The sequence below is a fragment of the Dermacentor silvarum genome, chromosome 3, assembly GCF_013339745.2.
Source record: "Dermacentor silvarum isolate Dsil-2018 chromosome 3, BIME_Dsil_1.4, whole genome shotgun sequence".
Lineage (NCBI taxonomy): Eukaryota > Metazoa > Arthropoda > Arachnida > Ixodida > Ixodidae > Dermacentor > Dermacentor silvarum.
In genome coordinates this window covers 19,392,680-19,506,785 of record NC_051156.1, presented here as the reverse complement: position 1 = coordinate 19,506,785, position 114,106 = coordinate 19,392,680, and the positions used below count along the sequence as shown (strand labels likewise).

At 45.7% G+C, this 114,106-nt stretch overlaps 1 protein-coding gene across 1 annotated transcript; it reads left to right on the top strand.

Moving 5' to 3' along the window:
* The first annotated feature begins 45,923 nt into the window (after positions 1 to 45,923).
* Positions 45,924 to 101,077, top strand: LOC119445362 (39S ribosomal protein L20, mitochondrial-like). The gene is made up of 5 exons (XM_037709670.2): positions 45,924 to 46,106; positions 52,233 to 52,343; positions 74,969 to 75,046; positions 89,946 to 90,011; positions 100,855 to 101,077. The coding sequence occupies exons 1-5, from the start codon at positions 46,014 to 46,016 to the stop codon at positions 100,957 to 100,959; spliced, it is 453 nt and encodes a 150-aa protein (XP_037565598.1). The 5' UTR covers positions 45,924 to 46,013; the 3' UTR covers positions 100,960 to 101,077.
* Positions 101,078 to 114,106: the final 13,029 nt, after the last annotated feature.

Below are 114,106 nucleotides of genomic sequence, written 5' to 3'. Positions count from 1 at the left end.
GATTACGAAGCTCGCCGGGTAAGTGCGGTTGTTTACCGTGACTCGCGCTGCGCAGATTCCAGCCGGCGTTATTAGGTGGCCTCCCGGTTTACGGATATCGGGTCCTTTCCAGGCCGTTTTCACCTTCTTCAAATTGGCGGCGAACTCGCCACTGCAGACGGAATAGTCGGTTTCAGTGTCGACGAGAGCGGTGACGTTATGACCATCCAATAGCACGTCTAGATCGGTAGACCATCGTCTGGCGTTACGGTTAAGTTGTGGCGTCGGATCACGGCTGCGTCGGCTTGCTCCGCTGCTGCTACGTCGCGTTGGTAGGTCTACTTTCGGCGGCGAAGTGTTGTCGTCAAGGCTCTTGCCAGGCGCTATGCTGATACCTCGTCATGATGATTCGCGAATTTAGTTCGTCGGCGGCGGAGTATCTTCAGCATTGCGTCGTACAGCAACCGCACCTCCATCGGTTGCTGCCTTTAGTTTCCCGGGTAAGTGCTAGGAGATCGGCCCCGGGTTGGGCCGGCATACAGCCGGCGATTCGGCGAGATGTAGCAGCCTGGTGACGGTGAGCGTGAGGGTCGTCGTGATTGCCACTGGGCTCTGGCGAGGTATTCGGCGATGTCACATGGCCGCTCGCCAAGCTGTGGACGTGGCGCGTTGACGGCGAACCCTTGCAGGCCCACAAAAGCAAGCTACACCCGAAGCACAAGGAAAGCGGCGAACACAGACGGCGATCGTCGAAATCTGATCAGCGGTGAAATGCGTCGGCTTTTATACATGAGTCATCGAAGGTCCCAGAATAATCCCTGGTACCTGCGTGTCTTCCAGAAAGTTATAGATAATTCGCGTTACTCATCCAATCAGAAGACATGAGCGTCGGTGACAAGAGACAACGGATAGAAGCATCGATAACGTTCCAGAAACTTCCGATACCTGCAGGCGCGTCCTGTGCCTAGGGATTACGTTTAACATTTGTTATCCGGTGAAAAGCGGTCACCGGTGAAAGATAAACATGCATACGTGTCAATATGATTATGAAAGATTGAGTAAAATAATTTAAGACGTAACCTGCTTCCCTGTTCAAGCAAAAGGATCCAGTCATTTTTTCCTCTTCCACTTAGAAAGTGGTTGTATATCCCCAGGTCGAACAGTGTCGCGACGGATTGGAGTTTTTCTAGAGCATTAATATGCGAAAAATGTATTCTTGGGCTTTACGTGCCAAAACCACGATCTGATTATGAGGCACGCCGTGGTGGGGGACTCCGGATTACTTTAGTCCACCTGGGGTTCTTTAACGTTCACCGAATGCTGCATTGATATGCACATCAGAAACCGCGTTCAACACAGGGCATGCCTACACCAACATTGGTAAATTTGTTTTTTTACGCTGCTATTTTACGTTAATACTTATGTGTTTTAAACTTTGTTGCAAGAAGTGAAGGGCATGCCCGGCATTTCTAACTATGGTATTACCATGTTATGACCAAGAGTCATCCTCTGACAGCATAAGACCTAAATATTTCACTGGTGAATTATTTGTTTATTTCAACTGGCCACTTAACAAATACTTATATCTGATTTTGTAACATTTTTGTAGTGAAGCAAATGTCTACATAATTATTTATGTTTAGGGCCATGCTATTAGTGATACCATTTTTATACGCGCTTCAAGTCGGCCGCCAATAAAAACAATGACTCATTAGATGCCCTTGCACACAGTACACAATCATCCACAAAAATTGTATCCCGCGGGATACAATTTTTGTGGATGATTGTGTGGATGATTGTGGTCATAGCGCGCGGTTCAATAATATCACACATATTGCTAATAAAAAACCTTGCACTCGGCCGCGCAACGCTTGAAACAGCGAAGCTGTGTGATCGTAGCCCAGAATTTTCCGGAAGAGCGCGCGAACTTTTCATCTTATTACTCATGTAGACGATAATATCTTTTCGCGCGTCTCGGACTTACGGCCCACACTGCGCGTTGCACAGCGCAGCTTGCAACACCGTTCCAGGAGACCCGCTCCGTGAATGCGTCGCTCTCTCTCTCTCTCTCTCTCTCTCATAGCACGCAAAACCTCGTCACCTCGCAGAGCACGAGCGTACAAATGCGCCAGCTGTGGAGGAATACGACGACACTCGAACGCAACCATATGGTTCACATAAATGCATGCTCCGCAGGCGTGGCTGTATAGCCTAGTGGTTCCGACGCTCGCTTTGAGACCGGAGGTACGCGGGCTCGAAACCCACCTCGGCAAGAAAGTTTATTTATATTCTTTTTTTGGTAGTTTCTTGATACGCACCACAAATTACGGCTGGCTTAAACAGCTTCGCTGTTAAAAAAAAAGAAATTCGGCAGAGACATTTCAAACTGCTTATGTGTGGGTATGCGAAAGCGATATATTCCCTTTGGTGCAGTTTTGTACGGAACGGCGTTCCAGGAACTAGTTCGTTTTGGGAGGAACGGAGGAATGCCACCATTCCTTTAAGACTCGGTGGAACTGTAACGGTAACTCGTTATTTTTACGAAGGAACGGCAGAGGGAACGGCGTTCCTTCTGTAAACGTTCCATGGCACTAAACAGGCGCACCGACGCACGCACGTATGCAGCACGTCATGTAGGGCGCAAAGAACTACCGCTTGTCTGTCACGTGACTATGGTGCATTTTTTTCGCGAGTTCGGCATTATATTTTTTTATAACTAGGCTTCAAGATTGTCACGTGACGCTCCCTTCTGTAGTTTCTTTCCGCCATGGCGGCCTGTCGGACACTAACATCGAGATGTAACTCTTGCCGAGTTCAAACAAGGATCTTTACTAAATTGAGAATATCTATTCTGGACATTTCTTTTTCTACTCATACTGCAATATTGGATCAGCATTCATTAAACGCCTAAGCATTGTTCCCTTCGATGCGGTTTCTTGTGCAAACATTCAATTATATTGGTGCATGCGAGGAACTTTCTATTTGCAGATCTGAAGCGCAGAATCCTGACTGCGCATTTGAAGACCGAAGTGGAAAGCGCCGTATGTGTTGCACTTGTAATAGACGAGCACCAAAGTTGCAGTTAAACAAGTCTGGAGTATGTCTGGTGCTGCTTGAAAAAATTCGTCTAGGAGCGTTTCTTTGGATTCTTTTTATCTCCAGATGATGTGCCGCCGGCAATGCTCAAATTCTTATAATATTCTTAGTTTGATGTGAGATTTAAATTGCACACTTTATTTCGTCGCAGGATTATCCGACACCATATTTTAATTTTAAAAATCAAATGTAACGTTATTGTAACGACACGTTACAATGTTAGAAATGCAACTGGAACATGTTCCATTTGCATTAAAGTAACTTGTAACGGGAACTCGTTCCAAGATTGGGAAGGAACGAGGAACGACCTTTCGTTCTTGTTTTAGAGGAACGTGTACAACGCTGCTTTGGTGAAATGTTTTTTCCGCACGTTCCGCCTCCGTGCGAGTTCTCCCCTGAGTTCTAACGGCGCTTCGGCGAGGCCAAATGAAAGCGCGCTAAACGTCTGAACGCACTCGCTTGCCCACGAGTTGATAACTCGAAGGAGCGCTCCGCGGCGTTCAACTGGACATAAATACAAGGGGTCAGGCGAAAGGCGAAGCATCAATGGCGATAGCAACTTAGTAGAGAGCTATATGGAGTAAGGATAGTAGTTTTATCAGCTGTATAAACTTGGAGATGCAGCAGCACCCGCAACGCGCAGAACTGTTGTCGACGCCGTCGCCGTTTTGTTCGCGTTCGCACCGAACGCGCGCGGCGTTGGTGACCGTTGCCAGGGCCTCTGGGGGGCGGCTCGGAGGTTTTCGACGAGATCAGAACGGGAAACTCGTCGAGCAGCGTCGGAAGTCTTTACAACCTTCTCGCCTCGCAACGTTTTTATATAAATACACATTTGGTGCCACACCTAAAGGGTGTAGTTTGCAGCGGAGGAGTGGAGAGGGTGTGGAGCTTGGCCTTCTTTTTAGTCCGCGCGGCAGCACAGGCTGTCGCGTGGAGGGCATCTTGCTCCTTAAATCGCTCGTCAATTTGGCGAGCAAATTCGTCTAGATGGCTAGTGAGGTTGGAGAATTGTTGGGTGAAGGCTTCGATGGCCGTCTGCACCACGGCCTGAATTTTGGCCTCCACGAGTTGTTCGAATTGGGGGGAGGGGGGTTGTGCCGGGGTTGCCGCGGCCGATGTTGGTGTGGCCGAGGAGGTAGTGGGAGTTGCAGCCCTCTTCTTGGCCGGCTGCTCGCGAGTAAAACGAGAAGGTGGTAGGGGAGGGAGTTTATGAGCGGCCGAGATCATTGTCGCCGGGGTAGGGGTGAGGACCTGCAGGACGGCATGCAGCTGCGACTGAAGGCGTTGGTTGGTGGTGTGGAGGGAGGCGAGCTGTGCGCGGACATGCAACATTTTCTTATAGAGGTGGTTGGCGGAGTCCTGGCAGACTACGTCTGCCCAGCGCACCTCACTGGTGTGGCGGCCGGGTTCCTGTGCAGGTGGTTTTGGGGGGACTGGAAGTGGGGGTTGCCTGAGTCCGGTCCAGGAGTGGGATCAGGCCATGGGCTTGGTACGGCTGGAGGGCTGTTTCAGTGCGGCAGGCTGCAGCACCGGGAGGGACTCCAGGGTGAACTGCAAGGCCTGAGGCTTGCGGGTAATGGAGAGGCTTCGATGTTGGGGTGGAGCTTGATTGGTGAAAGCCTGGTTGGCGGTTGTCTCGGCGGCCCGCCTGGCATCCCAGTACCTCTTCTTGACGAGGTATGGGGTGCGGTAGCGGGCCTTGCGGCCTTGCAGGTTGTGTACGCCATCAGGTGTGCTTTGCTGCAGATCGTGCAGAGCGGCGTGGGAGCCGGGCACACATCCGCGCGGAGGCCGAGTGCGCCGCAGTGAAGGCAGTGCTCGATATTCTTTTTGAAGATGTAGCACCTATATAGTACGGAGGAGTAGTAGATGTGCTTGGGCACCCAGTCTTGTTCGAAAAATGATGATGAACTCCGTGGCGCCCATGCGTCTAAAGTCGAGGATGGGAGGGTGCTGCTCGCGATTGAGACGATCCTGAATGTCTTCGTAATAGTGGGCGAGAGGGACCCCGTGGACCACACCGCGGGCGCAGTCTTCCGGGGCCGCTTGGTAGGAGTAGTCGTAGGCGGTGTCTTTGATGAGTACGGACTTGATGGCGAGGTAGTGGTGTCGGCGTTGCGGGTCGGGAGTGTTGATGAGGACGACGTGTTGGAGGGTGTTGATGATTACGGTGTCTGGCTTGGCCTCTTGGTGTCCGAGGCGGGCTGCTTGCAGAATCCCATCTCGAAGCGAAGCGCAACGCCGTTCACGGTCCGAAGGTTGAGGCCGCCACGGGGACGGAGGATGATTTTATGATCGTTGATGGGTAGCTTGGGGTGGCGTAGGGCAGAGAGTTGGGGCGGCCGGAGCCGGTGCCTCGCCAGAGCTTGAGATGTAGATGGCTGCATACATTTCTCGGCAGCGGCGGAATTCTGATTAGTGGTGGGGCGGGAGTTGCGAGTCGAGCTAGGATGAGTTGGCTAGTATGAGTTTATCCGGTCGTAGGGGACAAAGTCGGGTCTCCTCCGCGCCCCGCAGGCCCGGTTTCGATTCCCACCCAGATCAAAATTTACGTATTTTTCTTTTCAAAGGGATTAGTTCACTTCGTTTACATGAACCTGCCTGCAAAATTTGTCAGCAATTCGAGCATTTTTTACGCGTTTTTACTCTTTGCCGTCGGCCATTTTTGGTAGCGTCATTCGGTCACGCCACCGACTACAACTTCGGGTTTTCGCGTAATGGGGCATATAATGCTTTCGCATTAAAAAAGTGGAAGGGAATCGACCCCAACACGGAGCCTTGCGGCACACCAGACGTAGCAGCAACATCATCTGAGCAACTCCCATTCAAAACAACTCTTCGACTTATACCTGTGTCACACGCGTACATTTGGGAGGCCTTCCAGTCGGCGGCCTTCGAAACGCCACAACTCTATCGACTCGAAGGAGTTGTCGCGCTGCTACACGGCACTTTTGAAAGGGAGTTGAGTGGTTCAGGCGTTTCTCGCAAAATTGTGTGGCACTGCGGATCTTTATTTTTGTTTTCAGGTCACCAAAAGTTAAACAACATTAAAACCACTTAAAAACTCTATAATTTATTTTATGTTGCGAAATGGCGGCGATATGACGGCATCTGGCAACACATGGAGCAGAGGGAGAGCGTACTAGTACAGTGTACTAGAAGTACACTGTACTAGTACGCTGTACATTGTAGTACTAGACAACATGGAGGAAGGAATGAACACAAACACGTCGCTGTTGTCGAGAGTATGTGCAGTTCGCACATATCAAGTGGCAAAAATACTTTATTGAATAATTAATAACACTCATGTATAGTATTTTTAGAGCATTTTGGTTGGATTTGTTCTTTCTAACCGTGAGTACGAGCAAACTGTGAACGAGACGGCATGTTCGCGCTGTTTCCGCTTCCGTTGCTCAAAGGCCATCGAGATTTCGATAGAGTTGTAGGGTGCTCCATTGACTCGATAGACTATTGACTCGGCGGTCTTCAAAACCGCACGTGTAGCAGCTTGAACTTGACCTTTGAGTCAACTCACTATCGGTTGGAAGGCCTTCCAAACGCCCGTGTCACACGGGTATTACTTACTTAACAACACGGAGTTACAGCCTGTATATTCATAAAAGTATTCACGTGCTCATAGTACCGCTTATTTTACCTGGTCAACCTATTACCACTAATCTTACCTGGTATATCGACATTAGTAACAATGCGGGTCGAACGTTGGGTTATTGGCTCCTGTACACTTATAATGCCACCATCCTCTCTCATGTTACTATAGAAAACACTAATAGGAACAAAATTTGAGTATACATCCAATGTGTGAAATTCCATTGTATTTATTACCTCATTAGAACTCAAATTTACTCAACTCTTTTTATATGTTCAACTTATGATCGAATAGCTACTCTAACCCCAAATAAAGCTAAACTTGAATTTGTAACCCGTAAACTGATACAGTCGAACCCGGATATATCGAATCTGAAGGGGATCACAAAAAATGTCGTTATTTAACTAATTCGAAATAATTGGCTCTCACGTAAACGGTGGCTTACCGATTAGTGCATCCGAGAGCCACGAACTTACTGCACGCAACTCGGGGAAAAAAAGCAAGCACACTTTATTTACCCGCAAAAAAATGCTGGTTCACTTTCAACTTCATTGAAAAGTCCAAGTTGATTCTTTCTTTACACTTGTAGCGGCCATCGCTTGCGGAAAATAAACTCGTGAATAGGCACTCAACCCACACGACGACGCCTCCAAAATCGGATAGAAGGAATGTTGACGTCCGAGGTAGCATGAGGGCTAGCCGAACAGGCTGACAGGGCTCAACTGACTGCACTATCTCTTCTCCACCTCCGGGTGCCAGAATACCTCATACTGTACAAAGAAGTGCACTATGAGGTCTTCTGCGTGGCGCCGCGTTCGGTATATCGAATGTGCTGGTGAACGAGCGTTCTTTATACGCGTGCACCAACCCGATACATTTGCATGAAATTTTCAAGGGGATTTTACAGCTGTTCGATATACAGAATAATTCGTTATAAGTTGGCTTGATATATCCGCGTACGACTGTATCTCCGTCACCATATATATGGCATCGTATTGATCAGCTCTACAAAATACGTATCAGATTTAGTCACATTAACTTCCTTCAGCTCTTTCTGGCCTCGCACAGCCCTTGAATGGTATCGCCTCCCAAAAGAAATTATAAAGAGTACAAATAAACGCAAGTTTGACGCATCATCAACTAGCGTACGTTGTGTATTCTGAGAGAGAGAGAGAGAGAGAGAGAGAGAGAGAATGATTTAATGAAAGGCAGGGAGGTTAACCAGGACTGAGCCCGGTTGGCTACCCTACACTGGGGGAAGGAAAAAGGGGAGAGAGAGATTAAGAGAAGAATAGCAAGTCCACTGTTGATATCGCCGACGTAGCAACAGATCTCTGTTCTATCACTGATTATCAATCAGTCCGGGTCATAGACGGTCACTCAGTCCTGTAGTTTTTAAAAATCGCAGCAGCGCTTTTGTGGCCTTTTGCAGCTGTGATATTCGAGGCCATGGTCCCAAGATCTTGCTCAAAGTGAACGGTCTTCTATCTAGCCTATTGAGAACGTTGCAGAGGTCATGTCTTTCGTTTTGAAAAGATGGACAGTAGCATAGTAGGTGTTCTATAGTCTCATCGACACCGCAGGCATTACACTCGGCGCTATCAGCCATTCCAATCAAACACGTGTAAGCATTGGTGAATGCAACACCCAAGCGTAAGCGGCACAGCATTGTTTCCTCATTTCGAGGAAGTCCAGGCAACAGCCGCAGCTGCATAGATGGGTCGAGAGAATGCAACCAATGTTGGGCGAATTCAGTTGTATGCCACTTCTCCAATGTCATAGTTTGCGCCAGCTTGCTTAGGTGTTGGGCTGCGTCAGTCCTCGATAAAGGTACAGAAACAATATTTGCTCCTTCGTGTGCTTTCCTAGCAGCTTCGTCGGCGATGTCGTTGCCGGTGATACCGCAATGACTCGGCAGCCACTGAAACACGACGTCGTGTCCTTTTGCGATCGTATGGTGGTGCATTTCTCGTATCTCCGAGACGAGTTGTTCGCAGGACCCGCGACGGAGAGCTGACAAAAGACATTGTAGGGCCGCCTTTGAATCACATAATATTACCCACCGATTAGCCGGTTGGTTGTTAATATAATCAATGGCACCTCGGAGGGCAACAAGCTCCGAAGCGGTCGATGATGTCACGTGAGAAGTCTTGTATGTGATGCTCATTGATCGTGATGGTATAACCACTGCGCCGGTGGAGCTGGTCTGAGTGGAAGAGCCATCCGTATATATGTGGATTCGGTCAGAGTAGAAAGAGTGCAAGCAATCGAGAGCTGCTTGCTTCAAGGCCAAAGTGGGCAGGTCCGTCTTTTTTCTTATTCCTGGAACGTAAAGGCGCACTTCAGGTTGTTTTAAACACCACAACGCTGACGGTGAACGTGTCGAGGGTGTGAACCCCGATGGTAGGGAGGCACTATGAATGCTGACCACGTTGGAGAATGACGCCCGTGGTCGTCGTTCTGGCAGGGAGGCAAGAGAGCTTGATTGCATCCGTGAAACGTGGCGAATATGGGCCCTAAGCGTGTCGATGGTCATGTAAGTTGTGATCGGATGGTCTTGAGCCGTGATAACTGTTCCTGTTGTTGAGGCGCTCCGCGGAAGGCCGAGGCAAACACGTAATGCCTGTGCTTGCACGCTCTGAAGGGCTCGAAGATTTGATTTGCATGTTTTAGCAAGCACGGGAGAGCTATAGCGTAGGAAGCCGATAAACAGTGCTCGGTACAACTGTAGCATAGAGCTCACTGATGATCCCCACGCTTTACCGGCGATGAATTTGAAAACCTGAACCATAGATGTGAGCTTCTTCTTCAAGTGGGCAACCTGAGGGCTCCAGGAGAGGTCTCGGTCAACAAAGACACCCAAAAACCGATGATTTCTCTTGTAGGAGATACGCTGGCCATTGATGCACACTGGATAACCAGACATCGCTTTTCGCGTAAAAGCGACTAACGCACATTTTTCTGTCGAGATGGTTAGGCCTTGTGTGCAAAGATAGCCAGTTGCCTGTGTTGCTGCCTTCTGCAACCTTGCACGAACCTGCGGGCGAGTCACCGCTGATGCCCAGATGCAGATGTCGTCGGCGTAGATGGAGACACTCACTGTTTCCGGTAGGGAATCGGCCAGCCCAAGAAGTGTGAGGTTAAAGAGAATAGGGCTTAGAACACCGCCTTGAGGAACGCCACGGCATGTGTAGTGGTCAGTAGTCGGACCATCTTCTGTGCGTACAAACAAGGACCTTTGTGTCAAGTAGCTTTGGATCCATCGAAAAACTCGCCCTCCTAGTTCCAATGTCAAAAGTGCGTCTAGGATGGCTTGATGCGAAACGTTGTCGTAGGCGCCTTTCACGTCAAGAAAGAGTGCTACTGATAATCGTTTCCAAGACTTTTGCTGCTCAACAGATGACACTAGATCGATGACATTGTCAATCGATGAACGGCCTCGTCGAAATCCCGCCATAGAGTCAGGGTAAATGTTGTGGTGTTCAATATACCATTCGAGACGCATGAAGATCATGCGCTCCATGAGTTTTCCGACGCAGCTGGCGAGTGCTATAGGCCGATATGATGACAGTTCTAGCGGTGACTTTCCTGCTTTTAGCAACGGTACCAAGCGGCTGCGTTTCCATTCCTGTGGAACGACGCCATCATGCCATGACCTATTAAAAAGGTTGAGCAGTTCTCGTCGCGCTTCTCGACGTAGGTGGCGCATAGCATTATATGTGATTCCGTCGGGCCCTGGCGAAGACGAACACCTACATAGCGCCATAGCAGCCTCTAACTCTTCCATAGAAAAAGGAGCGTCCATACTTGTATCTCGTGGACCAGGAATGTCGCCTAAAACCATGTCAGGGAGTAGAACTGTTCCACCGGCGACTTTCGCACAAAACTCTTCTGCGACGTCTATCTCACGGCGGTTTTGATGTAGAGCAAGGGCGTTAAATGGGTGTCGTTGCTGGGGACATGAGCGAAGACCCCTTAGGGTACGCCACACACGGGACAGTGGTTTTCGGGGGTCCAGTGATTCACAAAAGCATTTCCATCTTTGATCTTCTAGCTTATCCATCCGGCGCTGTATCTTCTTTTGCATTCGCCGAGCTACTCTGAGGTCAAGAATTGACTTCGTGCGCCTGTACCTCCTTTCAGCTCGACGACGTAATGCACGAAGTCTTTCCAATTCAATGTCATACTCTGTACGCTTTGATGAATGTGTGAAGCTACGCGTACAATCGTGCATTGCGTCTGCAATGATATCTTCTAGCCTGCGTGCGATTGGTTTCTTGCATGCGTCTTCCACAAGATCTTCAAAGACTGACCAGTCAATTTGGCGATATATATTGGGTAATGTAGCTTCTAGTCCATCGATTCTCACATAGGTCGGAATATGATCACTTCCATGGGTTTCGATATCAGTGAACCACTGCACTCTCGAAGTTAGGCAACGTGACACCAGTGTTAAATCTAGGCAGCTGCTGTACGTTGTTCCTCGCAGATATGTCGGGCTTCCGTCATTTAGAAGACGCAGGTTGTGGCCTGATGCAAAGGATATGAGTGACCTGCCTCTTGAATTTATCCTGGAGCTTCCCCATATCTGGTGGTGAGCGTTGAAGTCTCCTGTTATTATCCAAGGACCGTGAGTCGCAGCCATAAGATCTTTTAGTCTTTTGCTATCGAATTGACTTGTTGGGGAAAGGTAGACGCCAATAAGTGTAAAAGACAGCCTCTTCTTTTTCACAGTAACACAGACATATTGGTTATCGTCGTGTGGAGGTACGGGCTGGGCGAAATACGTAAGGTCCTTGCGAATGTAAAGCAGAACCTTACTACTTCGGGCACAAGTGGTTGAAACGAAAGGTTCATATCCTGATAGTCTCAAGGTAGTTGATAAATTCGCTTCACAGATGACCAGTACAGGAAAGCGGTTTTCAAACACGAACTGCCGGAAATCCGAAATACGTGACCTCAGGCCTCTCGCATTCCACTGGAATATGGAGGCGCTTCTGACATCATCCCGGAACGATCGCTGCTGTTGTCGACGAGCCATGGTTCCGCTATATAAGTTTTCAAGCACTGGACTTCTGAAGGCTTGCGAGAACCGGATTGATGGCATCCAGCACTTGCAATGCACTCCTAGCTGTTGGTGTCTGCAGCTTGTCCAGAAGAACACGAAGAGCACTCACCAGAGAGCTGAGCATAACAACAATTCGTTGATTCTCGTCTGTCAATTTATCAGGAACAGATGAGGTGTCCCTTGCTGTAGATGTCTGTTCCCGCTCCGTAGGTGCATGTAGCCTCGGGAGTTCAGGCCAAGCGTCAGCTGACGTGTTGTTCGAAGCTCCTTTGTCCTTAGAGCTGACTGCGTTTGGCCTGGGCGGGAGAGGGGGTGGTGATGTACGTGGCTCGCGCGGTACAGAGGCTTTGGAGGTTCTTGAGCGGCGTCGGCGACGTGATCTTCGTCGCTTAATAGATGCTGCCGCTTCTCGGTGAGACGAGTGGTCTCTAACCATTTTCTTTAAAATTGCCATTTCCTTTCGAATTAAGGGGCACTCCTTTGAGGATGCATCATGAGGGCCGCTGCAGTTTGTGTACTTCAGCACACTGGCCTCGCACGTGTCAGTGGTGTGCGGCCCCGTGCATCGAGGACACACGGAAGTGTTTTTGCACACACTACTCACATGGCCTAACTTCATGCACTTCCAGCACTGTAGTGGTTTTGGTACAAAAGGCCGAACTGCGTGTCGGAAGTGGCCCACTTTTACGTGTGTTGGTAGGGATTCGCCCTTAAATATGATCTTTACACACCGTGACGTGCCGAGACGAAAAACGTTTGCGATGACGGTGTTTTCTGTAGCCGGCTTGATTAAGATCGACAAATCGGTGTCGGCAATGGTTTCGTCGACATCATAAATTACGCCAGTACTGCTTTCTTTTCCCAGCGGAATATGAGGGTGGACTTTAATCCCGTCAAGTTCCGTGACCTTGCGCAAAGAATCTAACGCAGCCGCATGTTCTACGTCGATCGCTACGACGTTCTTACGGGTATTTACTCTGATGTCCTTGATTTCATTCGGGACCAGTGCCTCTAGATGTGTAGACACGGCTTGCCGGTTGAGGCATCTCAGGTTATCCGTGGCGAGAACTGGTGTGAAAAGGATGGTGAGTACCTCGGTAATCCGTGATGACCTCATGGTGGACGCACTCGAATTCGATGATGTGCTGACAAACCTTCTCTTTGCTTTACGGCTCCGCACCAGCTCGAAGGTGTCGTCACCAGATTCTTCACTGCTGACAGTACTGCATGGTGTCGTCGCTGTCAGTGTCGCTCTCGGTGCCGTTGCGCTTCCTGGAGGCAGCCGCCGCGGGCACTACTGAGTCCGGCGGACGCGCGTGAGAGTCCATCTCCACCGCAACTAAGCAGGAAACAGCAGTTCACCGGCAAAGTCCAAGAAAATTCACAAAAGAAGTAGAGCTCGAAGACTCGGCGTTCTGCCTGAAAGGCACTTCGTCTTCGTCTTGTGTATTCTGAATTTGTTAATTACTTACTATGTTCCTTTTAAATTCTTTGTAAGGTCAGGTAATATGGTATAATTGTAAAGCTGCCTTCGTCGTGCGCACTGAACTTTTTTCCACGTACCACCAGCTAAAATTATATGATTAGAAACTTACCTTGTAATCATTGCATTATTTGTTTAGCTTGCTCAACCCACTTCCTTCCGTAATGCCTTCGAGTGCTGACGGCGCAAATAAATAAATTATTAAACTCTAAAAAATATTTCTTGGATGAGAGGTGGTCATCCCCGGCAATGTTCCATCATCATCATCAGACTATATTTATGTCCATGGCAGGACGAAGGCCTCGCCCAGCGATCTCCAATGACCCCTATCCTGCGATGTATAAAATGTGTGCGTTATTTAAAGCTACATAGTTTAACACTACGTAGCTAAACTCAGTTATTCTTCTGAAATAACTAGTTAGTTGTTCCTCTTAGCCGCTTATTTTGTCTGTGCATGAAAGTCTTTCGTCTTATTTGTTCAAATGACAGCCTAATTAACGAGCTCTTGAAACTCATATTGCTTTTGTAAACAAGTGTCTATGTGTTTTTGGACTCGCGCTAAAATAATAATAAAAAAACGTACATTGCTTTATAAATGCAGTGAATGAAATTGCTGCGAAAAAACAAAGCCGTGTAATACATTTGAGCTTTTCATTACATGCCTATAGCCAGGAAGTTTATGCAACCAAATGATTCTGTATTATTACATTCTCAATTTCCTACGGCATTTCCCCTATGTGGACAAGCCAGTTTAACTTTCAAATTATTCACAATTCGACTTTATGATGTTTCGACCATATATTTGATAGAGAGAAATGTGCATGACCAATAGGAAGATACGTTGGAGGCAAAAATTCTTAGTAAATTTTGCAAAATAATCTGTGTTTACCAACTGAACAGCATATTTCTACCCTGGAACAGATAGGAAATTGAAATGAATCACACGCATGAAAGTTTGCAGTGCGAGTATTATGAAGTACAGTTTCAGTTTTATTTCTTTCAATTTATGATATATGATAGTTGACGTGATGACTTCAATTTCCTGTTTTATGTTTAGGCTACTGACACTGAACAAACTATATTTTTTGTCATAACACGGAATACAGGCCCAGAGTGCGGCTCATAAACACATCGGGATAATGAGGTGTAATTTGCGGATACATTTCTCGCTATGGGTAATATAGGAGCCCCTTTCGCGCAAATATGTCTTGGTTGAGAGCGCGTGTGGTGAAAATGGACTGATTGCCCGCGCTTTCCGTGCAGCTACCGAAGTGACTGTGACAGCCTTTCGCTGTTTAAAGGTTTAAGCCTTTCGATGCCAAGCGCCTGAAATATACACCAACAACGCGCTTGTCCAGAACCAGAAAGGTCGCAAGCATCATGCGAAGGGAGGGATTACCCTTGTACGGGTTAGTCGCGTCCTTGAGCAAAAAAGAAAAACCGGGGAGTGACAAGTCATTTTTAACGACGGGCTGTCGCTCTTATCGTTATCACAAATGACGACTTGCGCCAACGTACTGCGCTTTGGCGGGAAGCTGTTATGGTTCATTCTTTAGAAAGGGTATTTATTTTTTGCCGCAACGTAACTTACGTCATCGGGGCAGATTTTAAAACATAAAGGTCTTGTGTCAGGCGGTGGTACCTAGGTGACATGAACGCCCGAGAAAAATGGACTTGTACAGTAACTTTCTTTTGGAAGCGCTGATAACGTTGTAATTTAAACCACAATAGAACTTCGTACATGGTATTTTTTCTAACAGCTTAACAGAAGGCTAATCAGTCCTCATATTAATAAACTTATAACTTTTTACCAGAGACACTCTCAGATGACTTTAATATATATACAGTAAAGGGTTCCGTAATTTCCACTGTGGCTTTACGTATAGGTACGTTGGCGCACTTCATGTAATAATTCCAGTCAGCCTACTCACATATAGCGCATTACTCATCACATCTACCATGGCCTCGGCTATATCCCAAGAAGCAATTGCCTACCTATTTTGATTACTTAAGACTCGGTAGGCTTAAGACAGGCCAAAATTCGAATAGGAATGCGTAGTATGGAATTAGTATGGAACCTACAGTGATCTAGAACGTATGCATTACACTCGAGTCTGTCCAGAATTGGACAGTAACATTAATTTACTCTGACTATTCATCTATCATCTGTGTTAATAAACTAAACGCATGATTTGCCGATCTTTCCCCCCACCTCACCCCAAATTCAGCTGGGCGCAGGCTACCACCCTGCGTCTGCTACAAACAAATACGTACCCTTCACTCGCCTGCCTCCACCTTATATTCCCTGAAGTCTACAGTACACCCAACTGCCGGTGCTGTGGCACTCACCCGGCTACGCTTCCGCATAAGCTTTGAGAGTGCCCAGCACAGTACACACACATTAACACCACGACCCCCTCGTCGAGGTTGCGTGAGGCTCTGCGGAGCTCCGCCCTCGACGACCAAACCTGGGCGACCCAGCATGCACGTGAGGCGGCGGCGAGGCAAGCACTCGATGTCCCCTCATCAGTGGCGTAGCCAAGGGGGGGGGGGGGGGGGGGGTTCAAAACCCCCCCCCCGAAATGTTTTGCACCCCCCCCCCCCCCCCCCACTAACCCACCCTTTGCTCTCGTCGCTTCGCGCTGACATATTTCAAGAAACCGGTGCTACTCTCACACTTTCATTCCTGGGCGCTTCCGTTTGGGTTGGTCATTTACAGCGAATCATGTCTGCATATGGAAAAAAACTGTCACGGTGTTTGTCAAGGCCTTGACACTCTGTGAGGTTCTGGGAGCGAATGTGGCGGCTGCATTCTGAAACAACAAATGCGCAACAAATGCGTAACAAATGAAGCAACAAATGCGGCAGCCGCATTTTAGATGAAGGCGAAAATGCTCGAGGCCCGTTTACTTAGATTTAGGTGCACGTTAAAGTCCCCAGGTGGTCGAAATTTCCGGTATACATTTCCGCCGCTTCCCTTCAGGTGCCGGTTAGGCCGCGTTCGCGTAGGAACTTGGTCTCGAAGCTGTCGGAAGCGGCAAAATCTTGCAAAAGTCCGCCCGCCTAGGCGGCAAAACAGGCAGAAAAACAGGCGGCGAGCCAAATTGGTCTCGGACCGATTTTTTCGCCATAGCGAAGAGGAAACGCGGTGGAAAGTCGTTCTGCTCGACCGGAAGCTACACTAGCATGTAAACTTCCGGTCGTAACATTGAACATGGCACCAAAAGTGTAGGCTGTAATGCTGATCGACGCGATCAAGAACCACCCCTTGCTCTACGACAAGAGTGGCACTCAAACGTACTGTCAGCAATACTCGCGATAGTATTCAACGTCGCGCGACAGGAGGTGCGGCAACGAAGCCTTGGCGTGACCCAACTTCTTACACTTTTGCAAAGCCAGGCGAACCCACCACTGCCGTTTCAGAGGTTTTCTTGTCTTCTGTTTATTAATTTTCCATTTCTAGAAAAAACAAGTAGGTAGAAGTATAAAAGCCATTTCTTCTTCCACTTCCATGGAAGACAATAGTTAGGCAGATTCCTCGTTGGCGCTCCATAATTCTCCTCGCACGTGCACGGTATGTTGCAGAAGTCGCGGGGTGCTTTTCTCGTTGCGACGATAGATTGGGAACGTAGGTCTCACGTAGGACGCGCAGGCTTCGGCGAGCCTCAACACAAGGGCCAGCCCGGGTTTTAGCTTTGGTGTTCCCGTTGCCGCTTTCGTGTGCTGGAGGCGCCGAAAATAATACGAAATGATGAAATGTTATTACAACTTGTAAATAAAAGCTATTAAAGAAATATAATCACGCCTATAGGCAGCAACCTGTGACACAGCGCTACCGCGCCCGTGTGAGGAGAATTACAGAACGCCAACGAGGAACTTACCGAAGGTCGCAGATGACACGCGAAATTGCGCAAGATGATCACTTTTGATGACGGCTGGGTCAGTGAATGAACATACCGCTCGAATTAATGCGATAATGAGCGCTACCACGCCGACAAACGTACGCAGACTAGATGGATGTGGACGAAAGCGGCAGCGCGGCCGCGGTGGTAGCAAAACAAATGTGAACTTGGACATGCGCGGTAAAGATTTTCCGGCCGCTTTGGCCTCACCACCCACTTGCCGCTTCCCAAATGTGAACGTAGCCATAGTCTGCAGCGCAAAACGTCTCTCGTTTGCGATTGCGCCCCTACGGAAGGCTGGTAGTTACTGTTGTGTTGCTGAATCCCAAACCAGCAATTACGAAAGGCTGGTAGTTGCTGTTGTGTTGTGGAATCCCAAACCAGCAATGTACACACGAAAGGGTTGATGCCAGCAGTGAAATTCCACCGACTCGCAACAGAATGCACGAAACAGACAGCCGACAAGCATGGATTACTGCTGTGCGCAGTACAGCGTAAGTAAACTCTTGTTGCGGGCGCTGACAGTGCTCGTCGGAGGTCACGCGTCCTGAGAAATTGATTATGTGCACTATGCACTGAACAAGACCGGAGTTCATTCCTGCATCACTAGTACACCAATCAGTCGAGATTCTGTGAGGTACAAGGCCACTTCCTGTTTGCACCGGCCTAAGTGAAGCAGAAATGACTCGCACGCACTACTTAAAATGCGTACACATGCCATAACTATGCAGTGCGGTGAAATATTCGGTACAATTCTGAATCTGTTGACGTAAAGGCAAATGACGGCTGCACGCTCGCACACAGCGGAAGACACAGCGGCCCATGCACTTGCCGCAGGAAATGCAAGGCGACGAAAGCTTCGTAAAAAAAAGCATTACTCGTTTTTGCGCGTATTTAAGTTTTCTAGCGCAAAGACGCAGCGAACAAGCTATTGCTATGGGAGTAGGTATAGCCTGGTAACACGTGCATTTTCACATGTATAGCCGTCCTTGACCTGTGAAACGCACTTCGCCCCGACGAGGACGACGCCATCTACGCTTAACGGAGATTAACAATTAATGATGTCTTCTCCGATCGGGCGGGTCGTCTCAATGATGCGTTTTCGAAGACTGGTCCATTCAGTGGCGCGATGAGAGACGGTTGCTCCAAACGCCCACTGTACCTGTCGTACTTACTGTATTTTACTGAGCTTACATTACTTCTTAATGTCTTCACAAGCACACAGTGCCACACACACACGCGAGGGGGGGGGGGGGGGGGCATGTCTTTGATATACATGCATAGAGTGTGCTTAAACTACCGATACTTATTATCGATCACGTCACGTAGTGGAAAGCAGACGCTTCCCCCCCCCCCCCCCGGTCGGGCCGATGAACCCCCCCCCCCGAAAAAAATTTCTGGCTACGCCCCTGCCCCTCATGGGAGGCTTAGGCCCGGCCGTCATAAAGTGCTGGTTCTACAATAAATGTTTATTCCTCCTTCTGAGCTTCTATCGCTAGGTTTGCGTCGTGAAGTCGCGTGAGCTTGCACAAGTTCTACAATTCTACGCTCCAATATCGCATCACCAAGAGATCGGCGCTTGTCATCACGAATAAGCTAAAAAGCAATCTCGCCTTCAGAACGTATAGTCAGCATCAAAAGCTTTCGTACCCCGGAAGGTGAAAAAATATTTATATTTCTACGCCTTAGGCACGCATCGTGGTATTCGGATTTACAGCGTATACTGGTCTAGAGTAAACACAACAAAGTTTTTCATAGTTTTACTGGATGCGGACGTAGCTGCGTTGAAAATGAACTTATTCGCAGAATCTCGGCCACGTAAACTTTTGACGGTGACTGTGCCATTGAACACCTGCATTTTCTTTATTCTGCACACATTTTTTTAATGAATGGCCTTCCAGCCAACGTCATGCAATGCTTACACCTGGTTAATTTTCAGGACAGCCATCTCAGACATGATGTATAAGTATAATAACTAAACTACTATGTAGTACGTCATTATTATCACCAACGAGGTGTAATAAATTTGTAAACAAATAAAGCACAATAACATTGCCTATGAAATTTTACTCAAATCTCAGGACTACTTAAAAACTTCGCCTGTTCGTCTTGTGTACCTCCCTATGCTTTCTAAGAAACTGAACGGGCGAAATGAAGTGTGAAATTGACATGTCCTGTGGCACCATGGCAGAAAAGGGAAGGTTTGGCTTAGTGGGACCATACGAAAGGTTCAGCTGCCATTCTCTACTCACGCACAAGTAACGACACTTTTGTATTTTATTTATAGGCAGTAGACAAAATGATAAATGATGCTCAGTGCACGCTGGCGTGATCATGACAAAGCGGCCGTACCGATATGGGTCATAAACGATTCTAATAAAGGAACATTTCTGCAAACCGTCACGGTCCTTTCTCATGCTTCTTCAATTATTCAAGCATGTTAAATTTAGGGTAGGAGAATATTCTCACAGAATTACTAAAGAATTGCACCAGTAATTATATCATGGTGCTGTGATCTGATTCAGCAATAGAGTTAGTCAAGAACAGAACAGCAGAATGCTATATGGCAACTTCAGTAATTGTAGCCGAAAACAGTGTCTTCTTGCCCAACTTTGTGGGCATAACTCCAAAAGGGTGTGGTCTGTGATTGGAATCATTCTCTATTTTTACCCGACAGGCTACATTAACACGTCCCAGAGTCTTTTCGCATAATTTCCAATACTCCTCTGCGTAAGTTGTGGTAAAAGGGTAAAAGAATATGAAGACCTTTAGTATTTCGGGAATTTCGTGAAGGTATATGGGAATGGTTCAAATGATAAGACACGTGCGCTGCATGCATTTTGAGGATAGAATGTTTATGTCTCGAGGTATTGGTTTGTACAAAGCAAAAAAGCTTGTGAAATAATTCGGACAGCCTTCATTTGCACCCAAGATCCGGTACGCAAAAATTCTGCTTTGATATAATGCAAATATACTCAGTCAAATAGCTTCTGTATTCCTTTGTAAGAATACTACGTCTGGGGCTGCAGCCAAGTTTTCTACTTCTGCGTCTTTTGATTGCACACACGGGACGCTATTTATTTTTGTGGTACGTTTCAGGCTGAACAAAAGTCGCACAAACATGCCTTTCCATGACATAGCTGAATAGGCAAATATATTTCTTAGTAATGTCTTCATAAATGTATGCCTTAAGAAAGAAATGAACTTTGAAAACACGTAACCTGGGTTTATTGTCTAAAATACATTACACCTAAAGTTCAAAAGAAGTTTGGAAGCACGTTCGCATGTTCACGAAACCAGCCATCAATTTTTTTTGGAAGACGTTGGTACAGTAGAAAGAAATTAAACAAGAACCGCAACTAAATGACCTGCGTTTCGGAATATGCCATCTGGCGGGAAACCGCCAAACTAAGCAGTGACAAAGTGATAAAAAAATAGCGGCGCCGCTGGCTTCGAACCAGCGAACTGACAATCGTGGTATCAGTGATCCCAATCGGTGGTCGCGCAGAACGCTCGGCTATTGGTTTGAGTGCTACTGGAGGCAAAAACTAGGTTTATATACGTACCACAATAAATTCTGCGACCTTGTTATGAAAACTGCGATTTTGGAACGACCTTTTTTGCCATTTCAAGAGTTACTGCTGCAACTAGCTGAAAGCCGAGTCATTGAAGTTGATAAATCCCCGGTAATACGTCGATCGATGCAATAGGCTCATCGCAAATTGCTTTTTACTGGTCAAAAAAGCCTCCAAAATTTGACCTTTTCCATGGACTCCCATACTTCGAACTTCACCCGCAATTTGGAACGGGTTTTCTGTCGTAAGTAATGGTACCGCTTGCATCAGATGTCGGGCTAAGCTCCTAGAGCCTATTTCCACGGTAATATTTTGAAAGATGGCGTCTATGATTAGTTATTTGGGAAAAACGACGCTCTCCCATAGAAAATGCGCTTGTTTTCAGGGACGGCCGCTAGAGGCGCTGTTCGGCGATGTCAAAATAATGATAGGTATACAAAAATGCAAGATAAAGAACATGTATAGTATACCTGATTAAATCAAGCAGGCTAGGTGACTATTTGTCGCCGCCCCGTTTCAAAGGGGATGCCAATAAATCATCATCATCATCATCACCAGATTCCTGGTATTGATCTTTTCCAAAGCTTTAGAGAAAATAATATTTGTACGTTTAAACTCATTTTGTAACAAGCACAACTTAATTAGCGAATCTCAGTATGGGTTTCAAAAAGACAAGTCTACTGAGTTAGCTCTACCCATTGGACCACAAATATCCGTCGGATATCCAGTTTAGTTCCGAACGTCCTGGGCCCACACTGGTCATTCAGCGGACGTACATGGCAGTGGCGCACCGACGGGGGGGGATTTGGGGGTTGTAACCCCCCCCCCCCTGAGGCCGAGTTAACCCCCCATTTTGTTTAACCCCTTTTCTTTCCTTGCGCCTTTGAGTACTGCAACTAAGATGTAAGACGCGCAGTCGTCTGCACACTCGCAAACTGGCGCAAGAAGCGCATTTTTTGACAATTTCCCGTGAAGAAATTGAAATTAGTGCTGTTTAGATGGTATCGGCAAACTGTCAACCCCCCCCTGGCAGAGATCCTGGGTGCGCTACTGGTACATGGGACATCCTTTTTTTGGCATTAAAGAAAGTTCCGTTTATTTTGTTCCTGTGGACGTCCTCTGGATGTTCCACTTTGGATGCGTTAATCATCCTGTGTGTGTTATCCCTTGGTCGTCCTTTAATTGAATGTTGGAATCTTTTCTACAAATAACGTACGTAAGTGCGACTATTTTTTATTAGATTTTCAACTATGATATGCTGTGAACATATATTGCTAACATCGCATGTACATGGCGCTTAACTTTTAAGTGGACTTCTATGGGCAAAGAAGAAAACAAAATTAAGTCCAAATAATTCTTCCACAACTAAAGTTTCCTCTCGATGTGTCCTGAGTGAAAAGGAAACAATTATGAACCCAAATCACCAGCTAATGAACATTACGCGGATACCGTTTTATCATGCTTTGGCCATATTACGTAATGAACAATTGCAGAGGGCGTACAGCGACCTGCTTCCAAGGCCCCTGAATAAAACTAAACGGTAGCCATATTTTGCCGAGCCAGCCAGCCAGTTGGTTCTTTATTCTATGGCCAGCCGGCGAGGATGTCCGCGCCTCGAGCGCGCTAGCAGGCGCCGGCGTCGTCATTTGTTTTCTTGGTATTTTTTTTTTTGCTCCCGCTGGCGTCATGACATTGACAGTGCTGCTCACCACGAGCAACGCCGCGATTACACAGAGCGAACTGAGAGGGTGAGCAGCGAGGAGGGTGACTACCAGACTAGCGCACCTCGCCACCTGCGTACCCCTCTTCCCTCGTTGTGCGCCTCGCACTGCTCACAGCCTCGTGTTGCGTGGCCCCGGCGCCTTTATGTGCAGGTTCTTTATTCTATGCTGGGGCTGGTTGTAGTTTTGCCGTTGTGTACGGTGGCGTCGTAAAGGCTGTTTCACATGGTGCGATTTTGCACTGCGATTTTCGCAGCTGCGATTTTCGCAGATGCGAAATTCGCAACGGCCATTTCACATGGTGCGATGTCAGCAATGCGATTATGCGACGCCCAGGGTTGCTTGCTGCCAGATTTTGTCGCACACGCCGCATAAATTCGTTTAATGTAATGAAAAAGACGTGCGCGTTATAATATAATTGACCTCTCTTTATTAGGATCAAATAATACGTGCGTTTTGTAATTTAAAAACGCTTCAAAGTTTAGTTTGTTTGGAGTGCGCAACAGCGGTTTGTGAAGTTCAATACCAGGAGAAATGGCGGACGTAAACAGCTGTTCGCAGGTCCTCGTTCAGCGTTGTGTGCTGTCTCGTGTGTGTTTTATGCCTGTGTCGTTCTACCTGCGGTTAAACAAATTACAAGAGGACCTATCAACAAGCCCCTATAGCTGTTGTCATCGCATATGCAGTATTCGGGATTCGGCGGAGTCGTCATGTCAACGCAGAGACCCTCGCGCTACCCGTGATTAACGTCAGCTTCTGAAAAACGGATGTGTGTGTGTATTGCTCGTGATTGCGCATTAGTGGTTCCTGCTCCTAGCAATATTCTTGCACAAAACTTAGCAGCAAGCACCAACCCAAAAGCTCACGTCTGCCCCTGCACAAAGCCGCAAATGATCTGTGTGTAAATACATAACGTGCAATGGAATTTGTGTTGTGAACGTTTATCTTAGCGCCAGCCTGGCTCGTCCGTCTCGGCGCCTGTGCTGTAATTATTCATACAAGTGCTCTCTGAATATTTCGAAAGGAGTAAAAGCCGACACCACATTTTTTTAGGAGCTGCAGTCACTTGTGTACGTAGTATCGTATCATGCTGGCAGACATGGGCGTCGTCTATTTTCTCGTCCTGTTTCTTGCGCTGTTAGTGTGCTGTGAATCTGTATCAAGAAGCTTAAGTTAATATGCTGAAGTACGTAGCGCAGCCGCGTAGCCACACGGCTAACATTAAAATACCTTGTTAGGAGTACGTTTGTTTGTTTGTTTAATAACAAAATCGAACGCTAAAATTTTGTATTCATGGTGGCAAGTGTAAGGTAAGAAGCTATCGAAACTATCCGCTAATGGCATGCGTGTGCTTCTACCTGCTTCAGCACGTTATCCCTGATATCCCTGATAATAATATCCCTGATACCCTGATATCCCTGAATACCCCTGATAACCAAAAACATATGCAACTGGAGCAGGTGCTATGACTCCTTTCCTGGAAATGAAAGCCAGCATCCCAGTCTGTTAAGCTAGTCATGTACTTAGCCTATATTAGACCAATGTTAGAGCATGCTAACTGGAGCCATTTCAAACTGGGTTATTTGACCAAAATAAGTGCAAGGAAAGTGTCAAGGTACAGTCTAATCTGGTATTCCCGAACCTATTGTATTAGCAAAACTTTATGCCTCCCTGAATTGCCTGCATTAACCCAATGCTGAAAACAGGGGAAGCCGATTCCCTTTCTTGCTGTTGAAAAGCTGCTAGTATCTCAATAACAGACCACTTATGTTCTGAGAGAAAGTGAGGGGCACTGACAATATCTCTAATCTTTTGTATGAGCCTTCACCTTGAACGAAAATGGAATAAAAATATTTACCTTTGCAAGCCTCAGAATCCAAACATTCTCAAAATTTTGAGGAGCCACAATAAATTTTTGAGATACAGACAATAAAAAGTGTGCCTAAGTACAAGTGCACACTGAACACACTTGAGTGGTTGAGTGGCCAGCTGCGAATGCAAAAGCGTCCATAGCTACTACCTCGAGGTAACTGCTAGGTTGCACGTGTGTTTCTCCTATAGCCCATGTACCTGGCAAGGGGAATGGTTATACGTAGTCCTGTGCTTTTTTTTTTCAATAGGTGGTGGCTAGCTGATTTCATCTGTTTATGTATTTATCGTTTGTCTGCATCTTATGTGCATGTGTTTGTGTCATGTTCTGATTGTTATACGTGCAGTGATTCAAGAATCTTTTTTTAATATATTGCACTACAGTCATTTATTAAACTTTGTGTTGAAATGTACAAAATGTGGCCACCCAGTAATGGTTAGGACAGACAGCAGGATTGGCAAAAAATATGATGCAGATCCAATACACTTGTTTGAATCGACATGAGGCGAAGCTTTCACGCAACGGTCAGTTGAACTCTAGAAAACTAACTGCAGTGTTTACAGTTGTCCTTATTTCACTCGATGCAACACGTACTCATAGACAATGTTTGCTTATTCACCGCACAGGTCACATAATGTAATGTATACATAGCACGGTGAACTCACTCAAACGTCGGCTCACTAAGACTTCGAACTAACCGTGAGTCTGAGTTCGTTTCAGCCTGACTGAGTCGAATTTTGGTGAATACGAGTAAGAGCAAGCTCAGTTGAGTAAACTTTCAGTGAATATTGTCATGTGGTAGTCGGGGAAAGCTGATCCAAGTATAATTTTAGTGAATATGAGTCAAAGCAAGCTCGGCAAGTAGATTTTTCGTGAATATGACTCAGTGCAAGCTCACCTGAGTAGAATTTTGATGAATATAAGTCGGAGCAAGCTTGGCTAAGTAGATATTTGGTGAATATGACTCGGTGCAAGCTTGCCTGAGTAGAATCTTTGTGAATATTAGTCAGATTAAGCTCGGCCAAGTACAATTTTGGTGAATATGAGTCGGAGCAAGCTCGGATAAGTAGAATTTTGGTGAATATGACTGAGCAAGCTCGATTGAGTAATGATGGGATATGGTTATACGAGTTTATGCAGTAATACATGTAAGTGCAGACTCATTAGCAACATTGCCTCCATCTTGATGGGCTATACCTACGCCTCGTGATGAGTCTGCACACTTTATGAGCTGTGGACATGCAAGACCCACCCACACTTGAAAAGATACTATCATTCATACGAAGGAATGCAACCGGCTGACTTCACTGCACAATTTTGATCTGCTTTTGTTTAATGAGTTATCTACTGCTTATAAAAACAAGGTGTTCGCCTGCTTTTCGCATTATTGCATGTGTTTTACAGGAAGTAGAGACAGAGAAGCAAGAAAAGGCAAGGATGTTTATGGCTGAGTAGTTTCTTAAGAGTACTGCGATATGTTACAACCAGCATAAACAAAAGTAATTCGATGCACTGAAGTAAGCGAAATGTGCAATTACCTTTTAATGTGAGGGTTAATACAGATGCAGTAAGGATACAAAGTCTGCAACACACTGAAGGTTTATTGGTTTTTTTATTCAGGAGAAAAATGATGCATCAGAAAAATGAAAAAAAAACTGTTTAAATATTGCTTCGAAAATAAATTGGCAATACTGCTTATTCCCAGTCAAAGCGTGAAATATGCTATTGTAGAACATTCATTACGATATCCAGTTTGCACGTTCGCTTTGCGTCTCGCAGCGGAAGTAACAGAACCTTGAAATGAGATAATTCATTGGGGAAAATGCGCATGAAAGCCCTAACCAACCAACTGCAACTAAATGGTCGCGCGTATAGCGTGACCAAGCATTTGGTCACGCTATACGCGCGACCACAGCATTTGTCCGTAGTTGCATATTCTTTGAATTGTTCCGTCCGTAAAATCATACGGCGATAAAACTGTGGCGTTTTCGTATATCGCGAGTTGTCTCCAGAACCAGAAAATTGGGACGACATCCGAAGGCCATGCCTTCCCGTGAGGGACACCTCGTAGTATTTACCAACTCGCAGCGCGTGTGAATAACGGAAAATCACGCTAAAGTACGTACTATCAGCACCCGAAGCGAACCTAAAAAACAGCGTCGCCAGATTAGCAACGTAGCGTGTCAACAAACTCGTAGAAATCACAGAACCGAATCTGACCTACGAGTTTTATCTGCACTGTTCGCGTGTCGGTGCTGATGTTACGTACCGATTGCGTAATCCAAGGCTCCACTCAATTAGTTGCACTGTTCGAGGCTCGTTGATCCAATATTTATAGACAAAAAAGTATCTATAAACGTTGCGTTGAGCGACCGCCGCCATTTTCCAAAACAGACCGCGAAATACCTCTCGGCGCAATTTCGACGGAAAAATCGCAACGATTGCTGCGACGTTGCGACGCTGCGACCAACCGGTTGGTCGCAGCCGAAAATCGCAGAAACGGCCCTGCGACTGCGATTTTCGTCGCATGCGACGGAAATCGCACTTCCGGTGCGATAATCGCAGTGCAAAATCGCACCATGTGAAACGGCCTTAACAGGTGTTCTGTGGTGCCGTTCGGTGGCGTGCGAAGAGCTCTCCTGCAAAGATGTGAGTATTCATTTATCACCTTCGTTCGATTAAGGCTCAATTTTCTTTTAAAATGGGACGTACCGCCATTGGGCGTGTTAGGAAACGATTGATAGTTTCCATTTGCCTTTGTCTCGCGCACGGTGCTAGTCTCGCGCTATCTCGCGCCGCCTGCGCTATGCGTTTCGACGCGAAGTGTGTGTATTCGATGTCGCGTCCTGTAGGACTGTACGTCTCCGAAAAGGAGTCTCGAGAGACGAAGAAATCGTTGGCGCTTCTTGAGTGCGCAAGTGAGCACCCACTGGAGGATGAACGTCCACAAGAGCAACGGCCAAAGCATGTAGCCGAAGTTTCCCGCGATGTTCCAAGCGAAACTGCATGACGCTGTCATTTGCGATGCAGTGGACTGCGACGAGTATCGGCGTGCCGATTTCGCAATGAATCTTTATTATTCCTCTCGAGTGCATTTGTGCCAATTGCTTGCGTTATTCCGTGAGTTTGCTTCAATTGCTATGCCATGTCTGCGATCCAAGCTACAGCAACTGCAAACACGACTCATTTGTGGCCAACTACTACTACTTTTGCACAACTCGGACTTAATTGGCACATGCTTTTTCATAGCAGCATTGCCTCCAAACATGTATTTGAGAAATAGTAGTCCAGGAGTAGGGAGCGATTTATGTCAAATTTGTTTGGTACATACTGCACACAAAATAGGGTCAACAAAATTGACCATCAATTCAATATCTGTGCAAATGTTGAGTGCTATGGGAGATATGAGATTTCCTTAGCAATGTGACATTCGGTACATACTGCTACATGAATACAGATGAAAACAATTTGTCCTGTGGTCTTTACAAGATGCATTGTGGTTTGTCAATGCTTGCTATTGAAGAAAATGTAATCACTATTGAAGAAAATGTAGTTACTACACTAACAATATATGTTGGTTGATTTCAGCTGCTGCAACAAATTTTCCCCAAGGAAGCACAACAAATGTTGAAGATGCCATATCATGGCTCAGACATGCACCGGAAAGGGCCTCAGGCATCCTCAAACACAAGAAGCCTGCAACATCTGTTGAGGACTCAAATGAAGGTACGTTTTTGAATGGAACTATTATTGCAATTGACTTCATCTGCTTATCACAAGAGTAAAAGAGCAACCTTCAACTCTGAGCATTTTGTGCCACGATTCAAGTACTTTGGTGCCTTGAATTTAAAATAATCTCTTAATTGTTATTTGGACATGTTTTATTCTGTGGGAAGTGCGGACAGTTCAAAGTACAGCTGATAGCTGGTGTGGACCTCCTGCCCGGCCTGCAGTCTTGTTCGCACAATTTTCTTTGCCTTGGTCAGGTGATAGTGTATGTCGGAGAGAATTTTAATATGCACTATATGTAGGGTGGGGTGTGGTGTAAGATTGGGTGGGGTGTGTGCCGAATAATCAGCAGCGTTGGCTGCATGGCCTTGAATACAGTGTACTATACACCAAAAATGTTTACGGACCAAGAGATCTGACAAAAGGCTGATATCTCGGCAGCCTCAAAACGCAGCCTGGTATTCCCACTTCCAGCCTCTACTTGTATATGCGAACAACATTGTGATGTACGGTTTTACTGGCTTTTAAGGGCTGCTCGGATATTTAGCGCTTTCTGAGATCCCGTGGTCCGTAAACTTTTTTGGTCGATAGTACATTGATGCACCTCGCAGCTGGGACTTGCATTGTAATGATGTGTATCACCTCACAGGCTTTCATTGCCTTGTGAACCTTTTGAAGTTCTTAATGGCCATGAATGAGTCTATGCTTTTAAGTGCTAACTCATAGGAGCAGATGAAACACGACCAAGAGCAAAGGAATAACATGTGATAGGTGCAGTTGTTTTATGAATGCTGTATGCTGGCAGCAAGTAAAAATGAATTTCTTTCTTGCCTTCCCATCAGATGCTGTATGAGTACACTCCTTGCCCGCTGCACTCCAATCCCATGCCAGTGCCATGGCATTCGTGTGCCCGATTACAGCAGCTACCAAGTACCTAAATGGCACCTTCGCAGCCGCATTGTTACTTTTTCTCTTATTTTAGCATTGTCTTTTTCCAATTCTTTTCTACTGATGCTGTTAATGTAACATCTAAAACACAGCAGAAAACTCAACCATTTATGATATTTTTAATTAAAACATTGTCTTTGCTAGGTATGAAGAGATGAAGTACCAAAACTTTAAGTGATATATTTTGTAAATGTAAGGGTTACATAAATTTATTGCCTAAAAATTTGCTCAAACTGTTTTTTTTTTTCTGAATTCAAGTTGTCTTTAGAGCGAGTGTACAATATCAGTTGCAAATAAAATTTTAAGATAGTATGCTTTAGGGGCAGCTCTAAGTAGTTTCATGTTTTCCTAAGCTTCCATTTTTGTGTAATGTACCAAAAATAATGTTTGGCCATTTTTAATTTTGAGTTAAGGAAAGAGAAATAATTTTTTTATGCAAACGTTTTTCACTGAAAGCAGAGTGTCTATCTATGACAAGAGTTTATGTCTTACAGCGATGCAAAAAACACGCAAATTTTGACTGCATTTTTCCTAAAACCCAGATTTGCACCATTCAATGAAGTTTAAGCTGCCCTCATATGCTGAAAAATCTTCTTTCACCTAAAATATTGCAGGATTGCATTCCATTTCTTTAAACCTAGTAAAAACAAAATGGTTTCAACAAAAATGTAAAGAACTTCCCATCTCTTCTGAATGGTATATTGCTGTGGATTGACCCTAATGATCTAGTTGCTGCACTTTTGCTATTTACGCAATTAATTTATCGCTGTTATTTGTGAGTCAGTATTCTGTCCGTTCTGTGCTATGTAACCAGCTCAACTTCATTGCTATCACTCTGCAGATAACTTTTAGTGTATATGTGTCGTAAGTTCTTGTGATTAGTGGTTCTTGCCACAACAGATGTCATTTTTTTCTGCTTTTGAGTTCTAGTCAGAGTTAAACAGGGGTTCTCATTTGTATGCTTTCTTTTTCATGTGTTAAGCAATGTGTCCAGTCAGTGTTCATTATCCAGGAAACACGTTTATGTTTTTGATAATGATTCATTTCTTGGAGCTTTTAGTTTACTTTTTCAGCTGTGACTAGTCAGTAGTGTTAGTAGCCTGTAGCACAAACAAAACAGGTCATTGTTTTGTTTATGCTACAGGCTACAAATTCAGGTACGAGTTTATTTCTCTTTTTCATATGTGCTAAGCAATGTGTATGATCAATGCTGATTATCCAGGAAGCGCTTTCATGTGCTTGATAACATTTATTTCTTTGGGCTCTAAGCTTCATTATTCACCTACGGCAGGTTCTGATCTGTAGCAATTCTAGTCATTACAGGTGACATTTTTCATGCTAGAAATGTCTTATCATTTTGTAATGGGCAAATTAAGATACTGATTTGTATGTTTCTCTTTTTTTGTGTATTAAGCCACACAGTGTGCCTAGTCAGTGCTCATTATACAGGAAACACTAACGTTTTTTATAATAGCATAATTTCTTGGAGCATTTAGCTTCGTTTTTTTTTCCTGCGACAAGGTCTAGTCACAACAGCTGGTGATTGTTTATGTAACAAATTGAGGTACGAGTTTGTGTCTCTTTTTTATATGTGTTAAGCGATGTGTGTGTGTGATCAATGCTCACTATCCAGGAAGCATGTCCATGTTCTTTATGAGATTCACTTGTGTGGGATTTCCTTCATTTTTCATTATGGCAAGTTCTGATCAGTAGCAGTTCTAGTCAACAGGTGACTTGATGGACAAATTAAGATACTAATTTGTATGTTTGTTTCTATTTTTCTATGTGTTAAGTGAAGCAATGTGTCCACTCAGTGCTCATTATTTAGGAAACACTTTGTTTCTTGATAAGAGGCTAATTTCGGGGAGCTCTTAGCTTCGTCTTTCACTTGGGAGCTCATTATTCAAAAAGCACATTCATTCTCTCCATATAGATTTAATCCTCAGGTTGTTCAGCCTGGTTCATTTTTACTCTTTTAGTCCTTGTTGTTATGAATCTTCAGTAGTTCCCTCAGAAGTTTTTCAACACTCATTTTACTCACGTTGATTAGTGTGCTTAGTGGTGGTTGCCTTTAAGCATTTCTAAAATTGAGTTTTGATGATCCATCTGCTTTTTTAGTTACTCGCATTGCAATTTTTGTGTTGCTGTTGGACATTTTCAGTTTTGTTTTGCAGAGTTCTAACACGATTGTGATGTGGTGTCTTAGTTGAGTAAGTACACATTTAATTCTGTTTGCCTTGTATTCTTCTCAGCCTGAAAAGTGTTCGGTGCTATTAGTTTTCATCCTGGTTTTCTTCTTCGTTTGCAAATTCGATGTGGACGTCATGTTTTATGTAAAAGAAATGACGTGGCGACCTAATAAGTAGCATGGCGACTTGTGTTGTTTGAGCTGTACCTTTTAATTTCTTTTTCATCACGTTTATGTAATGACTGCTTGAACAAGCATTTTTAGTAATTTTATATAGGTTTTGTAACAATATTTGCAAACTATTTTGCACTGCTGTTACACTATTCTGATAAAATATTTTGATGTTGTGTTGCAATAAAATATTTTAACAAGATTTGTCTTGTTGATTATGCATTGAGCTTTGTTAATGTGCATGACATATTAACAAAGCTGTGGTTTGTGATGTACTATGATTTTAGTGTATGCATAGTATTTTTGCATGGCTGGCTCAGTGGCTGTTATTCTATCACATAAAGTTTCAGCTTTCCCGAAATACACAGGCACCCAGATATGGGTAATTTATTTCTTTTGTACTGCCTTTGGCAAATGTTCTCTTCCCAGTTCAGTGCACTAGACTTGGTCCTTTGCTAAGCCATGTGGTACTGTTCATGCTGTGGGCCCTGCTGATGAAGCACGGCAGGCTGATGACAAGCCTTGCTTCTCAGTTCTTTGTACATAGGGTAATAACGCCCTACTACTAGCATTAGTGTGGCTTCTTTCTGTACGTTAGTCAAGGAGATTCATAAATTGCAGGTATAGCTTGCACAAATTCGCTAAGGATTTAAAAGATATGTCGCTGTGGAAAATGTGCTTCCAAACGTGCAGTGGACATCCTGCAATTGAAAATCTAGTCCAATTCGGACATCCACAGGTCATTTTTCTTTAGAAATGTTGACATCTAAACATCCAGTGGACATCCTGCACTTTACAGTGTCCTAAAGATATACTATTTAGGACATCCACTGGACATTTCGTATAGGAGAAGCGTATTTTCAAATATCCTGTGGACATCCGAATATCCGATTTTGATGTACGATGGAGGTTTTTTGGATGTGCTTTTTCTTTGCGTTGGACGATCCTACGAAAATCCGTAGTACATCTTTGGGACTTCTGGGGGGGATATCCGACGGACGTCAAAATATCCGTTGTGGGACGTCCTTTGAATGTTCGCTGGAGATCTGTGGTCCAATGGGTACTGCATCAAAAAGAATATATTCTTAACAATTTCGAAAACAAGCTCCTCACTCTCGGTCTGTTTGTAGATTTCAGCAAAGCGTTTGATTATATTAGCCACAATATTATTTTTCATAAGCTCAATCGTTATGGAGTTAGAGGACTTCCTCTCGAATTTCTTAAATCGTATCTTCAAAATAGATGCCAATATGTACAGATAAATAACTTCAGGTCCCAAGAAAGATTTATACTTTCTGGAGTACCTCAAGGCAGCATTCTGGGTCCTTTGCTTTTTAATCTCTATGTTAACGATATTGTAAATATTTATTTCAACGCAAAATTTATAATTTACGCAGACGACACCAGCATATTTCTAACGTGACGTTCTTACACCGAGCTTATCACAATATCAAATGAAGTGCTCCTGAATCTTAGCACATGTGAAAGCAAAACTGTTTATGTGTCAATTCAACCAAAACTAAAGCTATAATTTTCTGTCCCAAAGGAAGCACCTCCCCTTTACTACATGGAATTGCATATAATAATGCTCAGATTGAAGTTGTAGAAAGCATCAAAATCCTAGGCGTCCATTTTTCTTCATCACTACTATGGAATGACCATGTAAACTTTGTAACGCAAAAACTGAGTCAGATAACAGGTATAATAAGCCGAAACCGATACCTTCTTCCTACATCAGTTAAAGTACTCTTATATAACGCCTTATTTGCTTCTCATATGAATTATTGTCACCTCGTATGGGGCACTACAATTGATACGAATTTAAACAAATTATTTTTATTACAGAAAAGGATAGTACGCGTCCTCGCAAATGTTCGGTACGATGCACACACCAAACACTTATTTGACAAGTTTAAAATTATCACAGTGCACGAAATTTATAGGCGTCGACTTTTGCAGAAGTTTTATCACATGAACAGGAAAAATGATCTATCCTTTGTTAAATTATCTTGTTTAGAAGAACGCGTCCCCTCACGTTTCACAAGAAACACAGAACCCTGGACAGTGCACCGTTTCAGAACTAATTACAGCTCACAAATGCTAAAAAACAACTTACCAAGGCTTTTAAATGCTTACAACAAATCTGGAATTGATATATGGGCACTTACTCCATCCGAATTTTCTCGACTTATGGCGTTTTTCACTGGTCGATCTGGAGCAGGATTTTTTGCTCCACGGCTGCGAATCCGAATTTCACTGGTCGAGCTGGAGCGGGTTCGCGCTTTTCACTGGTCGTTTCGGATCAACTCGCTCCGCGCCGGATCGCTCTCACTTGCTCCGCTGCCGAGGCGCGGATTCGGGCGGAAATAGGACGAAAGGTACGTCAGTCACTTCCGCTCGCTGGGGGACGGCGATCTTGGTGGCCATGGAAACATGCAGAGCGGAAGTCGATTTTTGTGACGTGTGCGCGCAGACTTCCGGTACGATCCAGCGCGGAGCATTTTCGCTCTCCACTGGCAGATTAGGGTTGGTGAATTGCGAGCGCTCGCTCCAGGATTTCGGCGGTCGCTCCAGATCGACCAGTGAAAAACGCCATTAATCAGCAGGACTAACATTCATGTTTATACGGTCAGCTATTTGGGGAGTGGAGATTAGTTCAGTGTACAGCTTCTTGTATGCATTTACATTATATATATGTGTGTATATATATATATAATTTTTTCTTCTGTGATGTGTGAAACGTTGCGTAACTGATCTACGCGCAATTACTCAATTTTCACTTAGTACTTCTCATGCATTCTTGGAAATTGTGTATTTTTATATTGTCAAAAACACGCGGCAGCTCCGCGTTGCCCATGTCTTGTGACCATGGGGGGCAGGGTGTTTCTTCAAGCTGCACTTGCAGCTTTTCTTCCCTGTCTCCCCCAATCTGTTGGAAATAAATAAAGATATTATTATTATTATTATTATTATTATTATTATTATTATTATTATTATTATTATTATTATTATTATTATTATTATTTTATCATCGGCAGAGCACTGAGCCATTGCGAACGCCGGGGAGCCCGGACTCACCGCGCGACACCACTTGAAAGGACACAATCGAGTCAACATTGCCGCTGCCCCTGAGCAATCGCCTTAGGCCATTTATACAGCCCTCAACATTACACACACGAGGCATTTTCTGGCTGTTTCCCGCTAAGTCAACGTTTTTCGAGCCACGCAACACGCAACCAAACACCGTAGAGCGGAACTGGCGCGCGCGACGATGCTTTGACCAAAAACGAAACTACGAAACGATCACGACCGGATGAATCGCCATGCCATTTTTTCTTATTTATTTAATTTTGTGCTAAACTTGTACTTCCTCGCTTGAAACGGTTTAAAAAGTTGGCAAATTCTGTTTATGTACGCTTAAGGCGTATTTCATTTTGCGTTTTATCAACATTGATAAATTGCTCTCGACCAATCGCGACCGGCCTGCATTTGTAATCTCCGACGTCACGAACGTGTAGTGCGGGAAACTCGAAGGGGCGTCAGCACCTATCCTTCAGTTTTTCGCTATTTTCTCGCTTATTAAATATCTGTTTGCAGTAAGAATGGTATGGCTGTGATCGTGAAAGGATAATCTACCAGTTAAGCTCAACTTCCGGTTTCTCTTTAGTGTTCCTTTAAGGGAAATTAGTGTGGGCGTTCATTACGCACATCTTCCTCATCTGTATGTTATCGTCATCATCCTCACACTTTTACCTATCCTCCTTTTCGCCTGTGTATGTGATCATCATCATCGCCTGTGTGCTGCGCTGGTTCACTGACGAGCTTCCGGGCCTAATAAACGTCGTCCCAACCGAGACGTCACAATATATATATATATATATATATATATATATATATATATATATATATATATATATATAGTGATTTAATTACTAGAAAGACATCGTTCATTCTTCGCTCCACGCAGTTAATAAACCTGGTTTATTTCACTTTAATATTCTTTTCTTCGATCATTGTCCCTGATCAATATCCACCACCAAGAAGCGCGCGTAAAATGACACGATTTCAATAATAACATTTTCTTACGTAGCTTCATGTTGCAGAGATGCCAGTTACTTTTAGAAGGCAGTGGTAAAAACAGCAGTTCACCTGGCTAAAACTACATTTGGCAGTCCGTCAAGAGTCATGGGCGCACCAACGCAACTAAAACATAAAAAAAAAATCTACTGCACAGAGGTTCTGCGAGAAAAACTGGGCGTCCGCCAGCGTCCGCGTAGCGAACGCGCGCTCGCTAGCAGACGACGCGCTTGACAACGACAGCAAATTGAAAACGTCGCGTTGTATAATCCATGCCTCAAATATATATGTTTCGCAAAATGGTGTAAACACAAATTTGCAGTTGAAATAAAGCACTATTTTAAGAGCGTACTATACGTAGGGCTCCGTGTTTTCGGAGTTTATTTTTCTTGAAATTCGGAGGGTGTTTTTCGGAGTTTATTTTCTGGCAGAAATTCGGAGTTTATCGCAGTTTATTTCTCGTAAATCCCCAATTCTCCGAAATTCGGAGTTAAATTCTGAATTATTCTAAATACTCCAAAATCTTAGATGAAATAATATCTGAACACGAAAACAGCAGAACACACGAATCGTAGTTTAGTTGTCTGGAAGGTTTGAACGCACAAACACATATACACACAAGCACAAATACTTTAATACAATACACCTAAGTTTGTGCGTATTACAACCTTAAAGCTTGTTGTAATTGACGCAATCATACTTTACGAGGTTGCTGTCACTGTTGAAAGCATGCTCCTTTCGATTGATGATTCTCATCTTTTAAAATGCCCTTTCAACGTTTTCACTAAAGGACTGAGCGCGCAGCGAGAAAGCATTGGCCACTGGACAGTGTGAAGTCTCCAAAGCGACAGGGGTTCAACAATGTTACTGATTAATTAGCTCTGATAGTGCGCAAAATCACTCATGAGTTGGCTCATGTCGTCAGTTTCAAGAAACACTAATTTAAAAATCGGCGCACATATAGGTTTCGAACGCGTGGGGTAACTCATGCTTCACATTTAGATTCACAATTTGAACACTTACCAAAACGATTCACTGGTGTACTGGAGTGCATCGAAAAGGTTCCTCTGAACTGTCTGTCTCCACTTTTCAGCGACAGCAGCGTAGTATCCATGAAGGTCTGCGACAGTCGTTGAGCGGTCATACGTCTCTCGCTCCGTGTGCGACAAGCCCTTTGTTAAATGCACGATGGGTGTGGTCTACGAGATACTGAAGTCGACTAGAAGGGCACCACACTATCATATGGTGTCCAGCACACGAGGGACTGGCAGGGAACGCGAGGGCAGACCGTATATTGCTCGAGGATTAAACGTCCGAGCAACGGCAGGGCCCAGCGATGACCTTCCACCGAATCCTCGTGACATCCTTTTACAGCAAAGGCAGCAGCGGAGACGCTTTGGACATCCTCACTCGAATTTGAGCAGCCAACAGGAGAGACTGGCGACGTATTCAGACGAATACATACGCCAACCTGCACCACCTACACATCTAGAATACACCCCACGAGGTTCATTGACGAGTGCCCGTGGTGTACAGAAATACTCCCACATCACATGGGAGTGTCCCAAGAGGCCTCCGCACATAGACAGCCCAATAATACTGAAATATCCACTCATGAGGAATAGGCTTGCGGACGAGGGCCGGGAGAGCCAATTAGCTCTTCTGGACCAAGCCCAGCGACCCGCCCGTGCCAGTGGACCCCTGGAATAGGGGCCCCAACCAGCGTACCTTCTTTTATCTATTTATTTTCAATAAAGTTTTACTCACTCACGAGATACTGTTGACGTGAGGTAAAGTTTAAATCGGCCAAACCGGCCGATGTATCAATGACTCCTTAGAACATGCCCTTTCGATTTAGAACGGAACAGGGTCATATTGGCTGTTAAAATCGGAGTTTATCGGATAAATCCGAATTGACAAAACTTTTACCGGCGAGTGTTTATCGGATTTTTTCAGATTTATCCGAAAACACGGAGCCCTCGGCCGCCGCAGCGAAAGTACGTTGAATATGCCGCGGAGCGCGCCTCCACCCCAACCCAGTTCGCTCGCAGCGCCCACGCACAATTTTTCCACACGCGGCGCCTCAGCGGGAGAGCGCCGTTCGGCCCACTGGACCATTGTTAGGAGAGGTGACTGCGGTTGTCGCTTTCCATTTTTTTCCCTTTTCCGTTTTTTTCCTTCCTCCATGTCGCTTTCTCTCAACCAACGTGTGTAATGAAGATTGATTCGTTAGATGCCGCTGATTCTGAATTCGATTGTCGATTTCATGGCTCGTAGGCCTACCATGAATTAGCTTGGCTACCGTAGCTTGGCTGTTGAAGGCACGTAAAGTTGGTTACTCAAAATTATGCGAAACAAATCGGTTGCTGCTAATAGAATAACCTCTAAATTGTAATTAAACGCAAAAACACGAAAATCAAAATTACTCTTTTTACCATAAAATTGTATAGTTTATTTTATTATTTATATTAGTTGCTCTTTGACACCGTAGTGGCGCTACAAGCGCAAGACGCTATTTGCAAACGTAAAGCTCTTTCTTCCTAGGCTCTACACTCCTGCATGCCCCAACGCTAACATCCGCAAAGCTTTTTGGGGCCCCAAGTTTTTGGGGCCGCTATTCTAAAACGCTCTACTGTTCCTATGCATATTGTTCAGCACTTCAAGGGCTCTATTCTGGACACGCATGGCTATTCTAGCCACCATACGCATGGCGGCTGCATGGCCGCCATTATCCGCCATCTTGGCTGTCTCATTGGCTGTCCAGAGGTCACGTGTTTTGAAATTTGTGCCGGGAAACGGAAGTTTTGCAAAATGCTATTTTGCGTTTTCGTCAGAATGACGAAACGTGACGTGGAGCTGCAAATTTTATCGACTAATACTTTTGTGTGGTCCTTGGCACCTATATTGCGACTTTAGCGCTTTAAAAAGAAAGTGGACGGTAGCGTGCAGAAGCTCGTACAATGTATCTCCAATTTCACGAATATGTGGTGGCGTTCCAAGATAGCCGGCATGTCAGCTTGTTCATTGGCTGAAGGAATATCCCGTGAGGAGCGAAGGGCTGTTTCGTAAACGTCAATTTGACGTTGCGTGACGTTGCGCTGGGCCGCCATTGCAGAGATTTTCCGCCATAATTTGTGGTGCGACGAGCCGCGCGAATTATGGTAATGAGCGGCCATATGCAACGGCAGTGGAGAGGCATGCGTATCGCCGCATTTTCCCTGTCATTTCGGGCCATAAAAATCTTTTGTTCACAACGCGTGTTCATAGCATTTGCATCGCTTTCGGGTGGTGTTGGCATTTGTGTTTTGCACCATCATTTTTATTAAAAACACGTTTATTTGAAATAATATTGGTTGAAACTAGCAAACTTTCGGCGACATTTCGCACTTTTCACTATTGCGTTTGTATTGTAATCAATATTAATGACCTTTCGCTTCATCAAAGGCTATGACAACAGTGACTTTTTAATTTACAAAAAGAAATGTACGCAAGACGGCGCCTTGAAGTTTCCTTTCGCGGTGTGAGTAGAGTGACCTAGAATATGGGAGAGTGTCCAAAGCGCCGCGCGAATGCATGGGAGGAGCGAGGACCTTTTTGTGTGAACTCCCGCGCCGCAGCGCTGCTGTACTGGACCCGTGGGCTTTCTCCGCTGCGGAAGCCGCGCCAAGGCGGCGGGCGTCTGCTACGAGCCTTATATATTGGTTGATATTAGCCAACATCGCGATAATTTGGGATATATTAAGTACCACGTCACCGCAATGTAATACCGCAGTAACTCACCGCACAGACAACGCGTTTGCCGGCTGTGAATACGGGTATTTTGTCTATTTCCTTCTAGCTCGCTTGATGCGCGCTTACGCGGCTGTTTGAGTAATGCATTCCGCGCGCTTACTTCATTTAGTTATGCGTGGAATGAGCAACGTGAACGTACTGCCGAAGAAAATAGGCTGGAGACCGCGATAATAACCAAGAGAATGTAGCAGATCTGGTTTGCTCATGCTAACGCTTTTACAACCTATCGTTTCCTTTGTTTTATTTCATGCATTCGATTTACTTTACAAGACTGCATCCCGCGTTCTGTTGTTTCTTTATTAAGGCGAAATCCTTAACTGGGCTCTTGGGAAGCGGAATGTGTCTGTTGGCCGATGCCGCGGTACCAAAAATAAATACAAACCGTGTAACTCTCGCGGTTCGTTCAATTGGTATATGCCAAAGTATAGTGTGGAAAGGCACAAATGTGTGACTAAGATGACTGATGGGTCATGGCATTAGTAACTTGACATACTTGCACTCAAGTCACGATTAACGATAACGGCCAGAAATCCCTCTGATATGCTGTGGGTGTGACGATAAAAACGTGTTAAATGCCAATCTCGATCGCAACGTGTCGAACTTACCCATATATCAGGAAGAACTGAGAGCACAGGCAAAGGGTAATAATAGTAATGATAATTTCTGGGGTTTTACACCCAAAAATCACAATATGGCTATGAGAGACACCGCAGTGGAGGGCTCCGTTAATTTCGGCCACCTGGGGTTCTTGAACGTGCTCCTCAATCTATGTACACGGATGTTTTATGCATTTCGCCTCCATCGAAATGTAAGCCGCCGTGGCCGGGAATCGAACCCGCGTCCTCGAGCTTAGCAGTACAACCTACCAAAGCCACTAAGCTATAGCACGGCGTGTATAGGTAAAGGGTACGCGAGTAATATACGCGGCAAAAAAACAAGACAAACCAAAATAAATGAAACGCTAACAGTGCAACATTGTATACGTATGCCTCATTCCATAATTACGAGCAAGCGTCAGAAAACGAACATGATGGATTACGTATGTGAAACTCGTCTGTCACCTTGTGTTGCAAGAGCGCAAACACTAAGCGAATTTTAACATGAAAGTAACTTTAGGAATATTTATTGCGTATGCTCGCTGGTTCGTACACAGCAAATATACTTACTGATCAATAACAACGTACTTATATATAAATACGTAATGAAAGAGGGCAAGAAATCACCAGACCATAAACTTTTCATTTTTTGCTGTTATTGAAGGTAACTATATTAGGGATATGTAGAATCAATAGCGATATTTGTAGTGCATCAAAGACAATAATTTTCAAGATGATTTTCCACTCAATATAACGCAAGCACAAACATCGTCACGCGCCATGAATGCTTGTTAGTTCTCGTAAAAAATCGCACGTTACGCAATAACTATGACATTACGAGAAGTTAGATGTTGGTAATTTCAGAGAGGATTCACGGATTATTAAAACAATTAAGGCTATTGCAGTAATAACCTTTACATAACAAATTAGTAAATGGCTAGGCCAGCAGTAGCTATCTATTCATTTCAATGTAGAAAAAAAATGTTTTTGTTTAGCTATATTGGCTGGATCGAATGGCTTTTCTTTCGAATGTCTGAATTTGAAAAGAAAGCTTTGCTCACGGTGAACCTTAAGGTACATCATGCGCGAAGTTTGTATTGAAGAGATAGCGTACAGCAAGAATCGTTTGTGGACTTTTAAGCGAAATAAGCCAACAATATTGCGGCGTTAGGGCCGTCTTTGGTCTTTCTCTTGCTTCCCTTACACCTTCTCGTGCACTCTGCTCTGTTCACAATAAAATATTGTCTTGGCAAAAATAATATTCGAATATTTACATAAGCATATAGCTGTAAACCACTACTGACCGTGAGCGAAAAGCGCGTAATGGTGAGCGAAGCGGTCACTGGAAGCACGTAAGTAATTCACTTGACTGCGCGAGTAATTTACTTTTTTCGTTACTCCTATTCTTGCAAGGATGGTGCTATTGCCCACGTACCCATCTTTTTTTACGTTCTTTCCTTGCGCGGGCTCATTTAGCGCATTTCTGCGCACGCACAGTTACCGTAATACAGTAGCGCACCCAGGATCTCTGCCAAGGGGGGGGGGGGGGGTTGACAGTTTGCCAACACCATCTAAACAGCACTATTTCGATTTCTGCACGGGCAATTCAAAAGAAATGCGCTTTTTGCGAGTGTGCAGACGATTGCGCGTCTTACATCTTAGTTGCAGTACTAAAATGCGTAAGGATAGAAAAGGGGTTAAACAAAAGGGGGGGTTAAGTCGGCCTCAGGGGGGGGGTTCCAACACCCAAATCCCGCCCCCCCCCCCCCCCCCCCCCGTCGGTGCGCCACTGCCGTAATACCGTTCCCGAACTCTAGCACCGGAGCTAGGCCGCGCTGATGAGTTTGATACGTTAGTTTTTGCATTATCTTGCTGCCCAAGCACAAAGAAACGCTCGAAGATGGGTAAGCTCGATGCAGCACCACATTGTTGAAGTTCAATAGAGTTTAAGTGCTTTGCGTGGAAAATGAATGCAAAAAACTACAGCGCGTAGCAGACGACCCTCGCTTCCCGCGCGCTTCGGGAGCGCGAAAAGCCCACGGGTCCGCAGCAGCAGCGGCGCGGCGCGGCAGTTCACAGAAAAAGGCCCTCGCCGGAGCCGGCGCTTTGGACACTCTCCCATATTCTAGGTCACTCTAGTGTGAGTAAGCAGCGAAGAGCACAAGAGATGGCAGTGCCGGCGCTTGCGTTGCGCAAGCGGATACCTGTGGCGCGCGCAACGCTATCGATGATATTCGGCCGCTTCTCAGCCAGACGAGTCGGGCTGAGTCACTTGCGGATCACGAGATAGCGATAACGCGGCCTAGAGCGTGCGCTCATCATCACTGGTAGGTCGCGTGTGTTGTCTCAAGGTAGAAAGCAAGCGCGTGGGTGCCGATATACGATGACTCATTCAGTTTCACGAGGACATGCATCCTATCTAATGAAGCAGACGACAGCCTGCGCGTATGCAGACGACGGAAGCGAGAAACGATTTTGATGGAATAATCGTACGCTTTGAGCTAGCGACTTTATTTTTAATGGGGAGGAAAACTGTTTTCCTTTATCAAGAATGCTAGGTTCAATGCCTACATTACAGTTTCTTAGGCGAAACGTCAAATTAGCGTATCGTTACGAAAGCAAAACGGGGCCATCAGCGCCATTTTGTAAGCGTCGCGCCTACGTCACGCCTCGAAGAAAATGGCGGAATGTCCAGAATAGCGGCTCAAGTATGGTCCCTAGAATATTGGCTAGTCTGCCGTCCGCCGACGGGATTCAGGACTGTTTCCGAATGACGGTGGCGGTGGCGCTGCGAGCAGTCCTCATGCTAGGGCGCGGCGCTCGGCCGCCCGGCTGCATGTGGGCGAAGCGCGCTCGCATTCGGCGTAGTTTAGCCATATTTATTTATTAATGATTTTGTGTCGCATTAAAGCAACATTTGTTACGGCTGTGAGGAGATGTTTTAGCCGCGTAACGTGGCATTCATTCGCGAAGACTTTTTGCTGAGCCGCATCGCAAGCATGCCTGTGGAGTGAGGATACGACTATTCTACCTTGCTCGCTGACTGCCTCAGAGCCAAATGAAAATAAAAAAAAATGACAACTTTGTTTAGATAACTTTTTTAGCACAAGCAACAATGAAATACTAGAAAGCCCTTTCCTCTGAACGCAAAGCGACTGCTCAGCCTTGAACAGGTTGAGCACTGACTTTATTTATTCATGCTGTACTGCCAACTGCCATTTGGTAGTTATGGCCGGAGTGGTTGAAAGTAAAAAAAAAAAAAAAATGAGGTAGAGGTGTGCAATTTGGCATAGTAGAGGGTAAAAAAAAATCAAACGTCAAGCTCGTTCAAAACCTATACAAGACAAAGAGAAAGCACTTCCAGAGAGTGACCACTTCTTAAGAGTGAGCGAAAACACCAAAAACAAACTATAAAAATAAGCATAAAGAACCTTTAGAAAACAATGTAAACAAATTACAGCACACAACAACCGATGAATTGGCAAGAGGTTCGTGAATAAGACGAAAAATTATTGAAAAAAGACAATTACAAGGCCGCTGAGCTTGCGTCTCATTTGTGATGCAATTGGTGAAATGCTGTTATTAGCATCTTCGCATTTTCAAATGTTTTAGCATTTCTTTCTTTGCTGTCCTTTCATTATTGAGAGACTTTGTGAAAAACCGGTGACGCAGAAGAGTGTAAAACTTCACTATTTCACAAGTGATTTGCTGTCCATCTTTAAGACAGTCTAGTGCAGGAAAATGCACCTGAGAAATAAATGCAGTAAAGTCGAAAATGCTTTTCTCACGCTGTCATTTAAACGGAAAAAAATGTAGTGAAGCTATCTTCAAGGAAAGTAATAATAATTATTAGAAGGCCTGAGGGGTACAGCAAGCCTCCATAGTCAAGCTGCAATGTGAAGGCTGAAGCTTCGCTGTTAGCTATAGCTGTGTTCTTTTCAATTGTCAGCAACATCGCACATTCTTTACAGAGGTCTTCTTTAAAATTTCATTTAATTTCATTTCATTTCCTTAAAGACCCCGTAGTAGGGGTATTACATAAGGGGTGGGGATACAACATATACAAACAAGTGTTACAATGATTTTAATTCGTTACATAAAAAGTTGTTACATCCTGAACGAATTGGGATGAACAGGTGACCGCAGCGACTTGATGAGGAAGGGCATTCCAGTCTTTAGATGCTGGGTAGAAAAACGAAGCTGAAAATGTATTTGTGCGTGAGTTTGGTTGTGCTACCTGCCAACCAAACTCACCACAAAAGGGGATGGCCAATGCGTTGTGACCGGCGTGATGGGGGACAATGTATGGTGGATGATTAAGCGTCGAATAGTAGAACCTATGGAAGAGGGAGTGGGTGGCAATGCGGCGACGAAAGGATAGAAGCGATAAGGAAGATTCTTTTTTCAAGTATGAAATGCTGACGTCGTAGAGTATGTAGAATGAATATACCTGGTGGCGCGATATTGAAGTGCCTCAAGGGCTTTGGCGAGATATGCTTGATGCGCATCCAAAATATTCCTTGCCGTGTACCCTGCTACATGACATACGAGCTTGTCATGGCTTCTTGCAGTCACAAAATCCGTGCGGTCTGACAAAATGCTTCTGCGCAGAGCGCAGCATTCCAGTGCACTTTTGGCATCGCCAAACTTTCCTACCTCAATCAATTTGTCCAGTATTGTAATCTAATTTTTTGGTTACACCTTGGGAACAGAAACCAATGCAGTTATATAAGTTCTGGAGCACAGCTTCCTAATTTAGGTGGTTTTGCAAGGTTATAAAATGCAAGTGAATTGATTAAAAGTAAAAACTGCGCAGCAGTAGGGTGATCGTTAGTTACAGAAGATTGCCTGACAATGCCAAACAAATTTTCGAATTTGTCCCGGCTCAAACATGCAGTAAGTATGTACTTGAAGCCAATGCTACTGAGGTATGAAAGCAAGTTCAGCGTGCTTTAGATTGTCACTCGGAGGCCCTCAGTGGTACGTACTTGAGCTAAGAAAAGTGCCAACTGTTGCCTTTGCGTGTTATTCCCATTTCGTCAGATATTCGAGGAACTCCTTCACAAACATGTAGTTCGGTGACTGCATGTACAAAACCCGCTTTTGAAATACGAGCAGTCATTATCCCTATCAGTTTGTTCATTATTTTCGCAAAATTCTCTGTTGCTTCAACAGAACCATAAGCTCTTTCTAAATGAGAGCTATAAAGGAAGAGCCCCTTGATTACTTCGTCGTCAAATATATGGAAAGCTGGGGCAAGCCTCATTTTCCCGAAGGAATTGGGATGGATACGGTAATACTTGGCATCACTTTAAGTGAAGCACTATTGTTATCCTTTTTCCACGCTTCTTGAATGGGCCCTACATGGGCGCGACCTTCAGGTATGTTGAAGCCATTAGTGACAAATGCGTTTTTAACATGTTTGACTAGATGGGGAAAATCCAACAAGAAGTGCAAATGACGAGCTCTGCCACCTAAGCACACGCACAACGTAAAGGCACATTCCCACTGGCGATCGCGACCAGACGCGCGACTGATCTCGTCGCAAAACGAAGTTGTTTGACGGTCGCATAGGTTGAGAAGCGAGAACTTTCGGCCAGCCGCACTAGAGACAGAAGAGAGGGGAAAGGCAGGGAGGTTAACCAGATGGGAAGCCTGGCCGCACATTGCACAATGCCATGCACTGCTCGCTCGAGCGAAGAGCGTAGCATTAGCACTGCTCGCAGCGCCCTCTGCACTTTCATTCAGGAAGCGTCCTGCCCTCTCCATACGGCGCGGCGCGCGGACGGCAGACTAGCCAATATTCAAGGGACCATAGCTCAAGAACGCTGCATAGGATCCATTTTGATGCCATTCTGTTGCCGAAACGCAGCCAGGAAATGTCGATTGGTACCAATCGTCATTGGTAGAGTGCTACACTCTACCAATACCGAAACTAGTGTCCACCCCTGCCTTAAACCCCATGAACCGCCATGTTTTTAACGTATGGGCTTCTATGGAAGTTTCGCTACCATGTATATTTACCTTGGCCGAAGCATGTAGCTGGGGCCATACATGGCCATACTGGCCAAGACTACATGCATGAATCACGGCCGCGATTCATGTGCCGTTGCGATTCGTTTCAAAGGGAACAGCACAATCACGATCGACATCAACGTTGCGGTTAGCAGCACGTGCAAGTTCTGTTTTCTCCGTCTCGGGAGCTGGCGAAATGGTATTCCTCAGCGCTATTAGCTTGGGTGTGAAGGTAAAAAGCGGCGCAAGCAAGTTCTGGAAAAGACAGCGCATCTTCCAGCTCTCTGCGGTAAGTGTGCCCATTGCGGCGCGTCTGCTTCATCCTCCACGATCTGCTGAGCGGCGAAACGGGCGAGGTGGCCGTTTATTTGCAGTTCCGAAGCGCGCAACAGTTGCTAACCAGTATCGCTCGTGCTTCCTTATGTCAGTGCAGTAAAAAAGTGCGTTAGGTGAATGGTATGGACACTGGCATATGATTTCGAAACGGAGAAATGGTAAGGTTCGAAAAAGTGCGTATTGTGTCCGTACACCTTATGAAAGCTTCAGGTTGTTTCGTGAAAGTAGTTTACTTGCACTGACTGATTACTGCGCCACGAAAATAATTGAGCAATTACCAAAATGTAATCAAAAACGTATGTGTTACATTCGTCCCAGCCTTTATTATCATTGCACAAATTCAATAAATATTTAAGAGCTGGCTGCTGGCCTGGCTCTTTCAGTGCATATTCTGCAGCCATTCATACTATCATAAATAAAACTTGCTTCTCAAAATTTTTGTCGCTCGTCTTTTTTCATTTTCTTGTAAGGACGTCAGCAGCGACACTGAAAACTCACTCCCGCTGGAGCGAAGGGCAGTGTTGCAACGTATGAACACACTGCACACGAGATCGTGGTTACCACCCAATGCTCGTCGCTGGGTCCTCTGTAAAGTGCAGTGCTTTATGTGTGTTCTGCTCGGGCTCGAACGTGCTCCCGGTAGGGAAAAGCTGAAAATTAATATGTGGGTGATTTCATGGCAGTAATGTCCAGAGTGGCCAATCACAATGGAGCAGCACCACTACAATTCATCATGCAACATCTGGAAGACCTTGAAAATAACACGAAAGCACTGCGTAGTGCCTGGGTGTGCCTGTTTGAGCAGTGCGTGGCACGACCGCAAACATTTTACTATAGACCTCGCCAAATTCTAGGGCTCATAGCTGTGTCACCCGTTAAAGCTTTACTTGTGAATACAGGTTACACCTAATTTGTTACTGATAAAAAAAGTAATTGAATTACAGTTAGTGCTACCGAGTAAAAAGTAATCAATCACAAAACTACAAAAAATGTAATTAATTACAAGTAATTCATTACATACAAGTATGGATCTGTTGCAGCTTATTGGTTATTACTAGATAACAGAACTATAGGTAAAAGGCAAATTTTTTCCTTACGTTATATCCTTACGTCATTATCCTGTCTATTTTGCATAAATCCATGAACTATGGGTTTAGATATACTTTAGTGGCACCTTTAGCGGTCCTATAAATGCCTATTTTGAGAGCCCATAAATGCCTTTTTCCGTGCTTTGACCTGGCATAATTATATCTATAATGTTATTGATAATTGTAATTTTTGCTGCTAATGTGTCTGTCCATACATTGCATCGATTAGTGTAATATTCTTTGCTCTGATGTGCCTGTCCTGCTTGGACCTTGTTGTGGTCTGTAGTATGTATGTAAAAAAAAAAAGGAATAACAAGCTGGAGGAACTTGGCTGAAAGGAGTAAATTATTATCACAAATACTTTGCTGGTTTAGAGGGTGTCGTTACCTGCTTTGCGGAAGACAAGAGCATCACTGTGAGAAGGGCTCAAACTTCTCTACGCAATGATACACTTGAAGGTGACTCAGCATGCTTGTGCGCTCTTGTATGATCAAGAAACTTGAATGCTCGGGCACAAATCTGACCCAGAATGCAGGGCTCATCTTGGATGTTCAGGAAAAGACAGCCACATTCCCCGATGGACCTGTTTCTGATTGAGTTAATTCAAAACTTTCGTATGTCTCAGACAAAATTCTGGAGCTTTCGTTGCTGCAAGATCTGTCAAAGGTTCTGACCAGCGAACATTCTGCACTTGGAAAAAAAGGGCATTAGATCATGAGGGGTGTCGAACATTCAGAAGTACAAATATGTGCCTCTAAATTTGACAGGCGTTGAACATTTCTTTTCTGCGTGCAAACTATCCTACTCACTGAAAAAGAGGCACTACATGAAACCTTAAAATCTTGGGATGATGCTTCTTTGTCACAGCTTTCCCAACTTTTCTTGTAGTGTCTAGTCACAGTGGAGTTAAATAAATCTCGTAACTTGCGCAACTTCACTCATTAAATTTTATCAAGAAAATAAAAGGATTTCAGAAAAGAAGGGTTTAGTGGGCTGTACTCTTCAAAGGATCATCATATATCCTCAGATGCACAATGGAAGTGCTTACGAGCCCTTGCGGCGTCTGGCTTTTTTTTCTCGGATATAAAATGAGCACAGTGGTTTATTTCTGGTTGTGCAGAAATGAAAAATTGACAAAGATAATGGGCAATGCTCTCTTGGTGTAATCCTCACAATCCTATCTGACAAAAAGAACATGGCGGGACATAAAAACGTGGAAGTGTACCGGTACATGAGTGACACTGAAAGGATTAATATAACCATACATACCTAATGAACAGTATTTGGTATATTTGCCTAAATAGTGCCTGTTGTAGGTGCCTAAAACATTTTTAGGGCCTGAGCATCCATTGCATTGCTCTGGTATCTAGTTATTACACAGGGAATGTAGTCACCACTGTCACTGAAATGTGTATAGAGGGTCGAGGCAGGACTGTCAGTTGGCGTCAAGCTGTGTCTTGGAACATGCCTGCAGGCTCACTCTGAGCAACATTTGACATTGCCTTAGATGCAGCAATTCTAGTTCTGTGGCATTGCGCTGGCTTTGTGCGTACTATTGTTGACGTCCTAGATCAGGATGCTCGTAAGGATCGTGAAGGGATAGACATGGCTTACCTGTTGGACTGCTGACCTGCTCTTGTCCAGTGTGTGCCAGCAGTAATCTGAACACAGTCATGACAGGGCATTGGTGCAGCAGTGTCGATGGAAGCAGAGACGGCACGACAGTAACCATATTCCTTTATTCATTTCTCCACGCCGGGCGCCGACAACATTGAGTCAAGGGGTCAGTTTTGTTCGCAACAGCTGTCGGAATGAATGGACACCAGGGAAAAGCAGCCAAATTAGCTCACTTATTTTTCAACAAGAGCCTGGTCATCGCAATAAAGTTTATTCCATCCATGCATTTCGCATCGTAGTGGCACCTGCCAAGATGTTTTGAAAGGCTCGTGTACGGGTGCTTCTTTCTGTAGGCACAAGCAGCTGTCTTTAAGCGACTGTTGCTTGATTGCTGGTAGAAAATGAAACTACGACTATGCACCTACGTTGCTTATGCTTTGGTAAAGGCCGGACTTCCAGCTAACAAAAAGAAAAATTCCAGAGTGTGAGCTCTTGGGCTCTTCCATCAAGTTGCATTGTGAAGTACATTCTCTTGGGCTAGTTGGTTTATAACAAAGAAGGATAAAACAGTGAAACAAGAACAAGATGGGAACACAGGATGGGCACTTGCCGGACAGAAGCAAGTCAGCACTTATCCAATGTGGACACCAAAACCAAGTGACATGCGACGGGCCACCATTCTCATGCTACGACTGCTAGCGCATGCTATATGTACCTCGTACATCCATCAACCCTGGTCGCCTCAATTAACTGCTCCCAGTGGAAGTTACAGGCCGAACCTGTCCTCTTTTTCTCTGGAGGCTTGGTCCTGACATTTCAGCGTGGCTGGGCACAAGATCCATGTTTTTCGGCACCGTATGTGCATGTGTACCATACTGGTGTAGCTGACGTGTGGCACCTTTCTTGCCTGTCTATGATGCTGTCAGCCTGTAGGTGTCCTGGACCAGGTGACCGCTGTCAAAAAGAAAGTGTCCCTTGAAACAAAGCACTGCATTGTGAAGGATCACAAGATGGTAGAAAAGTATGGTATTTCTTCCATTCTCCAGGAAAGTTGCTTTTAGATCAGAGCAATGCAATGGATGCATTTGGCAGGTAACCCACAAGGATGTGCTTAAAGGATACCAAAGAGCTGTGCTACTATTAGCTGTCCATCTACAAGACCAAAACAGCCGGACCATAAGAGCAGGCTTGATAAACCAGAACAAATGCCAAGGCAAAAGATGGCAGGTGACTTATCCTTCCCACACCACTTTGCCCTGATGATGCTGATGGAGTATGCATGGACCTATTCAGTGGTTTATCTGTTATTCTAAAGGCTGAACTGAGCAAGTTTCTACAGCACAACAATGTCTGAATGTGAGGAAAGGCTTTGAAATGTGTGAATATGGGACATCACTAGGCTTTTGGCACAAAATTTAAAAAGTGCAAGCTCAGCCTTCATTTTCTCTTCTAGTTATTAACCTCTTACTGCAAAATTGACAAAAAAAACAAGAGTTGAGCACGCTAGCAAAGCTAAAAGAATGGGCACGGTATCAGTTTCAAGAGTGTTCTGACCAGGCAGCATCGCTTGACAAGAAATGTGCATTGATGGATGAAACACTTCCTTATCTCTTCTAGGCATATGAATAATTTTTTTAAAGGTGAAAAGACTGTTTATTCTTTCTGTGATGAGATGTTGCCATGCAAAGTGCATGTTATGAAAGGGGACCTGTGCAAATGTGATTCTTTTCCTTTGTCGCAATATGCATGAAAATGACAGGACATTTGAGGTTCAAAGAACCCTTGCTGTTTTTGTGGTGTTGCTAGGGTGCTAGTGTAAGACAGCCACAACAAAGAGCACAATCTGAATCTGAATGGCAGATTTCACGAGTGGTTTATGCAATTCAATGAATAGATGGAAGATGGTCTAGATAACCATAGTGCGTAATGTTAAACAGTGGTTATCCAAGTTTTTCAGTGTAGGAAATGCAGATGTGAGCCCCTGTTTGAACAGTGCATAGTTATAGGGCTAATCTTGTGTGCATACACGAATATCTAAGAAAGCTGACACAAGGAAGGTAGCTTGCTCGCATAATATTGCAATGTGAGTTCGGCCCCCACCTGTGGCAAGTTGTGTGTCCATTTTCATTTCCCTTTTATTTAATATTTCTACATTTAAGTTAAACGTAACAGATTTCTCCTTTCTGTTTCTTCGTTGCCTGTTTGCTTCCTATGATCTAACGCAGAATCGAGCACCTTGGTTCCTCTTCTCGCTTTTAGGCATGGAGTCTGACAAGGTGGCAGAAGCACTCTGTAGGCTGTTCTCTTCAAGAAAGAGTGCACTTATCTGAGGCAGGGTGGCATTACACAAAGCGTATGGGGATTCTGTTTTAATGCAAAGCATCCCAGGCACTTTGTGGTCTCTCATAATTTCAGCCCAATGCTCTAACCACTATTGCACGCATGCCAATGCAAGCTATATATAGCTCTTCCAGATACCTGACACGTCCAGTGCGTCACATAGCGAGACTGAGAGCACATGTGCATGCACCAATTTCAATTTGACCACAGGCTCAGGAAATATGCCGTCAACCTTACGTAATGCACTCTTTCGCATGCGTCACGTTGCACATGAGCAAGTTGCATACAAAAGCAAGAGTGCATAGTTTCTTTCATTCTTTCCTCGTGGCCACTTTGAGACACTGCGCTTGACTGCACCGCCTTTGGGATCAATCCAAGTTGTAACAAAACGAGTTGCAACATTTTTTCGTAGAAGTACCAATAGTCAGTTGACCTTCCATCGTCGTCTTGCTCTTGTCACGCACACGTCAAGCACGCACAATTACTTGATCATGCTGAAAGTCTAGATTACCAACGTTACATACTTTTTCATGTTGCTGTGTTCAAACCAGCCAGCTTAGCAGGAAACTCACGATATCCTGTAGCTGCTTCCCAAATCTTTTATGTTTTCCTGTCCTTTCTTGCTTCTCCAAACATGGGAGAAAAGTGGAGTAACAGTACAGACTTAAGTGACGATTGCTTTGCTGTGCGGCTCACAATTTAGGTAACTCATGTGAACAGAATTGTAATTTGGTTCCAACGTGCTTTCCTTTGAAACCTGGTCCACACTTCACAAGCTGATGTAGTCCATTTCTTGACTTGCAGTGAGGTAAACTTTTTTCAAGATATTTTGACTTGTAAGCAACTACAGAGTGCACTTACACTACAGCTGCTTGACAGGTACAAAGAGTTAAAGATAGGATGCAGTCGCCACATTTAGCTTTGGCAAATGACAGTGAATGCAGGGACATTGCTTTGAAATTGGAATTTGTAATTGTGTGGCTAATGATGTTGTGCGGGGCTGCTAACCTGTTTGGATGCGCCTTATTCTGCAGAACTTCTATGGCAGGCGGCGCAACTGCTACCGGCTGGCGATACGCAGCGTCCAGAAGGCCCTGCTTCACTCGCAGGCAGGGCGGCAAGCCAAGCGGGACTGTCTCCAGCAGGTGCGTGCCGCATGCACTCTCTTGGGGCGACGCCTCAGTCCCGCATGAGAAGCTGACAGGCATACCACAACAAGATCAAATATGGTAGAAAGTGCACTGACCTGAGTTTTTCCCTTGATAACATAGATTTCACATTTACCTCTGCTTTGATTTGGATGGTATTTTGCTGCAAGATTGCATGTTGTAGTCCGGATCATTCAGTATAACACTTGGCATTGTTACTTGCCTGGTTTGTCAAGATATATATAAACCTGCCTTCACCTCTGCATCGCACCCCTCAGTGATGAACAAAGTCCTGCCTGAATGCATGACCACAGTGCAGGAGTGGTGTTGAACATCAGTCACCGCAAGGGGCATCATAGATGAAGGCAACTTTGCATTTTCTCTCTTGACACACCAGGCAAGTACAAGTGACACCCGGTCGCTAGTACCCGAGCCTTGAAGTGCCGTTCTGCGAGCTGCCGTTGGAGACTGTCGCTCGCCCTCACACCTTCGCGCTCTCATGCCGTTACCTTGTCCGTGGCACGTGGTCTTCCTTTCGCAATCACCATCACCAATTCTCTTCTTGTCACCGCCACACGCCACTATCCACATCATCACAAGTGCTCCCCACTTAAGATAGTTGCCTGCAACTATTCGAAACAACCCTAGGAGGAGGGTGTGCATGAGTGCAGGCACGTGCGTACCTTGCGAGACAGTTCGTGATCCATTAACAATTTACAAGCACACACTGATCACAAAACACGTTGAGACTTCGGAACACAAGCCAAATTCTAACAAGTGCTGCACCAAGAGGTGACGCAGTTCAGATAGAATAAGTAATCTGCACCTACATTGTTCGACCCTTTGATGTATATTCCACAGTAAATGAATACTCCTGCATTAACAAGCTCCACCGTAAAACACGATTGTTTACGTGCTTGGCCTGCAGTGGCTGATGTCGCACTGGATAACGAAAGGTTTCCCGCAAAGGTAAATGTGGAACTTCTGGACAGCCCAGACAAGCACTAAACACTCAGGTTCAATGGTGGAATAACGGGTTTCTCTAGGCAGCAGGTTGCGACTAGCATAAGCAACAGGGTGTAACACACTGTCTTCGCTGGTCTGTAGGAGTACTGCGCCGAGACTCGTATTCGAAGCATCCGGGCAGAGCATTTCATCTATTGAATGACCCAGACTTGGTACAGAATTTGAGCAAATACAAAGCCCAAAGTCTTCAGAAAGATCTAAAGGGAAAAATGCAGGCCACTATAGTGTAAGAAATCAGAGAACAGGGGCTAACTGTCCGATTCACTGGCACAGGCTGCTACATTTGCAGAAGATATGAAACGTGCACATCAGGGCTACAACATCTAAGATCAAGCATCGAGAAAAGCTTTCCTTTGTAAAGTGGGAGAGCTTGCATCGACCAACAGGTTCGGAAGCTTTTCTTTCCACGCTGTGTTATAATAAATTCATTCCGATGTTTTTTAGTAAACATCTTTCTGACAGAAGTCATCAGAGTCGTTTGTACATAATCTTGGGAGCAGTGGCATACCAACTATTTCACGAGTGGGGGGGGGGGGGCAATTTGCAAACGATGTGCCCTCTCCCTCTCTCAATATATATATATATATATATATATATAGCGACAATTTATTTGTATTTGCATTTATTTCTTGCAACTATATAAAATCTCATGATGAGGCACGGAGAAAAGGCAATGGATCCCACCCAGTAGCAGCAGTACAGCGCACATGAAAAATGCACATTTGTGACACACAATTTTAATGAATAAAGAATTGTACTTGGTGTCTACGTCGACAGCATAAATCTATCGCTAGTTTAGGTAATAATAGTATTGTCGAGGCTATACGCAACGAAGTACAATCAACATTACTTACTTGCAATATTCACAAGAAAAAAACACGGGATATGTGTGCGACCTTGGCGAATTACAACCCGATTTCCAGTGGAGCTGTTTTTTTTTCGAACAGTAGCAATAAAACGTTTAGTTTATTTTAATTATATCGCATACTATAAATAGTGGTCCGTATATGACTGCTCCGTTTGAAACATTGCCCGCATGTAATGCCTTAGCACTTCTTGTGCGGAATTTTTAAAAAGCCACAAATTCATTAACGCACACGTTACTTTGCCATGGCATTTACCATGGCGTCCTCTCCCCTCCAATTTTCGCTAGATGTGATATCGGTTGAGTTCATAGTTCCCCTGGGGCAGCGAGATAAATTGTATTTTGTTCGTAAAACAGATTCATAAAGCTCCGGATCGCTTGCATGCGTAATCTACTTCATGATTAGTCCCCTGTCTTTGAACTTTACCTACATATTGCCTATATGCCTCTTATTTTTGCCAAATACAAACAAAATGTCTTGAATAATTCACCGAGCACATCCCTGAAATGAAGTCAGATGAAGCCTGAAAATGGCGGGGGGGGGGGGGGGACAGAACCATTTTTTGGTGACGCCACCAACTACGACGGATTTTTGCATAATGGGGCATATAACGCTTTCGCATTAAAACAACGGCTCAGTAGTTACTTGCGACGCTTCTAACTGGACCAGGAACAAAAAAAACTTCGTCGCGCATTGCCGTTACCACGTCCCATTTCCTATGTCCCATTTACAGCTATGTCATTACACTGGTAAGCATAGCTGATAGCTGGCATATCACACGCTCTAACACTTGAATAAGAAATTTTTTGCAAAGGCTGTGTTTGATCCAACTGCATTGAACTTCGCACAGAGAGTTTCCATAGCGTACCATCAATTTTCGCTAAATTTGGTCTTGGTGGCTTTTTAGAGTTCTGCCAGGGCAGCGGGCTCAATTCTTCCCCGCTCGTTAGACGCACTCGTAACACTCTAGAGTGTTTGTACAGTGCAGTCCACTTATAACGATATCGAGAAGAACGAGAAATCGGGTCGCTATAACCGATCATCGCTATATCTGGACTGCCAAAAAAAAATGCCGAATATACCTTTGCAGTCCCGAAACCGAAACTGCCACTTCGATAACAGAGTTCGATAACAGAGTTTTAGATTAGGGGGGTGCAAGCGTTGGGGCCCCCTAATCTGAAACTCTCTAATGTCAGCGGCTTCCACCATGTTAGTTTCACCCATGGGGGTTTCCTCCTGGTGCACAAAGCCCGCCTTTTCGTTTGATCGGCATGGCCACTGTTTCTAGCCTTCATGACCCTGGCGCTCCCGGTTTTCATAATCGTCGATGTCATCGACTGCGTGAGCTCGTACTTCTTTGAGTCTTGCAAAATCAGTTTTGTCTCAAGGGGCGCACCTCTCCTTGCTTCCGCGGCGCAATTCTGCGCGTCAGGGAGCGCAGGCGCCCCTCCCCAGAGGAGGCGTTGCCCTCACTTATCGCCTTTCTTTCGCCCCCTCCTCGCGCGACCACCGGTGACGCGGGTGCGAAGCAGCTGGCGTCATCTTGTGCACGCTGCACCAACTTATGATGCTCTCGGCGGCTTTTGCAATTGGCGCTGCGCGGTAATGGCGGCAGATACAAACTCGCGTAGGCTAACGTTTCACCCCATCTCGGTTAAGGGCAACATAGGAACGCAATTTTCACGATTATTCTGCATGAAAAACACCGCCCAGTAGCAAAATTTGAATCGTTATATCCGATTTGCGGTGAATAACATATCATTATATATGTTTTTTTTTTCTCATAGCCCTAGTGCATAAGTTTATGCTCTTAGCTCGACTCATCACTATAACCAAAATATCGTTATATGTGGTATCGTTATATGTGGACTGCACTGTATACGTAATTTAGTGCCAAATCCCCAATTACCCATCTACATTGAACTTCACCTACACCTCTCCTATTAACTTATCCTTACAGTCACCAAACACAACGAAGCTGCCTTTTTTAGTTCAGTGAGGACACCAGGCGAACCTAATATATCACGCATGAAAAGGTACAAAAAAGATAATTATTCGTAACGCTTGTAAATATGACAGAACCGTTAAAACTACTCGACACATTGCACTTTATATGCTACCTATTTCTTCAAAGTATATAACATCTGAAACGCCAAGTTCTCTTGGGACATGGGGAAGCATATAGCTAACAGGAGCGTGATACTTCCAAACACTTACTAACAATTGTTTTTTAAATGTGTATTTCATCAACACGCATTTATTATCGCACGTATAGGGGAACAATACGGCACGATTATACTTGGCGTATTGTTCCCCTATGTGTTCGCAAAACTTGACCTTAGTTGTAGCTGTAATTATGCCAGCGCAGCCGTCTATTTACACCACTCATAAAACAGACTATGGACCACTTGCACACGTATTCTACTGGAAAAGGCGCATTTAAACCACCCATTCGGAACATTGCCTACACATTACCCATACATACCTGCCAAGTCTCCCGGGAGACTCATGGATTTGGACCATTTCTTCCGGTTGTACGGTTGATAGGAAAAATCTCCTGGAAATTGGTGTTGTGTCCCGTTCCCGCGTCCAGCGCTTTGTCAGGCCACATTGGCAAAAAAAATCCAACCCAATCTAATCGAGTTAGATGTTCATTGCGCAAAGCATTGTTAAGGAAGTAGTAGGGAAACCCTATACATGCGCTATTTCGCTAACCCCAGAGCCGCTCCTTACGCTGACGGGGTTGTTGGGTGCCATAGAGGCCCTAGTCCCATTAATCTAGCCAGCGAACGCCGCCTTCCGCAACTAGCAACACTCGACTCCATGGTTCTCCTCAGCGTCAGCCGCTCTGGCATTGCGTAGGCCTAGTGGTAGAACGCCCGCCTCGGCTGCGGGAGGCTGTGGGTTCGATTCCCACCGCCACCGGGCACCCACTGGTTCAAAAGGGTACAAGCGTACCCCGGCCTGGCGTTCGGCTTCCTTCAGGGGTGATACGCTTGGGAAAGGAGCCTGCGCCCTGAATTCCCGTCGAAACCAACGTGAGCACGGTCAGTCTCGTCTTTAAAAGCAAGGAGTGCTAGCGCAAAAAGTATCTTAAAGTGTTTTTAATGTAGTGCTCAGCCGAAGTGACGCTGGGTATTTTGTGGATACTATAGAGAAATGCAGAGTGCGATTGGCAATTTAACATGGTGAAAAATATGAGGACGCAGTGCCGCTCGTCCATGTGTCACTCGTTCAAGACGCTGGGAAATGTCAACCTCGCAAAATGTGGAAAAAAAAATTGCATTTCTTACTATCAAACATTACCTGAAGAATTTTTGAACACCCGCCGTGGTTGCTTAGTGGCTTTGGCATTGCGCTGCTAAGCACAAGTTTGCGGGATCAAATCTAGGCTGCGGCGGCCGCATTTCGTTGGCGGCGAAACGCAAAAACGCCCGTGTGCCATCCATTGGGTGCACGTTAAAAAACCCCAGGTAGTCCAAATGAAACCGTAGTCCCCCACTACTGCATGCCTCATAATCAGGTGGTGGTTGTGGGACGTAAGACCCAAGAATTTAATAAAACTTGAAAGAATTTTTGAAGGGAAATTTAGCAACAACGAAATGCTTGCAGAAGTGAGATCTTGATGTTCATGTGGTCATTTGTATATCTGTAAATAAAATTGTAACGAAGTTCTCCTGGCAGTACTTGAAAATATCGATGTTGGGGGAGGGGGGGGGGGTTGAGTAACCGACTGCCCCCCCCCCCCCCTCCTTCCCCGGTTGGAAGATCTCCTTGATTTAGTGTCTCCGAACTTGGCAGGTATGCCCAAACAATGCCCCTAATTTTCCCCAAGTGTAAACAGGATGCCTCATTTAGCTTGCCGAGGACACCGGAGAAACAAACTACGGTTCACGTATGAAGCACGAAAACACAAGACATTGCTTCGTACGTCGAATAAATAAAAACACCGTGCCCCGCATAGTCAACCGAGGATACTGGGGGAAAACAAATAAATGCCCTGTATAACACATAAAAATTAGGAGAAAGTGACTATTCAGTAACTGTTTTCAGAGCCCATAAGCAACCTACACAGTGCAAATTTTCGGTACACGGCACCAAAAAACGGCCCTCTCTTTTTTTGACAATATGAAATATCTGCTGTTTTTGCCCCTGCTGAGAAAATGTAATAGTGTAGCTCTTATTTAGAAGCAGCATGAAAATCAAATCGGCAAAATCAGAAGTGACACATCCCCTTAGAAATATTTAAGTAATTGTTAATTGGTATTGAAATGGCTCTGCCTGATCGACCAAGGTCATTTTCACGAACATATCTATGATAAGTGATGATTACACAATTAAATGAAATAGTTATGCCTCTAAGAGTTTTTGATTACCCATATGTTTGATGATGATAAGGCTCTGAGGCTTTTATTCCTGGACCGCCGGAGATTCAGTAGTTCCAGCATTTGATAATCCAACGATTTATTGCCGCAAGGCACACAAATCGTTGGGTGTGGCTAATTATACTACTTTATACTGACCTCCCCCTCGCCTGCAGGTTAAATACAGTAAAACCCCGCTGTTACGTTCCCGAGTGCTGCGTTTTCCCGGCTGTTACGTCGTTTTCAGCCGGTCCCGGCACAGCCCGGCCCCATAGATCCCAATGCATTGGTAACCCTGCTGTTGCGTCGCAACTGTCGGACTGTTCCCGCAAAATACGTTGCGAACTGCCACCCCGCACAGGCCCGAACGGCCATTTTGACTTTTCATGTCGCTTGGTTGGTGGCTTGACGATGGGATTGACCTCCCAAAGTGCCGGGGGCGACACCTGTGACGTATTTTCGGTTTCCGCCAGCAAAAGCATGGCCTTTGAGATCCGGATTTGCCACCTAAAGATGGTGTCTATGATGCATTGTGGCCCTAAAGTTGGTTTTGGCGCATAGATGTTCCGTATGAAGTCCAAGGGCAATAACGTCGTCGCAGGGCGCCGTATGCAGTATGTGTGAGTGAAAGCGTGCGAGGGGAGCCGACCACCGTGGCTAAATCTCACGCGCACAAGAAAAGCGGGGTGAAAGTGTGCCTTCCGTTGCTCTCGAGGCACCGGCGAGGGGGGTAGCAATTGTAACGTCGTGGGCAAGGGAAGGGTAGCGGGCGGCGTTGTACTCTCACATCAACTGCTTACTGCGCGGGCCGTATCTTGAAAGCGATCTCTGTCGGAGGCACAGTCTAGACAGTGTAGGTGTGTCGGCGGCTCGTAGCTTTGTGCGTGCTGTGTGTTCTAGGCGCTCAGTTTGCGTTGAAGCGATAGACAACAGAGGGAAGGTCACTTCGCTCGCTTCTGCAGCGGCGCTTCCACACGCCGCCAACGTTTGACAGCGCGTGTCCGCGGTTATCGAGTGTGATGCGTCCATGTTTGTCTGTGTGCGCTGACATCATGCTTGTTAATATTATAAAGGAGATTTATTGAGGTTCGTAGCGACAGCCTGTCGTAGGCTGCACCGAGCACAGTCCCCTAGCTCGAGCTTCTGCTGCGCGGTTCATGCTGCTGATGCTGCTGACTCTGCGCCGACGTTTGTTATTTTCCTTACCATGTAGTTAATAAGCAAATGTTTCCAAGTTTTTACAAGTTACAGACAATAAAACTACAGTGGAATCTCGATGATACGATTACGGCTAATACGAATTTCCGGATACGAATTTTTCTGTGGTCCCGGCCAAGCCCCATTACTTTGCAACGTGCTAGAGTACGGTTGTTACGAATCGATTTTCGACCCGGGTTGGTTGATACGAATAAACGCCGCCCCACCGACGGCTGAGAAAGAGAACAGCGCGCAGTAACGCGCTTTCTCCCTTTCTCTTTTGGTGCGGAGGCGCGGACGTGGCGCCGGACAGCACGGAGGCCGCGACCGGACGCGATGAATTTGAAGCGGTGGCGCTTTTTTTGCTTTCGTGCTTTTCCTCCTTTTCGGCGGCCGCCCATCGAACGGAGTGCCTGCTGTGCTTCGGGCCGCGTTCTTCGTGTTTGCGCCATTTTACCTAGTCGCAGGGAGCTATGTCTACCGAGATACGATCTCGACTAATTCGCGCGGTCGTACGCCAAGGCGCGGGAGCTTCCGTTGGCGCGTCTTCCGTCGACTGCGTTATCAGTGCCGATGGCACAGGGCGATTGTCTGTTTCGCTGCCGGAGTCACATGGTGCAAGATAGCGCGGCACGTAATCCACGGTGCAAGGTAGTGCGGCACGTTCAGTCGGGTGCTCCTCCGCTTCTCCCGCTAATCGCCGTATTTTTCTTGCCGTAGGAGGCTTGCGCTTCCGTATTCCGAAGGCGTGCTTCGTCCGAATTTTTTTCTCAAACGAGCGACGATCCATCACTAACCTGGGAGCTCTCAGTAAACCGAATTCTGCGTGCCAAATGAAGACGCCGGCGTGGTTTACGAAACAGACAACTGCGGTTGCCATCTTACCCCTGCCACAGCAGCAACCAATGGAGAGACGCCTTTCAGCACAGCAGCCAATCGGAGGCCGCTTTCATCGGAGGGTCCATGTGACTACCTATCGCAGACCCGTGCTTCTTTTGAGTTTGCGCCTTTGTTACAAGATGGCGACAACGGACGAATTGAGAAGCGGAACGGCGAAACTTTGAGCTTTCGAAGACGATACCAAGATGGCGGCGCTCGGTGGCGAGAAATACGAGATATGCCTCCGTGAATTGCGGTGATTTTGCGCGATTTAAAGCTGTTTTCTCGCCCTGTGCACTGACGAATAAATCTTTTTCGGCCACTTCTAGCGCGTTTTCAGCCAAACTATTTTGATACAGCGTAGATTAGGCGTTGCAGATACCGAAACGCGTGGTTTTCAAAAATAAATTTTTCTCGCGATTTTCGCGATCTCATGCTCTCGTTCTCCCATAATTTAGCTAGTTTTAATTGTTTTGATGATACGAATTTCGGCTAATACGAATATTTTTCGTGACCCCGTGAGACTCATATCATCGAGATTCCACTGTACTGTAGTGGACAGTGTGCTTCGCGTCTGCCGAAGACAAAGACAAAGAAGAAGCTCGACATCATGGCCGCAACATCAGCTTAGTTGCCCCGACGAATAAATGTTTATTTGTTCCGAGTCTTCCGTTCCCACAAGTTGGTGACCCGGACGTGATCCCGCATCGCAACTATTCGTCCTGCCGCTTCTCTTCGACGCCATGGAATCGAACTCCCAAGACAATGCCGCACCTTCGATCGCCACACTCAAGCTTACCGAGTTCTGGCCCGCAGATAGTGAGCTCTGGTTTCTCCACATCGAAGCACAGTTCCGCCGTCACCACATCGCATCGCAAATGGCCAAGTACGACTATGTCGTGAGTGCACTCGGCCCGACCACCACAGCTTTGATCTGTGACGTTTTGCTCACTCCCCCACCCGACAACCCCTACGACATCCTCAAACGGGAGTTACTTCGACGCACGACCGACTCCGAGTCGCGACGCATTCAACAGCTTCTATCTCAGGTACTTGGCGACCGAAAGCCGACCGAGCTGCTTCGTCGCATGACCATGCTACGGGCAATTCATCTTCAACGGACTCAAAAATCATCCGCGAACTCCTCCTTCAGCGTCTACCGAATCAGGTACGGATGATTTTATGTGCCTCACCTGTGGCAACCTCCATTGAAGACTTAGCAACAACGGCAGACCAGATCGTGGATACTTCCCATCCTTTCGTATCTGCCATCGACCGTTGTCAGGCACCCGTCTCGAGTCCGTTACAGTTAGAGCAGCGCTTTGACGAACTCAGCGCCTTAAACGCACAGCTTGGCAAGCAAGTGCATCAACTAACTACTGAGCTAGCTACCTTGCGTTTCTCTGCGGGCAGAGACCAGTCACGTCATCGCACGCCCAACCAAAGCAACTCCCGCTATTCCACTGCTGCTATTTGTTGGTACCACGCCCGATACGGCACTCGTGCACGTCGGTGCCGTCAACCTTGTAACTTTGCGGGAAACGGGCGGGCCAGTCACGGATGACAGCAAGTGCTACCGAGCTTACGTCAAGCCATCTTTTCTACGTCACCGACCGCGCAACGAAAGTTCGCTACCTTGTAGACACTGGCGCAGAAATTTGTGTGCTTCCGCCTACCTTCGCCACGACTTCGCCACGACTCGTCCTTTCTCACTGCGGTGAACGGTTCTAATATTAGAACGTATGGCCAGAAATCAGTTACTCTTCATCTCGGACTGCAGCGTCCCTTTCGATGGCTATTCACAGTCGCTGACGCGATTTTTTGTGGAAGTTCAACTTGGTTGTCGACCTACGCCTATGCCGCCTGCTGGACTCCATGACAAACCTGTCGGTACAAGGCATCTCCACAACTGCACCGCCCTTGTGTTTCCTACAAGCACACACCCAGGTATCGACACCTTGGTCCACCATCCTACAAGAATTTCCAGAATTATTTCAACCTCCCTCGGCTGATCGTCCAATCATGCACAAAGTCACGCACCACATTGTCACGAAAGGACCACCAGTATATGCCCGACCCCGCCGCTTAGCACCTGAACGCCTGAAAATTGCAAAGCAGGAATTTGATCACATGCTCGAGTTGGGTTTCGTTCGGCCTTCTGCTAGTCCTTGGGCGTCCGCTTTACACATGGTTCCAAAGAAGACAGGTGATTGGAGGCCATGCGGAGATTACCGCGCGTTAAACAAAGTGACAATTCCCGACCGGTATCCTATTCCTCACATTCACGACTTCACCGCTTCGCTTCACGGTTGCTGCATATTCAGCAAAGTGGATCTTGTTAAAGCTTACCATCAGATTCCTGTGGAGCCTTCTGACATTCCTAAAACCGCAATCATCACACCATTCGGCATGTTTGAATACGTCCGCATGCCCTTCGGTCTCAGAAATGCTGCTCAAACATTTCAGCGGTTCGTTGACCAAGTGCTACGTGGGCTGACTTGTTGTTTCGTCTATTTAGACGACATTTTCGTTTTCAGCCGATCTGCTGCGGAACATGAATCGGACCTGCGTAAGGTCTTCGAATGTCTCCGTCAATACGGCCTCGTTATCAACGTCTCGAAGAGCGAGTTTGGCGTCGATTCCCTTGATTTCCTCGGGCATCGAATTGATCAACGTGTCATCCAGCCCATCTCACTCTGCGTTCAAGTCATTAAAGATTACCCGCAACCGTCGACCACAAAGGAATTGCGGCAATTTTTGGGCCTCATCAATTACTACCGCTGTTTCATTCCTCGTTGTGCATCCATCTTGCAGCCGCTGCACAGCCTGCTCTAAAAAAAAACCCAAGCAAACACGCTTTTACTATGGACGAGTGCTGCCGAAAGTGCTTTTGCCACTGCCAAAAATGCTCTCGCTTCCGCCACTCTTCTAGCGCACCCGAAGCCAGATGCGCCAATTTCCGTTATGGTGGACGCGTCCGACATAGCTGTTGGCGCTGTTCTTCAACAGCTGGTTGACAATGCTTGGCAGCACATACATTTCTTCTCGAGGAAGCTGACAGTGCAAGAAACTCGCTACAGCACTTTCGGCTGCGAACTCCTGGCAATCTACCTCGCAGTCCGCCACTTCCGTCATAACCTCGAAGGTCGCCGGCTCTTTATTCTCACCGACCACAAGCCATTGATTTATGCTATTACTTCCAACAGTTCCTCACACACGCCACGTGAAATTCACCAGCTTGCCTATATTGCCGAGTTCACTACCGACATTCGACATATCAGTGGTACCAACAATCCCATTGCTGACGCCCTGTCACGGATTCACATCAACGCAACTCAAGTCGCTCGTTCCGGCATCGACTTCATGTGCCTAGCTACTGCTCAGCGCACAGACCCCAAACTTGTGACACTCCGAACTGCGAACAATTCCCTGCGCATCGAAGAGGTCTTGCTACCTGGCTGCGACTATACCATCATTTGCGACGTGTCTACAGGTCGGCCACGACCGTACGTCCCACAAGAATTCCGACCACAGGTCTTCGACGCTCTACACTCCTTATCGCACCCAGGAGTGCGAGCTACGCAACGTCTTGTCACCTCCCGCTACCTTTGGCCCTGTATGAATGCTGATGTCCGTTGCTGGGCGCGGTCGTGTATCCAATGCCAGCGTGCCAAGGTCAACAGACACACCATGAGCGCGCCGGGTCATTTTCCACCACCAGACATTCGTTTTGGCCATGTTCACGTCGACATTGTGGGATCGCTGCCACCGTTCGCGAACCGTTACATACTCACTTGTATCGACAGGTTTACCCGCTGGCTGGAAGCAATGCCGCTAAGCAACATCACTGCGAATCTGTTGCACAAGCTCTTGTGCACACCTGGATCGCTCGTTATGGTGTGCCACACAGCATAACGACATACCTAGGAAGACAATTCGAATCGTCCCTCTTTTGGGCTCTCTCCCGCCTTCTAGGCGTAACACACATACGAACTACGGCTTACCACCCCAGTTCCAACGGCATGGTGGAACGCTTCCACTGTTAACTGAAGGCATCATTGCATGCGCATGACTCAACAATTCCATGGACAGAGCGCCTGCCTCTGGTTCTACTAGGTCTTCGCACCGCGGTGAAAGAAGACACACAGTGTTCATCCGCAGAGTTGGTCTTCGGCACGACACTTCGCGTACCCGGCGAGTTCTTTGCCTCGGAACCGACATCAGCTGAACTACACTCTTACGCGGACCGCCTGTGAACTACTATGGCTACTGTCGTACCACCGCCGCTTCATCAGGATCGCAGGACTGTGTATATTAGCCCATCGTTACTTCATACCAGCCATGTCTTCATCCGTCACGGTGCCACTCGCACTCCAGTACAAGCACCTTACGACGGTCATTTTAAGGTCCTCAAGCGCGATCCTAAATACTTCACTCTCCTTGTTAACGGCTGTGAAGAGACGATATCAATAGACCATCTCAAGCAGATAAACCGCTCGACGGCAATGCCTTCATCGCTAGGGGGGGAGCCATGTAGTGGACAGTGTGCTTTGCGTCTGCCGAAGACAGACAAAGAAGTTCGACATCATGGCCGCAACATCAGCTTAGTTGCCCCGACGAATAAATGTTTATTTGTTCCGAGTCTTCCATTCCCACAGTACTATCCTTTACTTCGTGTAGCTGTCTACTAATTCACAATCGCAATCGACGCTTTGGCTTTCGGGCGAAATTACGATTTTTTTCACACGTAAGAAGTAAAATAATACTGTGTGCAGTTCAACGCTACTCTAATTTCTCAATTTTTCCTGTTTCTCGGCTCTTGAGTTTCCCAGTTACGTTTTTTTTTACGGTCCCGTGAAAAATGTATCAGCGGGGTTCTACTGTATAGCAGGATAGCTGTGTTTTCAAATGCGGATACAGTCGAACTCGGGTATATCGAACTCGCCAAAAAACGTTTATTAGTTCGATATATGGCATAATTCGATATAGGCCCGCTATAGGATTGGATGACGCAAAGGCACATACCAATAAGAAAAGTACTTTGTTAACATGGTGGCTTACTTGCGTGCCCTACTTTGGAACAACATAGTCCTGGATTTTCTTCTGTTTCAACGACTTCGCTGCCTGCGACAGCACGCACGCCTCCACGTTGTCCAACGAGTCGGAGCAGCTGAGGCCGCAGCCTTCTATATTCACGCAATAGCGCCGGACAAACGCAAGTGCACTAATCACTTCGGAGGATGTAGGCAACGGGCCATCGTCAATTTCCTTATTGCTGTCGCTTTGGCTCGTGGTTGGCACGACGTCTGCAACGTAGTCCTCATCTTGTAGCTGGCCCATGATGGCGACATCATCGTCCGCACTGATGAACTCATCGAATGTCGATCCGTCGATAGCACCCGGGAACTCTGCCAGCTCGCTCCAAACTTCGGCGGAAACACCTGCGGTGTCTGCAGTGCTGTCATCGGCGCTCACTTGTACTGCCTCCGTGCCTCGGAGAAAGCACGACGGCCTCTGATTGGCTGTAAGCGCTGCGAGCAGGCCAGAATCATTTTTTGCAGGGGGGTGTTCGCCTGTGCACAGCCGGGTCTGAACCACTTTTTCTAGGGTGGCGCCGGCAGTTTTCCCCGCCATCGCGAGGGAAAGCCAACTTGCTGGGGCACTTTTGAGACACATGGAGTTTGATATATCGGTTGTCGTTGCTATTTTCGTTCGATGTAACAGTAACTTTTGCTATATATTCTCAATGTAAATTTACCGTGTTTAGAAATTGTTCGATATACGGGATACAGTGGAACCTCGATGATACGAATCTCACGGGGTCAAAAAAAATATTCGTATTAGCCGAAATTCGTATCATCGAAACACAATTAAAACTAGCTAAATTAAAGAATCAGAGGTAAACTAACGGAGGCACATGCACGTAAAAAGCATTTACAGTATAGATCACTTATAACGTAACCGTTTATAGTGAAGAACTGGCTACAATGCGGCCTTTTCCGGCTCCCGTTTACCCTCCAATAGAACTCCATGTATACGCATACAGCTTACAGTGCAGCCGCGTGAGACGAAATACCGGCTATAATGCGGCTTCCGCGGTAAAATCTCGCCGACAAGGGCGGTAGCGAGCACGCTTCTCAACGAGGTGCGCCCACCGATGGGAGCGGAGATCAACGAGGGCGATGCGGAGGAGGAGCATGAGACGTGGAGCATGAGTCCAAGGGCGATAAAATCGTCGCTGCGCGCCGTATGTGCCAGTAAAAGTGCGCGGGGGATGCGCGCCTTCACGGAGAGCGAACGCACAGCGGAGAGAAAACGCGACTTCCGTGGCGCGAGAGGCCGTGGGTAATAATGGAGGGAGGGGGGCGTGGCGACTCTGTGCTACGTCACCAAATACGTATCTTGCAACCGAGCGCAAGGGTAACTGGCGACGCAATCTCCCACGCGAAAGGAGCAAAGTGGGAAGGTAGCGCGGGAGGGAGGGAGTGGGGGGGGGGGGGGGGCTTTTACTCTGCCAACAAATGCGTTCTTCTACTTTGCGCCTGTGCCGGCTGTCGGTGTTGCTCTGACATTTGTATGCGCTGTGCTTACGTCGCTCAGTTTCCGTTGAAGCGATAGACCGCGGCGGCCGCGCATGGGGAAGAGCGGCCGCCGCAGCGAGCGAAGAGACAAAAGGAAAAGCACAAAAGCAACAAAAGCGCCGCCGCTTCAAACTCTTGGCGCCCAGTCGCGGCTTCCGCGCTGTCCGGCGCCGCGTCCGCGCCTCCGCACCAAAAGAGAAAGGGAAAACGCGCGTGACTGCTCGCTGTTCTCTTTCGCGGCTGTCGGTGGGGTGGCGTTTATTCGTATCAACCGACGCGGGTCGAAAATCGATTCGTAACAACCGTTCTCTAACGCGTTGCAAAGTAATGGGGCTTGGCCGGGACCTCAGAAAAATTCGTATCATCGAGATTCCACTGTAATTTGATATAAACGGGTTCGATGTAGTCGGGCTCGACTGTATAGCGGTTCCAAAAAACTGGGCATGAGGCAAGTAGCGCAAGCTGACATTTATTAGGGTGGGAACTGCCCAGCATCACGCCTTCTCCGCAATGCGAGCGATTATGCCGAATCTCGCGCGTCGTCCGCTACAGTGCGTCCCGAGGAGGCACAAAGACAATCCTCGCTGCCCAAGCAGGGGATACGTAACAAAAAAAGGCATTGCTTACATGTCCCCACTTTTAAGAAAGTTTAGCTGTAGCTGTACTTTCGTTGGTCTTTCCATGCATGCAACCAAAAGTGCCCTCTTTCCAAAATGGGGGGGGGGGGGGGGCAAATGGCTTACTTTGCCCCCCCCCCCACTTATGACAGTGTGGGGCGCAAGTGCTAGTCTTACAGCTGTTCAACTGCGGGAAGGATTTCACTTAAATATCACCTTGTCACGCATGTGCACAATAAAAATACAGAACCAACGTAGGTAGAACACATGTAGGTCAAAGGCGGTTGCACACGAAGAGGTGCAAGAAGAAGAAGTGCAGTTGACGGCTCACTTATACAATAATCTCGGTTATTTTTGATAAAAAAAAAGGCTTCCAATGCAAGTCTAGAAGAAGCGTTACCACTCCTGCCCAGAATGGTAGCTTCCGAAAAACGAGCCTCACAACCACACACAGTAACGTGGGCCACCATATGTGCGTCCTTGTCCTCTTTCATGTTTACTTTTTGCGCATGCTCCCTTAAGCGGTCGTTCACACAATGTTTGGTTTGCCCGATATAGACTTTACCGCAAGACATTGGTATGGCATAAACCACACCTCTGGAGCACTTGACGGAGGGCATCTCATGCCTTGTATGACAGCTTGGTCTGCTTCCACAGCAAATTCGAGGGCACAGCATTGAACGCTTGTTCAGGGCATAAAAAAACTATAGGCACACCACGATGCATGGCAACCTTTTCAATGTTGTGTGATACTTTGTGCACATACGGCACAACCTCCGGCCTCAGCTCAGGACGTTGGGCCTCTGCCCTTACCCTTTGGGCTGAATGCTTTACTTCTTGCAGTAGTGTAGTGTCTCGGCTGCAGCATTCACGACCGACAAAGAGAAGCCACCTGCATTTGGTGTGAGCAAGGTTAGCGGAGAGCCGATTCCAAGCAAAGCGTAGCAACTGCTTATTTCACCACCTTGGAGTGCGCGGAATCATAGAGTAATAGTTGCTTTAAATCAGGCGGCTGATAAGCCCAGCAGACATGACCCTTACCAAAAGAAACAAGGCCTTGGCCTTGAAAGTTGAAAGCTTCTAAAATGATAGCAGGTGATGCAAAGTCACCCTCTTTGTTTAAAAGCACTAAAAAAATTAGGTGCAGCTTCACACTAAGTGGTGCGAAGACTGGGCAAACAGCGAAGCTGGTGGCCCTTCCCTAGCTTTAACTTTGCTTTCCTTTGCGTAACTTGGTTTGGATTGGCTGCTTCTTAGCTTTAACTATTGTAGCGACAAACACGGATGCAAAAGAGGGAGCGGGGCCGGACGTACAGGAGCCACGTAGGAGGCGCTTGGTGGCTGCCCGGGATCCGTGGCGAAGGATGCCCGAGGCCTGGCTGCCATTTCAGCGTAGGTCAGAGGGGTGGAGACATGCGGATGCTTGCACTATGCTTAACTTGGTTTGGCTTGGCAGGTTCTTAGCCAAACTTAGCTGACTCCGAGTATCGGGACGATACTTGGGGTCAGCGCGGAGTCTTCTAAAGGCCACTTTATAGTCCGACGTAGTGCTGACGCGCAAGTGCGCTCGGCACGGGTACGCCACGCCAGATAAAGTGCAGCACGTTATAGTCTGGCGTGAGGCGTGTCCGACGAACGCCGGATATGTCGGCCGCACCTTGCACTGTGGCAAGGGTAACCTGGGAGAGGGTGGTAACCTCGCCGAGCGATGACATCACTTGCATCACCTAGCAACGCCTCACACAGCTGGTGTGAGGTGTTGCTAGGCAACAAGCGTTGACGTCATCGCCAGGCACAGTTTTCTGCTAACGTTCCACGGCCTAACCAAAAACTTAAACAGTTCCACTGTTCTATCAATAAAAGTTCTATCAATAAAAGAAAAAAAAATGTGACATAATATCGGAACAACACATGACTCCAATCGGAGCCATACAGCAGCAACAAAAGGCTGCTTGTTAAAATAATAGAAGTGGCCCTTAAATAAAACTCAACTAAAAGTGAAAGGTTGTCCACTGACATGCTGCAGAATTCTGAAAGCCAGTTATATCGTTGCTTTCAATACAACCCTTAAGGAAACCAAAAGCTTATCCTGCAGGATCTGTTGATGTGGAGAGACGTTCCCCATCAACAGAGAAACCGTAATTAATTCCTTCATTACAGTTAACAATTTGCACAACCTCAGACGAATTCTTGACGTGGAAGTGATCGTCCACCTCGAGCGTCTAACTTTTAAATGCGAAGCATTTCTTGGCGAACATTTGCCACTTTGACAGTATCTATCTATCAGGGGTGGGACTCCTGCGCCAATTACGCATTTTGATACAAACGCATATTCCTGTGCCAAACTGCGCCTAACACAGAAAATTGACCGAAATTGCGCCACACTGCGCAGAACCACTTCGGGTTTGTGCTCTGGCAGTGACTGTGAACAGCGAGCTGATTCGTTCCCCCAAAAAGAACACATCCGTTCACATTCCGCAGACCGCGCAACGGCGCCTCCCACACAGTTTCTCGTGATTTTCGCGCTTGTAACACTGGACTTTTCAGCGGATCTGGCAAGTGGCCAGCGCGCGCTGCCACTCCAGGCTGTTGTCACTGCTGTCAGAACGGCCAGGGCGGCTGTATTTAGAGTGTACTACTGCTGGTACTAGACTACCGTTGAGTGGGCCGAGTGGTGCAGCGCTCCCTAGCTGAGGGCGCTGCGAGCGAACTAGATTTCAGGAAGGCGCGCGTTGCAGTGAGTTCAGTGGATGGACGTTTCTGTCCCCAGGGCCAGTATTAAAAATATTCCAATCTGTCCTTATGCCCACATGGGTGAGACCTGAGCCATTTTAACATTTCGCGAAGGGCTAATGGTGGATTTAGAATAAAAAGTCTCAGTTTCGCCTTTCGGGCGAAACTGCGCATCGATTGCAATAGCAAATTAGTCGACAGCTATACGAAGTAAGGATAGTAGTTTTATCATCCGTATAAACTTGTAAACATTCGCTTACTAACTGAATTAGCAGCATGGTGTCATGCGCGCACAAGCAAACGTGAACACATCTCACTCGATGACCGCATAAACTCGCTGTCAAAACGCTGGAGTGAGGAAACGTGGCAGCAGCAGCGAGCGAATTGACAATCGTGTTGCCTCTTGCTATGCTATGCTATGAGCACTCGCACTCTGTCTCCGTGGCAGATTGTTTTCAAGATAGGGCTCGCGCTGCGGCGCCATACGCGGCAGCCGTCGGAGAACTCCCTCTCCTCCCCCCTACGGTGCCTTGCGCGCGACCGAAAACAGCGTGCTTCCTCCCCACTTTCCTCCATTGAGCGCGCGAGATTTGGAAGCCATCGTTGGCTCACCCTCGCACTCTTTCACTCGCACATACGGCACGCGGCGACGATGTTATTGCCCCTGGACTTTATGAGGAACATCACGACGAAGGCAGAAATGTGCCTGGAGTGTCTATATAATTGCTCTCGCAATGAAGCCATATTGGAATAGTTTTACATTATACCAGCCCAGGGCATATAATTGCTCTCGAATGAAGCCATATTGGAATAGTTTACATTATACCAGCCTAGGGTTGATTGTGGCTCTCTGGGTATGCGGTGACGAATGGTGACCCAGAAATTGTTAGCGTGTCGATTGGACGGCATAATTATAGCATTTTCCACTATCACCATAAGCGTCGGCGTGAGGATGTACAGTTCGGTTGTAGTTCCACCTATATTTTTGGCTTTACAGGAAAACATGCACCGTGCCGATGCTCGACCCACTCTTCCATATTCTAGTACGCTATAGCTACAAAACGTGCTTCTACTGTGCGCTTTGTGCTGGTTTATTCTGTTTCATCGCGGTTTCGAAGTGCGCTGCCATATTCCAATGGTGTTAGATTGGCCTGCTCCAAACTGCTCCAAAATGAAATTTATTCTGCTCCAAGCTGCTCCAAAATGCAATTTTGTCTGCACCAAGCTGCTTCAAAATGCAATTTTGTCTTCTCCAAGCTGCTCTATAATGCAATTTTACTTGCTCCAAAAATTGCTCTAAAATGGCTTTGGGCAGTCCCACCCCTGATCTATCTGTCTGTCTGTCTGTCTGTCTGTCTGTCTGTCTGTCTGTCTGTCTGTCTGTCTGTCTGTCTGTCTGTCTGTCTGTCTGTCTGTCTGTCTGTGTCTGTCTGTCTGTCTGTCTGTCTGTCTGTCTGTCTGTCTGCCTGTCTGTCTGCCTGTCTGCCTGTCTGTCTGTCTGTCTGTCTGTCTGTGTCTGTGTCTGTCTGTCTGTCTGTCTACGTCTTGGTGCTCTCATGGTCGTTTCGTTAACTTGGTATTTACCAAAATTGGCATAGTATGACAGAGTGTGTGACGAACTTAAATGATAGGTCTTGACGTGTGTCATGTAGGTCGTGAAACAGCCGCCTAAATTGACAATGACCCTGCGAAAAAAAATGAACACTCAGAAACCACTGAAATGGGTTGGCACGTGGGTACTAAGTGATGGAAGCACTAAAGGATGGTGGTAGAGGCCATAGTCATGAACATGACTAAGCAAAAATGACAATGACCCAGCAAAAAAGTTAACACTAAAAAATACTGAAATGGGCTCGGACATGGGTACTAAGTGAAGGAAACACTAAAGGGTGGTGGTAGAAGCTATAGTCATGAGCATGACTCGGCAAGAATGACGATGACTCAGCGAGAGAACATTAACGCTGAGAACCCACTGAAATGGGTTCTGACGTGTCAGTACCCATGGGTACTAAATGAAAGAAACTAAAACATGATGGTAGAAGTCAGTCTTGAGCATGACTCAGCAAAAGTGACAATGACTCAGCGAGGAAACATTGACTCATAAACCACTGAAATGGGTGTGGAAGTGGGTACTAAGTGAAGGAAAACGCTAAAGGTTGATGGTCGATGTCATAATCATGAGCACGACTAAGGCTTTCACCTTAAGGTCTTTTAGGCCTAGCAAAAGGGACTCGTGGCATGAATGTCATGACATGCGTGTCATGTAGGTCATGAAACAGCCACCTACGTCTTGGTGCTCTCATGGTCGTTTCGTTAACTTGGTAGGCTCTCCCCGCACACTGCTTCGCATAACATCCAATTCCCACAGGGCGTGGGATCTGCCGACTTCTTTCAGTAGGAACAGGCTCACTTGCTGCCACATCGCCCCCTTGCTTACAATGGTTCTAAAAGGAATCTCGAGCTTATGTGTTTTAGCAGTGAAAAACACGGTCAAACTATTTTCTTTGCTGTTTTACTTGTTTAGCGACGGTGGTCATGTCCAGACTTGTGCAGCAATCAATGAATTTAGACTTGACTCTCACAACACTCTTCATTGCAACAAAATTCTTATCTACCACTACCTATGATTTCTCGTTACACAGTCCAGTTCTCGTTACACAGTTCTCGTTACACAGTGTTGTCAACACAACAAATCCGCCTTCCTTCTCGAACTGCAAAAACACAGGCTCGTTTTGTTTGAAGGTCAAAGGTCTTTGAAGCTCAAAGGTCTTCTCAAGCAACACAAGGACTGCTTCTCGTCGTCATCAAGCATTCGACAAACACCTCGTGCTAAGCATCGCATAATAACCGAAGAATGAGCTTGACTACTCCACCAGAGCCCTTACCAAGTTTCGACATGAGAATGTAAAGCTATAAGGCTCACACAGATATATATATATATATATATATATATATATATATATATAGCCCATGGTCATCTTCTGTAGTTTGGTGAAGAAAATAGGTGGAACCTCGAATTTCTTCAACATTAAAAAATAAAACACCGATGTCACGGTGTAGTGAGGGTAAAGAACATAATAGCAAAAGTGTAAATCACGGAAACTAACTTTTTTATTGGGCGTAGCTGCGCCCTCAAATTCAAGTGACACTTGAAGCACAATGATAGTAGCGAGCACAGTCAGCTATCTTCGAAATTTGATTAGCATGTAAAGTGCGTCGACCTTTATACATGACTCGTCGAAGGTTCCAGCGTGCCTCCCAGAAAGTACTACAGAATTCGCGTCGCGCATACAGTCAGATTAGACAAGGTTTGCTGACAACAGAAAACAAAAAGAACTATCTATTACATTCAGAAAACATTATACGTGCAGGCACGTCCGGCGCCGAGCGATAACGGTGAATTTTTGTTAGCCCATGAAATCCACCATGTTTGTCAGCCTTATCTTTAGTGTCGACACTTGGCTGACCCTTTCTTTCGTTACAAGAAGGGCACTTGAGACCTTCTTGCGCTCTAGAAGTGTTAGCAGTAAGGGTGCAGCTTACCATGGGTGTACCTGTGCACATCAACACAAACCAGTGTGCATCAACTGAAACATGAATGCAAAACACCTAAACAGCTGCACTCAAATTTCGCGGCACCCGCCATGCGGGTGAAAGAAAAGAAACCAGGAAGCTCGCCTTTGTGCATAGTGTTAGCCATAAGAGTTTCCCGGTAAAGATTACGATTTCATAAGCTGCAGTTGCCAGGAAGTGGCAGCTGTGTGGCTTGTCTGTATATAGTGCGTTGCGGCTCTGCCAGTCTGTACGGTGATCGGTGTGATGCCTCAATATATCGCAAAATGAAAACACGTAAAGAGCTGCGCTCAAATTTCACAATAGGGAGTATTGTAATCGTCCATCTTTTTTTTTTTTTTTGTTTTGCTAGCTGGTTCACATAGCAGCCATCATCATGGCTCCACTTTCAAACCCTAGGCTCTAGAAATGCCTGGCGGAAAGTAAGTTTTGCCATTTGGCGACAATCTTTGGGTGAAGCGGGATACTTCTAACGATCATGCTAGAAGCTGATTGACATTGTTACAATGTGAAAGTCAAGTTTGAAAACTCACTTGAAGGGCTCGAAGTGTGTGTTGGCAAGTGCTTGACTGCAAGAAATTTGCAGCCAAGAAAAATGTGATTTTACTTTTTTCCAGTGTATGTGTATGAATAAGGATTGTTCCCCCCTCCTTGAAATTTGGCCTTTGCCATCCTTGAAATCCTGAAATTGTCCTTATATATTGGGTTCTGTATGAACCCTGTGCCCAGTCACTTTGTGTTTGTGGTGCTCTCGATAAGTGCAGGTTGTGTTTCTCCTCTATGCAGGTGTGGATGGCTCGCACAGAAGCAGCATCCCTAGAACACGGCATCTCTTACGAACCATTTTACATCAACCTGGCCAAGGTGAACCTTTTGATTTTTGGCTGACTGAGCCATGGCAGCAAATAGCTGCTGTGGGCATGGACAAAACTGTGCTGCAGATTTATGACAGATGCATTACGGAAAGTGTGTCATTTGTTGTTTGAAATATGCAAAGTTTGCAGCTGCATTTGTATTGTTGGCATTGCACGATGTGAAGGCCAGAGACAGCTCTGCTCTGTTTGTCGAGTGCTCAATGAGTGATGCTGCATCACTCGTGGCATTTACGTAAAGAGGAAGCCGTATTCTCACTTTCTTCTGGAGAATTTGGGCGAAGTGTGAATTCTGGCACGATGACAGGCAAACAGGTATACTTTGCAGCACATCATACAAGCAGTGTATGAACAGCCAATATGGGCAGCTCTCTTTAGCATGGTTTAAACCGCAAAAGTTGGGTGCAAGAGAACAGCTGTGAGGTGGCTGAACCACCTCACCAGGTCTTGAATGAAAAGGGAGAGGATACAGGGCTGTAAATACGGTCTGGCTAGGTTCTCTATAAACATTTTATAATCGTTGTCTTTGTAAATATACTGAAAGAACATTGCTGGGAAAATAGGTCATGGTTATTACTGATTAAGTAGATAACATGAAACTCTCGGGAAGTAAAAGCTCAGCTCAAGGAAATAATTGTATAGTCCCGACTCTGCTCACTTACTAAAGGGAGCGGAGTTTGGCCTTGGATCAGAGATTAAAAAGAAGAAATATTTTAGTCTTACAGTGTAGAAACGTTAAGTAAACCTTAAGTTACTTTATGAGCTTATATTAAATATGCGGTCCATTTTTATTTCTCCCACTTGGTTCCAATTAAATGCAGATTTTCTTTTTAAATTTTCTGAAAAGATTTTCAAAGGCAAAAGTTTCTGAGATTTCACTTAACGGAGTATCAATGGCTTCCACATCATTCAAGAGATTCAATAAGGCCCACGTTATTGGTCTGTCTACCCTAGAACAAGAGTTGCACAACTTGGAGGCTGACACTTACAAGAAACCAACTTCGAGGTCCTGCAAAATTGGCTGTTTGAGCAGATATATTTGTCACGACAGGGAAAATTGTCATCCATCCAAATGTAGCATGAAAATACAAAGGGAGCTCTGCATGGGTACCTCAGAGAGAATGCTTCTTAGTTGCGGAAGAATTCCTCATGGTCCAGATGACAAATTATGCCTCGGCCACGGTGTAAGATATATACTATTTAGGTGGGGATACTTCTCGGCTAGCGGTGGCGTGGAGCAGAGGCAGAATACCCGGCTTCAAATCTGAAGGTCGTAAGTTCGAATCCTACTCCAGTCCACCACATTTTCAGGCATGGAGTGGTGCCTGACACCGGCAAGAAAAAAAATATATCGCCGAGAGCTAGTGGGGCTATACTAGTTCAAGTGCAACCAAACTAGGAAGGCCCACTAAGCTTCATCAAAGTCACTCCCTCACCAGAACAGGAATTGGCCTCCCTGGTGCAGTATTCGGCCACTACCTCCCTCATGACTCCGACAATTAACCCATGGCCCTCATTTCCCAGTGGCTGCGGAGCACCTGACCAAGGCGGCGGTCAGACCTGCTACGCGGCAGAGGGTGCTAAGAATCTCTGGGTCAAGACAGGCCGCCAATGGAAACTGAACCTGGCAACGTTCATCACGCACACCCTCTCGAGTGAGGCTAGCTTAGCAGGACTATTTGAAGAATTATCAGGCATTTTCTGGGATATTATTGGCCTTAGTGAGGTTAGAAGAACTGGTGAGGCTTACACAGTGCTGACTAACGGGCACGTCCTCTGCTACAGAGGTCTTCCAGATAAGAAAGAATCGGGGGTAGGATTTCTAGTGCATAACAACATAGCGGGCAACATTGATGAATTCTACAGCATTAATGAGAGGGTAGCAGTCGTCGTAATAAAGCTGAATAGGAGGTACAAAATGAAGGTAGTACAAGCCTATGCCCCAACCTCTAGTCACGATGTTGAAGAAATAGAACAGTTTTATGAAGATGTTGAACTAGCAATGAGAAAGGTGCAAACTCAGTATACTTTAGTCATGGGCGACTTCAATGCAAAAGTGGGGAAAAAGCAGGTTGGTGAGCAAGCAATTGGCAACTACGGCATCGATTCTAGGAATGCAAGAGGAGAGATGTTAGTAGAATTCGCAGAATGGAATAGGCTCCGAATAATGAATACCTTCTTCAGGAAGCGCAGCAACAGAAAGTGGACCTGGAAAAGCCCTAATGGAGAAACAAGGAATGAAATAGATTTCATACTCTCTGGCGATCCAAGCATAGTGCAGGATGTAGAAGTGTTAGGTAAGGTTAAGTGCAGTGACCATAGGTTAGTGAGGTCTAGGATTTCTCTCAATTTGAAGAGAGAGAGAGTGAAATTAGTCAACAGGAAACAGGCCAACCTAGAGGCAGTAAGGGTAAAAGCAGACCAATTCAGGCTGGTGCTGGCAAACAAATATGCAGCTTTAGAAAAGGAAGATAAAGACAACATAGAGGTAATGAATGAAACCGTAACTAGGTTGATCTCAGAAGCAGCAATTGAAATGGGAGGTAGGTCACCAAGGCAACCAGTCGGTAAGCTCTCCCAAGAAACAAAGGACCTAATAAAGAAACAACAGAAGATGAAAATGTCCAACTCAAGAGATCAGATAGAATTCGCTGAACTGTCAAAACTAATCAACAAGAAAAAAGTAAGGGATATTCGAAATTATAATGTGGGAAAGATTGAGGAAGCCGTAAAATATAGACGCAGCAATAAATCAGTAAGAAGAAAGCTTGGCATAGGACAAGGCAAGATGTATGCACTGAAAGATAAGCATGGTAATATCGTCAGCAATTTCGATGACATAGTAAAAGCAGCGGAAGAATTCTATACTGACCTGTACTGTGCCCAAAACAGCCAAGCTACTTTCATTCAAAATAGTGATGAACCGGATACAGAGGCTCCTTCTATAACTAGCGCTGAAGTTAGAAGGGCCTTGAAAGACATGACCAGGGGAAAAGCTGCTGGAGAAGATGGAATAACAGTAGATATAATCAAAGATGGAGGAGATATCATGCTTGAAAAGCTTGCGGCCCTTTATACGCAATGCCTCACAACTTCAAGTGCACCAGAGAGCTGGAAGAACGCCAACATTATACTAATCCATAAGAAGGGAGACGTTAAAGAACTGAAGAATTATAGACCCATTAGCTTGCTTTCAGTATTGTATAAAATATTCACCAAGATAATTTCCAATAGAATCAGGGCAACACTTCAGCCAACCAAGAGAACAGGCTGGCTTCAGGAAGGGATATTCTACGATGGATCATATCCAAGTCATAAATCAGGTAATCGAGAAATCTGCGGAGTACAATCAATCTCTCTACATGGCTTTCATGGATTATGAAAAGGCATTTGATTCAGTAGAGATACCAGCAGTCATAGAGGCATTGCGTAATCAAGGAGTACAGGAGGCATACGTGAATATCTTAGCAAACATCTACAAGGGTTCCACAGCATCTTGGTTCTCCACAAGAAAAGTAGAAAGTTACCTATCAAGAAAGGGGTCAGGCAAGGAGACACAATCTCTCCAATGCTATTCACTGCATGCTTAGAAGAAGTATTCAAGCTCTTAGATTGGGAAGGCTTAGGAGTGAGGATCAACGGCGAATATCTCAGCAACCTTCGATTTGCAATGACATTGTCCTATTCAGCAACAATGGAGACGAATTACAACAAATGATTGAGGACCTTAATCGAGAAAGTGTAAGAATTGGGTTGAAGATGAATATGCAGAAGACAAAGATAATGTTCAATAGCCTTGCAAGGGAACAAGAATTCGGGATCGCCAGTCAGCCTCTAGAGTCTCTAAAGGAGTACGTTTATCTAGATCAATTACTCACAGGGGACCCTGATCACGAGAAAGAAATTTACAGAAGAATAAAATTGGGTTGGAGTGCATACGGCAGGCATTACCAAATCCTGACTGGGAGCTTACCACTGTCGTTGAAGAGAAAAGTGTACAATCATTGCATTCTACCAGTGCTAACATATGGGGCAGAAACTTGGAGGTTAACAAAGAAGCTCGAGAACAAGTTAAGGACCGCACAAAGAGCGATGGAACGAAAAATCTTAGGACTAACGTTAAGAGACAAGAAGAGAGCGGTGTGGATCAGAGAACAAACGAGGATAGCAGAATGGATACCAAGAGAAGGGAAGCGCAGTCGAGGTCGGCAGAAAACCAGATGGGATGATGAAGTTAGGAAATTTGCAGGCGCAAGTTGGAATACGCTAGCGCAAGACAGGGGTAATTGGAGATCGCAGGGAGAGGCCTTCGTCCTGCAGTGGACATAAAATATGGGCTGATGATGATGATGATGATGACTTCTCGGCTTGCTTGCGAGACGTGATCGTCCAGATAAAGTTGCAACGGCGTGCATCTATCGGCTCGGTGACGGCAGCGGATACCTATCGGCGGAACGACGCAACTTCAGTTAGAACGCAGGCGAGAGCTTGCGCGGACAAGTAATGTGCTCGTGCCGTCTCCCCCACGCTCTCTCCTCACTCCGGTGACCTACTTTCACGAGTCACTCAATCATTTCGGATTTCCCACGAAGCGCCGGTTGCTATACCAATGGGAGATTAAACTTTTTCTGTCATGAGTTTGCGTCGTACCGCCGATAGGTATCCGCTGCCGTCACTGGGCCGATCAGCGCGCGCCGTTGCTACTTCATCTAGTCGATCGCGTCTCATGAGTGTCCTCGCCTAAAGAGTATATATCGTGCACAGTGCCCTCAGCTTTCTTCCTCAGGAACCCATACGGGGTTCCCTTTGTATCTTCGTGCTACATTTGGGTGGATGACAATTTTCTCTTTTGTAACACTTCCTCCACAGAACTGATTTGTAACATATATTTGTGTGGTTCATGTAGAGCAGTATGCTCCAGCTAAGAGCATTTGCCGCTGCTGCCACTTTTGTGCTGCGATCTGACGGCGTTCTGCTCACGTGACTGCGGCAACTTCTGTCGTTGGTGTGGCAGCCTGCATTTGCGGGCCTTGTGCATTTACAACGGAAGCTGTTTATTGTACAAAAGTGCTGATTTGGGCTAGTCGGTTCAGCTTATTGAACAAGCAATGCAGACGAGGACTTATGGAAGACGACAACACAGGCACTGAGCTAGAATGTTCGTGCAACCAGTCATTTAGACACCTTCCCATTTACCCTACATAGCTTTTTCCACGGGTCAGGGGAATCTCATGAATGACTAATGTTTATTTGTTAGTAGTCTCAAGCTATTCTGCCTCTGATGAGCTCAACAGTCGGGGTATGGCAGGTCGAATGCAGCTGCCTCTGTGTGGCCAGACTTCCCACTGGTGCAGCTTATGATTTCAGTGTGCCTCAGGAAACTCTGGAGATGGTGTGCATGATTAAACAGAAGCAGAGATCTTGTCAAGGCAGAATAAAAGAGCCTGTGAAGCTACCAGATTGTGACATAACTGGTAATGGTTGATTTTAAACTTTGGGTTTAGGGGAACGTAATTAGGTAAAAAGAGAGAGGTTAAGAAAAAGCTGCAAGTGACAGATGAACATATTATAAGGGTGCAATAATTTGTGCGTGGGACACAAAATGTTTTGCCAGGTTAAGTGCACAAAACGCATTGCAAACTTGGCATTAAAAGTGTGGGACTGCAATACATAAGAAATTGTCTGCCCACCATAGTGGAACCTCGTTGATACGATTCTGCTTAATACGTTTTTCGGGATGATAATTTTTTTCACCGAAAATCCGATTTGGTTGGATAGTACGAATTTCAGATGATAAGCTTTATTTTCCGGTTCCCTTGAAGATCGTATCAATGAGGTTCCACTGTACCTACCAAAAATGTTTTTTTTATGAAAACATTTTGGCAGTCATGCCAGTACTGGGGCCTGATGTAACAGGTGTTCTAGAAAAATAGAAGGAGCCTAATGGAAATCAAATCTATTTCATTTTTTAATTTAGGTAATTTTTCAGGCCCTGACAAATGAAATGAGAATGAAATCTTGTTTTTGTGGGAGTTTTCAGACCACTTTTCCAAAAATGTTTGCACTCTATTCAAGCATGTGCATACTGTTCTAATTCTGAAAATTAAAACTGTAACTGAAGAATGCAGGTCAGTTCGCTTACATTAGGAAACGTTGCTATTGCTTTTAAGTGAAAGCCTTTACTAGAAGGCTTCAAAGTGCTACCGAAGATCTGCATCAGATGTGAAATATAAAAGCTACAGTTACTTTTGCAAATGTGCATTTAGTTTTTTTTTTTTTCAAAATTCTGCAGGCCCAAGGTGTGGGCCCTTGCAGGAGAAGCAAGGGCCCACACCTAGACAGATTATTACAGCTCTTGCAAAAAGGACAGTAAGACACCAAAAACAACACTGCGTATTATGATATTGTGTCAAAGGAATCACTGCTATGAACCATACATAGTCGCAATGCATTCCCGTCTGTAATAGCTGAAGGGAAGAAACAGAACTTAAATGTGTTAATTCTTTCTCTAAACGGCATTATGAATTTAGCATGATGATTATAGGTTAGTCATGACGTCTTATGTACGGATTGGGGTCTAAGGTGAGGTGCTTGTTTTTCAGGTGAAATAGAAACTTTTATTATAGAATCTTATGTTGAACAACATAGTTAAGTTAGACGATTTTATTTTGCAGCATCAGAGAAGTTGAGGCAGTCATACGGTCAATGTCAGTCATACACCAGAGCGTGAATGTGTTTCTTAGAGTGCGTGCCCCAAATGATACGTATTCGCGAGTAGGTCTTATGATCGATTTATAGGCCAAGAGCTTAGTGGGTGCTGGGGCTTGCTGAAGTTTGTACCTGAGGAAGCATAACTTACGGAATGCCGATGAACATTTCTTAAAGACGTGTTTATTGCATCTTGGAGTTCGTTAGTTATCGTCACGCCAAGGTATTTATATTTGCTAAGTTCAGTGAGCAGTTGAGGTGATAGCATATATGAAAAAAGTCGCAGTTTCACCCGAAAGGCGAAGCATTAATTGCGATAGAAAATTAGTAGAGAGCTATACGGAGTAGGGATAGTAGTTTTATCGGCTGTATAAACTTGGACACATTCGCTTACTGACTGAATTAACAAGCATGGTGCCAGCGTGCACAAGCAAACATGAATAGGTCCTTCTCGATGACTGCAGACAACCGCTGTCAAAACGCTGGCAAGCGCAGCAGCAGCAGCAGCGAGTGAATGTTTGTGCGGTTCAACCGAAACTGAGCGGTGAATGCACAGGGGTGCATACAAAGCTATGAACCGTCTGCAGATCGCTTTCAAGATACGGTGTGGGCGACCACCGCAGCTGGCCAAAGTACAAGTACGCAGTTGCGAGCAGAGTAGAAGCCCCCCCCCCCCCCCCTTCCCTCCCATACCCCCACGTCCTTTCGGTGATGGTCGCGTTTGCTCTCCGCCGTGCGTTCACTCTCCGTGAAAGCTTTCACGGAGAGCGAACTCACTCGCACATACAGCGCACGGCGACGATTTTATCGCCGTTGGACTTTATATAGAACCTCACGGCGATGACGACGGCAGAAATCCGCTTTGAGTGTCCATATAATTGCTATCAAATAAAAGCAAAATTTTTATTTCTGGTTATATTCTTCTATTTCTATTGCTAAGGCATGTATTCATCAGCAGCTAAATTGTTCGCTATCACCGGGGAACAGTCTTATTTGGACAGGTTCAGGGACGGTGCTAACAATAGAGACTTTTAGTATTGCGGAAAATGCTTGCGTTAGCGTTAGCGTGTTACGCACGCTAAATCTTTGCGGAACGCTGTTCGATAGAGTTTTAGTATAGCGTAAGACAACGATGCGCCGCTAAGCGCAAAACCATCTAGCTGCGAGTAGTCAAAGCAGCAAACTGAGCAGCTCGACAACCAAACTAGCCGTGTTGATCCACGCCAAGCCTTGAAACGAGCCTGCATGTCAAGCGTTCGAGCCGAGGGTGCCACCATGTTTGCAACGCTAAAAACTTAGCGAGCGTTTAGCGTCTCCGCTATATTTCAGAAATAGCGGACGCACGCTATCCGCAAAACTGAAATAGCGTTCTGAGCATGCGCAGTCTGACCCCGCTATTTTATTGCGTTTAGCGTGGTGCCATTTCCGCAATACTAAAACTGTCTAATATCCATGAAGCACTCTTCTTTTTTGCAATTGCAGTGCCTAGAAATTTTTTATTCTCGGGCATTAGGTGCTCACTAACATATGTTGGCAATGAGTTGTCCATGCCTACATCAGTGTTCATGAAATGCATCTTTGTTTTCTGCAACATTATATTTCGCTTCATGTGGTATTTGAATAGTACTACAATTATCAGGGTTACGGGCTGGAACGCGGTGGCAGCTTTCAATGTCCGACTCCATGTTTGCTCGCTAAGAGCACTTGCCAGCTTTATTTTTTACAATTTATTGTATTTATTTACAATACTGCTACTCTCATTGGAGAGCATGGCAGTTGTGCAATGGAGTATACCGTAAAATTCCGAGCAAGCGCCCCCCCCCAAGCAAGTCGAAATTGCCGGCAAAGTGAGGGGGGGGCGCTATCCCGGAACGGCACCAAAATTCAAGATGGCGGCGAAATTTTCACGCCAGGAAAAAAAAAAAAAGGCAGTGTGCATGGATTTAAAATTTTATTGCACTGAACTTTATTTAGGCCAAATATTTGTTATATCTCTTGATCACTTTCAAAACCATCAAAAGACTCTTCGGAGTCAGTTGCAAAGAAAAGGTTGCAGCATTCCGCTTGAAGTCCGCCCCGGTCTTCTGGCACCACGGCTCCAACATCTGCCAGTCCGCTATGGAGGTCGCCGTCCTCCGAGCCATCGAGTGCGTTGCTAATGCCGCACCCCTTGAAGGATCGTGCCACTGTCTCGTCGGGTACAGCGGCCCACGCCTCGGCAACAAAATCAAGCACGTGTTGCCGCGACGGCTTCTTCAAGTTTCCCTTAGGGGTTCTCTCTTCCTCACGCATATATTGCTCCCACAAACGCCGCAGGGTGGATTTAAATGGCTTATTCCAATAAACATCAGCAGGCTGCAGGATGCTCGTGCACCCTGCAGGCACGTAGAGCACGTCGGTATCGTACTCCTCAAAGGCATTTTTCGCAGCTTGCGTTTTGTGAATGGGCGCCTGGTCCAGTACCAATAACCGTCGCACGTCGTCGACGTTTGGGCCCCAGACTCTGGACAGCCATTCTTGCATTTTCTCCGATGTCATCCACCCGTTCTTCGTGGCGGTGAGACGAACATTTACTGCGAGTGGGAAAAAAGTCAGCATTGTGATAGAACGAACTCGGCGAAATTGTAACTCCTCGCCCCCATCAATAAAATAAAATTATTCTCACCTGGTATGCGAAGGCTCGCAAAGGCCCTGGCTGGAATTTTCCCGCTTTGCTCCTTGAATATAATGAAGGCTGGGAGCTTGTGACCGTTGGCGCAAGCAGCTAGGCAAACCGTGAAGCCTCGCCGGGCACATCCTGTGTTAGCGATCCGTATGGTGCTTTCGCTGATCACGTTGTTGGTCCTGTTGGCCGGGTTGTCTATTCGGACCATCGTCTGATCCATGTTGGCGATGTTGTACAAAGTGTAGTCGTAGCGCCGTCGCAGGGAGTTTGCGGAAGACCGGAAGGCACTTGCTGCCTCCGAAAATTCCTCCGGCGTCTTCTGGCTCTCGTTTGTCGCGCGGCGCATTGCAACGCCGAACCGCTGCTTCCACCGATTTATATAGTGGCTGGAAGCTACGAAGTTTCCCAACTGCATGCTGTTGGCGATCTTCACAGCCTCTTCAGAAAGAAACCGGTTGCTAACGGCACGTCCTGCACTTCTTTCACGCTCGAAGAACTCAAAGAGCGCATCGTCCACGTATTCACTAAACACTGGTGCGCCGTTACTCAGCTTCCGTCGAAGTTTTGCCTTCCCGTAGTTTTGCTGCAGCAAATTGTCGAAATTCTTTTCCCATTCCCGTATCCGCTTCCGGTCGAGCTTGAAATGTCGAGACGTCTGGTGCACGTTTTTTCCGTTTTCACGATGCCATTGAATGACCTCGATTTTCTTGGCCACTGTGTAGGAATGCATGGGCATAGCTGACCAGACGCAGCAAACACAAAACAACAAATGGCGCATAGCATGCGCGTAGCAATCGGGTTCCAGGATTGAATTGGATTGGATTGGATGCTTGGATGATGGTGGTGGTCCTGCCCTCTCGTGTCTTGCCCTTCATATCAGGTCGCCGTAGTTGGCCGTGTCCAAACCAGCAAGACCACAAAAACAATATATATATATATATTATTTAGAAAAACCCAAGGAAACTTTATTAGTGAGATGTGGCAGGCCACTGTTGCCGCGCGTCGGCGCGGAGCGGTGACAGGTCGGGGGGGGGGGGGGGGGGCGCTTTCCCGGAATGGCGCGGATATTTGAAATTAGCAGTGAAGTTGGGGGGGGGGGGGGGGCTTGCACGGGTGGGGTCGCTTGCTCGGAATTTTACGGTATATTCATGTATATCAGTACGCAGGATTTAAGTATAAAACATGGGTAAAGAACATCTAGGCAGAACAGTTAACTGAAAGAAAGGTAAATAAAAAGCAAACAATTGCCCAAGGATGGTAATATAAGAAGGAAGCTGAGTTTAGGAATACAAATGCATGTTTTCACATGACAGTTAACATGATACTAGCAGTGAAGAACACATAGATAACCAGTTATACATGTAATAGGAACAAATGGAAAGATAACACTTAACGTGCCATGAAATTATGCAGTTGTGTGTAAAACACATACACTTTGAGAGAGATAAGAAATGAATTGAGAAAAAAATGAAAATCTGGGTAAGCAATTAGCAGGAAAATGGCAGTTACAACAATGCTCTTAGAACTAGAAGTAATACAGTAATAAAAATTTATTTTGGTAACAGAGTGTGGCATATGTCTACAGTGTGTGTGCATTTGAAAGCATATGCCCAACATTCTTGCTTTTCTGCTTTAAGTTTTATGAGCACTGCACTGCTTGAGCTAGCCATTTATCTAGGTCTTGAGCCTTTCTTTCAACTGCAGCACATTTCACGTGCAATTCATGATTCTTAGCGATTTCGTTTTTCAGCTTTTTTGTATCTTTTTTAGCCTGGTGGTGCGCCCTAGTAGCCGGTACTGGAGAACACGTGCATTGGTGATTGCTACGCCACTTTTGTCACGGGTTTCCAAGATGGTGGTACACCCAGGCATGCTATGCTTCGATTTCCTTGGGGCGTTTCGTGCAGCTTAGAGTGTATATGAAGAAAGGCAGAAATAGCGTCAGACGTTGTACAATGTGTCATCGCTGCTGCCAAAAAAATAAATTCAAAGGCATCATCCTTCAAGGCTGCCATTGCTGATAATGTCTTGGTTTTTCACCTTAAGTACTTCTGCGTAACTAATTATTTGAAATACTACTACTACGCTTGTGCACTCTACCTTCCGACATTGGACACCATACCATCCCCAAACCAATGGACTTGCAGAGCGTGCCAACCAAATGCTTACCAACATGCTTGCAATGTATATTGCGTTTCATCTTAGGAATTGGGATGAGATTCTATCGTTCATCACGTACGCTTTCAACACTGTGAGGCACTAGACGACTTGCTACAGCCCATTCTTTCTTTTATGTGCACACCTGCCTCGTTGTACTCTAGACACCATCCTCCCTTTGCCGATTACCGATGATGATTCTATAGCTGAGACACTGTCATGCCGAAGAGGCTTGCTCGTTTATGCCCGCTAGCTTTGCAGGATACATCAAAGGCAAGATACGACAGCTGCCACTGCCCCGTTACCTAGGCCGCTGGTGACTTGGTCTTGTTGTGGACCCCGGTACGGAAGAGCAGTCTGCACAAAGCTTTTGGCACAACATGATAGACCTTTTGTGATACTCGGCTGCCTCAGTGAGCTGATCTATATCGTAGCGTGCCTCATCGCCAATGGCCGACGTTCTGCCTAGACTCGAGTAACGCATGTTGCTAGGCGACCTGACTCTCCTGGTGGGTTTCGTCTGCGCTGTAACTGTGCATTTGTACCCACGAAGAAGAGGAGGAGTAGCGGTGTAAGAGAAGGGAGACGAGGACTTGGTCTGCTGGTGCCGAGCCTTCTAAAGAAACGTCTTGTAACATTTCTTTTTTTGTACCCACCACCTCTGTAATGCCCTTTTGAGCCCTGAGGGTTCTGAAAATAAATAAATTAAATATACTAAGAAATGCGAGGGACCAGAAATACTTCTCATAGGAATGTCCAAAGTAATCAGAAGTTCAGATAAGCATTGACCATTTATATTGGCAAATTGTGTGCAATTCCATAAATAAGCAGATACCCAATCCCAATTTACAATAAAATCTCCAAGACCAGTATTCTTAAGCTTGAAGATGATCTTGGTGTGAGAAACCAGGCCAAAGGCTTTCTTAATGTAAAAAAAAGATGGCATCGGTCTGCCCAGATGTATCAAGAATAAATTCACAGGTATGCATGACTGAGGCTAATTGAGTTGCAGTGGAAAAACCTTTTCTGAATCCATGCTGTAAAGGTGTCAGTATACTCCTATTATGATATGATATACTCCTATCAGTTGGGTATGATGTGCTCAAGTAGCTTCCAACAGGAGGAAGTCGGAGATGTGGGATGATAATTTGAGATCAATGACTTATCACCTGTTCTCAATACTCACGATTCATACTATTTTATAATTACTGGGAATGCTATATGAACCAAGGGAAGCATGAAAGATGATTGCATTGCAATTATCAACCATCTCAGCATATTGCCACGCGTGTTTTACAGGTTCATTGCATAATCACCATCATCAGATCAGGAGCTCATTTTTGGGCTGGTAGGATGTAGAAGACGACGTGAACTATGTTGCTTGTTGTGGCCACTTCAGTAAAGGTACCCTTCGCTGCCAGTGGACTTTTCTCGCTATTCCTGTCGTGACAACCTAGTGGAGGTGCTGGGTAGACCTAGGCGACACCCTAGGTGATCTGAATCCAAAGCTGCAGATGCCACTAGCTTTCTCGTCTCAAAGAAGTCGTCGCCTGCAAGGACTGCCACCGGAGTTCGATCAGATGGCAAGCCCATCGAGAAAAATGTCTACCACTACGGCCAGACGCAAGAGACCCAAGCTGCTCCTGTCCCGTGGATTGCTTATGTGCCACGCACGCAACGATTCTTCCACGGCGACGCTCTCGAGGATGTTGAAGGTTGGTTGGACGACTTCGAACGAGTTGCCAGCTTCAATACTTGGGATGACGCCAGGAAGATCCGCTACGTCTACTTTGCGCTCAAGGATTCAGCGCGTATATGGTATGTGAACCATGAATCTTCTCTGGCGAGCTGGCGGGAATTTAGGCGACTGCTTTGAGACACCTACAGCAGCACCGAAAAGAACAAACTAGCCAAGCAAGCCCTCGTGTCACAAAACCAGAGGCCAAACGAGGGTGTTCCTGTGTTTGTTGAAGAAATGTCTTGGCTGTTTCGGCGAGTGGATTCCTCCATGTCCGAGGACAAGAAGGTGCGGCTCTTGATGCGTGGAGTGAAAGAGCAACTCTTTGCCGGCCTTGTGCGTAATCGTCCTGTCATTGTAGCAGAGTTCCTTTGTCAGGCAACATTCATGGAGCGGGCGCTTTGGCAGCGGTCGTCAAAATTTGAGCGTCTCACAGCCATAGAAACGCATCTAGAAATGCACAGCCGACATAAAAACGCATTTGGAGTGTTATCCGGACCTGGCAGAAGTTTAGTCTTTAAGTTCAGAAGCATTGACACCATGCCTGATAGTAATAATGTCAGAGTCAAGGTTACATGATGTGTGATCAATACATGCATTGTCGTGAGTCTTAGAAAAATATGCTCTGAAAGTGCACAATAAAATGCCCAGTAATACATTGTTTGTGACGAGGTGTCGTCATGCATTCAACGCTTACTTTTTTCCCGGCACAAGAGTGACCAGAATTTTTCAGTAGCCGTTTGGGCAAAGTTTCTGATGAAAGTGCAGTGGCACAGAGGTATGACAAAGCACCGTATGGGCATAAAATATGTTGAAATATAAGTATGATGAAAGTAGTTTCACTTAGCACAACTAACATACTGGTTCAGGAGTGTCTGATTTGATTGAATATGCTGCGAGAGGCATGCTGCCGTCTTAACTGCTCGAGTTTCCTTTTTTGGTGCAAAATATCAGACGTTATTCAAGGGTTTATTTTTTTTTTTGCGGCCTTTCTTTTATTTGGTACAAAATTGTCAATGCAACATCCACAACTGTTTAAATTTAGCCCATAGCTCTGAAGCATCTGTCCCACGAAAAGTGCGATAAGGTAATCACTTTCGTCATTCGTGTGTAAAACATTCATAACTATTATGAACTTTCTGGAGGAGATCAACACTTTGCCATGTATAGTGCTCTGAAAGACCAGGTTTGAAATATTTTATGCCCATATGGTGCTTCCTCATACCTCTGTGTCACTGCACTTTCGCCTGACCGTCCCTCAAAGTCTCTAATGACGAAATCGCATTACCTGTCCGGTGTTGTACCCAGCCCAGTGCACGCATACTCTTGGATAAAGTGGTTATGTGGGCACCCCTATGACCTACGTGTGGCTCGGAACTTGTGCTGCATCCAACGAGTTGAACTGCACTCGCTTTTCCAGTCTTTATTGCTGTCTTGTATCTCATGGAGCATGCTTGATAAAGTGATACAAACCGTGTTTTCCCATTTGTATGGACTTGTTGTGTTGTGCTAGTGGTTAAAGCAGTAGTTGACTGCTCCAGTGGATAGGCAGATTTGGCTTATCTACACGTTATCAGCTTGAAGACGAGGTTCTTGAGCAGTCGCATCCATTTTGTGTTGCAGTGCCACCTGGCCTTGGATCGTCGTGTGCTGGCTGAGCTTGCCTACACGGAGCCCCGCACATTCAAGGTGACTGCTTGTCCCAATGAGGAAAGCGTATAAACAGTGTGTTAGTGCAAGGTCACACAGATTGTAGTGGTTCTGCTACATTGCATTAAAGCTGCTCCAGGACGAGCTGCGGTGCTCAGAGGCCACGACGAAAAGGAGTTTGGGGACCACCCTATGCGTCCTGCCATTCACAGAGCTAAATGAACTTAAGGGTTTCATCCAATCCCGGGCTTGCTCACACATACTGTTAGAAAAAATGTGGGCAGTTTGCACTAGTGGTGCAAGGCTGGGTCACGGCGGAGCTTGTGTCGGCTTCGGCTTTTGGTAAGTGTTGATAAGTTGTGCGAGGTTATACATGGCTTGGCTAGGTATAACCGTGTGTTGCTGTGTGTTGCTAGGTGCTAGGTGTTTTTAAAAAAGTTTAAAGGGACACGAAAGTCAAATAAAAAGTCAGGCTAAAGTGATAGAGCAATGCTGTAGAACGTCTAAGGCGTCAATATAATCGCGAACAGCGCTTTAGTAATCGAGAAATTGAGGTAAATGCAGGACACGATGAGAGACTCCCCATGGACATTCCGGTACTTACGAAGGCCCTCCTAAAAAAATTGTCACTGGTACTCAACCACTCGTGTTAAAAAGATGATTTCGTTGGATTATAAGACGGATGAAAATGCTACTTGTCTACTTCTATTAGATTCTTAATCCCATGTCGCTTTCAAGGGCGTTACCCTTGAAAACGACACGGGCGGTGTAAAGGTTTCGTTTTTGCTTGACTCTGCGCCGCACGTTTTCGAGTTACAGTACCGTTATCGCGTAGTGCTGTGCTGGTGTTGCTGGCTCGCTAAACTCGCACTTGAATTTGCTAGCAGCAGAGAATGCCTCGTCCATCTGATGTCGCGGGATGCCTGGACGACGACGGCGCGTCCAGATGGTGACCAGCTTTGTCGCCCGACGTCGCATTGCTGGAGTCCTCGCTGCTTTTGCACTTGGAAGAGCCAGTGTTGAGGCCGCTGTCATAATAGACAAGTGCGCCGGCAGCGCGGGCCCTCAGCAGCATGTCACACTGCTTATCGGAGCTTAAATCGCTAAAATCGAGCCCAGCATCGCGAGCCAATGTGTTGTTGTCAGGGTCGTCAACTAGTTGGTCCATTACAACGACTGTGTTCACAATTCGGCGCATGCTTTACCTTCCACTTTCGCACTGCCGTCGGCTCTGTCTTGGCTCTGTTTCTGGCCGCGCGTTTGCTCAAAACAAAGCCGCAGCGCCGTCTGCGGGCGCCGTTTTACTGGAGTGTACTAGTTTGGGGGAGTGGGTCCAACGCAGGCTCCCCACTGAAGCTTTTTTTTTTATTATTGAAAAGTTGGTGGTGCCACCGTCACTTTCTCCCGAATGAACGGCCCCGTGCGCTGTCCGGACGCTTGTCGCGTCGGAGACCCTATCGCAGCTGCATGGAGCTTTGACAGGCGGATACTCGGTGGCGGCAACAGTGATATTATTCCCCACCGATCTATTGTAATTAAAATACAAAAAGAGCAGCGTAAAGAATGCAAACCACGCAACGACGACGGTGCGTCGAGCAGATGACAACTACTCAGCCCATGAGCTCGCCTCAGCCTAATGAGCGCTGCCGAAACAGCCGGAGCCAACGTTTATTGGCCGGATATTCAGAATAAGGCGACGGCAGTGCCGCCGCAATTTCAACGTTTTTTGCTTAACCGTCAGAGCTTGCCAAGGCGTCCGCTAGACCCACTTCCCCATTCTAGTACACTCTAGTTTTATTCACCGGCGGCATGTCACTATATGGCCATGAGGTCACCACTCCTCGCTCGGGCGGGCGATTTCAATTGCGCTAGAGGTACGCAGACGATTCAGATGCAATTTTCTCTTAAAGTGTCTTTTCTTGGCACGAAACAAGCGTTTCGAGGTTTCTGGTATGGTATTTTAACACTCCACGTTGAAATAATACTTGCCTTTAGTGTCTTTTTAACAAAAATATAACCAGGTTATTTCAGAACATCAATGAACGTACAATGGCAGTGTTTCGAACAGAGTTACAATGAGTAAGTTGGGAGGACGTACTTGAGGAAAATAATGCCGAAAAGCATACAATATTTTCATTGAAAAATACTTGTGTATAAGAAACACTTCACTGTGCCGAAAACCATGGATAACAAGAGAGCTATTAAAAAAAATCAAGAAATGAGAAAAGTTGTACGCCAGGTTTGAAAACTCATCAAATTGCTGACCTTACAAAGAATTTAAGGTAACCGTGTGTTGCAAAGTGTTGCTAGGTTTTGCTAAGTTTTGCGATTTTATGCATGGCTTCTTGCGAAGGTTCGCCGAACGGAACCGCTTCCCGGCGGCAGCATTCGTTGTCTCTGCCTCAAAACTCGGGACCCTCGGCTCGGCGTCGGCCTCGGTGTGATGGGCAGGATCGGCTCTCCTTCGTTGATCCTACGTAGTCTTGCTGAGCTGCGCGCCGAGCTTCCTTGTAGGTGACGTCTTCCTCGGGTGTCTTGCCTTTCTTTGGTCACCCTATAGTAGCTGTGCAAGCGTATTCACTAAACGAGAGAGGCGACACGTCTGTTGGCACGCCGACTGCTCAGCGCGTTCTAGTATAGCAGTGACGTCACGGCTAAGCGAATACTTACTTCTCAGTTGGGGAGAGGGAAGGGAAGCGGCGAGACTCCGCCCTACGCCTGTGTGTGAAGCGAGGAGGTTGCGTGGCTCGGCGACCCACTGCTGGGCCGAGTTTTCTGTCGGCACGAAACAGACTAAAGAAAAGCTCCACTGTAAAACTCTCTGCAGCATATTCGCGGGTTGGGCCCAGTTGTGCGTGCTTGGCCCCTTGTGTATTGTTGGCGTGTCCCGCATTTGTACTGGTTTCCTCTGTACTACTACCGCATGACTGTATCACTGTAAGTTTTTGTGCCCTTGTGTGGCTTGCTTTACCGCTGGGGACATACAATATATTGTTTGAAGTGTGCAGTGTGGCTACATGATGATGTGCACCTGTACTCGGAACCATTTTTGACGCGCTGTTTAAAGCGCGTCAAAAAAAAATTTTTGAAAGCGCTGTTTTAAGCTGCCCAGTTAATGATCATAATCCAATATGCATTTTTATCAAGTGGCGATTAAAAAAGTTTAACGAAAGTATAACTAGGTTGTTTCAAAATATCAATGAACATACAATGGCAGCGTTTCAAACAGAGTTACGAGTAAGTTGGGAGGACGTACTTGAAGATAATGCCGAAATAGCCTACAATATTTTCATGAAAAATTATTAATTGCGTATAAGAAACATTTCACCGTCAAACAAAATAAACCCAAGTCGTGCCGTAAACCATGGATAACAAGAGAGCTATTAAAGAAAATAAAAAAACTAGAAAAGTGCGCCAGGTTCATTAAAACTCGTCAAATTGCTGACCTTAAAGAATTTAAAGCTTATAGGAACAGTCTAAATAAGGAAAACCAGAGATAACTATTATCTAGTCTTTTTTATCGTGTGAAGGAAACTCAGAAAAACTGTGGAGGAACCTTAATGATGTAATGGAGCGGACACAATTGAAAAAATTGGTCGTTTACTGTCCGAAACAGACATGGTTAATGCATTTTACGAATACTTTATGAACAGAGAAAGGCAAACATATGTGCCCAAAAACCACTCTCTCCGTACCTCGAAACTTGAACGCAATCTTTTTCCATCCAACTAGTGTTGACGAGGTCTGCTCTGTATTTATGGCAATGAAAAGCTCTGAAAGCTGTGATTCAGACGACCTGCAGATAAGATTCATAAAATATGTCATACACGATATAGCCCCCACTCTAGTCCATATCTATAGCTCTATTGCTGAAGGCATCTTTCCATCAAAAATGAAGGTTGCTAAAGTCATGCAATATACAAGAAGGCAGACAGGCTCAATATACAAAATTATCGCCCCATATCAATTTTGCCTCACTTTTCTAAGGGACTTGAAAAAATAATATTGATTCAGTTATCATCCTGTGAAAAATATCGCATTATCACGAAAGCTCAGTATGGCTTTAAAAAAAATAAAATCAACACAGTTAGCACTTCTAGACCAGAAAGACCATATACTGCAAAATTTTGAAAGGAAGCTACTGACGATAGGCATGTTTATAGGCTTTACTCTGGCCTTCGATCATATTGCTCATAATTTATTATTAACAAGGCTTGAGACGTATGGTATCAGGGGCCTCCCACTGCAGTTAATGAAGTCAATTTAGAAAAAAGATGGCAATATGTGCACATAAATAACTTTAAATCGTTTCCTGGAGAAATAAAAACAGGAGTCCCGCAAGGAAATATTCTTGGTCCGCTGCTTTTTAATTTATATATAAACGATGTTCTGATCTACCAGAAGGCAAAATTCATCATATATGCAGACGATACTAGTGTGTTTATTGTTTATTTCATCGGCATGTTATACTAGCTTAATAAATAGCTCAAACGAGTTTCTCCAGAACATATCCACGTGGTCCACAGAAAATTATCTAAAAATAAATTCAAATAAGACAAAAGCTGTAATTTTTTATGTGAAAGGCACAAAGTTTCCACGAAGCCACACTTTAGAGATGAACAAAGGGAGCATAGAAATGGTCAACGAAATTAAAGTACATACTTCTCTAGTATGCTACACGTATGCTGTGTAGTACAAAAGCTTAGCCGTATCACAGGAATGCTAAACAGGAACAAATATCGTCTACCAACATCCGTAAACATATTAATTTACCACTCATTATTTGCATCACACATTAATTATACACACCTTGTGTGGGGCACAACAACTGAATCTAACCTCAGGAAAATACACTTACTACAGAAAAAGGTCATACGTATCATAGCAAATGTGTCATATCGCAGTCACAGTGAGCACCTCTTTAAACACTACAACATGCCCACAATCTACTCCCTATACAACCGCTCTCTCCTTCGTATATGGCACTCAAACTTAAACTCTGAAAACACCGTATTTAATGAAATTGCTTGTCTGCAAAAAAATACAGCTACCTATAGTACCCGTCATGGAGAATATTGGTCTATACCCCCTTCAAGAACCAACTATGGCTTGCAAATGACGAAAAATAAGTTACCCAGACTGCTTAATTCATTTCAGGATGCCGGCATTGACAACATTAACATAACACAGTCAGAACTGTTGTCACTTAACCGAACCTTCTCCTAATTAATGAATCAAGCGTAATTTCTTTTTCACCTGTATTCATATATGCGTCTCAGAAGGGTTTGGGTGTGAGCTAGTTGGTACTGATCATACATATTTAAAACAGTGCCAAAGAACACGGACAAGAAAGAACACAGGACGAGCGCTGACTGCCAACAACACCTTTATTGAAGCCTGCGCAAATATATACATTTATATACATCACATCTATATACATACAAATCTTGCTGTTCATTGTGCAAAGTGTTCATCACTCCTAGATAACACGTGTGTTAAGAAGGTACAGCAACTAGATGGCCAGGGAAATTTTTGAGGCCTTTTCTATGTGTCAGGAGCCACCTGTGTGCCCCATCTATAGCTCTCTGCAATAAGGAACTTAAGTTCCTCTGGAGTTAATCACCTTGGCCTGTGCCCACCATGTGTATTGTTAAATTTGTATTTTTTAGTTTAACGCATGCGCAGCAGGAGTTTACTGATGATGACTCGCCTCCCCTTTCACCTTTTTTTTGTTCTCTTTCTGCCTGTTGCGAAATGTATATATTTGCGCAGACTTCAATAAAGGTGTTTTGGCAGTCAGTGCTCGTCCTGTGTTTTCTTGTCCGTGTTTTTCGGAGCTGTTTTAAATATGTATCATATATGCGTAGTGTTAAATGTTTGTAATGGAAAACTCTGAAATGTCCCCTATTGAAAACTCTCTTGAATACATTAATTATTGTATGTTAACATTTATATGTAATGTTTCTGCATACGGTTGATTGCGCGACTCACTGCCACCGTGCAACACGGGGGGCACCTCAAGCTGCCTCACTGCAGCTTTTATCTTAGCCCCCCGCCATTGTATTATTTAGCACTGGAAATAAATTAAGAAAGATCAAGGGCATCTTGGAGACTGTTCTTAAAAATAGTGTCCCATCTGTCACATTGGTCGAGTCTTTGCTAAAACAGCATGCAAAATCCAGTTTTTTCTGCACTACCGTCAACTTCTATTAAGTCGACCTTGACGGTACCAATGAAATTGATCTAATTATCTGGTGGGTTGAAATAAAGAACGGGCAGAAAACTGCTAAACACATTGCCAATTTGTTTAGCAGTATTTGCCTAATTCTAACGCGTCCACGAATCTAATGCGCATCCAGCTTTTATGAGTTAAACGCAGTAGAAATGACATTGCAACTCCTCAACGAAGAAATCTAACGCGCACACTATTTTTTAACAAAAAAGATGTAGCATACATCCAGAAATACGATGAAACCAGCGAGTATTAGCGTTCACAGAAGGGAAATTTATTTATGCTTTGTTTGTCATCGCTTCATCACTGTCTATGAACCACAACATATCATCCTCCATGTTGTCTGTTGTGCTTGATATTCCGCATTTATTGAAAGACTCTGCAACAACTTGAAGCTGGATTGTGGCCATGCCTAGGTTAACCACTTATCTAGTTCGGTCTGTGATGCCTGCTGTTCTTGGAAATGCTGAAAACACCTGATGTGACTTTGTTGCCATTAGTTTAGTATGTAATATAACATATTTTGGATGAACTTTATTACTAAAGTTCATCCAAACGCTGAAAATGGCACGTCATATCTGAAAACATGCCCGGGTATCATCTTGTGATGACACTGGCGATGATACGACGGCAGCTCTGACGGCTGTTGTTTACACCGCAAATACAATACAGTTCTGTATCTGATTGTACTGTGCAGCCAATTTTCTGACCAATTTAGAAAAGATAGTGCGCTGTAGAAACAGGTGAATGGTAATTGTTCATTGTGAGCTGCTGTTCTTGCTCAAACATCTTCCCAGGGCAGGGCAGAAATAGGCGTTTTCGGTAGGAGATAATGTGTCTTCGACTCATTCACAGTCTTCTAGCGTTGCCACAAAGATGTTGCTGCTATTAGGGTAAGCAAAGCTCAAATTATTCAGTCAGGCCCGTATAAATGTATGGGTGCCGGCTGGGACCTTCTGTGAGGATCAAATTAACCCAGAAATCAATTTAGCTGGAGTCAAATTAGTGAAAGCCTGCTGTGTTATGTGAGATCACTTCTTATTGCAATTATAGGAACACTCTAGGAAAATGGGCATCATTCTGTATAAAGTCCAAGTATGATAAGATCTTATCGCAGGCTGTAGGTGCGAGGGAAAGTGTGTGTAGCTGAGCCAAGAAAGATGGGGCCCAATGTGGTGTACTCAAGGAGGGCTGGTGTGATGAAGCACACGCTTGTTCTCAGATGCCAGGCGAAGCGAGATGGCTGGTGGCTTTGTGTGTGCCGTGTTCTCGCATGTCTAATGTTGGAGGTCATGTAATCAAATTTAGGCGACGCAGTGAAGCAAGAAGCAGCACGAAACCGTTTGCATGTTACAATGAATATATATACAGTAAAAGCTCATTCATTCGAATATCATAGGGACGCTTAACGAGTTTGAATTAAACCGAATTCGAACTAATGAAAGTAATTGAAAAACAGCCAGAATTGAGACCGGGTTGCTAGAAAGCACTTGTAACTCACAATATTTTTTGACCAAGATAATCTGTGATCACTTTTTGCTTCTTTCCTTTGAAAGTAATGGCGATCAGTTTGTCTTACAACGCGCGAATGTGACGCATAGTTTCATCTTCACCCTCCTCGAAGTTGAAAAATAGGCGCCCGACACCGACATTACAGTTGCCGACGGATATTCCGGACTTAATAAATGCACCGTCAGGGTTCTCATACAGCTAATGCAATTTTACGATTGATTTTTCGGATGAATTTGGGCCCCGAAGTTCGATTTTCAAACTAAATCGATTGTTCTGAGTCCCGCCCACCACACTACTAGCGTGACTAGAATTGGGAGGTGTGAAGACCGCGGCGCCGCCACGATGACCTAGCGAGACCCCGCTGCGAGTTCCTGCCACTGGGCGGAAAATTCGGCGCTTCCATCGGGGGCGCCATGAGCCTGTCAGTAAGTGATGTTCCATGCAGGGAATTTTCTCTTTTTTGGGGGAATTGTCGGCCACAAATTTGGACGAAAGGGAAGAAGGCAATCTTTGCGATATTGCAGGGAATATTAAGATTGATGAAATTTTAGTGAGCCATCACTTTGACAAACCACAGCACACCTATAAGTACACGGACCAAACTTGGAGTCGGTCAGCTTCAAGTTCTAATAGCCTTTGCTGTTAAAAAGCTGGTGTGCTGTTGGGTGCAAAACGCTAACTGCAGTTTGTTGCGTCTATATTTGATAAGCTGACCTACCGAGAATCAATAAAAAGCTGAGAGCCGCCAGTGGTAGTGGATGCTAGAGCTGTTGGGAAGTGACATAAGAAAGTGCCTGTATTAGAAATTGAATTCTCATATTGCTGTCGGGCTGAGATGTTGAATAAACTGTGAAAAGTGTTTGAACATATATATATGATAGAGAAGAAAGGAAACTGAGGAGCCCGGTTTTTTTATATGTACAAATGCAGGGAATTTTATGGGAATATATTTTGTATAATGCAGGGAAAACTGTCGCAAATAGGAAATTTTTGTGCATAGGTATGGTAATTCTTCTGCAAGGTACGGAACATCACTGCTGTCAGTCTCGTAGGCCACCGCACTGTGCAAGGTAGCTTTCATGGTCTGTGTAATGCAGCTCTGTTTTTCTTGCATTTCCGAAGTAATTCTTCAAAATAGGTGGTGTGAGCTGCTGTCGCTATTTCTTGACACGCTCTGAAGGATGCCGTCAATGATGAAGAAAAAAAAGTTTTGTGTAGCTTGCACTGGTGGCGCAATGCTAAAGGGACAGTGGAGCTGATAGGCACCTAGCTAGTCCTGGCTTTTGAGCTAAGCTAAGCACTACCCAGCATTTTCTGGAATTCATTTATTATTGATCGATTGTCAATTAGCTATTGATTGGCTATCACACGGTATTGGCCACATATTTGGGCTAGGCTAAGCATTACCAAGTTATCCCCAGCATTTTCTTGAATTTATTGATTATTGATCGATTCTCGATTAGCTATCGATTGGCTATCGATGACTGCTTAAGCTTAAGTATTCCCAACCATGCTTAGCTAGACTTGGCCAGGCTCAGCTTCGCTAGTTCACATGGGTATGTGCCATTGCGGTTGGACCCTTTCTGCACTACCACCAGGATTGGCCCACATTTTCTGTTCGCGGTTGACACATTACGCCCGGCTTTAACACCTCCGCTGTTAAAATGCAAAGGCGGTGTTTTGTGTTAGGTTGCTACGCCAGCTACAGGTCATGCGGACAAAGAATCTCTCTTCTGCGCGCCTGTCTGCAAAGATGAAATTCTGGCTACGTAGCCCGGAAGCACATCCATCGAACTGATTCTAAGGCAGGCAGGCCTTGTGACAAGAGAATGTGTGCCGGCATAAGCTTGCAAACAGTTGGACCGGGGGGCAGGCTTCTCTGCCCATCAGTCTGTCTGTACAACCTTATACAGACCCCCGAGGACAGACTTAACTCGTGCATTTAGCACTAAACGAATGCATGCAAAAGGTGGTCAAGGATTTCTTGCTTCTAGCAGCCAATGTGCCACAGATTGGCTGCAGGGAGCATTCTCCTGCTCTAGCAGGATCGGTGGCTAGGTTTTACTGCATCACACATGTTCACTTTTTGCTCAAAGTGTTAAACCAGTGTGCTACTCACAACGAAGTCAAGAGGGTTAAGCCCTGCGGCTAGTAAAGATCTGATGCTCTGCAATGACTGTGCTATTTGCAATAAACTTGTATTAAGTTACCAGCACCAGTGCTTTGTACTTTTTAGAATTTTTTCACCACATTCCTGATATGCATTAACTTCCTCCCTTTAAGTACCTTTACAATCACAAATATGTGACTAATATGCAGGTGTCACATTCAAAGTTGTTCCAATGTGTTGGCCTTCCACGGTGATTCCTATGAACTGTATTTTTGTCAAGGCATACGGGCAACAGCCTCGGCAAGAGGTGGCCGCAAGAACCCTCGCTGTATCGGCTGTGTGGCTGGTGCTCGCTGTTTCTACGTGGTATAAGAGCCGTGAAACACTTCGTCCCTCAGACCAAATCATTTGCCTGCCCGGAGGTATACAGGCGCGGTGAGAAACTACGGCACCCCTGCCGGCAGCGCCGTCACACGGCAGGAACGAGTTTTTGGGTCAGCCTCCAGAGGCCGTTCTTCACACCTCCCCATTGTAGCCACCCTAACATGACCCGATCGTGGAGGCCGCCATGTTGGATTTTCCGCTGGCTTGGCCAGGCTTGGCTTCCCTCTGCCCACTGTATGGTCTCCGAGAATGGGAGCGAGCACGCGCGCTATCTTGTCTCAGTGGTCATACCCGCTCTTCCTTGGCTGACAAAACGCTCCATGGGACGTTTTCTTTCTATTTTCGGTCAGCACTATCCTCATAACCACTTATTGCTGGTTCCTTTTTTCTATATATCACCGCGTGGCGGTGCTCAGTTTGGCGGCGCGCAGTTCGAATTAATGATAGAGGAGCCGATGTGCGTGCGAAATAACGAGTTGGTTTACTCATAGACGGCTATGCTGCATGGCTGGACCGCGACAGTCAGTTCGAATTATCCAAAAGTTCGAATTAATGAGGTGTGAATTAACGAGCTTTTACTGTATATTTATGGTAACGTGTCCTATAGTGCTGGAAGACCTGTTCCACACATTCATTATATGCAGGGCCTGGCTACCCTTGCACGCTTCAAGCGCTGTTCTGATGCTGTGGATGAGACATCAGCACTCCAGGAGCCCCCGGAAGGTGTCATCTCTCGTGGCATGCTCTGAGAAACCCTGTGAACTGTTTGTTATTATGGCCTTGCATTGCTTTCTGGCCACTTTTCACTGCAGAGTTGTGTAGCAATTAAAAGAGAGCCACGAGGCTGTCCATGAACTTCACCTGTAATCACATTGTTGTTGTGCTGTACTTGCTTAGCACTCCTCATCAGTTCCTTCAAGTCAGCAGAGCAATAATTGGACTCAATGCTCACTTGGGTAATAAAAGAGTGCTTATGAATGCAGGGCACTCAACCCCCTTTCAAAAGTCGCTATCATTTTTTTTAGAGTGGGGAAAATTTGAACAGTTTTTAAAGTGCACATTGTGGTCCAGGCGTGTTTCATGTAAAAACTGCTGTTAAAGCAAAAAAAATGTTTTGTTTAGAATGATTATGGACCTATTTGAGTATGATCCTGTATGATCCACTTATCACTACATTCGTGCACATCTGCACACAACTTTCTACACATTAAAGCAGCACTGTTCCTGATTTTTATTTTATTGCCAACAACAAAAAATGTGTTGTATTGTCCTGGAACGTTTTTTGGTCACTTCATGTAGCTTTTAACTGTGGAATCAGTAACTATTAATGTTTTTGCAGTTTTGAAGACCAACTGCATGCTATTATTTGCGCATAAACATCCCTAAGGCATGAATATGTGCCGTTGACACCACAAAGTCAAGTAATTCCCTTGCTGCACAGAAATCAGTCAGAAGTGAACCTTGGCATCCCATTCTAAAGCCATGCAAAATGCTTCATTGGCCAAGTTGAGCACTTAGTCCATTCATGTACGATGAATGCCTTGTATCAGTCAGAATCACAAAGGTTGTGGCGCGGCTGAACAGACAAAGTGTCTCATGCATTATGTGCTTTAAAATGACCAGCAAGAGAAGAAAGTCACCAGCATAGCATTCTTCCAGTGTTTGACACATGCAGCTCTTCTTAACTTGGCACTCTATGGATGCTACAGGTGGAGCAAGTCAGTGACATTGCGGTAGTCTGTAGTGTATAAACTAGCAGTGTTTCGGTCGTCTGTCTGTTGCATTCCAGGCGGGCTACCCCCACACCAAGGCACATTTGGCAGTGGTGCCTTAGAGCATCGCAACAGGCAAGAAATACCAGATGCAGGTGCGTGTGTAATGACTGAAGCACACATTGTGCTGATGACTGACCATGCAGGGGCAGTGCATTAAACAGCATTGAAAAGAACCGCCAAGATTCTCTGGGAAACGCAAGCACTGCACCCTGCATATTGTCACGAGCCTTCAGAAGTACTCTTGGGGGTTTAATAAACCGTAGAGCAGCTGGCTTTTGGAAAACGCGTCCGTCGGGCCTGGCTCTCGAGCAGGGAAGACATGCGCGGTCTTTGTTCTTTTTGGGATCGACCTTCAGGAGGCATTATCCCCTCTTTCGAACAAAAGCATCGCCTCGATGTTGCAAAACAGGCGTAAGAAGAAAAAGAAGAAAAAATATTGAGAACTTGCCCGCTGCGACGATGCCACGGCTTTCGAGGGACTGGACATTCAGTTTTTTGACCCGCTACTCACTTACCAAGAAATCACCTCACACTATCGAAAAGGCAGAATCAAATCCCAGGTAGCACAAAAGAGATGCATAACATTTTCGTAGCGTTTATCCAAGATGATAAACGGTTTAAAGAAGACATCAGTGAGACAACTTCGTCGGTAAAACGTCGTATATATCGGCTAATGTTTGGCTTAATTACTTTTCCGAGACGATCTGTAACATTACTTAAAGACGTATTCGAAAAGCTCGTCTAGAAATAGGAATAGGAAAGAAACAAATAAGCCCTTTGCTATTCATATCAAATTTATAAACGCTTTTAAGACATTATCAAAAAGCTGGTCTAGAAATGGTCTTGAAAGGTTTACGATAATCTGAAGGTAATTTTCGGGGGTTGCCGATAAGTAGAAGCGTCAGTGTCGAGTGCAAAAGAGCTCCTGGTGCAGTGCCAAGCATCCTCTACCAAGTCATGAAAAGGAACATGTCCACGAAAATGTACTGTCTTTGGTATGCAGCAATGATGTTTACAACCAAAATGGGAATTCCGCTAAGAAAAAATGAATGCATCTGGACGAGCGTCCAGGCCAGGGCTTTTGCGCCAAATGCGCATGGAGTGAGGACAGTACATACGGCAAAGCAAAAGTTTATTGAAAAAGTGCAAGATTTAAGCAAAATGTATAAGAAATACAAAGTAAATTGAATTAAAAGTACCCAACAATAACTAAAGTTTGCAGATACAATTCTTAATGAACTAGAAACTGATAAACAATGACTACAATATACAAACAAAATTCGTAAAGTTTCTTATTTAGCAAAGTAAACAGCCCATGCAGTCAGATGAACAGACTAGAGTTATTTAGAGATTGATATCACAGCAACTGCAAGAAGCACACTGAGAAATGTGAGATTTAATTGCGTGGTAGCTGCCTACAAGCAATGTTACCAATAATCTAGAAGCTTGAAAAGAACACAAAGGAATAACGCCACATAGTATCAAAAACAAACACTCCCAACATGTTAAAATAAACAATACTGCCTTTGGGATACGTCAAATAATGTAGTGGTGTAGATTAAAAGAACCATAAAACCAAAAAGCAACAATCAAGTAAAATTAGTATAGAATACTCAAACGGGGAAATCAGTGTCACAAGTGTGCACCATTGTATTGCAGTGTACAATGAGACTGAGTAATGCTACATAAATAAAATAATCTTAGCATTCTAGTACACGAGACGTGGATGTATAAGCCTCGTATTACAAACTTATACAAACCTGGAAATTAAAACTATTGCACTGGAAGCTTCATTGAAGTAACCAAGGAAGTAATTCTTGGTTTATATGAAAAGCATTGTAGAAGAGGCACATATGTACCACTCTGAAAAAAAAAAAAAAACAAGCATAAGGTCGCAATGAATCATATGGAAACCAGTGAATACGTTTGTACACTGCCATGTTACACTTTACACACATCTACTGTTTCTTAAAGTAAAAAAAAAAGCACTCTGAATGACAAGAAGCTTTTGCACGTGTTACCCCGAGCAAACGTTTTACCAGCAGCCATCGTCATCTACCTCAGCCGCTTTTTATACAGGGTGTTTCACGCAACTTGGCCCAAACTTTAAATGTGCAAATACCACGTAGCTGGACAGAACCAAGGCAATGTTTGTCGCCGCTTGGAGATACTCAGATTATTTTTCGAATTCATTCTAATTAGATAATTAGTCTTCATTAATTCTTCAACTTCTCGATTATTATATTTAGATAAGTGTCAATGAGAAAATTGTAGAATAACATGAAAACCTCCCGATGCAGCTTTCTGTTGCTCAATACGTGCTACTTAAAAGCGTTTTTCCGAATGTCATAGAAGCCGCCGAACACACTCAGAACTGCCGCTCGAGCCAGTTTGCGTGTACTTTGACACTTAACTGTAACTAAGAAGTTGATTAATTAATGAAGACCAATTATATAATTAGGCGGAATGCAAAATATAATCTGAGTATCTCTAAGCGACGGCAAACATTACCTTGGTTCTGTCGAGCTACGTAGCCTTTGCACAATTTTGAAGTTTGGCCCAAGTTAAGTGAAACTAGAGGCTTGGGCTAGTCTGTACATACTCGACAGAGGAACAGCGTGAAAAGACGAAGGACAAAAACAGGAACACACACCAGAGCTGATGTGTGTTCCCCTTCTCGTCCTTAGTCTTTTCGCACTGTTCCCCTGTCGAGTCTGTATACGGAGAACTCCGGCACGTGGTTCGTGCTGCAAGGTTAAAAAAAAGGAAGGACAAGAGAGCTTCTGCTTCTGCCATCGGTCCGAACTGTACTCAGGTCTTTTACTGAAGGCGAGACTGCCGATCTCGCGGTGCTACAGCAGAACGGTCGTTGCTACAGCACCTCTTGCTGAATTGTCAGCGATGCGGTTGTCCAGCTCGGCATGATTGTCGAGGGACATGTCTTCCCGTGTGGCAGCTAAGGCGACCACCAGATTCTGCGGCAGGCGCTGAAGGAACAGTTCACGCAGCAGCGGCAGAAGCCGCCGCATACGACATAGAAGTTCCGACGCTCGACAAGCTCCTGTTGTTTTAGAAGCTGCTGAAGCCGCCTGCGGGCAGACACGGACTTGCGATCCTGCATCTTCAATTTGAAGTGGTAATAGGGTGTGGTGTCGTGGGGCGAGTCCACAACTTGAAACTCCTCAACCACCTCTGTCTGTAGAGAGTACCGAGACAACATGGAGAAACCACGCGCGCTGCGAGGTAATGTGCCAAAGGTCGAATATGGCCTCCACCTGAGTAAATCAGGTTGCAGGATTTTGTGGCCAAAAGGACGGCAGGTGAATCTCCAACGTGGCGAGGCCCGCTGGTCGTTGGTCTCTCGTTGGTGGCATCGTCCATGACGGGGTGCTCGCCGTACGATCACGTCCGGGTCACCACGTTATAGCGACCGAGGTTAGGTCCAATGCAACAATGTGTGTCAGCGAGCGGAAGATCTGAGAACCGTTCCGACCGATGGCAGTAGCAGAAGAAGCTTTTATATCCCTCCCTTTTTTTTTTTTGATAACCTCGCAGCACGAGGCACGAGACACGCGCCGGAGCGCGCCATATCTAAAAGACGGTCGAGGAAGGTGGCGATGGCTGATAGAATCCCAACTTTCACATCCAAAAGTATTTGGTACACAGTCCAGGCAGGATTCCATTGATAAACAGCTTCGGAGCACACCACTTAACATTATTCAGTGCCTCTTACACTGGAACTGCCGTACATGCTGGTACTTGAAATGTTTTTAATGTAGACACACTTGCTGCCATGGACAAGTACGCCCAGATATTTGCACTAGTGCTCCATTTTGTCAAAGTGGACACGTAACCTGCACTACGCTGGTAGTTGAAATGTTTTGAATGCAAATGCATGTGGCTTCAGCAGAAAGGCTTGCCCAACACTTACTATCGCTGGCATGTACAGGGTGGCCCAGCTAACTTTAGCCAGATTTAAAAATATGCCGCTGCACACTAAGACGACGCGACCAAACGCATGTTGCGGACTATTATTTGCAGTAAATCACACTATCTTTTGTCTTCGGATCAATTGCATAATTAGCTGATATTAAATAACCAACAAAGCAAACAAAATTCTAATTATTAAGTTGTAGAGCAGTCTACAAACCGTCCGATTAAACAGTTTCTAACTTTCCATTAAGTATTAATTTTTTCCCTCTTACTACAGATGCCTGCGAAAAAAAAAAATACCACGTGACATGCTCGCTTGCGCGCCGTGATTGCAGTGCTACCAAACGTTCCGCGTACAAACGAACATAGCATTTAGCAGGCTGTGCTGCCGCTGAAAACGCGACAGGGCAAGCGTTATCGCAGCGCAAGCGATAACGGTTGCTGGCATAAATCGCGCAGCCAACGCCTGCGTCGGTGCCCTGTCACCTTTTAAGCGGCAGCACACCCCACTAAATTCTATGTTCGTTTGTACGCGGAGCGTTTGGGGGCACTGCAATCACGGCATACAAGGGGGCACGTTACATGGTACTTTTTTTTTTGGTATTTCGAGGGCATCTACAGTAAGCGGGAAAATGCTAATACTTGATAGAAAGTTAGAAACTGTTTAATTAGACGTTTTGCAAACCACTCTTCTTTCCTAACTTCGGTGCTTCAGAAGCTGGTTCATTAATCTTAACTAATTATGCATTTAGGCAGAATACAAAAAATTGTGACTTATGCCTTACAGTGGTAAGCAACATGGGTTTGGCATTAGAATGCATCGACATATTTTAAAATTCTGGCTAAAGTTAGCTGGGACACCCTGTATATGTATGTGCTCTTGGAACACCCGAGGTAACACTGAGGTGTAGCACTGAAGACTTCCCTCTGGGTGTGCTTGCTAGATAAGTTGGGAGGCCTACACATTCTTTCAAATTTTTGCAGCTTGCAATGAAACATAACAGCACAAGTAAGCTACAACGTTAAAACATACTAAATTTTATTAGGACTTATGAAAGTGATATGTACACAAAATATGCAACTACAACACTGTATTCGAATCATAAGAACAAACGTAATGAGGGGAACAACAAAAATTATTGCAGGAATTATTTTGAAGAGGCTGCTGAATGAAATCACATATGCAGATTCTACATTAAATTTACCAAGCATTTCAAGTGAAATTAGCGACAGATTATGTAAAACCATATTAAATTGCGTTCACTCGCCCTTCATGTGCTAGCAGTGTGATTGCTCACATTTATTAAGCGATTTGGAGAACACCCTTTAAGCAGATGAGGGAAGATGTCCCAATGTATGTTCATGTATTCTCCCGCACTTTCACCTCTGGCCGCTGTGTTGATGCCAGTGGACTGAATGAGAACGATCAGTTGTGGCATATTGCAAGGAAGCAAGAATAATTAATGCCGCTATGCGCTTAAAGCATCACGTTTGAGCTCACCTGTCAACTGCTCACTACCGTTCAAGACACCACATTCAGTCACAATGCATTTGTCCGATACTTCTGCGGTTATTGGCACACTGTTGCCTTGTAACCGTGTTTTGTACTTAGACCTCCCCGCAGGAACCAATTTATGCAACTAATCATGCACGAATCCATTCCGCACTGCCATGGTTAAAATGGCTGTGTAAATAACCCATCACATGGACTTTAAGCAGCAAATGCTATGTACTTTTACCCTTGAACTTACTTAGTGCGCTGACATGCCTAAATAGAGGCTCCTCTGCTCTGTCTAATGTACGATAGGAAATTCTGTTGCACAAGGACCAAGAACCGCGGCATGCCCTGTTGCGCGAAGTGCACGAAGAGCGCACAAATTGAAAGAACCGCGCGAGCACTTTCAAGCACCGTGCGTACACTGGCACACGCACGAACTCGGCAGACGGCCGACTAAATGCCACGAAGGCCGCGTAGCGTAGAGTCCAACACCAGTCACAAACTGCAAATAATCGTGACTACCTGGAGCAACAGGATATTTTACAAGGGAATTCACGATTCACATATGCAGTATCCACTAGCGAGTTATGCAGCGTATATGCGGTATCCATTCGTGAACTAGAAAAACTATAAGAAGGAAGCTCCAATAAGCAGCGCAATATATCGCAACCGTGCCGAGGTGCCAAAGAAAATCGAATTTGTCCGTGTCACATTGGAAACGAAGTTCCTCTAAAGACCATGAAATACCAATAACGTAAGATAAAACGGGCCAAAACACAATCGAGAGAACCTGAATCGCAAGCGATAACAGCAGGGTGTGGTACGCAATATTCTATAGGTGCGCTGTAGCATGGCAAGGGAATAGGACGGGCAGTTGACCTTATCTCTTGCGCCACCATACCCGTAATGAATCTTTATCAAAGAGCCTGTATGTCAGTTCTCTTGTCTGCAACATTGTTGAGAAACGGGAAACTGAAATACCGCGATCACAGCTGTCTAGAGGATATAGGCAAAGTGCGCAGAGACAGCAATTCCCACCTTTCTTCGCATCCTGCCAAACTTGATAGTTTCACTCCTGACGGCGGATCCCGATGCCAGGCACACAAAAGCAACATTTCTTCTGACCTTCATCATCATACTCAGTTTAACACCTTAAATACAACATCACTGAAAAGGCTCCTCACATAGCGACATGAGAATCAGATTGATGAACAAATTAGTGCCCTCCACTCGGCGCTCTGTAATGCAAAACTAAGCTGCTCAACAAATTAAAACCATGGAAACAAATCACTGCACACAAAGTGTCGAATAAGACAGCACAACACTGCAATACTTGCATGAGTGTAAAGGAAATCATGAGGACATTCGTCACACTTGTTTGTCGTGCCGCGCGATGAGGAAAAGGACGCAAGAAAAACAGTCGAACTCGTGGTGGGAAAATCCAAGCTACATTTACGAAAACTATAAAATCAAACTGCAACCACACAGAACCTTACGCCACATGACACGACATACATACAAGGCTAGAACGGCTAGGGTTGATAGGAGTCCGAGAAAGAAACAGTCAAGACGGTACGGTGTACATGAGACGAGGGCTTGCCGAAGTGAGGGGCGATGACGTGACGACGTCGGACACGCCTCGATGTTGGAGACGATGCGGAGCGACCGAACCGAACTGCAGACGACCGCTCACTGGCGCTCATCGGTCAGCCTGCATCCGAGCCGCAGTGCACGTTGCAGGAATGGTCAGCCTGCCCAGCGGACAGCTTGCGCGCGAGCCGCAGTGCTCGGTGCATATGCGGCCATTAGCTAGGCCACGAACGGTGCTCCGCCGAACCAAGGAGACCGCGATCCGCAATACTCGCGGCAAGTGGTAGCACAGCAGGCCAAGCCACGGCTGCAGTACTCGCGCTGGCCTTGGCGAAGGGCAACAACGGTCGGGCGGCAGCTACATTCATGACGTCCGTGTTTCTTGATTGTCGGCCTGCTGTCTTCCGTCTCCCGCTGACCAGCCGCGTGTCTTGCCACGAAGCATTTCGCCACGTGCTCGCCATACGTGGCACAATATCACTGGGTCATCGCTGATTTGGCGAGATCACTCACATGCGTTGTCGAATCGCGAAAGAACCCGCGCGCACTTCACGTCATGGTTTTCTTTCACTCATCACAATGACAAAGGACAGCACAACCGAAAACAGGCAGAAACACACGACAGCCCAGACCAAGCGCAATTGCGGAACTATGCACAGGCCGGTTTCACGCGGGAGCTGGCAGCCGCGGCCACAAGCTCGGACATGTACACTGTGGCAACGCCTCCTATTGACCCTTTTCGCGGCGATCCCGTGGGCGCTGCCATGTTTGATCACGTGGTGACGCGTCCATTGCTTGCCTGAACTCTAGTACACTCTACCTGAACTGCCTCCGTTGCCTCCTTGTTTACAATGGAAGTGTATGACGCCGGCGCGGCTTAGAAAACCTCTGTTTTGGGAGATATCGTAAACGGTGACTGGGTGAACGACACGAAGCTTTGATCACAGCTTCAGAGGACATGCAAAAGCACTTTCGGAGCTGATTAACCTATGTCCAAACGGCGCAAGCAGCGTATATTGTGCTTGTTCTAAAAGCGGGGCTAAATATGTATTTCAAGCTATCCAAACATTCCGCTCATGAATTGAATCAGGGTTAGTGTGTTTTGCTCTTTGTACTTTATTTGGCAAATATTTTTAAGCAGCGGCTTGTCAGTTTCTGACACAGTTAAGTTCCTCGGTGCGGCCACTATCTGATTATTTTCTGCCTAATCGCTCGCGGGTGTGCTCAGTTCTGATAGATTTGTTTTTGCTGTGCTCAAGGCTTGAAACGTAGCTGTTCTGCACTTTGCAATACCTTGTAGCAAATGCCTATTATCGCGAGTAATTCGCTTACTCTTGTGGACCATCACGGAACAATCAGCTTCGACCATCGATCGTGCACTATCGATGTAGTACCGTCACTTATTGTGCGTATATAGTGCGCATATATTCAAGTGTGTGCCCATTCACTTATTCTTGACACGTTGGCGAAAGAGTGGGTGTAAGTTTCCGTGCTGGTTGGGGTTGATGTGCGTAAATACTGTGCGCGAAACCTACTATGACAGGAGGCGGCGCTACTCCCGTTATCATTGTTTAACGAGCAGTACTCACTCTTGCCGACGTACCGGGGCTGAAACCCTTTCTTTGAAGGTTAGCGATACAACGCAGGCGGATGAGCAAATTTGTGTATCCTCGAGGAGAGCCGTACATCAGATCTCGAAGTGCCGGAAACACGTACGGACAATTGCAGCAGCGGTCAGCAAACGTGGCCCCACATAATCATTACATTCCTTAATAAGCCAGTCACTATTTTTGCAGCCTACTGCGCACGTCTTCAATCCACATGATTCGAGCCAGAGTGAATGGAGCACAGTGCGTTAGCGACAACTCAGTTGCATTTCCGACAGCTGATCGCACAGAAGCAAGGTAGAAGCGGAAATGGTTTCGTATTCGTGCGCGGTCGCTGAGGAGACGTATGGCGCGCCGCCGTAAGCGCCATCTCGTTTCTCTAAAACAAATTGCTCCGCGAAAAGGGTCAATAAAGACAATGCCTGGAACGTCGCTCTTTTTCCCATACAGAGGTCCCTGCCGCGTGCTGTGACCAGGCGCCATGCGAGAGCGCTCGCCTACCTACCGCCTGGTCACGTGACACCATCAACGTAGCCAATAGGCTGTTTCACATGACGCGATTGGGGCGAAAAAAATCGTTCTGCCGCGCACGTCGCAGAGCGATTTTCGCTGAGAGCTTTCACATGCGTACAGTGTACTAGAATTCTTCTAGTACACTGTACACATGCGTCTGTGACAGCGCGATTTCCGTCGCAGCGACGCCGAAGGTCGCCCCATGCTCACGAAGCATCCAAGCCTGCATCGCTATATAAAAACAACGTGGAAACTATTCACATAATAAAATGTTCTTCTTATTATTTGAAAATAGAATGAGTACACTATTTCTTAATGTTTAAATGCGTTGAGCCTTTACGATCGCTTAGTCTGCAACCGCGGCGAGTGAAACGCTGCACAACACCGCAAGTATGAGCGTGCGGCGTCGGTGGGGTGGTTTCCTTTAGTACCCCGTTGTTGCGGTAGTATATCGAAGCCACAACTCTTCTCCTGGAGGAGTATATGCTTCTGCAGAAGAAGCGACCATTGAGTGTGTAAGCACCTGGCACAATTTGTAGTGATAGAGAGGTTCACGACGGTGACGATCAAGCGGGTACTTGCCGTATGTTGAAGGTGGCGTCTGCTCCTGACCTGGATAGCGTGCAGCTTCTCATTTTAAACGAATTGTGTGAGCTGGAGAAAACAAAAATTGTTCATGAAGCTCCTGAGCTACAGGCGCTGGTAGATACGCTCTGATAAAACATAATTGAAACTGGTGCGCAACATTGTTCCGCTGAGCTTTCAACACGCGGTAAAACAGGAAAGCGCCTATTTCGACGGCGCTTGCTGTTACGTCACGTTGCTCCGCCCACATCGCGCCGATCGCTGCGACGAAGCGACGGAAATTCCAACATGTTGGAATCCCGTCACGGAGAGCCCGCGACGTCGCGGCAGTCGCTGAGCGACGGAATTCGCTGTGTCGCTGTGTGAAAATCGCGCCATGTGAAACGGCCTAATGGCGTAGCCGGGAGCAGCCGGCAACGCGCTGTCCGCCGGCGGAGAGCCGGCGTCCCTGAAAAAAAAAAAAAAAAAAAAACGCTGGCGTAGGTTTCAGCGCCGCTGATACCGCGCGGAAATTTGGAGCTCTCTAGCAAATTTTATTGCGATAGCAATTATATGGACACTTCAACCGGATTTCTGCCGTCGTCGTCGCCGTGAGGTTCCGTATAGATAAAATCTTCGCCGCGCGCCGTATGCCCGAGCGGAAGCGTGCGGGGACGCGCGCTATCGCGGAGAGCGAACGCACTCAATCTCCCACGCGCAAGCAAGGAAGCGAGAAGCCAGCGCCGGAGGGAGCGGGGGGGGGGGGGGGGGGACTTCTACTCTGCCAACAACCGCGCTCGTCGCTCGCTCGCACCGTCGCTTATCTCCACACGGCTCTGACCTTTATGCGCCGTGCATTCGCCGCTCAGTTTCCGTTGAAGCGATATAGACCGCACGTACCTTCGCCCGCTGCGGCGTATGCTTTGATGCGAGCGACCGTGTGCGTTGTTTTCGTGACGGCGAGCGCGACCTCGTCAACCAGCAAAGGTGGCACGCAATACTGCTGTGTTGTTTATTGCCACAAGAGCCTCGAAAAGTCGAAAGCCGCTCGTGAAGTTCTACAGAATTATGGAGAGGTGGTACGAGGAGGACAGACGACTAGCGTGGATAACTGCAGTGCGCCGAGTCAAGTAAGTCACGTAGTTTCGCATTCGCGTGCAATATCACGGCCGCTCGATAAAAACGCAATAGTAATGTGCCTGTATTTAGCGCATGGCCGTTTGTTTAGACGTGTCGCGTAGTTGAATCGTACAGTGAAGCCCGCTGTGTTAGCTTAGCGGTAAATGCATACGTGTAGCGCCACTAAGCTCGACGACGCGACCTCGATTCCCGGCCACGGCGGCCGCAATTCGATGGGGCGAAATGCAAGAATACAGTTCTTGCCATGTACTTTGATTTTTGTGCACGTTAAAGAACCCCCGGTGGTCAAATTTATTCCTGAGACCCCCCATTACAGTGTGCCTCATAATGATATCGTGCTTTTGGCACGTAAAACCCACGAATTTAATTGATTGTGCTGTTCGTTCACTAGCGATCGGCAAAGACGAGCTCAAGATATTTATATCCTTTTTCCAAACGCTGCAATATAAATCCCTAGTTGTGCAGGCAACAAAAGGTACCGCACGTTACTTGTCTTTTGTATGGTGGCAATCCGTATTTAATGCAAGCTGCGGTCATCGCATGCGTCGGTAAGCGGCAGATCGCAAAGCAGCTGCCCGAGACGCGCGCGTTATGTTTGTTGCTTGGCCATGCTTTCTGGGTTCACAATATCCAAGCATGTTTTAAAGTAATTGCCACCTTGCACATTCTTCCTGCTTCGCTCTTCCCGCCAAGAATCTTCGTTTCGTGTAGTAGCCGGCCATCGGTGTGAGCTTACTTTTGCTGCGGTGGGGCATTCGCCCAACGAGAAACTAGATATGCTTTGGTGAGGCATGTATCGCTAATTCTTGCGCTCGTGCTGCTGGTCCCAAGGTAATCGCTGGTTACCGTGACCTGGGTTCATTTCGCGGAGCAGTTTGTACGAGTGATTTCTCATGACCAGTGAAAAGATACCTTGCTCAATAATGCAATGAGTTGCCATGACTCTAACATCTTCATTGAATAAGGCATCATATACATTAAATATTTATACAGCATGATATAAGGCATTATGCTTACACCGTTAATTTTATTTGCTTACTGGTGCCTAATGCATGTGTTCTTTCTGCTCTGACAGTACTGATACCACGTGCTCCCTGGGAGCCAAAATGAGAGCAGCCGTGTGTGCGCGCCCAGCGACCAACGAAACCAACCGCAATCGTTACCGTCTCTGCAAGCATGCATGACCGCTTTGTGACTGCATCATAGAGAAATTAAAGTGACTAAATTACTGAACTCGGTGTGTACCTCTAACTCGATGTCGTATACAATCTTGTTG

Bases quoted from the DNA above. Each gene is read 5' to 3' on its own strand.
- LOC119445362 (XM_037709670.2), top strand. From the start codon at position 46,014: ATGGTATTCCTCAGCGCTATTAGCTTGGGTGTGAAGGTAAAAAGCGGC. The intron at 46,107-52,232 runs GTAAGTGTGCCC...CTTATTCTGCAG, and splicing joins GCATCTTCCAGCTCTCTGCG to AACTTCTATGGCAGGCGGCG. The intron at 90,012-100,854 runs GTGACTGCTTGT...CATTATATGCAG, and splicing joins CGGAGCCCCGCACATTCAAG to GGCCTGGCTACCCTTGCACG.